Source organism: Lactuca sativa, chromosome 1, assembly GCF_002870075.4.
Source record: "Lactuca sativa cultivar Salinas chromosome 1, Lsat_Salinas_v11, whole genome shotgun sequence".
Lineage (NCBI taxonomy): Eukaryota > Viridiplantae > Streptophyta > Magnoliopsida > Asterales > Asteraceae > Lactuca > Lactuca sativa.
The window spans coordinates 92,996,776-93,140,954 of NC_056623.2; the positions used below are offsets into that span (position 1 = coordinate 92,996,776).

The 144,179-nt window shown below is 35.0% G+C and overlaps 6 protein-coding genes across 9 annotated transcripts; 4 read left to right on the forward strand and 2 right to left on the reverse strand.

Annotated features, from left to right (window-relative positions):
- The first annotated feature begins 33,369 nt into the window (after positions 1 to 33,369).
- Positions 33,370 to 37,638, forward strand: LOC111915919 (LRR receptor-like serine/threonine-protein kinase RGI1). Of its 2 annotated transcripts, XM_042901943.2 has the most exons (3): positions 33,370 to 33,617; positions 33,706 to 36,799; positions 36,878 to 37,638. In XM_042901943.2, exons 2-3 carry the CDS (start codon positions 33,847 to 33,849, stop codon positions 37,390 to 37,392), a joined length of 3,468 nt encoding a protein of 1,155 aa, XP_042757877.1. In that variant the 5' UTR covers positions 33,370 to 33,617; positions 33,706 to 33,846; the 3' UTR covers positions 37,393 to 37,638. The 2 variants fall into 2 exon arrangements, with proteins under 2 accessions (XP_042757877.1, XP_023767330.1); XM_023911562.3 differs by having other exon boundaries at positions 33,370 to 36,799.
- A 21,598-nt stretch (positions 37,639 to 59,236) lies between these two features.
- On the forward strand, positions 59,237 to 60,804 carry LOC111915937 (uncharacterized). The gene is made up of 3 exons (XM_023911574.2): positions 59,237 to 59,383; positions 59,483 to 59,942; positions 60,278 to 60,804. The coding sequence occupies exons 1-3, from the start codon at positions 59,237 to 59,239 to the stop codon at positions 60,802 to 60,804; spliced, it is 1,134 nt and encodes a 377-aa protein (XP_023767342.2).
- Positions 60,805 to 85,195: 24,391 nt separating this feature from the next.
- LOC111915880 (uncharacterized) lies at positions 85,196 to 93,276 on the reverse strand. 2 transcript variants are annotated; one of them, XR_006187339.2, is made up of 4 exons: positions 93,165 to 93,276; positions 85,777 to 85,869; positions 85,533 to 85,610; positions 85,196 to 85,443 (listed from the first exon to the last, which is right to left on the reverse strand). XR_006187339.2 is itself a non-coding variant. In XM_023911508.3 (3 exons), the coding sequence occupies exons 1-3, from the start codon at positions 85,894 to 85,896 to the stop codon at positions 85,309 to 85,311; spliced, it is 333 nt and encodes a 110-aa protein (XP_023767276.1). In that variant the 5' UTR covers positions 85,897 to 86,111; the 3' UTR covers positions 85,196 to 85,308. The 2 variants fall into 2 exon arrangements, 1 of the variants encoding a protein (XP_023767276.1); XM_023911508.3 differs by lacking the exon at positions 93,165 to 93,276 and having other exon boundaries at positions 85,777 to 86,111.
- Positions 93,277 to 99,031: 5,755 nt separating this feature from the next.
- On the forward strand, positions 99,032 to 100,312 carry LOC111915921 (hydroxyethylthiazole kinase). Its single transcript, XM_023911564.3, has 2 exons — positions 99,032 to 99,576; positions 99,695 to 100,312. Exons 1-2 carry the CDS (start codon positions 99,130 to 99,132, stop codon positions 100,085 to 100,087), a joined length of 840 nt encoding a protein of 279 aa, XP_023767332.1. The 5' UTR covers positions 99,032 to 99,129; the 3' UTR covers positions 100,088 to 100,312.
- Positions 100,268 to 101,168, reverse strand: LOC111915920 (dirigent protein 16). The gene has a single exon (XM_023911563.3). The coding sequence runs from the start codon at positions 101,166 to 101,168 to the stop codon at positions 100,395 to 100,397; it is 774 nt and encodes a 257-aa protein (XP_023767331.2). The 3' UTR covers positions 100,268 to 100,394.
- Positions 101,169 to 105,060: 3,892 nt separating this feature from the next.
- On the forward strand, positions 105,061 to 107,347 carry LOC111915922 (PHD finger protein ING1). 2 transcript variants are annotated; one of them, XM_042901944.2, is made up of 7 exons: positions 105,061 to 105,353; positions 105,782 to 105,853; positions 105,964 to 106,151; positions 106,238 to 106,298; positions 106,414 to 106,489; positions 106,785 to 106,938; positions 107,016 to 107,347. In XM_042901944.2, the coding sequence occupies exons 1-7, from the start codon at positions 105,326 to 105,328 to the stop codon at positions 107,121 to 107,123; spliced, it is 687 nt and encodes a 228-aa protein (XP_042757878.1). In that variant the 5' UTR covers positions 105,061 to 105,325; the 3' UTR covers positions 107,124 to 107,347. The 2 variants fall into 2 exon arrangements, with proteins under 2 accessions (XP_042757878.1, XP_023767333.1); XM_023911565.3 differs by having other exon boundaries at positions 105,063 to 105,353; positions 106,393 to 106,489.
- Positions 107,348 to 144,179: the final 36,832 nt, after the last annotated feature.

A 144,179-nucleotide genomic window follows, 5' to 3' on the forward strand; every position in this document is an offset into this window, starting at 1 on the left:
ATGACTCATGTTTTCTATAATTAATATTGCTAACCTTGCAATACTTTCCTTAATAATCATACAATCATAACATTTATGCTCCCACTATCATGATGATTATTATAAAACATAACACTTATGCTCCCACTAGCTTCGACATGTATTCATAAACATCTTAACTTTCAGAAAACAATACTTATTGAATTTCTTAAGTTCATGTTTTTAATACTTAGTGCTTTGATAATCTTTTATCAAGGTTTCTTGAACTTATACACATTTGCCTTCGATAGTTCATATGTGTGTCTAAACAATTAAGACTAATTGTCAAACCTCACAATTCAAATTATGGAAAGGGATACCGTAACCATAATCGAATTCGAGAATGCAATTTTACAATCACTATCTTCTTAAATCTTTCTTAGTGAAAGCATTTCCTCACAATCATTTTCATGAAGGAGGAAATCTTATGACACTTAGATTTGAGCGGTGTATGTGTTCCTATCCATGTGAATTTGTCAAAACCAAAGTTTACGACAAATTCAAACTCTTATGGATCGAACTTTCTTGATCTTGATTTCTTGCCTTTATGGTAGCACAGCTGCCCACCATGTCTTCCAAGTAGTTAAGCAGCTCACCCTTTCCTATCAATGTACCTTTCATTGATTAAGGTGCTTTGCCTTTTATGCGTTCAAAATGAGAACTCATAGAACTCACATGCATAATTAACTCGATTGGATTGACACAGAATCAAAATAATGTCAACACGATAGGTTGTAAACCTCAACTCGTGTGCTAGTGATGATCGATAAGGTTTATTTGATTTGTTCTTGAAACCTTTCAAGACCATTAAGACTCCCACTGACTCCTTGACATATAAGATTCTCTTGTCAATAAACATTTCTTGACAAACAAATATTCAAGAGTTAGTGTAGTATTTATCAAAACACTTCATAAATTGGTCCTAGTTGGTCTTTGTCTTATCCAAGACATCACAAATTTCCACATTTAATGAAAGTTACAAACCTTCTTAATACCTTTCACTCAATGTCACAATCTTAACTTTAAGATTTGTTATTGGAACGAAGTATGATTGACTTATTGATTTAACCATTTCTTCAATTCTTGATTCCTCTTCTTAGACATACAATTGTACTAAGACTCACTTAGAGGATCAATTGAGATATGGTTCTTAATCGTTAAGACCTATCATAAAGCATAAAAGGTACTCTCCCTTCATCTTAGAATGGAGTAACTTTTATCTTTCTGCCTACTTGATTCTCTTTTTATTCGTTCTGCTATTGATTTAAACTTTTTCAATCAACTAAGAATTACACTTATCTTATAAGTATAATCATATTTACTAAACCTTTAGTAAATCATGACGAATGTCTTGTTAATATTATGGTGGACTTGATCAACACACAACTTTGTGTACTCGATCTCCTAGTCCTTCACTTGACACTTTGTCAATGAATTAGTCTAATTTCCAAATACTAAATTTCTCATTCATCGTGCATCCATGTTGCATGATTCCAAGTTTCTATCCAATTGAAACTTGGGCGATGAGAAACTCTCCCTATTCGGTAAATTCTTGACTTTCCATGAATAACATAATAAGAATCAAATCCATTTGTTGTAGAAATATGCAAACACCAATTTTCATAACGATTTCATTGCAAGGAAATAAACAAATAAATAAATAAGTCAAACGAAAATTTTATTTTATTTATAAAAGCAGCGGAAAACATATGTCCTTACAATGCAAAATCCATTGAAAACTATGTATTTAAAAAAAAAAAGTTTCTAACAACTCTATCATAACTATCTAAGATCAAAATCGAATCTTCAAGTCCATGCGATCAAGATCCATTCCTTGTGATTAGATTCATCTTGCTCTTTCACCAAGCTTCCTTTCTTTTCACCGATCCTGTAAAACATTCAAATGCAATCTTATTACATTATGTATTAAGAATTAATGAATAGGAACTTAATGGATTTAGATAGTGGATTTTACCTGAAGCGCAGCCATACTCTTTGACTCTCCCATCTTCTGGACTCTTCGGGTTCTTTGGGCAGACTTGTATCCAACGCCCTTTCTTTTGGCAGCAAACGCAGGTCGGTTCTCCTAGAACGTCCTCGGAAGTATGGTCGGTTGACTCTCCCAACAAATACGCTCCATTGCTTCGCCAAATCATTTCTGATTCAGCAGCAATGAGCATGTAAGTTAGGTCAATGAGGTTGTCGTCATGATCCATCATATAATACTTTCTTTTGAACTCATTATATGATTCTGGAAGTGACTGCAAAACCCAATTCACAGCCAACTCATTCGGGAATGACACACCCAACATTATCAACCTATCAATGTGTGATTTCATTCCTAGAACGTGGGCACACACGGGTTTACCATCTTCATGTTTCATTTCCAATAGGGCTTTAGTGATATTGAACCTTTCAATTCTTCGATCTTGTGGGTTGGGGAGAACAATAGGAGGAGGAGGAGGAAGTGAAGCATGATTTCTCGTTCCTCGATTGAATCGTGGAATACCATCTTCATGTGGAATGCTTGTTCCACGGGATTTGGGAAGACCATAGTTGTCGAACTTTGACATCTACAAAACGGGAGAAAAAACAAATTCAAGTTAGTTGATTGATTGAGTCCTTAGTAAATCACCCAAATGAAATACTAAGGCTAGGACCCAACACAATATTCTACAACTCGGGAGAGGGATGCCGTAACCCAAATTGCAGAACATTTGAAGGTAAGTGAATGACGATTCACTAATTTCCACCATGAAAAACGAAAAGAAAGTTAAGTTTTAAATCTATGAAAACTGCTAGATCCTTTGAGATTCATTGAACTTTCAATGGCATGTTTAAATCTCGATATGCCCCTCTAGTTTGTGACTGGGATGCCGAGGATCACAAAGCGGGTGTGAATAACCATGCAAACTTACATGGTGCCCTCACATGTCACAGTCACCTATTCGATGTGCCGGTAAACCACACACGCTCCACCGAACTATGAAAAACATTGAGTCACCCTTTGCTACCTTTGCTTAGACCCATTTAGTGTGCCGGTTAACCACACACGCTCCACTAACGTCTTCGCAAGGGCACAAAGTGTAATTTCATGGAATTGCATCAATTCACTTTTGCCTAAGTAACTAAGATTGGGAATTTTATGAAACATTTAGTTACTTTAATAATTCATTATACTTATAATGGAAGGTTTCGTCCTATCCTACCCGTTCGGCTAACGACCCTCCACTAGTCAAGAGTGCGGTGGGTAAGAGTGGATACCCATTCAATCGCCATTTTATAGGCAATTTCCTTAAACACCCCTTATAGACCAGCTTCGAGAATGAGGCCTACTAACGGTAAGACTGACTTTTACTCATACATATATATAATGTTAGACTTTTAATGTTATATATAGTATAGGGTGTATTTTATACTTTCAAAATACTAGGTGGTCTAATTTAACAATTATACTTTTAATTCAATTAAATTGTAAACCTAAACTTTTAGGGATTTACTAAACCTCTTTTAATTATACACCTTAATTAAAAAACATAAGGGTGTGGTGTGAACTTTTTCAAAACAATACTAGAGTTTTAGAATTTAACATTCCTAATTAAACTTTTTAATCAACTTTTAAATTCCAAAACTTGAGGGCAAGTTTTGAAACATTTGAACACATTAGGGTTTAGAATTTAAATATGCATCAAAATTAAACTATTTAATCAAAATTTAAATTCCAAAACTTGAGGGCAAGTTTTGAAACCTTTTTTTTTTCAAAACATTAGGGTTTCAACTATTTAAATTTCAAAACAACAAAACTTTTGGGGTTCAAATTTAAACTATAAAACCTAAAGGGCCAAATATGAAACTTTTCACAACAACAAGGATCAAATAATAATTCAAATTAACATTTAATCACATAATTATCCATATTTGATGATTTCTTGCAAAATAATTTATCAATTTACTTAAAATAATTAATCAATTATCTTATAAGGAAACAATTATCTTATTAATTGATAAATATCTTCAATTAGATTAAAAATATAGTCAAATATATCATATAATCGGATTAATATTAATCTAACATGATAAGGTAATTATCCCAATGCAAAAACAGCAAGAAATCCCGAGATAAGCACTATCTGACGCGCCGACTCGCCAAGTCACCCTCTGGAACTCGCCGAGTAGGGCTGACTCGCCGAGTTAGGTCGAACAGTGAGGCCAAAACACGATTTTCAGTTACATCAAGCATCAATACAATAGAAACCAATCATGGCTCTGATACCACTGATGGGTTTTGGTCATAAGACATCCTATGTGCTCATACAAACCCTAAAGCTTGGATCTAGGTTTCTCTATTGTACATACTTTGAATCCAAGACTTCAAACCCTAATTCTAGCATATGGAAATCAGAATTCACATGTAATTAAGTTTAAGAACATACCTTGATTGTTATATATCAATAACAATCCAATTCCTCCTTGAATTGACTTTGGAAGGCTGAGAGTCACAAGTGTCACTCCTCTAATGGCTTACAAACACCATAAGCAAGTGGAGAAGGTATAAAGAGAGAGGAGGGAGGTTAGAATTCGTCCTTAGGACCTCTTGGGAAGGGTTGGCCGAATTCCTAAGCCCTAGGGGGTTTATATAGGTGTAAAGATTAGGGTTTTAGTCCTTATCCTTATCTAGTTGCTTGTCCACCAAGCAATCATAAGATAAGTCCTAGAAACCCTTATCCTAGTCGAATTCTAAGGGATTTACACCTCAAATTCGTTCACCATATATATAAGATAATCCTTACCTTATTTTGTAACTATCACATAATTACAATTCAGCCCCTCTAGTTTAATTAATTACACTTGATCACAAAATTAATTCTTAATTAATTATTGACCAATATTAATTAAAAAAATATGATTTCTCCTTTAATATATTATTCTTATAACATATTAATAAATCATAATAACCTCTCTCTCTTTATTTATTTCTCCAATCAAGTTGCTTTGGTGAAGGCAACCCAAAAGGACCATGCACCATCGGGTCAAGTACATACCAAAATAGTTATGGACTTAGACACTAATCCAACAGTACCTACACGTACGCTCAGCGTAATACCATGATAAGTTCTTTCTCTATTAAGTGCTTAATATTCCGAGTCAGAAGCTACAATCTTAGATCCAGGTCTTAAACCATAAATTTGCTTACTTGATGGCTTACAAGACTCACATAAGCTCAAACTTCTAAAAACAACCATCTATTTCCAAGGAGATGGCTAGATCTCATGCATGGCTTCATGAAAGCCTCAAAGATTGAAACTTTACTGCTATAGGGACACTTTGAGCTTCAAGGATAGCAATCCCAAGCTCCAAAACGAAGTTGCATGATAAAGGTCCAAACTTCCAAAAACTCCAAGATCTAAGCTTACAAGAGGAAAGTTGGGAGCTTTATACCTTTTTTGGATGCCAAAAGAAGAAATGATCCCAGATCCTTGAGCTCAAGGTACTCAAGTTCTCCTTCTTCCACTCCTCTTCTCTTCTTCCAAGATTTTCTTCACAAAAATGAGCCCAAAAGATCAACCACACACAAACAAAGGAGTAAGGGACGAACTAGGGTTTTCAGAGAGTGAAGGATATGTGAGGAGGCCAAATGGGAGGCTATGATGGGGTTTATATACGTCTCAAACCCTAAAATTAGGGTTTTGTCATCTGGTCGCGTACGCTGGGCGTACCTTATGGTACGCTGCGCGTACGCCTCTCATAACTCGCACATTCAAGAGACACTACGCCTCACGTACGACAGGTTACGCCCCGCATACGGCATGTGGCCAGCCTACATCTCGGCCCAAGAGTCAAGAAGGTCCAATTCAAGATGTCAAATTCCAATCATAGTCCAACTAAAACTGAAGAAATTAAATTAATTAATACCTCTAAAGTTGATCGTTACACTAAATATGTGAAGTTTTTGCTGCATATGCCTGTAATGAGTTTGAAATTGCCCTAGGAATAAACCCTATTGACATTGTTGGCCCGATTTAAGTTCTGCTCTGCCCGATTCTGACTTCTGATTACGAACTCACATCGTGAACCCTTATGGTTTCACGTCGGTGAATCTTGGACACTAACAGTTTCAGATTCTGTTTAATACTAATCTTTTGGGATGTTTTTGTTGGTTTTGTTTTATGTTTATTTTTGTAGCAATGGCTCCCAGAAGAGAAGTTCCTGTTGGATTAGTGTCTAAGTCCATAACTATTTTGGTATGTACTTGACCCGATGGTGCATGATTCTTTTGGGTTGCCTTCACCAAAGCAACTTGATAGGATGAATTATGGAGAGAAATGATTAATTATGATTTATTAATATATTATGAGAATAATATATTAAAGGAGAAATCATATTGTTTAATTAATATTAGTCAAGAATTAATTGGTAATTAGTTTTGTGGCTAAAAGAGATTAATTAAACTTAAGGGACTGGAATTGTAATTATAAGATAAATGCAATTGGGCTATGGATTACCTTATAATATAAGGTTGGACGAATTCTATGGGGAAACCCATTAGAAATCGTCCAAGGCTTATTAAAGAAGGGTCCATGGGCTGCTTAGGGCTTAAGCAGTCAGTTTAGGGTTTCCTAGTTCAAAACCCTAATAGCCTACATGTATATAAAGGACCCTTAAGCCCCAAAAACGTGGTGGACATGTTCCTTAGGGTTTTCACACGTTTTGGTCAGCCTCCTTCTCTTCTCCTCTTCATCCTGTTGCTCTTGGTGTTTGTGAACCATTAGAGGAGTGACATTTGTGACTCTAAGCTTTCTAAAGTCATTACAAGGAGGATTTGAGATTGTTATTGCTACATAACAATCAAGGTAATATCTTAAACCCTATTTTATGTTAATATGATTAATTGCATGTTAGATCTAGGGTTTATAGCTTTGGATATTTAATTGCAAGTTCATTAGACAAACTAGATCCAAAAGCTATTAGGGTTTGCATATACACCACAAGAATGATGTATAGTCTAAAATCCATCAGTGGTATCAGAGCCTAGGTCGTTTTTCTATTGAATATATGCAAAAAGATCAGAAAAAACGAAATTTTTTTGCTGTCTGCGCCGCCAACTCGGCGAGTCCATTTATGGACTCGGGGAGTAGCCCCGACTCGGCGAGTACATCTATTGGACTCGGCGAGTAGGCTGAACTCGGCGAGTCCATCAGTAGACTCGACGAGTCCAGGGTGCTGTTGACGAGATTTTCGATTTTTTGAGCAGATTTTGTTAAGGATAATTACCAAAACTCGTTTTTATTGCCTAAAATCGCTTTTTTATGTTTGGAATGATTATCCTTATCAAAATTAATGGATTTGGTTAAATATGGATAATATAGGATTATTATTAGATAAATATTTGACCTATTTAGTTTGAATAGTTTCAATTTGCACCCTTAGGTATTATAATTTAAATTTGAACTTAATAGTTTTGTTTTTGAAATTTAAATAGTTAAACCCTAATGTTTTGAAAATGTTTCAAAACTTGCCCTCAAGTTTTGGAATTTAAATTTTTGATTAAAAGTTTAATTTTGATATATATTTAAATTCTAAACCCTAATGTTTTGAAATGTTTCAAAACTTGCCCTCAAGTTTTGGAATTTAAAAGTTGATTAAAAGTTTAATTTATGAATGTTAAATTCGAAAACCCTAGTATTGTTTTGAAAAGTTCAAATCACACCCTTATGGTTGGTTTTATTAATTAATTAAGGTGTATAATTAAAAGAGATTTAATAAATCCATATAGTTTTTGGTTTACATTTAATTAAATTAAAGGTATAATTTTTAAATTAGACCAACTAGTATTTTAAAAGTGTAAAGTACACCCTATACTATATATATATATATATATATATATATATATATATATATATATATATATATATATATATATATATATATAACATTAACAGTCTAATATTATATAAGTATGAGTAAAAGTCAGTCTTATCGTTAGTAGGCCTCATTCACGAAGCTGGTCTATAAGGGGTGTTTAAGGAAATTGCCTATAAAATGGCGATTGAATGGGTATCCACTCTTACCCACCGCACTCTTGACTAGTGGAGGGTCGCTAGCCGAACGGGTAGGATAGGACAGAAACCTTCCATTATAAGTATAATGAAGTACAAAAATAACTAAATGCTTTTACAAAATTCCCAATCTTAGTTACTTTAGGCAAAAGTGAATTGATGCAATTCCATGAAATTACACTTTGTACCCTTGTAAAGACGTTAGTGGAGCGTATATGGTTAACCGGCACACTAAATGGTTCTAAGCAAAATTAGCAAAGGATGACTCAATGTTTGTCATAGTTCGGTGGAGCGTGTGTGGTTAACCGGCACATCGAATAGGTGACTGTAACATGTGGGGGCACCATGTAAGTTTGCATGGTTATTCACAGCCGCTTTGTGATCCTCGGTATCCCAATCACAAACTAGAGGGGCATATCGAGATTTAAACATGCCATTGAAAGGTTCAATGAATCTCAAAAGATCTAGGAATTTTCAATAGATTTAAAACTTAAATTTCTTTTTCTTTTTTTCATGGTGGAAATTAGTGAATCGTCATTCACTTAACTTCAAATATTCTACAACTAGATTACGGCATCCCTTTTCTAGGTTGTAGAGTATTGTGTTGGGTCCTAGCCTTAATATCTCATTTGGGTGACTTATTAAGGACTCAATCAATCAAATAACTTGAATTTGCTTTCTCCCGTTTTGTAGATGTCAAAGTATGACAACTATGGTATTCCCAAATCCCGTGGGACAAGCTTTCCACATGAAGATGATATTCCACGATTCGATCGAGGAACAAGAGATCATGCTTCACTACCTCCGCCTCCTCCAATTATTCTCCCTAACCCACAAGTTCGAAGGCTTGAAAAGTTCTAGCTCACTCAAGCCCTTTTGGCAAGTAAACATGAAGAAGGAAAGTCGGTGTGTGCACACGTCCTAGAGATGAAGTCACACATTGATAGGTTAAGAATGTTGGGATCCATTGTCTGTGAGGAGCTGGCTATTGACTGGGTTCTTCAGTTACTTCCTAACTCGTATAGTGAGTTCATAAGAGAGTACTATATGATGAACCACGACATGACCCTTATAGATCTCACCTACATGCTTATTGCTGCTGAGTCAACAATGATTTGGTGCATTGGAATAGCAAAGTTGATTGGTGAATCTGCCTTCCAGACCTCTATGAATATAGGCAATGGCAACGAAAGGCATGCCATGATCGAAAAGTTTGATCATAAGAGACAGGCAATGTCTGAAGTAGTTCCATGTGCTGTTCCAAAAGAGTCAATTTGCTTTTATTACCAAGAGAAGGGGCATTAGAGATGAAGCTGCCCTATTTACCTAAGAGATCTAAGAGATAGGAGAGTCAAAACGTATGGCTCTGCTTTAGGTAAAATCCATTGACTAACTCTTTTAATATCCTATTCTAGATTCTTAATACATAATGTGATAAGATTACAATTGATGTTTTGTAGGATCGAAGAAAAGAGAGGAAGCTTAAGGGAAGAAGTGAGCAGAATCTAACCGTGAAGAAATGGCTTTCGATCACATTACTTAAAGATTTGATTCTTGAGCTACTACTTAGAGTTAGAATAAGATTGCTAAGAAATATGTATTAGCATAGTTTTTCAATGAATTGCATTGTAACGAAAATTTTTCCGCAATAAATAAATTTTGATTTTATATTATTTATTTATCCTTGCAATGGCGTGTATGAAAAATTGATGTTTGAATGTTTCTATTATTAGCAATAATGGATTTAATTCTTAATTATGTTGTTTGTGGAAATGTCAAGAATTTACCAAATAGGGAGAGTTTCTCATCTCCCAAATTTCAATTGGACAGAAACTTGGAATCATGCAACTTGGTTGCACGATGAATGAGAAATTTCATATTTGGAAATTAGACTAATTCGTTGACAAAGTGTCAAGTGAAGGACTAGGAGATAAAGTACACAAAGTTGTGTGTTGATCAAGTCCACCACAAGAGTAACAAAGATATTCGTCATGATTTACTAAAAGTTTAGTAAATATGATTATGCTTATAAGATTAAGTGTAATTCTGAATTGATTGAAAGAGTTTAAATCAATAGCAGAACGAATAAGATGAATCAAGTAGACGGAAAGATAAAAGTTTCTCTATTCTAAGAAGAAGGGAGAGTATCTTTTATTATGTTTTATGATAAGTCTTAATGATTAAGAACCATATCTCAATTGATCCTCTAAGTGAGTCTTAGTACAATTGTATGTCTGAGAAGAGGAATCAAGAATTGAAAAAATGGTTAAATCAAGAAGTCAATCATACTTTATTCCAAAACAAGTCTTAGAGTTAAAATTGTGACATTGAGTGACAAGTCTTAAGAAGGTTTATAACATTCATCAAATGTAGAATTTGGAAAAAGGTTTTCTTATTCTTGCACATTTGAAATTGGTAAGCTGTGATGTCTTGGATTAGACAAAGACCAACGAGGACCAATTTGTGAAGTGTTTCGTCTTGATAAAAGCTACACCAACTCTTGAATATTTGTTTGTCAAGAAATGTTTATTGACAAGAGAATCTTATATGTCAAGGAGTCAGTGGGAGTCTTAATGGTCTTGAAAGGTTTCAAGAACAAATCAAAATAAACCTTATCGAACATCACTAGCACACGACTTGAGGTTTACGACCTATCGTGTTGACACTATCTTGTTTATGTGTCGTTCCAATCGAGTTAACTATGCATGTGAGTTCTATGAGCTCTCATTTGAACACATAAAAGGCAAGCACCTTAATCAATGAAAGTACATTGATAGGAAAGGGTAAGCTGCTTAACTACTTGGAAGACATGGTGAGCACTCGTGTTACCATAAGGCAAGAAATCAAGATTGAGAAGGTTCAGTCCATATGAGTTTGGATTTGTCGCAAACCTTGGTTTTGACAAATTCACATGGATAAGAACACATACACCATTAAAATCTAAGTGTCATAAGATTCCCTCCTTCATGAAGATGACTGTGAGGAAATGCTTTCACCAAGAGAGATTTTTAAGAAGATAGTGATTGTGAAAATTGTATTCTCGAATTTGATTATGGTTACGGTATCCCTTTCCATGATTCGAATTGTGAGATTTAGCAATTAGTCTGAATTGTTTAGACACACATATGAGCTATCTAAGGCAAAAATGTATAAACTTAGATAAAGGATTATCAAAGCATTAGGTATTAGAAACATGAACTTAAGAAATTCAATAGGTATTGTTTTTCTGGAAGTTAAGCTGGTTTCTGAATACATGTCAAAGCTAGTGGGAGCATAAGTGTTATGCTTATATGATAATAATCATCATGATAGTGGGAGCATAAAAGTTGTGCTTGTATGATTATTATGGCAAGTATTGCAAGTTAGCAATATTAATTATAGAAAACAAGAGTTATACTTTGCAAAGTCGCAAGGGTTGAAAAGTTGTTTTGCTATAATTAAGGGAGAGAATATTATGCTTCATTTCAAATCTAAAGGATTAGGTTGTGGAATGTTAATAAATTTAGTCAAGGATACATAGTGTGTTTTTTTAATTTCGATTATGATTACGGAATTCCTCTTCATAGTTCGAATTGTAAGAACATAACTTATAAAATATTATGGCAGAAGATTGATAAAGTATCAAATCTTTATGTAAGACATTATGCATCGTGACCCATATGCTTCAGATATAAGATCGATTGCAAGTGCTATAATATTTGAACATTCTAAAATTTTCCAAATGTCTAGCGCATTTAGAGGGAAAAAGGACAAGAATCGGTTTTGACTAAGATAATTAAACAACTATCAAAGGACGATCCAAAGCTCGCTGAGGATTGGTCGCTTGTGAGTAGTTGGAAGTATGATATTGGATGGACCATATCGACATTATTATGAATAGATAAGATTCTATTAAGAATGAGTTGTCATATGGAAAATATGGAAATATTTCCATATTAGGAGTTGGATATTCAGAGTCTATGTCTAGATTAGAAAATTTTATGCAAAAGGATGTTCAAGGGAATGTACTTTGAGTGAGAGACATCATGTCTATGGAATTGTATTGTAACAATCTCAAATAGAGGACTTTGTAATTTCATTGGCAATAGTTATTGTGACTTTTGTGTTGTGACATTACGAAAGGATCATTGCATAAAATGTTAGAATCTAGCATATTCTATAAGTGGCAAGAATTTGATATTCTTACACTTGTGATAAGGATTGCGAGTTGTGAAATGAGTATGATTGGAAATGTGTTCATTTGATCTATTTCATAAAGTAAGAACCATAGATAAACATTGTGTGCATGCTAAGAGCATGGGACAAGTGTAGTAATAATTTAAGTAAAAAGTTGATTACCCGAAACAACAAATAATGAGTAATCGATATGGTGATAAATAAAAGGTGTTTTATTTATACTCAAAGGTTTGAGGCCATATGGGATTAGTATTATTCTTGTGTTTCACTTTGCATGTTTTGACTTCCTGAATAATTTAATTGGTTCAGAACAGTCAAATTATTCGAACGGGCCACAGTCGTTCATATGTTGGAAGTAGGTATGACTGAAGACTGTCGTGAATTCGTGTGTGGATTGTCTAAAGTGTATTAGACATAAGAAATTGTTTGCTGCAACGTTCATGAGTGCTTATGAATATGATTTGAGCATTGGATTAAACCCATGCTCACTTGGATCACTTCATGAATTGTATCACGAGTGATTGGTGAGACGATATCATCTTATATTCTTGAAACCGAGATGTGTGAGTTGTATCTTGCGAGTTGGTTGCACATTGATAATATGTAAACGCACCAGTAACTTGGTGTAATAAAACATATTGTTGTGTGTGATTCGGTAAGTGAGTGCAAGCGAGCATTGAGTCAAAGTTTATCCGTTCCTTTTATCCAAAGTAGGATAAAATCGATATCTTTGGGCCCCTCGATGATTTAGTGATGGGACCTAAGCGCTTGGCCGAGCCGGGACTAATTTGATGTGATCAATTGTAGTCTGATGTCAGTCGTCATAAATCGGAAGTCGGGAAATAGTATAGAGAGAATGATTAAGTTCATGTCTCATATCTATACGATATCTAGAATGGAGGAATATATAATCCCTTATCTAAAGGACACGCGTATCTGATAAGATCAGAGTTGACAGCGGCTTTGGAAAACTATGATTGCAGATCAGGATCTGAAGTCATACACATAATAGTTATTAGACTTATCCAAGTGGGAGACTGTTGGATTAGTGTCTAAGTCCATAACTACTTTGGTATGTACTTGACCCGATGGTGCATGGTCCTTTTGGGTTGCCTTCACCAAAGCAACTTCATAGGATGAATTATGGAGAGAAAGGATTAATTATGATTTATTAATATATTATGAGAATAATATATTAAAGGAGAAATCATATTGTTTAATTAATATTAGTCAATAATTAATTGGTAATTAGTTTTGTGGCTAAAAGAGATTAATTAAACTTAAGGGACTGGAATTGTAATTATAAGATAATTGCAATTGGGCTATGGATTACCTTATAATATAAGGTTGGACAAATTCTATGGGGAAACCCATTAGAAATCGTCCAAGGCTTATTAAAGAAGGGTCCATGGGCTGCTTAGGGCTTAAGCAGTCAGTTTAGGGTTTCCTAGTTCAAAACCCTAATAGCCTACATGTATATAAAGGACCCTTAAGCCCCAAAAACGTGGTGGACATGTTCCTTAGGGTTTTCACACGTTTTGGGCAGCCTCCTTCTCTTCTCCTCTTCATCCTCTTGCTCTTGGTGTTTGTGAACCATTAGAGGAGTGACATTTGTGACTTTAAGCTTTCTAAAGTCTTTACAAGGAGGATTTGAGATTGTTATTGCTACATAACAATCAAGGTAATATCTTAAACCCTATTTTATGTTAATATGATTAATTGCATGTTAGATCTAGGGTTTATAGCTTTGGATATTTAATTGCAAGTTCATTAGACAAACTAGATCCAAAAGCTATTAGGGTTTGCATATACACCATAGGAATGATGTATAGTCTAAAATCCATCAGTTCCAACAAGGGTGGCAAGTTTACACCCATTCTATGTTTTCCCGACTACCATGCCTCGAGATATTTTTGCACGTTGCAACAACAAGCTAGGGTGGTTGTACAATAGGGAATTTGTTGTTGCCCGTACAATTCATTGGGTAAGATTGATGGAGGTCAGAATCTTTGATCGGTTGTCTCCGTTTCTTACAAAGATATTTTTGGGAAATGGTTTTTCATTCACGTGCAAGGGCTGGCATAATTTATTTGGTATCCAAGAGAGGGTATAAGGAACTATGCGTGGAATTTTCGCAACTGTGGCATTCCATGAGAATGTCCAAGGCCCTACGTTTCCGCAAGCCTTAGTTTTTAGACTTGGGGGAGAATATCGTGAATGCAATTTGGTTGAATTTTCCTGGAGAATGGGGTTATACGAGACTCGGGAAGCTATGAATCCATAATTTGTTATGTTTTTTAGGGAGGCGGCTCGAGGATATGTAAATGGGACCTTGGGGATTGAGCTTTGGAACAATATTGCATCCAGAATATTCAATTCCGGAGTGTCACCCGAGAGTAGCATAAGATCCCCCATTTACCACTTGATACACCGATTCATCACTTTCTCCATCCATCATAGGCGCCAAGGGGATAAGGTCACGAAGCAAAAATTGTTCTTTTTATGGTGCATCTTACAGTCGGGAGTGTGTTGTAACATTCCATATTTCCTGGCTCGTTTCTTAGCTGGTTCTGCTACAAGTTCCCGCCCCGCGAGCCCTATTTGTGGGGGCCACTTCATCACTCGATTGGCTCATTCTTATGGGTTAATTGTTCCTGAGATTACCCGCTCGTTAACTTGAATGGAGGATAATGAGTTCACTATGGGATACTTGGAGACAATGAGTGTTGTTCGAAATTTTGGGTCTCATTGGGGCCTTGTTCATACAGATGATGAGGGTGATGATGGAGAGCATCCTGGTGCACAGTCTGAGCAACAACCACAGCCAAGGCCTCGGAGGAGGAATGTGCAAGGACGAAGAGAGAGAGAGGGCAGTCAGTGCATCAACTTGCACCCATGGGAGGACCGAATTTTGGGGGTGATATGGCCGAGTATTTCGATCAGCTTTCGTTAAGTGTCAATTGGATTGGAGGGATTGTGGAAAATATGGTACACCATTTGCATGTAGAGCAACCTCCTCACATGGGGCATCATTACCTAATTTTCCCCAGGTGGAGTGAGTATCGAGGTCAAGTGGGAGATGGAGCCGGTACAAGTGGAGCACGGGATGAAGAAGATGATGATTGAGTTCTTATTTTTTCGTTTGGTTTGCATTTTTTGGTTTTTAAACATGTTATGGTTTGTAAGACTTATAAGCTATTATGTTACTTTTAGTCGTCCTTTGGTGTAGGGATGAGCGTGGGACGGAACCGGTACCGACCCGTCCGGTTCCCGATTTCCCGAATACCGAATTTGATCGAAAGTTAATCCCGAGTACCGAACCGAATTAACATCACCGGTATCGGTACCGGCGGTACCGATTCCCGAATTTCATGTATTTGGAGTACCAAGTACCGTCCCGTATTTTTAATTTCAGTACGGTTCGGTACCGATTCCGATATGGTACCGGTACGGGATCGGGATTTGGGACAAACTGTTCATCCCTATTTTGGTGGCTTTATTTCATATTTGCTTTGGAATCTCGGAAAAGAAGGTCAAGTCGAGAGCATATGTGTCTAGCCAAGGGTTGTCTAAAGTCTACAGTCACGAATCGAGACCCACAATTGAAAATAAGTGTGGGGTGAGTCGAGAGAGAGGATGAATTTAGCGAAACGTTATAGAAATTCTGAATTTAGAATTGTCTTTATCCATTAAGATATTGGGGTGGAATGCTAAAATTCTTAAGAAGAATGGGCGGTTTTAATTTTCAGTCGCCAAGTTCTCACGTCATGAGGTTTTATTTCTCACGTCGTGAGTTGGGTTACGAGGTATTTCAGAGTACGCAGTTCAACGATTTCACGTCGTGGGACATATTACTCACGTCGTGAGTTTTTTGTTTTCACCATATTAAAGTCTTTTCATTCCTATTCATCACATGGATACCACCATTATATTTGGAGTTCTTATGACGACTATTATGGCTCGTTTCCTCTGCTATAAATGTGGTGTATGCTTTCCCACATTATTCTACATGTTTTGAAGATTTGCATCCACCTTTCTTGAAGATTTAAGTTTCGATTCATTACTTGTTGGTTCATTTTCATATTTCGCAAGTTCAAGTCCAAGTTCTTATTTAGAAGAGGTTCATATTCGAGATGCACATTTTATCCACACTTATGGAGTTCGATCACGCCACTATCCCAGGGGATTTTTTTTTCATTTTTCTCCCTTTTATTGCTTTTAATTTAGTCTATGCATACAATGGGGGCATTGTATGAAATAAGTGTGGGGTAGGGGCTTGAAAAAGTAAATTGCTAGAAATTAGTAAATTTAAAAAATTTTAGAAATAGATTTGAAATAATAATCTAAATAAAAAATTCTAGTAATAATGATAATCTAAACTTGAGTTGCTAGTGTTATATGGGGTGATCTGATGAGAGCTCAAATGTTTAGTTGAGCCGATACACGTTATAGTGCATTTGTGGCTTCCCTTATTCTAGTAAAATCATGAGACAAAAACACAACCTCGCTTACTTTGAGGAATGCAATATGTTTAGCAGCCTGTACTTGAAATGTATTCAGGAAAACTAATACCTTAACCAATAAGGGTTGAAGTAAAGCGCCCTTGCTTAAACATGTAGGTTTTTGAGTGAAAAAAGTGAGTACATGTACAAAAAAGAAAAAAAAGAGAGAGAAATTACGAAAAGTAAAAAATTGACGAATTTTTGGAGTTATAGAAGTATGAAAATTAAAGATCAAAAATTCCAAAGTATCAAAAGTTGAAGATACCAAAAGTTACAAAAGATGGTGAATTCAAAGACTTTGAAGGTCAAATATCAAAAAAGTGAAGAATTCAAGAGCTCCATAGTGTGGTATCTTAAGAGTTGTAATTCTCTAGTTTATGTATCCTTGGGTTTCTTTACAAAAATGCATTGAGGTTAAGGAAGTTTTCTGAGGATGGATTCGGAGGGATGCATAAACTGAACATTGTTTAAAAGAAGTGGGCGCACGTTTATGAGGATTGTGAGTATTTGGAATTGAGGGGGGTTACTTAGGAAACATTTTAGACACAAATGCATGCGTTAAGGTCTTGACATAATGGCCGAGCTTGAATTGGATTGTTTTATGTGATGCTAGTGATGAAGGTTTAAGTTTAAATTAAGTAGATTCGCTTGAAGGCAAGCAAAGCATAAGTGTGGGGAATTTTAATATTGCCATATTTATACATATTTTTAGGCAATATTTATTTACATTTTTATTAATATTTTGGTTATTTGCATAGAATTATGGTACTTATAGGATTAAACTGTTATTTGCAGCCAAAGTGAAGCATTTTCAAAGAAAGGGACCAAAATGGACAAAGCATGGAACTATGAAGGCTTGAAAAAAGAAAGATAAAAATCCAGCAATAATACGTACTCATGACGTGAGAAATTATAGATTAACGACGTGAGTGGAGTAATCTAGAAGATATGCATACGGATGAAAGAATCCTTGTCGAACACGTTTATCTCATATTCACGACGTGAGACTTATTGGCTCACGACGTGAACTCGGAAAAATCAGAAGTTATAAATACTCTTTGCCATTACGATTTGAGGGGCTTTTGGCTGATAGAAGGCAGACCTAGAGACGATTTTGAGAAGAAAAGAAGTTTTGGAAAAGGTTTTTATCACCTAAGGAAAGGAAAGTACACCAATAGTTTATTTGTTTGGTACATTCATTATGACTTCTATTATGATTTGTGTTAGTTTATCGGTGGCTATCAGCTGCTGAATCTAGCTACTCTTGTTTAGCTAGATGAAGCTTCTCACTTATGGTTTAGCTTATTGATAACGGATTCATTTAGTTGGTAAATTGCTTGTGTTTGATTTGTTATTACCTAGCATGTTAATATTTGTTTCTTTAGTTGCTTGAATTCATGTTTTGTGTAGCTTAGTGATTATTAAATTACATGAACTTGAAACCTAGTGATTTAGTGAACATTAAATTGCTAGAGCTAGGATCGACCAAAATCTTAGATAGTAATTGAAGTAAATAAATTTAGATGTGCTAAAGAACATAAATTATGACCATAATTGTGTTTGCCTAATCTTACATAGCAAATTCATAATCTACAACTTATTTTGTGTTTGATTGTGTGTGACCATACATAGTTTTACATGAATCAATTAATATTGGTAAATTTAGACTTAAATTACTAATACAATAATAACCAACTTGATAATCCATAATTGTTAGCTAACCATAAAGAAGAAGCGGTTTCGAACTAAACAAGAGTGTTTTTAGTAATTGATTGAATTTGAGTTAAGTTCGTCTCATCTTGCAAAATCAGATAAAAACCCTTCCTTTGTTAGTAATTAGGTTAATTTAGTGGTAAATAGATTAATCAGTTAGTACCGTTCCCTGTGATCGACACTCGACTTACTCAACTATTCTATAATTTTAACTAGGTACACTGCCTTGGTGCAATTTAGTTAGTAAGGAAGTTAGGTTATAAATGTTAAAATTAGGTGTAGCTAATTGCACGCATAAGGTTTTTGGTGCCGTTGTCGGGGAACGACTTATTTGATTGTTTATTTATTTGCTTTAGATTGACCGATCTTTTTTGTAGGGTAAAACCTACAAAAAGTTACTTTTCCAGCTTTAGTTTTTGTTCTCGTTCCTTATTCACGACGTGAGCCTTAAGCTCATGACATGAATTCAGTAATCCTCGTGAATTCAGTAGACCAGAAATACCCGAGTGGAAGTAGTGGCGGATAAATATGGATTTCATAACCAAGTTGCCCAAGACAACAGGTGGTCATGATACCATTTGGGTAATCGTTGACAGATTAACCAAATCCGCACACTTCCTGCCAATAAAAGAAACCGACAAGATGGAGAAGTTAACTGGGACGTACATTAAAGAGATTGTATGATTGCATGGTGTGCCAATATCCATTATTTCCGATAGAGATAGTAGATTTACCTCATGGTTCTGGCAATCACTGCAAAAGTCTTTGGGAAACAAACTCGACATGAGTACAACGTATCATCCCCAGACTGATGGGCAAAGTGAGAGAACAATACAGACGCTGGAAGACATGTTGAGAGCTTTTGTGATAGACATTGGTTAAGCCAGGGATACCCATTTACCACTCATCGAATTCTCGTACAATAACAACTATCATACTAGCATCAAAGTTGCTCCATTTGAAGCCCTCTATGGTCGTAAGCGCATATCCCCTATGTGTTGGGCTGAAGTGGGTGACACGCAACTAGCAAATAAAAAAGTTCCTGATAACACTCTCATCGGTCCCAAGATCATACGAGAATCTAGAGAGAAGATCTTCTAAATTTGGGAACGACTAAAAGCATCTAGAGACCGCCAAAAGAGATATGTAGACAAACGGCGAAAGCCCTTGGAGTTTAAGGTTGGTGACCGCGTCCTGTTAAAGGTATCACTCTAGAAAGGAATGATACATTTTGGGAAACGTGGATAACTAAATCCAAGGTATATCAGGCCATTCAAGATTCTTGATAGAATCGGCCCGGTGGCTTACAAACTCAAACTACCGTAGGAACTCAGTAACATACATCCCACATTTCACGTATCCAATCTAAAGAATTGTCTGTCTGACGAAACTATTGTAATCCCACTCGATGAACTCGAGATAAACGAGAGCCTACACTTCGTAGAGGAAACCTGTGGAAATCATGGACAGGGAAATCGAGAGAACGAAACAAATCCGTATACCAATAGTGAACGTCCGTTGGAATGCCAAGCGGGGACCGAAATTCACTTGGGAACGGGAAGATCAGATGAAACAAAAATACCCGCATCTTTTCCTTAATTCATGAGTACCACTTTAAAAATAATTTTGGGACAAAATTCCCTCTAACGGGGGGATAATGTAACAACCGGTTATTTCAAGTCAATAAAAGTCAAAGAAAGCCAAAGGAAGTCAAATAAAAGTCAATTGTTATAACAAAAGTTTGATAATAAATTAAATCCCACATTAAGGGTTTTCAGTTTTGGGAATCAAATCCCATTAGGACCGAAATCCCTTCCTAGACTGAGAACCCTATCCGAGGACCCACCTTTTTGACCGAGAACCCTCGCCACCGAAAACCCTCGCCACCGAGAACCAAGCGAGACAGAGAACCGCTTAGACTGAAATCATGGGTTCTCAGTTTAGAAGATAGGCCGAGAACTCTCAATTTAATTGATGACACACTAATAAAGAGGATAAAATACACTTCCCTATGCATCTATCACATCACATTTTATCCCATATATATATATATATATATATATATATATATATATATATATATATATATATATATATATATATATATATATATATAAAATCAACCGAAATCAACCTTCATAATCCCATTTTCACTTCAAGATTTTGTTACCTTTTCTCTCAAAACCCATATATACATCTTCAAATTCTCTTAACACATGCAAGAGCACCTTCATAACTTCAAACAATTCCCAGTATACCTACCTTCAAGTACTTGTCAAGAGCTTCGTCAAATAATTCCCATGAAGATCAAACCTTTCAATTAATTCTTAAAATTAATCGGTAAGTTTACTTATATCATTTAATTTTAAATAACACTTTATTAATAATTTATCTAATTTATACACGATATCATGTGTTAAAAAATTAGGATACGACTATATTCACATGTTCTAACACGGAGAACATCGCCACTCACACTGTTACCCAGCTAAGTACACACCCGATGTGAGTTCATACCCCTACAATTTTCACGATTTTTGTATGTTTTAAGGGTGGAATACAAGTAAAACACAAGATAAATTGTGTTAATATACAAACCGTTACATTTATATTTTTATTAAATATAAATATTCATATGGGTACAAATTTGATAAAGCAAAACTTTAACCATTTTGTAACATGTCGAGCAAAAAGGGTATAATTATACAAATGAACATATATAATCAATTTATTCCATCTTATATCATGGTAAATTTAATAATAATATACAAAGGGTTCACCATTTCAACGACACATTTATATAAACTATAATAGGTATAGTTTATGGAACATACACACTATTTTATCCGATTGGGGGCACTAAAAATAATTATTTAAAAGAGTAATTATTTTTCCTACTATGTAAACATTTACATACAAATAGTTACAAGAAAAAAGATTTCATTACACTATACGTAAACATATTAATATAGAATTGTGAGTGTAACAACCCAAATTTCACTAAAAATTTAAACTTTTCAAAATTCACCCAGGTAAATAAAATTATTCAAACATCAACGTAGTTCACAAATTGTTTTTAAAATTATTTCATATCAGAGTTCCCAGAAATCCCAAATCATAAAATGTGAGGATGTGTACGTCACGCCTTTGCCTTGGCATGGTCACCCGAAGTACCTGAAACAAAAATCAATCAATTTAAGCTTGAAGGCTTAGTGAGTTACCCCCAAAATACCAACACATACCACCTAGTAAAATAATAACAAACAACATGTATAATGAGCCTTCAGCATAAATGGACCGCCTCCTCAGGGCCTACAGCCTATCTGGACTGCTCCTAAGCCTTTGGCATGACTGGACCGCCTCTTCAGGGCCAACAACCTATCCGGATCGCCTACCGGGCCTTCGGCCTGACTGGACCACCTCCTCAGGGCCTACAGCCTATCCTGACCGCCCCGGGTATGTTGGCTGACAACACGAAGCAAGATCGCCTCAACCCAACCCCCAAACAAACAATCATGTGCACATGGATAACATACAAACAATAACATTCATATAACAGTCAAACCGTTTTAACAGATCATAAGCATAACAATGAACCTATAACCAGAGCACCGACCTAACCGGTCGCTATCATAGCATCCTAACTACCGGGATGTAAATCAGTAGGCATATCATATAATAATCCAAATACAATCCATAAAGGACCGACCTTGGTGCCTTAGACCCTATTGATATAGTGAGGATAAATCACCTAGCAAGTAGTGCATAATTGAACTGGGAGTCCCCCGCCGCTATTTCACCGACCACCTTGACTGCCTAAAATGATGAATACTAAATTAATGAGCGAAATCTCCAAAATTGACTAAGGGTATTCACATGACCAACCTGATGATAGTTAAAACAAATGCTCATATCCGGGGTAGGGACGGGCTGGCGACACTCTCGCGCATAGTGCCCTTACTTGGCACATTTGTGGCATCCATTACTCAATCGACATGTTCCAGTATGAACGTTCCCACACTTCCCACAAGTGCGGGAAGATTGCCCTCCTGTCCTGGAATCAACGGCCTTGAACCGCTTCAGCGTCGACTGCGCCTGCCCTTGGGCCTGTCTCAACTCTCGCAATTGTTACTCAATCTCCAGCTCACGCCGCCTCGCGGCCTCCTGAAATTCCAACAAGGTATCACATCTCTGAGTCTCAACAAACTGTCTGATATCAGTCTTGAGCATGCTCAGATATCAAGTCATCTGGGTCTGCTTAGAAGCAAACTCAGGGCAGAACATCGCCCTCTCAGTAAACAATCTAGTGATCTCAGTCACTGACTCTGTGCCCTGACGCAGGTCTAAGAACTCATGTGCTAGTCTCTCCCTCTCCACCCGTGGAACATAACAGGTATTGAACATGTCTCAGAACTGATCCCAAGAAATCGCAACTCACTGCTCCTCAGTGTATGATCCGGTAACCAATCTCCACCAATCCTTTACTCCGGACTGTAATAGGTTCAGAGCACACCTCACCCTCTGGTCAGCAGAGCATGAACACGTGAAGAAACATCCCTCCACATCAGAAAACCATCTCATAACGATGGTCAGATCCTAAACCCCATCGAAAGTAGGGGCTTCGTATTGTTGAAGTCCCGATACTGAAACGCCTGGACAGCTCCTCCTCCTGCCGCCGTTACAGCCGATGTTGCTGCAACGACATCCGTCTCAGCTAGGGCTGCATAGCGCTCGTCAAAGTACTCAACCATGACGGTCTTAATAAACCTAAACATCTCCGGTAACTGCGCCCGGAACAGCGTAGCAACCTCGTCATGCAGAATCTCACGAATCCTAACATCCAACTCATCCGTCCCCATCTAACCGTTGACCTCGGGCGGTACTGATCCATCCTGACCTCCTGCTCCTGACCCCGATCCTGATCCGGATCCAGCCCCAAAACGTCTCGTAACCACCATACTGAAAATATACCAAGAAAGATATCAAATAATCCTCATAATAACTAGGAACCCTCTCCCATACTACCATCCACACCAACCCATATTTGTCTCAAGTATCATCATAATGCCCTAGTATGCACATGCATGGTGTCCACCCAACCCTCACTCCTAGTGAAGGGCTAATTGTTTCATAAATGGCCTACCGACCTCCTACAACTCACCCATGAAACTTCCACTAACCCTGCAGCGCTAGTCTATGCTAGCAACACATAACGCTGGACCCTATAGACTTTCGAATATCCGATCCTACCCTAAGCCCCCAATCAAACAAGAACAGAACATATGGCCAAATCAAACATTCTCAGGCTATAAGATCTTAATTATGTATAATCATGATGCATACACTAATTAACTACAGTAATGATGTCAATCTCATATAAAGGAAACCCTAGGCTAGTAGATATCACATAATCAGACAATTGTATCATGCAATTTCATGAAGATCTCTAGCCTAGTGCTAGCATGCTTTTCTAACATATCACATAATAAAATAACTGTATCATATTTTGGGGTCTACTTACTTGCTCCGGCTGACAGTACACATCACATCCCCTTTATTTATTTAAAAATTCATTTGAAAATAATTTTGAAAATCTTTTCCTTGATTTAAGACTAGATTCACACGAGTGTTCCACTAATTCACTCAAACCAAGGCTCTGATACCAACTTGTAACAACGCAAAATTTACTAAAAATTTACACTTTTCAAAATCCACCCGGGTAAATAAAATTATTCAAACATCAACGTAGTTCACAAATTGTTTTCAAAATGATTTCATATCAGAGTTCCCAGAAATCCCAAATCATAAAATGTGAGGATGTGTATGTCATGCCTTTACCTTGCCATGGTCACCCGAAGTACCTGAAACAAAAATCAATAAATGTAAGCTCGAAAGCTTAGTAAGTTACCCCCAAAATACCAACACATACCACCCAGTAAAATAATAACAAACAACATGTATAATGAGCCTTCATCATGACTGGACCGCCTCCTCAGGGCCTACAACCTATCTGGACCGTTCCCGAGCCTTCAGCATGACTGGACTGCCTCCTCAGGGCCTACAGCCTATCCGGACCGCTCGTCGGGCCTTCTGCCTGGTTGGACCGCCTCCTCAGGGCTTACAGCCTATCCGGACCGCCCAGAGTATGTTGGCTAACATCACGAAGCAGGACCGCCTCAACCCAACCCCCAAACAAACAATCATGTGCACATGGATAACATATAAACAATAGCATGCATATAACAGTCAAACCGATCTAACAGATCATAAGCATAACAATGAACCTATAACCAGAGCACCGACCTAACCGGTCACTATCATAGCATCCTAACTACCGGGATGTAAATCAGTAGGCATATCATATAATAATCCGAATACAATCCATAAAGGGATGGCCTTGGTGCCTTAGCCTATTAATATAGTGAGGATAACTCACCTAGCAAGTAGTGTAGAACTGAACTGGGAGTCCCCTGCCGCTATTTCACCGACCACCTTGACTGCCTAAAATGATGAAAACTAAATTAATGAGCGAAATCTCCAAAATTGCCTAAGGGTCCATATTGTCTATTTCCTAATTTGGGCCTAAGGCCCAATATCAATACACTAACCCAAGTCCATATGCACAAGCCCAATCATGGCCCAATTTCCTAATTGGGCCTAATCCTCCTAATTGGGCCTTACCATAGGACCCTATATCAGACTGGCCCTACTTCAAATATTCAGGGCCCAACAAGGCCCAAGCCCAAATAGTCTAACAGCGGCCCAACCCGAAGCCCACAAATCAAAAGTCCAAACTGAGGACGTACACGGGGCGTACTCCTCTGGTACGCTGGGCGTATGCTTGCCCGATGTTGACCGTCATCGAGGTGGTGGGCCCCGTACGCTGGGCGTGCAAAAATTACGCTGGGCGTATGCGGGGTTTCACCAAAACCCTAATAAGTGCTTAATGACTTAAGCACTTAAGCCCTACTTCCAGATCCATCGACCAAATGTGCTATTGAACCATAAAGTTTCGAACTTTATCACTTTGGACGTCCAGAAAGTTCCTAACACATGGTCTTAATCCATTAAGTCCTTCCTACTTCATGCATGAGACAAATCTAGCTATTGGGACCTCATTTTTATTACTTAGGACTTCTTCTAAGGTCTGTAAGGACAACCCATTTCATCCAAATCACCACATGCACCATTTTGGGACTTTTGGGACAAGAATGCTTCCATAAAGCTAAAATGACTAGATCTATAATACACAAGCATAAAGTTCCAAGATTTTTATCTCCTGTAGCTTCTTAGGCCAAACACAACTTCAGATCTATAGCCTTGATCTCCTTTTCCAACTCCTTGGTGTAATGACTTCACCTTCAAAGGTTCAAAATGCACACCAACTCACACTTCACATACTAAGCTAGGGTTTGGAATGTTTTTCTAAGATATGGAGGCTGAGGATAATCAGAGGAAATGAGCCATAAGGTTGTTTATATAGCCCCCAACCCTAAATATTAGGGTTTGCACCTGACATGAGTACGCCCAGCGTACCAAGGCGCGCCTAGTATGCTCGACGTACTCTCATGTACGCTCAGCGTACTCCCTCCTGACTCAAAGTGGCAACTTTAGTCCTCATACTTCTCATGACCCAAATCAACCAACTCCAGGGACTCCAATTGGCAACTTATAAAAGAGGAGGGATTCAAAATGTACCTGCGGCGTTCGGGATGTTACAACTCTCCCCCACTTGACCTAGACTTCGTCCTCGAAGTCTGTTGCAGCGAATAGATCCGGGTAGTGCTCTCACATTTCGGACTCCAACTACCAAGTCCACTCGGATCCCTTCCGATGCTGCCACTGCACCTTTACCAGAGGTATTTCCATGTTACGCAGAATCTTTATCTTCCTTTCCAAAATAGCAACCGGCTGCTCCACGTAGTTCAGGTGCTCGTCAACCTAAACATCATCCAATGACACTACCACATCCTCATCCAATATGCACTTCTGAGAAACATGAAAAGTTTTGTGAATCTGACTGAGCTCCTCCGGAAGGTCCAGTCTATAAGCAACCTTGCCAACCCTTGCAATAACTCGAAATGGTCTAATAAATCGAGGGCCCAATTTTCCCCTCTTCCTGAAGTGGATCACACCCTTCCAGGGTGAGACCTTCAGGAGCACCATATCACTGACCTGAAACTCCAACTCAGATCGGCGCCGGTCAGTATAGCTCTTCTGTCGACTCTAAGCGGTCTGCAGTCGCTGTCTGATATGCTGAATCCTCTCGGTAGTTTGCAGAACTACCTCGGTCCGACCCATTATCCTGAGACCCACCTCTCCCTAACAGAATGGGGTGCGACATCTCCTCCCATACAATAGCTCATAAGGTGGGGTGCCAATGCTGTAATGAAAGTTGTTATTAAATGAGAACTCAACAAGGGGTAGGTAGGAGTCCCAGCTCCCACCAAAGTCAATAACATAGGCCCTCAACATGTCCTCAAGAGTCTGTATGGTCCGCTCACTCTGACCGTCCGTCTGCGGATGATAAGCTGTACTGAAGTGCAGTCGTGTGCCTATTTCCTCGTGGAACTTCTGCCAGAATCGGGAGGTGAACCGAACATCACGGTCTGATAAGATAGAGACTGGAACCCCATGTCGTGCGACAATCTCACGGACGTATAGATCGGCCAACTTCTCGGCCGATGAGCTCTCCCGAATAGCCTGAAAGTGGGCACTCTTGGTCATTCGATCCACCATGACCCATATGGCGTCGAAACCCCTTGCCGTCTTTGGTAGCTTGGTGATAAAATTCATCGTGATCTGCTCCCATTTCCACATGGGTACCTCAAGAGGCTGCAACTTGCCATGCGGCCTCTGATGCTCAGCCTTTACCATCCTACAGGTCAGGAACCTCTCCACATACCAAGCGATCTCTCGCTTCATGCTTGGCCACCAATAACTTAAACACAAATCCCGGTACATCTTGGTGGCCCCCGGATGAATAAAAAAGTGAGACTTATGAGCCTCCTCCAAAACAGTTTGTCTGACCCCACCAGACACCGGAACCCAGACCCGACCGAAACGGGTCAACAATCCCCTGCTATCCTGCACAAACCGGGTGTTCTCACCCTTAATCATCTCTAGTTTCTAATTCTCCCGACGCATACCCTCTGCCTGAGCTTCCCTGAGCAAGCCCACGAGTGGGGAATCCACTGATATCCTCATGCATGTCACTGAAATAGAAGGTTCAGCTGCCCAATGTACGTGAGTGTATGCCAAGCGTACTAGGGCACGCCTAGTACGCTCAGCGTACTCTCATGTACACTCAGCGTACTCCCTCCTGACTCAAAGTGGCAACTTTAGTCCTCATACTTCTCATGACCCAAATCAACCAACTCTAGGGGCTCCAATTGGCAACTTATAAAAGAGGAGGGATTCGAAATGTACCTGCGGCATTCAGGATGTTACAGCGAGCCACTACCTTCATTGTACCCACCAGAGTACCACTAAAAGAACTGAATTATAACCAGAGTCTCTTGTAGGAAGAGCGTGACACTTGTGTATAGATCTATACGGGACTAACAATCTCGCACCTAAACTGTTAGCTACAGTTGGACCGACAGATCTGGGGTGACAGATGTCGTACCATTCTGATGTCTGAAGACACCGTACATGCTACTAGTCGTTAGCATGCTTATAATAAACTCTCACAATATGTATTAATAAAACATTTGGTTTACGAATACATTCATGTCTTCTAGTAGTTTTATTTAGATACAACTACATTACGTCATTTTCAGTACAATACAGTTTAAATTTGTGGAAACATGCATTCAAACTACACTATACTACTACAAAGTACAACAATACTTATACGTTTTGGTCTTGGAACAAACACTATCGTTTTACGAACAACGACTTACAAATCACTTTATGGAAAATATCGGATTTTCTGAAAGAACACACTATCATTTTCAAGGAAAAAAGACATACATTTCTCATACAAAATACTTATGAACTCACCAACTTAATTGTTGAAACTCTTTTCAAAACCACTTGTATTCTCAGGAAATCAGTAGACAGGTACCCACTCAGGTTTTGTGAAGACGGAGCTTAGTATTGTTACATCTTATATTTTTGTTGTATGCTTTTGGAGTCAAAGAATGATTCAACTACAATGTAAATATTAAATTATCAATACAATGTTTTGTAATACTTTGATCTCTATTATGCAATTGTTGTTATACAGTACATGACGTCATCCACCCCCGGATGTTTCCGCCGTTTACTCGGTTCGGGGTTGTGACAACTAAAAGAACCCTTATACCTACTATAACACCAAGAATAAGCAAATGTGACAATATTGTCAAATATAAGAGCTTTCTTAGGAATAGAGGAACTAAACAATAACTTATTCTTAAAACTCTAAATTTGCCGCCACATAACTAGAAACACCGCTTCAAGATTCACCTTAGCATTTTTACGAAGCCGAAGACTATCAAACCAAGAAATCCAGTCCTCATGAGAAAAAAAGAATTAGACAATTAATGCCCCACCATCTCGAAACCTTCTCCAAAAGAGCCAAAGCCACCGAACAAGTGAAGAACAAATGGTTAACTGACTCCACGCCATTATCACACATATGACACACCAATGAAGGAATGTCAAGACCCCTCTTAGAAAGATTAAGACGAGTATGCAAACAATCTTTAATTAATCTCCAAGAAAAAATGTTAAGTTTTATAGGTACTAATTTAACCCACCTAGTAGCAACTGAAGCCTTAGGAAGCAATTAATCATCCACTAAGCTATGCACCCAAATCCATCTATTTGGAAAATGATTAAAGACAAGCGACTCCAAAATGGAACCAAGAGCAATAAAGTGTTCACTCTCGGATCCACCTAAAGCCAATCGACGAAACGAAAAAGATAAAGATTTGTCAACTTCTTAGCAACCGTAACCTTTTTCTAATTTTCTAACAAAAACAATCTAGGAAATCGCGAACGAAGCATATAGTCCCTTAACCAAGCATCTTCCTAAAAGAGAGAACTCTCCCCATTAGCTATCATCTTTTTACATCAAGCCAAAAGATCAACACCCTTATCCTTAAGCTGAGACATAGCAGAAATAATACCAAGCCAAGGAGAATGCCTCACCATCCAGGGGAATACAATCCAAACAACCATGAGACCCGTGAATAACTTTAATCACTTTAACCCATAGAGCATCATTTTGAGAAAGAAACCTCCAAACCCATTTAAAAATCATAACTCTCTTCAAAGAAAAAAAACTCTCAACTCCTAATCCACCCATGACTTTGGAAGCTAACACTTTGTCCCAACAGACCCAAGATATTTTTCTATCACCCATCTCAACACCATTAAAAAATTTCCTTTTAAAAGCTTCCATTTTTTGAAATGATGCAAACCGGAACCTTATGAAATGTTATGTAATAATTTGAAATGCCCCCCAACACAGATTTTAACAAAGTGAGATGACTACCAATAGAAAGACTTTTAACCTTCCAGCTAGACAACCGTTCAAACACCTTCAACACCAAAATAGACCAAGATTGGAGCCTAGACATCAAACCACCAACCATGACTCCAAGATAAGTGAAAGGCTATTTACTTGCGCCACAACCAATAAGCGACGTAGCTATCTCCACTTCCTGACATGAAAATCCAATCCCCAAGAGTCTACATTTATCGAGATTAATTTTAAGACCAGAAGCCAAATAGAAACAATGTAAAATTCGAACAATATGATGAAGATTAGAGTCATCCAGACTCCTATATTACATAGGAACATTTTTATCATCACATAATCTAACATATGTCACTAACTTTTACTCCTTAGATCATACATTGCTTTCCTGAGGTTGACTTGCCTTAAACTTTCAACATGTTGGGACAAAATTACAACATGTTGACATTTGTGAATTGTGAACCACTTGTGAAATGTCCACCGCTTGTGAATTTTCCACCACCATGGTTTCAGTCTCTATGTATATGTTTTCTGATTTATTTCCAGCATTTATACTTTTAGTCTCTCTCCCCCATCCTCTCTCTCTCTCTTGCTCTCTCTCTCTTAGTTGATGTGTCTGCAACTAAAACATAGAGTTAGACCAATTTACTTATCCATTTATACTGCCCCCATTATCAAGAGCCTAATCAATGAAAACCCTAGAACATTCATGGTCCTTCAAGATTCTAAGGCCTGTTTTCTTGGAATACAATAATACACACTGTTCATTATAGTATTTTATGTTTCATTAAGAAAAACCAACAATTCCATTGTGCTCCATATTTTACAAATGTTTTTATCGCTAAACGATAAGATTGTAGGATCTATGCAGGTTAGGGTATGTTGAATAACAAGACCTTTGTAATACATGCCCAATGTTTAAGATTGTGATTCACGTCTACCAATGTATGTAGAAGTTTCTATCTTATATACGTCGAACTTTGTTGTTAGGATAATGTTTCAAAGTTCCAACATTATATAAATTGAAGCAGAATCTATTGTTATCTATGTAATGTACATTAAATCAAAGTTTATGGTTGAAGAACTGTTACCTTTCCCTTCAAAAATGATGTTGCAAACTTTCGATGACCCTTTTAATACACTATCGGAAGTTGGAGGACTTTAAAAATCTCAATAAAGACAAATTTATGACAAATGTTAAGTGTGGATTCCTCTTCATCAATGATTATGTCTTAAATTGTGATAAATTGTGATATAACCATTCAAATCGACATCATCAAGTAATAAGGACTAAAGGTGGACAAACATAACTTTACAAACCCCGTAGACAATAAAATAAAGAAGCAAAATAAGACTGTGTCAATAATTGTTTCTATTTTTTTTTTCAAATGATGCATTTTTATCCTTCTTACCAAATTAATCCTTCTTATTTCTTATGATCTCTCTCTCTCTCTCTCTCTCTCTCTCTCTCTATATATATATATATATATATATATATATATATATATATATATATATCAATCGAAAATGTAAATAGTAGTACATATAGTGTTCAGGAAAGACGCAAAAGATCATATGATGTCAAGTTTGTAAAAATCGCTAGGTGATACTAAGTCGGTCGACTTGTGACTAGAGATTAGTCTGTCTAGTCAGTGAACCTAAATTGTTAATAAGTTAAATTATAAAAAAAATAACTAATATCGTAAGAAAGTAGGTAAACACAATTAATATCATATCAAAATAAGTTAATGACTAAGGGTGTGGGGAGTGGTCATAGCCAAACCACCGACCAACTCAGCTCTACGTAGGTATTTTAACATTCCACAACCAACCCACTAGGTTGTGAAAATGGTGTTCACCGGTGGGTTTGTAGTGAAAGAGCAAAAAGAAGGAGAGAGGAGAGAAAATGTGAGAGAAAAAGGAAGAACCAATCAAAATGGTTATCTTTTTCGTCTTCACCATCATTAGAAGCCACTTCACAATCAAACCACTGGTCCATGGAGAGGTGTTCACCGGTCGGTTAGTATGCTACATAAGAAACTCATGTGTGGCTTGCTTTCCACTCCTGATACAAATTTAACACTTCATCAAATAGTTTTTATTAAAGATTAAATTTTTTAAGATGTTAAAAGTTCATCAACTTCAACAACTTCACATATTGTTTAGGTTGTACACTGCCATATTGTTTCCATACCACCTAGAAAGTAATTGAAATTTTAATCAGACACTAGTCAAAAAATTACTAACACTATATAATGGAAATATTATATACAAGGCATATATGCTAAAAAATCACTATGTACACACAATTCTCGTGAAGGTCTAATTTCACCTATATATAAGAGAGACGCTACAAAAGAATGTGCAAGTATATCATTAGAGTCTACAAATAAATAGACCATTAATAAATAAAATAATATCAACGTACTTTCAGTTTCTCATTATTTTACACTTCCGAGTTCCCACCCTTTATAACATTATATTATCAATATTTATGCCATAATATTAATAAAGTTGGCATTAAATCACAAAAATATTCCTTACGTCTAACCTCATTTTGCATTTGTTATAATTTCCTTTTTGTATCTTCCATCTTCGATTCCTTCAATTTGTTTAACATATATGAAGGGAGTAGTTTGTCATTCTCATTGTTTATGGACATGTTTGGCACGGAGCTTTTGGAAACGATTGAGAGCTTCTAACTTTTAGCTTTTGATAAAATGTTCTAGTTTAAACAAAAAGCTTTGTTTGGCAGTATGAACGTTTAACTTTTAGTTTAAACAAAACGTTCTAAATCTAAAAGCTACTTCATGTAACGTTTAACAAAACGCTAGTGAGTTTTTGAAATCAATTTCCATAATTACCCTTAAAAATATATTTGTATATTTATTTATTTTTAATCAATTGTCTTTTTATGTAATTTTATATATTTTAAAAGCTTTCAGCTACTTTTTCCAAACACTCATATAACAAATAAAAGCTACAGCTTTCCGCTACCAGCTACCCGCTAACCGCTTCCAACTAACAGTTACTTTTCCCAAACACGCCGTATGTGTGTTTACTTGATTGGAATTTATTATGTTTTTTTTATAAGTACATACTCATCAAACATGAATTTAATTAACTAACTAACTGATAATAGTAATAATAATAAAATTAATTTTGAATTTAAAAAACCAAAATTAAACAAAATATTTACGTTGATGTCATGTCAAGGCCATATGGGCGTACATTGATTAGAAATTAACTTTGTGGTTCTAATTTAGCAACTTGTGAATTTTCATTGCTAAGAAAGATAAATCTCAAACCCTAATCGATTTGCTAACTAGACACCACGAACGGTTAATAAAGCTTTTAAGTTCAACTACCATTCGTAGTGTTTTTTTTTAATAACTTATATGCTTCAGTTACTTGTACCTATGCATTGACCGGTTGTACGAAAGACCATGAGACAAATGGAAGAAATTAAAGAAGTTAAAAATGGTGATAGAGGAAAACAGGGGTGACTTGAGATTGATGCTTAGCTGCTACCACACTCACTTTGTCTTGTGTTTTACTGAAAGAGTCAAGAACAAGATTAATCAAAGCATGATTAAACTATAAACAAATTATACAAAAATGGTGGGTAGGGTGGGGTGACTGGGTGAGGGGTGGTGCTCTGCTAATTTTGCAAATCTCAAGGTATTCTTTTAATGTTTCTTTAATCTTTTTGTTTTTTATATTGAAATTCGCCATGAAACCTGTGCTTATTTCTTGATCACCACCCCAGTGTTCGAACCAAGCAAGAAAACCCAGAAAAAAGGAGAGGTTTTTAGAGAGAGAAAGACACAGAGGAAGTGAGAGACGCAAAGATTAAGAAAAACAAACCTCAAATGATACAAACCCAAGAAAAGTTTGCAATTTGAGGCAAATGTCGATGTTGTCGTGCCCTAAATCCGATAACCAATATCCTATTAATCTCCATTGTTTCTTCAAATCTCCTCTGGTTTTCTTCTTCATTTCTACAACTCTTTTCTTGATTCCCTGTTCCGCCGCCGCTGACGGCGGCGATGGAGGTCCTAACCAAGAAGCTGTTGTGCTTTTCACTTGGGTTCATGGTGTTAACGGTGGTGGTAACGACGGTTCTTTCTTTTCGAGTTGGACACTTTCCGGCGACACCAAAAGCCCATGCAAATGGGATTACGTTAAATGTGATTCACAAGGTTTTGTTTCTGAAATCAATATTCAGTCGATACCATTGCAGCTACCATTACCGGCGAATCTTTCTTCGTTTTCCCATCTCAAAAGCCTTACGATATCCGACGCTAACATCACCGGAACTCTCTCCGACGACCTTGGTTCCTGTCGGGAGCTTGTCGCCATTGATTTAAGCTCAAACAGTCTCGTGGGTCCCATCCCGTCTTCCATTGGCAACCTTGAAAACCTCCAGGACTTGATTTTAAACTCCAACAAACTCACCGGAAAAATCCCACGCGAGCTTGGGAACTGCCGGAGCCTCAAGAATCTTCACCTGTTTGACAACCGACTCACCGGAAACATCCCACCTGAATTAGGTCAGTTACATAACCTTGAAGTCATCCGCGCCGGAGGAAACAACGACCTCGCCGGAGAAATCCCTGAAGCAATCGGAAACTGCAGAAACCTCACGTTTCTCGGCCTCGCAGACACAAGAATATCAGGTTCTCTCCCTCACTCATTAGGTAACCTCACCAAACTCGAAACACTTTCCATATACACCGCCATGCTTTCCGGTGAGCTCCCGCCGGAGCTCGGCGACTGTTCAGAGCTTGTAAACTTGTTCTTATACGAAAACACACTTTCCGGTTCCATCGTTCCCGAGCTCGGAAAGCTCAAAAAGCTCGAAAAACTGTTACTATGGCAGAACAACTTGGTCGGATCAATCCCTGAAGAAATCGGAAACTGTACTAATTTAAAAATCTTCGACGTTTCTTTAAACTCATTATCCGGCGTTCTTCCGTCTTCCGTTGGTAATCTCGTTGAGTTAGAAGAATTCATGATTAGCAACAACAACATCTCCGGTTCAATCCCGATTGTTATTTCAAACGCCGTCAATCTCCAACAATTACAGCTGGACACCAATCAAATCTCCGGTCTGATTCCTTCCGAGATAGGAAAACTAACAAATCTCGAAGTGTTCTTCGCGTGGGATAACAATCTCGAAGGAAGCATACCTCCAAGTTTAGGAAGTTGTACAAATCTTCAAGCATTAGACCTATCGCACAATTCACTCACCGGAAGTATCCCTCCAGGGTTGTTTCAACTCCAAAACCTCACCAAATTGCTTCTAATTTCAAACGACATTTCCGGTTCAATCCCGCCAGAAATCGGGAACTCCACCGCGTTAGTCCGGTTACGATTGGGTGATAATCGAATCACCGGCGAAATCCCGAAAGAAATCGCCGGATTAAAAAGCATAAACTTTCTTGATTTGTCCGGAAACCACCTCTCCGGGGTGGTTCCCGGTGAGCTTTCCAGTTGCACCGAGTTAGAAATGGTGGATCTTAGCAACAACACATTACAAGGCTCGTTACCGGATTCTTTATCATCATTATCAGGACTCCAAGTCCTAGATGTTTCTAGTAACCGGTTTTCCGGTCCCATTCCCGCTAGTTTCGGGCGGTTGGTTTCATTAAACAAACTCATTCTTAGTAAGAATGAGTTTGCAGGAGCGATCCCTCGATCGCTCGGGCTCTGCTCAGGTCTACAATTTCTAGACCTGAGCAGTAATAAATTATCAGGCGGTATCCCGCCTGAGTTAGGAAACATTCAAGCGCTCGAGATCGCCTTGAATTTAAGCTGCAACGGGTTAACCGGGTCAATCCCGGATCAAATAGCCGCATTAAGCAAGCTTTCGATTCTTGACATGTCATACAATAATTTGGAAGGAAATTTGAATCCGCTTTCACGTCTAGATAATCTTGTTTCGTTAAATATTTCGTATAATAATTTTACGGGATATTTACCGGATAATAAGCTTTTTAGGCAGTTATCGGAAGCTGATTTAGCCGGGAATCGAGGGTTGTGTTCTTTTGGAAAAGAATCGTGTTTTTTAAACAATGTTGCAGAATCAGGAAATGGGAAAGATGAGTATAAATCAAAAAACGCAAAGAGGTTAAGACTAGCGCTTGCGTTGCTTATTACTTTGACGATTGCTATGATGATTATGGGAGTGGCTGCGGTTTTACGTGCGAGAAGGGGTTTCAAGGGTGATGATGAATCAGAGCTTGGCGAATCATGGCCATGGCAATTCACGCCTTTTCAGAAGCTAAATATTTCGGTTGACCGAATATTGAAATGCTTAGTGGACACTAATGTCATCGGGAAAGGGTGTTCTGGGGTTGTTTATCGTGCTGATATGGATAATGGTGATGTGATTGCTGTGAAGAAGCTTTGGCCATCAATGGCGGTTGATGGTGGTTATGAAGATGAGAAAGCTGCAGTTCGAGATTCGTTTTCAGCTGAAGTGAAAACATTGGGATCTGTGAGACACAAGAACATCGTTAGGTTTCTGGGTTGTTGTTGGAATAAGAAGACGAGGCTCCTTATGTATGATTATATGCCAAACGGAAGTCTTGGGAGTCTTCTTCATGAACGAATGGGGAGTTCGTTGGAGTGGGAATTGAGGTATCATATCTTGTTGGGGGCTGCTGAAGGAATTGCTTATTTGCACCATGATTGTGTTCCTCCGATTGTTCATCGAGATATTAAAGCTAATAATATTCTCATCGGTCTGGAATTTGAGCCATATATTGCAGATTTTGGTCTCGCGAAGCTTGTTGATGATGGTGATTTTGCTCGTTCTTCTAACACAATCGCTGGTTCATACGGATACATCGCTCCAGGTATACACATTTCATTCCTTTTAGTTTTACTGTTTTTTCTATGAGACATTTTCACGAACAGTTTGTGTGCATTTTCAGAATACGGGTACAGGATGAAGATCACGGAGAAGAGCGATGTTTATAGCTACGGAGTAGTGATGCTGGAAGTTTTAACAGGGAAACAACCGATCGACCCAACGATACCAGATGGATTACACGTCGTGGATTGGGTGAAACAAAGAAAAGGATGGATCGAAGTACTTGATCGAAGCTTGTTATCTCGTTCGGAATCCGAGATTGAAGAAATGATGCAAGCATTAGGCGTTGCATTACTCTGCGTGAACTCCTTGCCGGAAGAACGACCAACGATGAAAGATGTCGCGGCAATGTTGAGGGAAATTAAGCATGAAAGAGAAGAGTATGCAAAAGTTGACGCTCTTTTGAAGGGTTCACCGGAAAAACCCGCCACCGGAAGTAGGGCGGAAGGAGGAGTTCCGGCAACATCATCATCATCGGCTGCTGCTGTTGCTGGTGGTGGGATGAGAAGTAACGCGAGTAGCTTCTCTGGTTCTTCGTTGCTTTACTCGTCGTCTTCTAGAGTCGCCTACAAGTGAATAAAAGAGATTCTTGATTTGGGTGTGTGATGTTTCGGAATTTTTTAGATATGGTAATTTAATTATATTTGGTGTTGAGTTTAATGGAGATTTGAATGGGTTTAGTTGTAAATTAAGAAATATGGGATGTGTGTTGTAAGTAGAAGAAATTTTGAGCCTGTTTTGGCTTATGAACCTTCTTCATAACTAGTAGAATAATGACCACTTTTTGGCATTTGGATTTTAAGTTATACGTATCTGTTTGAATTTTGTTTGTTTTAGAGTTACAAAAAAAAAAGTTGAATGAAAAAATACCAAAAATGTATATGTAATACTTCGAAACAACTATCTTTTAGAAAATTTATCATGATCACCTATTTGGCAAAGAAAAATTGACTTGCCAAAACCATTGGTTTAAATATTTTTCTCAAAAACAAATGGAAAGTAGCGATACGGTAGGAGTATCGTTACAAAGTACATGTAGACATATAATTCAAGTTAGGAGCTATTTGGTAGCATCTGAAGTATTCATATATGGATGATGCAAAGACCTAGATGATGTAGAGGCTCTGTATAAATTTGTATCTGAATGATAAGTTGATGTTTGGTCAGACATCTAAATGTCTGTCTCTTAATAGTGAAAATGACCATTTTAACCCTCTGAACTATTTGTTACTGTTTGATTAGATATCTGAACGACTATGTTAAACAATACTAAATTTATAAACAATTTTAAATAAAATACAAAATGTCATACAAAACCCAAATCAAACAATAAACAAAATCCAAATTGATCAACTACAATTGTATTTTGTTTTCAATCCTTCAGCTATATTCTTCCACGACTTCGCTTTCAAATTACTCCATTCACATCCGTAAGTTGTAATTTCATGAATATAAGCTTGAAGAAAATGTCTTTCCCACACCTTCTATTTGTTTACTGTTTACGGTTAATTCAGACATTTTTTGTGTCATTTGTTACATGTCTAGTATTTACAATCCAACAAGAACATGTTTCATCAATTTTGAACTTTTTATTGGTAGCCACAAAATCCAACAACAACAAAGCAACACAAATTAAGCAAAAATCTTAAGATAAAGCAACAAAAATCTATTATCCACACAATAACATAGCAGAATTCGGAGTTCACATAGCAAATTTTGGAGTTCACACAAAAACAAAGGAATACAGCAGCAAAAATCATAAGATAGAGCAGCAAACGACGAAATAGATTTCACAAAAATTTCAGCAGCAAGAACAAAACTTAGCAAGAATAGATCAAACACAAGATAACAGATTTTAGGGCTTGAAAAAAATCGATTTCACACAAATCGATCAAGCGCACAAGAAAACAGCACAGCGAGACAGAGGAGGGACTTACCAATGAAGGGGAGGCGGAGATAGTGCAACGCTCCGACGGTCCGATGGCAAGGAGGGAATCAGTGAACGTTGTCGATGGGAGAAGCGAGGGAAGAAAAAAAGAAACAGACGTTGTTTTCTTTAGGGCTGAAGGGTATCAGATGGAAACTTTTTCATCCAGACTTGTAACTACATCTGACCGATCAAGACCATTTTCTCTTATGTCTGACCGATTAAGATGTTCAAAAAGCATCAACCAAACGCTTTGAATCTGAACGATCCAGAGTCAACCTCTTTATGATATGATTAAGAGGCCAAACAAACAGCCCCTTACTTTTATTTCCTTTATGATTAATCTAGTTAAACAAAAAAATTGAACATTATCCGTAGTCTTTATTGGGAGCACTTAACATTCTTGAACATAAAGGCATCGTATGTTTTTTTAATCAAAAATTCATTAAGCATACTAACCATGCAAAATTGCGATTTTGATCGTAGGATCGTACGATCCTAGGTATGAAAAACGAATCGTATATGAGATAGGATCGCAGGTCGGATCGTAAGATCATAGTTAGGATTGTAGGATCGGGATCCGATGCGATCCTACCTTCCCTAGATTTTTTTTGTTTTGCAAATGAAATTTTTTTTAACACTCTTTCTCTTTTACTCTTTACCAATTTATCGTTTATCATTTTATGTTGTAACTTATAACTAATATTTTGAAGTTTTTGTAATTTTTGAACGAAAAATTAAATGATTAAATATTTTTCATGTTTTAAAATTATAAATTATACATATGTTTTATTTTGTGGAATCTTAGGATCCCGATCTCTATCTTACGATCCCGAGCTTGCAAACCCAAAAATTATCCTAAGTTGGATCCCGATCTTGACAACCTTGTTGCGGACCACCTCTGCAATCCTCTGCAGCAGAAGATGTGGACCAAACGACTACAGACTGTAATAAGAAGCATGCTTGTTTTTTAACATTTGCATACTGTTGCAGATATTAAAAAATTATAATAAAGCGGTTTAAATACCGAAAATAGTTTTTTAATACCGAAAATTTAATAATGTATGACATTACAGCATGATTTTATGATATTTCAACAAAAAATAATTATACTTCAGCAAAAAATTATCATTATTCAATATAAAAAACGAAAAAAAATATGAGCAAGAATAAACAAAAAAACGAAAAGAAGAAGATGAAACAAGAATTCAACAAGATTTTAGCAACATATAATCAAGATTCATCAAGATTTTAGCAAGAAAAAAAAGAGGTTGAAAGAGGCAATACAATTGCTGCCCCAAACAGAACACGCGCAACAACTTTTTACTCCGAAGACTTCTAAAAAACAAACAACTACGATATGAAAAGTATTGCGTGTGTGCTGCGCCGCGCAACAATAATAGATCCGAAGAGGTTTTTTACAAAAAAAAAAGAAAAAAAAAACTACCTAACTAACTAACTAACACCTAAATTATTTTTAGTGTTCCAAAATCAGTTACACCGTTAAGTAAACCAAAGCATGTTTAAGGTTAATGCCTCTATCTCTAAGATTAAAGTCATTAAGCATGTTAAATAGTTCCACCATGCTGTCGAGATCTTGCGATAAGATGGTACTTCATGAAGGGTTTTGTTGCATAAAATAAATAGTTTTTCGACAAAATTGCAAAAGTGCTCCCTATGGTTGGCAAAATTTTGTAATTTTGGTACAAAACAAAATGTTGGTGCACCACTGGTCCAATTTTAGATATCTTGAGTGATTTTGGTCCATATAGTTGGCATTTTTAAGTGTTTTTAGTCCTGACCCAACCTGAAATGACGAATATGCCCTTTGATAATTCTTTTTTGTTTATTTTTAACTTTTTATTACTATTTTCATTAAAAAAAATAAAAAGAAAATAACACCACCCTCTGTCTCTCTCTCTCTCTCTCTCTCTCTCTCTCTCTCTCGTATCTGACTTCATACAACATGACAACCTACTCCCTCAAGTTCTTGATTCATCGACGATCAGTGACTACCGACCCTCCTCCGCCTTGCTCCGGTCACACTCCACCACTTCGTACTGCCCAACACCACCTACTGCTGCCACTATTTTAGTCAACCAAGCCCAACCCTGAACATCTCCACCACCATCCATCTTTGCTACTATTTCTCTTCCTCGTCAATCACCATTGAACTGGAAAAATGGAAGCAACAAAACTGTTGTGCAACCACTACTCGCCGCTGTTGTTGTGGTGGGCAGTCCCCACCATCAACGGTGCCACCCCTCATATACCTCACCTCCTCCATTCAAGCACCACTGCCGAAAGCCCTCCCTTGCACGACTATTGTTGCTTACATTACTCCTTCGGATCTGCCTTCCGACCATCCACTTTGTAAATCACTACTTAAACATCTTGTTTGTTAACATCTTATTTGTGATTCCGATTCCAAGAACTAATTAACCCCGTTTCGGCTTTCCCCAAATCCATATAGACCCATCGATTCTTGTTTGTGATTCCTATTCCAAGACAAAGATGGAGAAATCGATGGTGTTCGTATGGGAGTGGTTTTGATCGAAATCGGCGGAGAAAATGAATGGGAGTGGTTTTTGGTGGTGATTTTCAGTCGAGAGTAGGGGGTATAAGGTGGTGGTCGGACTTTCATCAATAGTGGCAAAATAAAAAGGTGAAGATGGTGGTGGTGGGTGGAGATGGCAGCTCTGTTGCTTTCGTCTTCCTATTCTGACGAGTTTAACCAGAGGGAAGGAGGGGGAAAGGTTTGTGATTGGTGGGTTGATCAGCGATGGAAGGAGGGTAAATGGGTGGTGGTGGCGGTGATGTTCTGGTGGTCCCTGTTTTAAGGGTGTTGGGGGTGGAGGTTTATCAAAAGAAAAGGGGGAGCAAGGCAGATGGGAGGAGGTGTTTGGGTGGGTTTCCTTTTCCAAAACAATGGTTAAGAGATGGTGGAGTTGTGGTGGATGGGTTCACAAGAAAGAGAAAATTGCTTCACCTTCTCGTGTATAACCATAGTGGACCTGGAAAAAAAAGGATTCACCAGACTTTCTTCATCTAACAAGTTGACTTTCAAGAGAGAGAGAGAGAGAGAGAGAGAGAGATTTTTCTCAATGTTAATTAATGAAAAACATTTGAATAACTATAAATAAAAAATAAAAAAACAAATATAAGGGTATAATAGTCTTTTTATTTTGATACGGATCAAAAACAATAGAAATATCCAATTTTGGACCAGTGGTGCACCAACATTTCATTTTGGACCAAAAACACAGAATTTTGCCAACCATAGGGACCATTTTTGCATTTTTCTCTAGTTTTTCACAAAAACCGGCAACAGAAGCTTTAAAATTTCTTACAAATTTCGAGTGTGACGCAAAACAAACCATCAAGGATCATTTTAAAGAGGTTAGAATGATATTATAACAACCATAGGGTGTTTAGAAAATACAACCTTTGTAGCCTTTGGACCCTCTCGGATTTGGGGTGTTGAAGTAGATGGCAAGAACAAGGAGTTTGATCTTCTCTACAAGCAATCCACCAACAAGAATAAGGTACCAAAATTACTAGATTTCTTTCTATACAACTTTGTTCTTTAAGCCTTAAGTGCTTAAACAACTAAGCACTAAAATAAAGACACAAAGTAAACACCAAAAGCTAGTAATATCTTCAAAAGAGGAAAGAGCTCCAAGATCTTTGTAGCTCACGGCTTTAAGAGAGAAAAGAGGAGAAGATTTTAGACCAAAAACTTCAAGTGATTTTGTGATAAAACAACTAGCCTTATATAATATGATCATGTTGTGTATTTCATGCAAGGTAATGAACAAACATGAGACATCATTAAACATGGGGGGACAATAATGTTGGAGGTTGACTTTCAGCCTCCTAGCCTTGATAACCCACAACCTTTAAGGACTAAAATGGTCCATTGGATTTTCTAGTTTGTTGTTTAGTCACTTAATGTAACGCCTGTTTCCTGGTACCCATTTACTTATAATTTACTTATTTTGAAGAGCTACTCGACAATTTGGGAGCCCGAGACTCGTTGAGTTGGAACGAGATTGGCCGCGGGGTTTTAAGCAATCTACTCGGCGAGTAGGTCTGCCAGAGTGAAACCCTAATTTCAGGGTTTTCCACCCTATTTAAGCGTCTTAATCCCCACCTTATGGCCTCATTTCCAGCCTCCAAGTCCCAAACCCTAATCCATAAAACCTTAGAGCTTTGTGTGAGTCTGTGAGCCATTTTGAGTGACCCTTGTGTGTTCTTGAAGCTTATGGAAGAAGAAGGAGCTAGAAGATTCAAGGAGAAGATAGTAGATCCAGAAGCAAGATCTTATTCCCTTTATTTTCTGGTAATCAAGCTTCTAACTTGTCTATTAATTTATTAGATCTCTTTATGTCCACTTTATTGGGTTTTGGTTCCAAGAAGCTTGACCCTTGGGATATGGACGTCCAAAGCCAGGATCCTTTCAAATCTGGAATCATTAACGGTTGTTAAGGCATAAAGGTGCAAACTTTATGCCATTGGGGCCTCCATGAAAGCTTTACGGAATTATTATGGCCTTTTAAGCCCCAAAAGGCCATGCATGAAAGGAAGGTTAGGAACTTTATGTGTTCAATTGGTGTCTAGGACCTAGATCTCAGTTTTCATCTTTGGTTTGGAGTAGAATGGCTTTTGGACAAAGATCGATGTCCTAAAGAGCTAGGGTTTGAGTTAAACCCATTAAGAAGGACTATTAACGGGTAAAGTTGGAAACTTTACCCTTAAGAGGGCACTTCCAGTATGTAGAAGGAGTATGCACTTTGGATCTGGAAAGTAGAGGCTTAATATGTTAAGAAGGCCCAAACAGACAGAGAACTCGTCGAGTCCATAGAGGAACTCGACGAGTTGAGTCATGTTGTCCAGGTTCAGTTTAAGGTAGAACTCGATGAGTTTGTGAAGGGACTCGACGAGTTGATTCGCCAAATCGCGACTATGAATAGCCAGGGAACTCGGCGAGTCAGGGGCGTGACTCGATGAGTTAGATCACGATTTCACGGTTCTAGGACTCGGCTAGTTGATCGAGCAACTCAGCGAGTTGGGTCAACCCAGAATGTATATCTTAACCAGGGGTAAAATGGTCATTTTACCCTTAGAAATTTTGACTAAGTGATTATTGTGTTAATGATATTCAGGGAGTTGTTGGAGCAGCCATCAGAGATTACTCACACGAGATTTCATCAGTCAGCTTGAGAGGTGAGTTTTCCTCCAATAGGAACGGGTATAAGGCACCAATGTCGACCTGTTTATGTATGTTATCATATGTCGGACTTGGTTCCGATGTCAGGGATAGCCCGATGTAGATTATATGTTTCCGGACTTCGGTCAGATGTCGAGTCAAGCCCGAGGAATGTTTGTATGCTTAATGTCTTTGTGATCTTACATGTGTTGTTATGTGTTCCAGGCTTTGGTCCGATGCCGGGGCAAGCCTGAGGAATGTTTATATGTTTATTTTATGTGTTCATGTTATATGCTTGATGATATGTTATATGTATATCGGACTTCAGTCTGATGCCGAGCGGGGCTTGATGTCGAATTCGTCTGATGCCGGGTGGGGCCCGATGTATGTTATTATGTGATTATGTGTATGGTATGTCGTAATTTGGGGAGACTCACTAAGCTTCGTGCTTACAGTTTTCAGTTTTGGTTTCAGGTACTTCCACTAGTAAAGGGAAGAGCTAGGGATGATTGCATGGCACACACCATAACTTTTAGCCTGGGAGGATTCACTCTGATGTTTTGACATATGATTTTGATACATTGATAGATGTTATGAGATTTTGAGATATATGATTTAAGACATTTTGATACTATGGATTTATTAATAAATTAAAAATGAAATTTTTAGTCTGTATTTTTAGGATGTTTCAAGTTGGTATCAGAGCCTTAGTTTGAGGGATTCGGGCACACTCTCGGGAGTGTCTGGACTCAAACTGAGGACTTGGTATGAAAATTTTCAAAAGAAAAAACATTTTATAAAAAGAACTTTGAAAAGGAAAAGAATTTTGAAAAGAGAAAAGGGTGTGATGCATGCAATCAGCCGAGCTCAAGTAAGTACTCATAATTTACCCATACAAGTTTATGTTAGGATACGTTTATGAGAACTGTATGCTAGATTAGGACTAAGGATCTAGTAAGGATGCCCTATGTGCCTATATATGTATCTCAACTTTATGAACTGCATGCTAGTACAAATTAGTCAGGGATGGCCTAAATGGGATATGTTGGATTATGTTTACTCAATGCTCGAATGCTACTTGCTTTGTGCTTCTAGGAGTTTTAGTTATCTCATACTAACTAGTAAATGAATATGTTAAGTTACATATTGCAAAGACTGAATAATTTCAGAAGGTTAGGTGTAGCTCTATTTCGCAACTCTTGTTTAAGTCCAACCGTTGTAGGGCAGGATCTCTCATTCGAAGAATTATCTAGTCTTAGTGATATGTAATGGCATTCGCGAGCTAATTAGGGGGAGATAGTAGGGACTTCTTATGCAGCTGATGGTGGAGAGTGGGTCGGTTATTACCCTAGGTCAAGCCTAGGGTGAGATTAGCGGATAGCAATAGTAGTAGAAGGGACTTGGTGGAGTCAAGACAGTTCTTAAGAAAGTACAGATAGATGTGGAAGGTAGAATGGGCCCGTACTAGGGAAAGCCTAGGATGAGATTAGCAGATAGCAGTAGTAGTAGAAGGGACTTTGTAACACCCGTGTTTCTAGGCTAGACATTAATGTTCATGTAATAGTCTAGGTTAACCTTTATAACCCATTTCGAAATAATAGAAATGTATTATTTGAGTATTATGTGTTTTATGCTTAATTTTATGGCTTAAATAAATTAAGAATAAAAATAAGCATAATAATAAAATATTAGATAAGCCCGGTATCTATGAAGGAAGTTGTAGTGGTGGTTGCGAGGTTTCCGAAAATTTAAAGAATGCTGAAATCTGAGTTATAACGAAGGAGTTATGACATGTCGTAGTTTCGCGATAGAACCGGTGCGACACTGCATGTTGTAAACAGTTTGTTTACGATATAGCGATATTTAGCCTTAGTGATCTAAAGTAAGTCGTAGAATACGTTAAACCGAGACCGTGCATAAGAAGAACGTCTAAATATGACTTCGTATGAGGAAGTTATGATTTTTCGAAGTTTTGACTTAGCGGTATGCAGCCCAAAGTTCGAATATGAGATCGAGTGATTTCTGGCCGAAACAATCTAAACGAGAATCGAAGATCTCGTCGATAGTAGTCCAACGGTAAAAAGACAGACGGAAACGGACGTTAGATAAAGAAGTTATGAATTTATAATGGAGTTTTCCTGTCCCGGTCTGCTAAAAATAATATAATAAAGATTAAAGTCAAAATTAGCCGACAGAGTCTAAGCGAGAGATGTAGAGCATAATCTCACCTATGCGTGCATATAAAGAACGTCGAAAACGGAGCTCGTATGCAAAAGATATGAATTTATGAAGTTCGGGGCACAAACCCCAACCTTGTGTCAGGGTTCACGACGTGAACAGTGGGTTCACGACGTGAACTCAATGATGAGACCCTTCTGAGTCTAGCAGACCCAAGTTGAGACTACGCACCTGATGACGTCCAAAGTCAAGACGTGAAAATCGAAAAAATCAGCCCTATCAATTGAAACTGAAGGCAATCAGGTTTGGCTGCAAATTCCTTAACCTCTCTCCTACTCAACTCATCTTTAATCCTACTTTTACCCCCCCCCCCCCCCCCAAGCCCTGGTATCATCCCAACACTCGAAGCAAGTCCGGAAGCTCCGAAGATCCCGAGAAGAAAAGAGTTTCCGAGCCGAAGCTCTGCCCGCGAGAAGCCCGATGTGTGAATAGATCACAGTTTCTCTGAAGAATACCACTTTAAGAGCCGTAGTGTTGTTCGAGCATCGTCTTATCAAGTGAGTTCCTAGTTCCTTTCATATACACGATTTTAATACAAGTATTGATGAATGTATTAGATATATGATATGAGTAAGTGTGCAGTCACTTTCTGATAATACACATATATGAATTATAATCTATGGAATACGTGTTATGTGTATATGTATCATCTGTTATTTGGAATGAGTATTGAATTAACATGCTATACAAGTTTTAAGCTGTGTATAAGCTATGTATATTTTATCTACTAATATGTTGGGTAGAACATGGGTAGATAGTTGGTGTGTGATGAAATAAAAATGATGAGAAGCCTCAATGTTGTTGTTAATCTAGTCATCTAGCGAAGTATGGATGACGACCACAGACTCTTTCTAGACTGTCTAGTGGAACGCTGGCGGGTTCATAACCTGTAGGTGTTGTGAATGATGTGTTCAACGGTGTACTCTATCCCCCTCATGGTTACCATTAGAACATCTATTGTTGAGGAAACCCCTTTGCAGTAATGTCCATCCCGATGAAAATCCTAGATTAGGTCCCTGGTAATAGATGTTGTTTTAGGGACGTAAAGTGAGGATAACGGGAATGGGTAATTGGGTTATTGTTGGTTGGTGAAATTAAATATAATTATTTATTGTGGGTTGAAAACCCTATATGCTCACCAGGCTCCTAAGCCCGACCCACTCAGTTTTATTTGTATTACAGGTAGTGGCGCGAGAGCATAAGATGGATAAATCATCAATTTATTTTGTTTATAGGCCAGTAGTGTTATATAACTGTTGTAAGACTTATAATGTGCCATTTATGCTTTTAGTCTGTATCGGAACATGACATCCCGAGTTTTGTTATATATGAAAATACATTTCTTTAAGGAATGCTTTGATAAATTTTATTTATCATATTTTGTTTTGGGAACAAATTCCGCAACTCTTTTAAATCAAATGATTACTCTGAAAATTATTTTAAAAGCACAAATTAAATCAGTCTTTTCTGGCCGTGATTTTGGGGATGTCACAGTTGGTATCAGAGCATTAGTTTAAATGAACTACGAATTTGTAGGATTTCTAGACTTCAACTTATAATTCTAAGTGAAGATTGTGAGATGAGTGTCTGTTATATTTTAGACACGAGCACTAGTTTATTTTAGGAAATTTGCCTATAATGCTTTTATGTGCTAAGTGTTATATGTTTGCCATATATGATATTATTTGTTCGGATCTATGGTTTGTTGCCAACCCAATCTGCAGACCTTATGTGTTTAGGATTCTAAGCGTATGATTACCGTATTAGAACTAGCATGTAAACGCTTCAGAGTGATAAGGATGATTTAATTATCTATCATGATTGAGGATCTAAATTCACCTTATTCGGTGTGTAGATAAAAAATGGTAAGAACCAGGAGTGGCGTTGGAAACACAGATGAAAACAGGAATCAACCACATGTGATTAAGCGAGTACATGTTGTAGCAGCAACACCTGAGCCAATGACAATGGATGGGGTACAAGCAATGATCCAAATGATGTTGGATCGTCAAACGGAAGAAACTAGGTGGCTGCTTCAGCAGAATTGCGAAGAACCTTCAATGCCGATTGAACAGCCCGAATTGAATGAAGGGCATTCGGAAGGAGGAAACTTTAGTGGAATTGTTGGGCAAGCCAACTCACCGATTGTTAGGCGAGCCAACCAGGATGGAGGAAATGATGGGCGTGGGTGCAAGTATAAGGGTTTCACAGAATCCAAGGCACCATGTCTATCTGGAAGCCCAAAGCCGGTGGAAGTTATAAACTGGATCTCCGAAATGAAGACAATGTTCGAGAGTTGCGAATGTAGCAACAGATAGAAGACCGCTCTTGCGATCCCTCTGTTAAAATCTGGCGTGTTGAGTTGGTGGAAGCTGTTAGCTGACTCGATGCCCAAGGGATAAGCGAACAAAATTTCTTGGGAAGACTTTGTGGTGCAACTCAAATTGCAATACTGCTCCGAGCAGGACCTTCTGGAAATCAATAATGAGTTTCAGAATTTAAAGAAGGAAAAAATGAGCGTTATTGAATACACTGCTAGCTTCACGGAAAAGATGAAGCTTATTCCATATTTAATTCCAACTGAACTCTCTAAGGTCAATAAGTTTGCCCTCGGACTCCCAGCGGACTATGGTCCAATGGTTAAGCAAGCAACCACATTGAAAGCCACCATCTGGGCTGCTAGAAATGTTGAGACCCAAATCAGAGAGAAGGGTCTGCAGAGGTCAGAGGTTGGTGAGAAGAGGAAGTTCGACAGACCTTTGGGGTCCAACAAAAAGGGTAAATTCTCGAAGTCTAGTTCGAGAGGAGGTGGAGGAGGCGAAGCGAAATGGTGTGAAAAATGCAAGAAGAAGCATCTTGGGAAATGTGGCAGGGAAGCCACATGCTTCAAATGTGGAAAGCCAGGGCACTATGCCAAGGAATGCACCCTTACCAAGAAATTCTATATTGGGTGTGGTGAGGAAGGGCACATCTTGAGGGAATGTCCGAAGACGAAGGAGGCAACAAAGCCCAACATTCCACCAAAGTCGAAGGCGAGAGCCTTCCAGATGACACCAGAAGCTGCTACAGACGAAGCTGATGTCGCTTCAGGTACCTTTCTCGTAAACGAATTGCCTGCCCAAATTTTATTTGATTATGGAGCCAACTACTCCTTTATTTCGCATGAATTTGGTAGAAAACTAGCTTTGCCTGTCGATAGACTAGATAATGATTTATTAGTCGAAGTTGCTAGTGGCAAGTTTATACCTGTTAGCCATCGTATGAAAAACGTCTTAATTGACTTGAATGGGAATAAGTTCCACGAGGAATTATTGTCTATTGAGCTAAATGGTTTCAACATCGTGTTGGGGATGGATTGGCTTAGCGCCAATGATGCTGAAAAACTGGGCAAGAAGAAGATTGTAAAAGTAAACCCGCCAGGGAAAGAGTCATTTATGGTGTATGGGGACAAACACAGAGTAAATTATGGAATTATTTCTCTAATGAAAGCCAAAAAGTGTTGGTCAAAGGATGTACATCGTATCTAGCATTCGTGATCGATGCTAAGAAGGAGAAAAAGGAGATGCAGAGCATTACTGTCGTGTGTGATTATCCAAAAGTATTTCTTGAAGATCTTCCTGGATTACCGCCTGATAGACAAGTGGAGTTCAGAATAGACTTGTTACCAGGGACGACGCCAATAGCAAAAGCACCTTACAGAATAGCACCGACGGAGATGAAGGAGCTGATGATGCAACTTCAGGAGTTATTGGACAAAGGTTTCATTAGACCTAGTTCATCACCCTGGGGAGCTCCGGTGTTATTCATAAAGAGAAAGGACGGGAGTATGAGGATGTGCATCAATTATAGAGAGCTGAACAAGGCAACAATAAAGAATAGATATTCGTTGACGAGGATTGATGACCTGTTCAATCAACCACAAGGTTCAAGTTATTTTCCAAAGAACGACCTAAGGCCAGGATATCATCAACTGAAAGTAAGGGAGCAGGATATCGAGAAGAATGCATTCAGAACATGATATGGACACTACGAAGAATACCACTTTAAGAGTCGTAGTGTTGTCCGAGCATCGTCTTATCAAGTGAGTGCATAGTCCCTTTCATATACATGATTTTAATACAAGTATTGATGAATGTATTAGATATATGATATGAGTAAGTGTGCATTCACTTTATGATAATACACATATATGAATTATAATCTATGGAATACGTGTTATGTGTATATGTATCATCTGTTATTTGGAATGAGTATTGAATTAACATGCTATACAAGTTTTAAGCTATGTATAAGCTATGTATATTTTATCTACTAATATGTTGGGTAGAACATGGATAGATAGTTGGTGTGTGATGAAATAAAAATGATGAGAAGCCTCAATGTTGTTGTTAATCTAGTCATCTAGCGGAGTATGGATGACGACCACAGACTCTTTCTAGACTGTCTAGTGGAACGCTGGCGGGTTCATAACCTGTAGGTGTTGTGAACGATGTGTTCAACGGTGTACTCTATCCCCCTCATGGTTACCATTAGGACATCTATTGTTGAGGAAACCCCTTTGCAGTAATGTCCATCCCGATGAAAATCCTAGATTAGGTCCCTGGTAATAAATGTTGTTTTAGGGACGTAAAATGAGGATAACGGGAATGGGTAATCGGTTTATTGTTGGTTGGTGAAATTAAATATAATTATTTATTATGGGTTGAAAACCCGATATGCTCACCAGGGTCCCAAACCCGACCCACTCAGTTTTATTTGTATTACAGGTAGTGGCGCGAGAGCATAAGATGGATGAATCGTCAATTTTTTTTATAGGCCAGTAGTTGTATATAATTGTTGTAAGGCTTATAATATGCCATTTATGCTTTTGGTCTGTATCGGAACATGACATCCCGAGTTTTGTTGTATATGAAAATACATTTCTTTAAGGAATGCTTTGATAAATTTTATTTATCATATTTTGTTTTGGGAACAAATTCCGCAACTCTTTTAAATCAAAGGATTACACTAAAATTTATTTTAAAAGCATAAATTAAATCGGTCTTTTCTGGCTGTGATTTTGGGGATGTCACAGAATTGGTGGAGTCAATGCAGTTCTCGAGGAAAGTACGGATAAATGTGGAAGGTAGAATGGGTTTGTATTACTGAAAGGAGAGGATCCGTACTCGAATCAAGGAAGGCTGAGATGAACCCAGGAAACTTGTAGTGTGTGATATCCCTCGAGTGATGATATGTATAAAGATATTTGTTATGGTGTATTTTCAATATGGTGATGCTACGCACTAGGCTAGTCGGCAGTTTAGGTACCAGTGAGGGATCAGGCTCGGGCTCTAGAGTCGAGCAGCTTGACGAGCAGACGAGAGTGTTCACTTCATTTGAGGTCACGCACAGTATTTTAGACCAAACTCATGTGATCTTCGGTACGGTCAGGGAGGGCATCCTCGATCTTTTAGATAAGAGATTGAGTTCTTTCCGTACTGAGGTGGCATCTATGATGGGGTCGTGCACTCTGACGTTCAGGGAGTTTCGAGCTTGCGGAGCTCCAGATTATCATGGGGCTCGGGACACCGCTGCTAGCAGCAGAAGGTTGGTAGATGTCGCCAATGCTTTCTGCAGGAGCTGATGTCCCGAGGAGGACAAGGTCCGACCTGCTTCCTGTCTTCTAAAGGACAAGGCATGTGGCTGTTGGGAGGAGGTCGGACGGGCCATTAGATATGACGTAGTTCCAGATGCGAAGACTTGGAGTGATTTTTGGCTAGGTTCATGGTCGAGTTTGCACCTATGATTGAGGTGCATCAGCTTTCCAGGGAGTTCCAGGATATCCAGCAGACGACTGAGATGGTGGCCGAGATCACCGCGATGTTCAGGGAGAGGGCCCTTCTCGTTCCGCAGTACGTGGCGGACGAGGAGATGAAGAAGGCCCGATATCATGAGATGTTGTAGAGTGATATTCACGTAGTTTGTGAGTCGCTCCAGCTGCAAGACGTTGGAGGACATGATTACTAGGGAGAGAGAGAGAGAGAGAGAGTTAGATTTGGAGATAGAGAGGAAGAGGAAACCCGAGGGGGTCCAGTCAAGGAGCTTGAGCAAGAAGCCAAAGGTATCAGACCACAGACCTAGGAAACAGCAGGGTCGCAACCATTGTGGAAAATGCGACAAGTTACACGAGGGGACGTGCAAGGCAGGGAGTTCAGGCTGCTTCAAGTGCAGCCGAACTGGACATGTGAGTAGAGATTGTACAGCTATTACCACCACCACAACTATTAGATTAGGTGTCTAAGCCCATAATTATAATTGATATGTACTTGAATTGGTAGTAGCAATGTCCTTTTGGGTTGCCTTCAAACCTGGCAATTCAATAGGATAAATGTTGGAGAGAGAAGAATGATTTATTAATTTATTACTTGGTTAATAAATTAATTTGAAATCAAGATAAATGATTTATTAATGTATTATGGAGATAATATATTAAATATAAATCATATTGTTTAATTGATATTTAATCAGAAATTAATTTGGAATTAATTTTGGGATTAAATGAATTAATTGAAATTGTAGGGACTAAAGGTGACAATGTTCAAAAGTTGAGCATTGAAGTATTCTAGAACCTCCCTTAGAGGTAGGGAACGAAATCTAGAGTGTCCTAGGGTCTCTTTGGGCTCTAAGGGTGCCTTGGAAGCCTTAGGGAGGAAGTTAAGTGATTAGGGTTATCTAAGATACACATGCCTTATCCTAAACCTTCCTTATTACCTAAATAAACCCCTATAGGGTTGAATTTCGTCCCATGCACTCCAAGAAAGGATTAGATCTGAATTTTCACTTCCCTTCTCTCTCTCTCTCTCTCCATAGTAATCCTTGGTTGCTAGGTTTGTTTGTGAGCCATTAGAGGCGTGACACTTGTGACGCTTGCTACCAAAGTTCAAGATCTTCAAGGATTTGATGGTTATTACAATATAACAATAAAGATATGTATCCTAACCCTAATTATATGTTAATTTCAAAAATTACATGTGCCTCCTAGGGTTTCTAGTTTTTGTGTTCAATGCTTGTATGTCTAATAGTGAAAACATAGATCCTTAAATTATGGTTGCATGCACACATAGGATTGTTTGCTACATAGAAAACCCAACAATGGTATCAGAGCTTTTGGTTGTTTTCAATTAGATTTGATACAAAAGTATGAATTTGAAAAATTAGGGTTTATGGTAAATAAACCCTGGGGCTTGGATTTTCGAAATTAGGGTTTCAAAACCCTAGTTTTCGAAATTTGTTAGGGTTTCTTGAACCCTTTTCCTTTGGCCCCATATTTTCGATTTTAGGGTTGGTAAACCCTATGGTTTTCGAAAATACCTTCCTCCCCAAGATTAGATTTCAAAATTTTAAGGATTAGGATAATGTTATCTTTTTGTAATTATCTTATTAATTCTTTAAATGGATAATTAAAGATTTTGAAATATCCCTTCCCAAATTTTCGAAATCTAGGGCATAAAGGGATTAGGTTAAATTAATTATTTAATTTAATGGATAATACTTTAAGATTTAATAATTTAAATTAATTGTTTAATTATGGATAATTATTAAATCAAAGTTTTAATATTTAAGATTTTTAAATTAAAAGGTATTAATTTTTCGAAAATTTTAAATTTGATTAAAAACCCTAGTATTTTGAAATGTTTAAAATACACCCTTATACTATTATAATATTAAAAGTTTAATACTTATGTATATATATATATATATATATATATATATATATATATATATATATGTGTGTGTGTGTGTGTGTGTGTATGTGTGTGTGTGTGTGGATGTATAAGAAAAAGGGAAATCTTACCGTTAATAGACCTCATTCATGAAGTTGGTCTATAAGGGGTGTTTAAGGAAGCGGCCTGTAAAATGACCGCCGTTGGGTATCCACTTTTACCCACCGCACTCTTGATTAGTGGAGAGTCGTTAGTCGAACGAGTAGGATAGGACATAACCTTCCATTATAAGTATAATGAAATACGAAGTTACTAAACACTGTTATAAATTCCCAAATCTTAGTTACTTTAGGAAAAATGTGAATTTGGTGCCAATCCATGAAATTGCACATTACACCTTGTTAGTCGTTAGTGGAGCGTGTGTGGTTAACCGACACACTAATATGGGACCGATAAAGGATGTCAATGGGTAGCTCGTCGATTATCATAGATCAATGGAGCGTTTGTGGTTAACTGACACATTGATTAGGTGATATACGTCTTCGAGAGTACCAAGCTAATTTGCATGGTTATTCACACATTGTTTGTGATCTTTGGCCTCCTAGTCACAAACTTGAAGGGCATAATCGAGATTAAACATGCCATTGAAAAGTTCAATGAACCTCAAAAGATCTAGGAGTTTCAATTCATTTAAAACCTAATTTTCAATTTTCGTTTTTCATGGTGGAAATTGGTAAATCGTCATTACCTACCTTCATATATTCTGCAGCTGGATTACGGCATCCCTCTTCCGAGTTGTAGAATATTGTGTTGGATTCTAGCATTGATATTTCCTTTGGGTGTTATATTAAGGGTTGAATCAACTAACTTGAATTTCTCCCATTTTGTAGATGTTAAAATCTAACAACTATGGTCTTCCCGAATCCTTTGGAAAAAGCTTTCCTTATGAAGATGATATTCCACGATTGGATCGTGGAAATGGAAATCATGTTTCACTTCCTACACCTCCTATTGGCAAGAAAACACGAAGATGGAAAGTCTATATGTGCTCACGTCTTGGATATGAAGTTACATATTAACATCTGGCTGAGAATGTTGGGTGTCGATGTCTCAAGGAAGTTGGCTGTTAACTTGGTTCTTCAATCACTTCCCAAATCATATAGTGGGTTCATTAAAGATTAATATATGATGGACCACAACTTGACCCTCATTGATCTTACCTATTTGCTTATTGTTGCTGAATCAACAATGATTTGGCGCACTGGTAAAGCAAATTTGATTGGTAGATCTACTTCCCAAGCTGCCATGGACATAGGCAATTACATAGATATCCCAGAAATGATTTCTTCTCCTAAAGGAAAGAAATTGAGCATAGTCAAAAGGTTTGATCATAAGAGAAAAGCTAGCTCTGAAATAGTTCCATGTGCAAATGCCAAAGAGTCCATTTGTTTCTACTCCCAAGAGAATGGGCATTGGATGCGAAGCTACCATATTTACCTGAAAGATCATAAGGATGGGAGAGGCAAGATGTATGACTCTGCTTCAAGTAAAATCCACTATCTAACTCTATTAAGTTCCTATTTGTAGATTCTTAATCCATGATGTGATAAGATTACATTTTGATGTTTTGTAGGAGCGAAGAAAAGAAATGAAGGTTAAAAGAAGAGTGAGCTGAGTCTGATCGCAAAGAAATGGATTTCGATCGCATGGCTCGATGATCGGATTTTTGAGTTGTTATTTAAGAGTTAGGATATATTGCTTAGGAATATTTAGTAACATAGTTTTCATTTGATATTACATTATAAGGACAAGTTTTTCCGCGTTTTATAAATAAAATAAATTTTGATTTTTGTCTTGTTTATATATATCCTTGCAATGACTTTTATGAAAATTGATGTTTGTATGTTTCTATTGTTAGCAATATTGAAAATGAATGTGATTCTTAGTTATGTTATTTGTGGTAGTGTCGTAAATTTACCAAATAGATAATGATTCTCATCACCCACGTTTCAATTGGACAGAAACTTGGAATCATGCAACTGGTATTGTATGATGAATGAGAACATTCGTATTTAGGAAATTGAGACTAATTCATTATTTACATAAGTATGTGAATCAAGTGAAGGACAAAGGGATCTAGTAAGCATTGTTGTACACGGGTCAACTCCACTACAAAAGAACAATAAGAATATTCTTCATGATTTGCTAAAAGTTAGTAAATATGGTTACACTTACAAGATTAAGTATAATTCTGAATCGTTGAAAAGGTTTCAATGTAAAGCAGAATGAATAGGAAGAATCAATAAGGCAGAAAGATAAAAGTTTCGCCAATCTGAAAAGAAAGGAGAGTACTTAATTATCATGTTATATGATTAACCTAGTGATTATGAAACTGTGTCACCATTGAGTGCATATGTATGGCTAAGAAGAGGAATCAGAAATTGTTGAAATGGTTAAATCGATTAAGGAGAATCATACTTTGTTCCAAAATCAAATCTTAGGGTCGTACTCCAAGATTGTGTATTGAGTGACATGTCATAAGTAGGTTTATAACACATTATCAAATGTGGAGTAGAATGTTTCTTAACCCTACACGTTTGAAATTGGTAAGTTGTGATGTCTTGGATAAGACAAAGACCAACTAAGACAAATCATGTGTTGTGGTTTTGTCTTGATTGGAACCCGCACTAACTCTAGAATATTGTTTGTCAAGGAATGTTTCTTGACAAGAGAATCTTATATGTCAAGAGGTCAGTGGGAGTCTTAATGATCTTGAAAAGTTTCAAGAACAAATCAAGAATAAACCTAATTGTTCATCACTATCACACGACTTGAGGTTTATAACCTATCATGTTGACATATTCTTGTTTCTCTGCCATTCCAGTAAAGTTAACTATGCATGTGAGTCCTAAGAGTTCTCAATTTATTGCATAAGGCAAAGCATCCTGATTGGTGAAAGTTCATTGATCTGTATGGGTGAGCTACTTGACTACTTAGAAGACATGGTAGGCCCTTGTGCTGCCAGATGGCAAAAATTAATATTGAACAAGTTCAGTCCATATGATTTTGGATTTGTCGCAACCTTGTCTTATGATTATGGTTATGACAAATTCACATGGATAGGAACACATACACCATAAAATCTAAGTGTCATAAATTTTCTCTCCTTCATGAAAATGATTGTGAGGAAACACTTTCACTAGGAAGATTTTAAGGAGATAGAAATTGTGAAAATTGCATTATCAAATCCGATCATGATTACAACATCCCTCTTCATGGTTCGAATTGTGAGATTTGGAAATTAGTCTGAACATTCGGAACTTATTGATATAAGTTCTGAAATAGTTTAGACACACATATGAGCTTTCTAATAAAAGGTGTATGAGGTTAGATAAAGTCTTATTGAAGCATCACGTATCAGAAATTTGAACTTCGGTAAAAAAGTCAATAAGTATTGATTTCTAGGAGTCCACATAGGCGGATTTATATTGTATCCCGAGGTATCCCGGGATACCCCTCAAAAAAAATTTAATAGTGTTAATTTTTTCGGAAAAATTCGTTTTATATTGCGGTTTTATATCGGGAAAAAAGTTGGGCTACCCTAAAAAATTTCAGGTTATTTCTAAATGGACCAAAATACAAACTAGCCCATACCAATTGATTTAGTGAAACAAAAGGCATTAAGATTTAAGCCCAATAGTCCAATAAAAAAAATTAGAAGCCATATTAAATGGTATTTTGTTCAAAACACCACAACTTTAAAAATTAGAATGCCTGTTTGCAAAATTAATTTTTTTTATTGTAGGTCCATAAGCACAATAGGCAATAGTCCAATAAAAAAAGCATATGTAATGTTGATTAAACACATATTTGATCGTGATATCTCAATTGCCGATAAACACATATTTGATCGTGATATCTCAATTGCCGACTTCTGGACTTCTCAATTGCCGACTTCTATGACGTGAACGCAACGAGCATTCTCAATTCTCAAATCTCAATTGCAAAATTCCGGGTACCTCTTCCGCTCATCGGATATTCCATCACAATGAAACAAGTTAGTATAATCAAAATACTCATCCCTATTATGTTTTTAGGTTAATTAAAATTCAATTTTTTTTTATTATGTTTGAAAAATTAGAAATTAACAATAACTTTGTTAAATTAGGAATAGGGTTAATACTTAATGCTTATTTGTTATTGAAACTTGAAATCAAGTTATAGTTGATATATTTTTATTGTAGGTTGCTACTTGTTAAATTGTTGTTGAAATTGGGAATTGGGATTATAGTTGATATATCTTGATAATTGATAATTTGACTGTAGGTTACTAGGTTGTTATTTATTGACTGTTGTTGAAACTTGAAATCAAGTTTATAGTTCATATTTTTTTATTGTAGGTTGCTATTAAAAGTTTTTTCAAAAGACATTTAGATGTTGGAGACAACAATGGTGAAAGAACTTCCAAAAAAAATAGGGCTTATGAAAATAATCAAATTCCACAAACTAATCAACCAATACCAAAACCACAAGAAACACAATCTAATCAACCTACTCAAGTTCCACAAACTAATCAACCAATGCCCAAACCAAAAGCGACACAATCTTTTGATTTGAATGATCTTCCTTCGGACCCGGGGGATAGGCCAAAAATTACATCTTATAATCCTAATCAAAGGGATGAAATAAGGAGGGCATATTTGATTAAAGGGCCTTGTCAACCAAAGGGGCATAGTTTTGAATATACATTATTTAGTAATAAACCAAGACGTTTTGTTGTGCAATGGTTTATTGATTTTCCATGGTTAGAGTATAGCATAAAAAATAAGAAGGCATATTGTTTTTGTTGCTATTTCTTTGGAGATATGGTAGGGGAACAAGGTGGAAGAGATGCATTTATAACCGAAGGCTTTGACAATTGGAGTAAAAAAGGCTCATTCTGGAAACATATGGGTAATATTCAAAGTTATCACCATAAGGCCCAAGAAAAGTGTGATTTGCTATTGAGAAAAAACCAATCTGTCGATGAAGTCTTGCATAAGCAAACATAACTTGAGAAAAGTAATTATGAAATTCAATTACGTGCTACAATCCGTAGTTGTAGATTTTTATAAAGGACTTTCCATTGAAGTATTATCTTTGATTAGAGAAGATAATGAGAAGATTTTTAAAGTTACTTTAGAAAATGCTCCAAAAAATGAAAAGTTGACTTCTCCCACGATTCAAAAAGATATTGTCGATTGTTTTTCAAAAGAGATAATCAAGTCTATTTGTAATGAAATTGGTAAAGATGTGTTTGTTATTTTAGTTGATTAGTCTAGTGATGTTTCCAAAAAAGAAAAAATGGCTATAGTTTTGAGATATGCTGATAGACTAGGGATTGTAAAGGAAAGATTTATTGGAATTGTTCACATGTTGGATACATCTTCTTTGACTCTTAAAGCCGCCATTGATACCGTATTTTCCAACAATAACTTGAGTATGACTCAGGTGAGAAATCATAAAATATTTATTCCTTTAAATTTTAATACGATATTAATTTTATTTTCATTTCTTATAGTTTTTTATTAATTTTTTTTAAATATATAGGTGAGGGGACAAGGTTATGATGGAGCAAGTAATATGAGTGGTGCATTCAACGGTTTAAAATCTTTGATTTTAAATGAAAACAATTCTGCACATTATATACATTGTTTTGCACACCAACTTCAATTAGTGGTTGTGGAGGTTGCAAAGAAACATGATGATGTTGATGAATTCTTTGAACAACTAGCTTTGGTGGTTACTGTCGTTTGTGGTTCTTGTAAGAGAAAAGATATGATACGAGAGATGCAAAAAGAAAGAGTGGCAGCTGAAATTGGTATCGGTGAAACAGAAACAGGAAAAGGGTTGAATCAAGAGATTTCTCTTATTCGAGCTGGAGATACTAGATGGGGTTCACATTTTAGAACAATTGTAAGTTTGGTGAATTTGTTTGCAGAAGTTGTTGCGGTACTTAAATATGTCAAAGAGGAGGGGTCTACTTTATCTAACCGTAATCAAGCAAAGGGTATTTTGTCATATTTCAAGACACTTGATTTCGTGTTTCTTTTACACTTGATGTTGGAAATTCTATGTCTCACGCATACCTTGTCAAACCATCTTCAAAAAAAAAAGATCAAAATATTTTGGAAGCGGCTTCGTTAGTAAAAGGGACAAAGAAAGCATTGCTAGTTTTTAGAAAAGATGGGTTTCCACAAATTTGGAAGAAGGTATGTGCTTTTTGTGAAAAACATAGTATTGAAATTGTGGACATGTCGGGATATTATGTTACCCCACGCAAGCGTAGGACCAATAAGACTAATCAACATCATTTTGAAGTTGTGATTTTTAACACAATTTTAGATATGCAAATTCAAGAATTTGGGGATAGATTTAGTGAAGTTGGCACGGAGTTGATGGAGAACATGGTGGCATTGAGTCCTTGTGACTCATTTTCTGGTTTTGATAAAACAAACTTGTTAAAGCTAAGTGAGATATACAAAAACAATTTTGACGATTCAGAAAGGGCGCAACTTAATGGACAACTTGATATCTATTATCACTCTTTGCTCCATGATGAAAGATTTTTCAACTTGAATGGAATTGCTGACCTCTCTCGTTTGTTGGTGGAAACCGAGAAGCACCTCTCTTTTCCTTTGGTTTATAGATTATTAAAACTAGCTTTGGTTTTGCCCGTCGCAACCGCAACCGTTGAACGGTGTTATTCTGCGATGAAGTTCTTGAAGACTGATTTGCGTAATAGAATAGGTGACGATTTTATGAACGGTGCTTTGATTTGTAGTGTAGAAAAAGAAGCACTAGAGAATGTTAAGACTGAAAATGTAATTACTCGCTTTCGTAAAATGAAAGATCGAAGAGGTGAACTTTAAAATGTAATTTTGTTATGGAAATTGAACTTTATATCTAATGAAATTCCGGTTTTTATTTTTTTTTGTTATTGTATATTACAAAAAAAAAAATTGGGATACCCCTTAAGTTTGACCCTGGCTCCGCCACTGGGAGTCCAACTGTTTTCTGAATACATGTCAAAGCTAATGGGAGCATAAGTGTTATGCTGGTAAAGATATAATTATCATGTTAGTGGGAGCATGAATATTATGTTGCAAGTTAGCAATATTAATTATAGAAAACAAAAGTTTCAATTCACAAAGTTGCAGAAGTTGAAAACTCGTTTTGTTATAATTAAGAGAGAGGAACTTATACTTCATTTCAAATCTAAAAGCTTAGATCGAGAATTTTTAATCAAATTTAGTCAAAGGACATATATGAATGTTATGTTAAAAAGTTTCAACATAAGAATTATATATATAGCAATATTGTAGCAGGAGACTGGTAAAGTATCATGTATTTATGTATCGTATCCCATACGCTTTGGGTATAGGATCGATTGCATGTGTTGTAATATTTAACCGTTCTAATTTTCCAAATGACTAGGACATTAAGAGGGAAAAATGACTACAACCGGATATAACTAAAGTAAGTTAAACAACTATCAAGGATAATCTAAGATTCGCCAAGGATTGGTCGCTTGTGGGCAGTTGGAAGTATAGTAATGAATGGAACATATCGACATTATTATGAATAGATAGGATTCTATTAACAAAGAGTTTTCATATGGAAAATATGGAAATGTTTCCATAATGGGAGTTGGATATTAAGAATCTGTGTAAATTAGAAACTTTTATGCAAGAAGGATGTTCAAAGCAATGTATTTTGAATGTGATACTTCATATCTATGGAGTTGTCTTGTAACAATCTCCGATAGAATACTTTGTAATTTCAATGGCAAAGTCTTGGTGACTTTGGTAAACATAGTGTGCATGCATAGACCATGGGATGACTATTCTTTAAATTCAAGTATTAAGTTGATTATCCGAAACATTATACAATGAATAATGTGTAATCAATATGGTGATTAAATAAAATTTGTTTTATTTATACTCACAAGTTTTGAGGCCATATTGGATTCGATTATTCTTATGTTTCACTTCACATGTTTTGACTTCAAGAATAACTAGGTTATTCAAACATCCACAGGCAATCATACTTTGGAAGTAGGTAATGAGGTAAGACTATCATGAATCCGACTGTAGATTGTCTAAAGCGTTTAGACATAACAAAAGTTTGTTGCAGTTTTTATGAGTGCTCCTGAAATAAGATTTGAGTATTGAATTAAACCCACGCTCACGTGAATCACTTCATGTATTTTATCACAAGTGATTGTGAGAAAATAATATCTTATATTCTTGAAACAGAGACATATAATTGCAGTTTACAAGTCGGTTGCTCATTGATAATACGTAAACGCACCAGTAACTTGGTGTTATAAAACATATTATTGTATGTGATTTGATGAGTAAATAGAGAAAGCATATGAGTCGAAGTTTATTCGTTCCTTTTACCCAAAGTGGGATAAAAGCGATAGTTTATTCACTTTTGTAGAGCTACTCGACGAGTTAGGAACCCCAAACTCGTCGAGTAGAAACCAGAATGGTCGCGGGATCTTAAGTCGCCTACTCGACGATTTGAGAGCCTCGAATCGACGAGTAGGGCTACTAGGATGAAACCCTAATTTCGGGGTTTTGCACCCTATTTAAGCATCCTAATCCACACTTGCTGGCCTCATTTCCAGCCTCCAAGTCCCAAACCCTAATCTACGAAACCCTAGTGCCTTGTATGAGCTTGTGAGTTGTTTTTTAGTGAAGATTGTATGTTTGGAAGCATGTTGAAGAAGGAGGAGCTTGGGGAGTCAGAAGAAAGCTAGTAGATCCAGAAACAACATCTCATCCTCTTCATTTTCTGGTAATCAGTCTCAAACTTGCTTAATAGCTTGTTAGATCTCCTTGTTATCATTTTATGGGGTTTTTGGTTCAAGAAACATGATCTTTGGGACATGGACATCCCAAGTGGATATACTTTCAGATCTATGACCTTGAGGGGCTCACATGGCATAAAGGTAAAAACTTTATGGCCGAAGTGCCATGCAAGCTATAAGTCGCCATTTAAGCCTTTTAAAGCTCCAAAAGGCCATGCATGGGAGGAAAGTCAGGAACTTTACATGTTCATGGAGTACTTAGGGTTTAGATCTCAGTGAATATGCCTTAGTTTGGAGTATGGATGGCTTGTGGACCAAGATCTAGGTCCTAAAGGGTTAAGGTTTGAGTTAAACCCATGAAATAGAAGTATTTACGGGTAAAGTTGGAAACTTTACCCTTAAAAGGACGTTTTCAGTATGCATGAGAGATAAGAAGCATAGATATGAAGAGCAGGGGCTTAATCTTTTAAGAAAGCCCAACCAAACTGAGGAACTCGTCGGGTCCATGGAGAAACTCGACGAGTTGAGTCGTTTTGTCTCGATTCTGTACCAGATAGAACTCGACGAGTCATGGAGGTGACTCGGCGAGTTGGATCGCAATTTCAGGATTTTTGAGTTATAAAACTCGGCGAGTTGATAGGTCAACTCGGTGAGTTGAGTCAACCCATAATGTTGACTTTGACCAGTGTGTTGATTTTGACCAGGGGTAAAGTGGTCATTTTACCCTAAGAAAGATTTTGGATTTTGATTAAGTATTATTGTGATGGTGTTAGATGCGAAGTCACGAAAGCAGCCGATTGAGATTTCTTATCGAGATTCAGCTGCCAGCTTTGTGAGGTGCGTTTCCTTCAGTAGGAATGGTCGAAGGCACCAATGTCGGCCCGTGTAGAGTAGTTAAGTGTGGGTTGGGCCCGTATCTTAGAATTGTTTATGATTAGTAGCTAAGTGTGGGGAGGGCATGTATCTTATAATTGTTTACGATTAGTAGCTAAGTGTGGGCAGGGCTCGTGTCTTAGTATTATCTGAGTATTTTTATGAATTGGTAGATTATGGTATACTTGTTGTCTGCGTGATACTTGTATGTATATTTAGCTAGCGGGGTGTGGGTGGGGGCCCGTATCCTCCAGATAGTGGAGCGTGGGCAAGGCCCGTACCTCTTAGCCAGCTAAGAGTGGGCGAGGCCTGTATCTCATAGGTAGTTAAGTGTGGGCGAGGCCCATATCTCATAGCCATTCGAGTGTTGGCAGGGGCCCGTATATCCTTGAGTGTGGGCAAGGCCCGTATCTCCTAGCTGCATGTTATATGATATGTGATATTTTGGGGAGACTCAGTAAGCTTCGTGCTTACAGTTTTCAGTTTTGGCTTCAGGTACTTCTGGTACAAAGGGAAGAGTTCGGGATGACTGCATTGCACACACCACAGTGTTTATCTTGGGAGGATTTACTCTGATATTTTTATATGTGATTTGGATACAGTGTTTTGACATTATGTTTTGAGATATTACCACTTATATTTTTATGAGATGATTGGATTTTTGTGGTTTTATAATGATTTAAAACGAAATATTTGGACCGTATTTTTAAGATGTTTCAAGTTGAGCCTTGAATTAAGGGATTAAGTCGAAAAAACCTTTGAAAATATGTTTGCACACAACGCGTCTTTTGGCGGCGTCGAGGCATCCCTATTTAATATAAGACGCGTCTGATTTTTGGCCTGAACCCGACTATTTTGTCATGTAGTGGGCGAGGGCGATGGGGGGTCTTTTGACCTGAAGATTGACTTTTTGACTTTTGACCAAGTTTGACATTGGGTCAAACTTTAGGGTTTGGGATTGTGGACTAAGGTTTAACCTTTATTGGTGTTTCGAAAGTTCGCGAGTGTGATCTGTGTGAGAATTCGATTGTACAAATGTGATTCTTCAGTCTCTTGTCCATGTGATTTTTCTCATTATACTATGTGTGTCATTATATATCCTTTTGATGATATGATATAGGCATTGTTAGGGTACAAGTATGCTATCTTACTAGGATAGTCTTTATTATGTATGCGATTTATTGATTGTATGATACTTATTGTTTCATGTGTGACATCCCTAATTTCACGGCTAGAAAAGACCGATTTGTTTATGCTTTGTTTTATAAACCAGAGTAATCGTTTAAAGAAAACGGTTGCGAAATTTATTCCCAAAACAAGATATGATAATAACTTATCAAAACATTTCTCAAAGAGAATGTATTTTATTTATTAATAAAACATAGGGATGTCATGTTCCGATACAGACCAAAACCATAAACAATATAAAATAGACCTTACAACAATTATTTATAACTACTGATCTATAATCCAAAATCTCTCGTCAAGTCCATCATCTTATACCCTTGTGCCATTACTTGTAATGCAAAGAAAACTGAGTAGGTCAGGCTTTGGAGCCTGGTGAGCATATAGGTTTTCAACCCACAATAATATAATTATTATATTTAATCATCAAACAATCAACCCAATTACCCATCCCCATTATCTTCTTTATTTCTTAAGGTTTTACCCTAATAATCAACTATCCTTCATTCATTCTTCCTAAGGATTTACCTAAGGAATTGGCACGAAGTCCATTGCTGCCAAAGTTTATCTATCAGGTACTAAGTCCATAGTTACCAACATTTATTTCACAGGTACTAAATCCATAGCTATCAGGCGCTAACTCCATAGTCACCAAGGTTCACTTAACAGTAGGCGCTAACTCCATAGTCACCAAGGTTTATACAACAGTAGGCGCTAACTCCATAGTCGTCGAGGTTTATCTCGTTTATTGACAGTATTGGTTCCGAGACATCCTCTAGTAAGACATATCAATGGGTTTTTTTAGAGTACACCGGTGAACACATCGTTCACAACACCTACAAGTTGCAAGCTTGCTAGTGTTCCACATGATTGTCTAGAATAGTCCGTAGTTGTCATCCCTACTCTGCTGAATGACGGGGGCCATCGTTTGGGTAAAGGTTTCACTCATTTTTCACCCGTCACCCTCATCTCATGATCTATATCATCTTTCGTCTCATCCTCAAACAAATCTATCTCCACACACCAACTATTTCATCTACCAATGTTCTACCCAACATATTTTTAGATATAAATTACATATATAGTTTAAATCATTTAAAAACCTATATAAAACATTCATTCAACAACCATCTCAAGTAAACAAACAACGTATAAACACATAGCACGTATTTCATAGCAAATACTTCATATCTATGCGGTAAACACTCACTTGATTAGAAGATGATCGGACAGCAATACGACTTGCAGAAGTAGTATTCTTCGGTAGATCTGGAAGGTCTTCACACACCGGGTTTCTTGTGGAAAGAGCTTCGGCTCGGAAATTCTTTTCTTCTCGGGATCTTCGGGCTTCGGTACTTGCTTCGGGTCTCGGGGTTGATACCGAGGCTTCGGGGATACTTCTTTGCACGTAAATCGATGCAATACAGGTGAGAGATGAGAGAATGAGCAACCAAACTCGGCTGGCCCTTCAAATCTATTTATAGGGAAAAATCTGCCCTTGCCACGTCGTGACACCTTTTTCCACGTCGTGGGCTTGGTCGTCACTTGCGATGATGCAGAAGACTGGCCACGTCGTGGCACTGCTTGCCACGTCGTGGTATCTGATAGTTTTGGGGTTTTGCGCCCCGAACTTCAAAAATTCATAACTTTTGCATACGAACTCCGTTTTCGACGTTCTTTATATCGACGCGAAGGTGAGAATATGCTCTACAACTCTCGTTTAGAATCCATTGGCTAATTTTGACTTTATTTTTAATATATTATAATTGTATTACTTATATATTATTTTTAGTAGACCGGGACAGGAAAACTCCGTTATAAACTCATAACTCCTTCGTCTGACGTCCGTTTTCGTCCGTCTTTCCGTCGTTGAACTACTATCGATGAGATATTCAATTCTCATTTAGATTTTTTTGGATAAATACCGCTCTAACGTAAATTCACTATTTACGTCGCGTTGTGTCGTGCCGGTTCTGTCGCGAAACTTCGACAGGTCATAACTTCTTCGTTATAACTCGGATTTCGACGTTCTTTATATATTCAGAAACCTCGTAACATAAACTACATTTTAATGAAGATTACTCCTTCTAAATAATATTTCCCAAAAAAAGTCATTTTTGACGCTCACTATCTTTAAATTGACTAGCCCAGATCTACGGGCGTTACATCATGTTTAGTTAAGGTATTAGTAGTATTGGTTGATCGTTGATTGAATGCCTTACGGGTGATACATGGTTTAAATTAGATAACTTGAGAACTCTTGACCTAACCTTACTGAATAGTTCTTTTCTGATATGTTGCTTCCAGGTAGGATTATCTATTTAAATTTCTATCTTAGGTCTTGACTACGTATGACGGCACATTTACTAGGTGATCGTTAGTGTGGTAATAGCCTCGATATAGTTATAGAACATCTGAGAGTCGATGGTTATATGTCAAATGAGATCCAATGATGGCATGACAGTTAAGTGCTAGTGATAGTTGATGGCTAACATCCGACATGGTATGATGGCAGGGTGCTAATGTTTGTTATGTATGTTGATTGTATGTTGGATATGGATGATGGCGGATTGGCTTTGGAGTCGAGGGTCTTTGCTTGTATGTGTTGTATGTATGGTGAAATATGTCGTATACTGGGGAACTATCTAAGCTTTGTGCTTACGTTGTTAAGTTTAATGTTTTTTAGGTTGTTCAAGGGAACGATACAACGCGACTATATATTTACATCGAAGTTTTTGTTGTTACTTACTTCAGCTGGTTTTTGCAAATTTAACACTTTTAATCTTATGCTTTTGAAACAATGGTTAATATATTATGTTTTCAAATTGGATTTTGGAAGTTTATCTTAGTTTATAAATGAAAATTTTATTGTGAAGATTTGGGATGTTACATTAAGACATCCAATACCAAGACCCCTGTTGGTTTTAGGTCTAGTGAAATTGTGTCAAGCCACCCAACAATTCTTCCTATTATTTGTTGGAATAGTGTCTAAGGCTGCAACTATATTAGGCAAGTATTTGACCCGATTGTGCATGGTCCTTTTGGGTTGCCTTCACCATAGCAACTTGACAGGATGATTTATTATGAGAGAAGGAAAATTATTAATATATTATGAGAATAATATAACGAATAATAATATTATTATTTGATTAATATAAGTCATAAATTAATTAGGAATTAATTTGGTGACTTAAAGAGATTAATTGAATAAAGGGGTACAAACTGTCAATTGTGTGACAATTATACTTTGGGCTATAAATCCCCTATGGATAAAGGGTGGCCGGATTTAAGGACTTTGGATAGGCCTTAAAATCGTCCAAGGCTTATCATGTAAAGGATTAGGATTGCTTAGGGCTTAAGTTATCCAATTAGGGTTTAAGGGTGAAACCCTAAGAGCCTTACAAGTATAAATAGACCCCAAGGGTCAAGGGAAATCGGCACTTGTGCTTAGAGAAGAAACCCTGGCCGATTTGATCCCCTCTCCTCTCTCCTAAATCATCCTCTTGCTAGTTGGTGTTTGTAAGCCAATAGAGGAGTGACAATTGTGACTCTAAAGCTCCAAGAACAAGAAGATCAAGCAAGTGATTCAAGGTAAACTTCTAATTCTGATTTCATATTGTTATTATAATCTATTAGCCATTAGAAGTCTTGGATTCAATGTATGTTCAATTAGATAAACCTAGATCCAAGCAGTAGGGTTGCATGTGCACATAGGAATGTTCATATGGCGAAAACCCATCATTATTCTCATCCCTTCTCCAAAGAAACTTTCATTTAGTACTTTCCAAAAGATCAATGAATTTTTTCGGGGCCTTAAAGAGAGCAAAGTAATAGATGGGAAGATTCCCAAGCAAGCATTGAGTTAACAAGCATGTCCCTACCATCAAAAGAAATGTTTTTCATTTTCCAAGAGCTTAACTTGGCAAGAAACTTATCTAGATTAGGATTCTAATATTTAGAAAGCTTCACATTCACTTCAATAGGAAGGCCAAGATAAATGAATGAAAAGTTTGTGGGGTTGCATTTTAAGATGCTAACAAGCCTAGCAGCTTCACATATATCAACCCCGCACCAAATACTTTGCTTTTGTGAAGATAAGTTAAGCATGGGCCATTCATAGGAAGAAGCACACCCCTAAAAATGTGTTCATAAAAGGTTTCCAACATTGAAACAATAATATCCTCTATGGAAATAACAAAAGGAACTGGAGATAGTTGGTCTCCTTGATAAACTCCTCGTCTAATATCAAATTATTTAGTGGCGGAGCGATTCACTAAAATAGAGGCTTTACCAGACGAATGACGTCCCCCAATCAAACCTTTCCACTTGCATTCACACTCCACTCAAACAATTTATGTCTAAACACTAACAAGCATAATTTTTGCGAGTGTTGTACCTCATTTTTGTTCAAAAAGCGATTAAATAATTTTATCTAGTGTTGTACCTGATATTCTTCTGCGAGTGTTGTACCTCATATTCTTCTGCATTTATGATTTTGCGGATATATAAGAATTTCATTAAATGATTTTTATAATATTAACAAGTTATGTTTTAATTACATACATGTTAGATCAGTATGTTATACGTTAGTCGATCTACAAAAAATAAATCAACAAATAACAATATTTTTAACTTAGAATTTGTTTTTGTATGCGTTTCATGAAGATAGACATATTTCACGAAATGCTTCTTAACATATTGTATTGCATGATCTATTTAATATGTTTGATAATACCATATCTGTATCAACCGAATTCTACATCTTATAAGGACACAATACAGTTAAATTTAGTTTTTTGTGGGAAGTTGTGTTTATTCCCAATAGAAATAATGGTTGGATTTTAGCATGAGAAAAAACTAACGGATATAAACATCTTGTATGGACCCTATTTCAGGTCGTGGGCAACGAGCATGGGCTTCCTCTTGGACCCAGTCAGGGGTATTGCCCCTTGCAATCCCTCTAGGAGCACTGCCCCCGGACCCTCGTGTTCTCAAGATCATTTTAACATATCAGAGCATTCATTTTGCACCTTTAAGCCTGCATTATAGCTAAAGTTGAACTGTAACGACCCAATTTTTCAAAGAAATTTTTCGTTTTTAATCAATCAAACACATTTCCATAAATCATGAACTTCCACAACAACTATTTTCAAATTCATATTCATTACAACTTTATTTTCAAATATCAGAGTGTCCCATAAAAAAATGCCTGAGAGAGAGTGCACGCCGCGCCATCAAGCTTAGCCCTTGACCTTGGGCTCAGATGTACCTGAAACAAATCCACAAACTGTAAGCTAACGCTTAGTGAGTTTCCTAGAGCATACCCCACACACAAGCCACATAGCACACATCATAACATCTATGAAGACTACCTCTACCACATATTCCAAAACGTTTTAGCTGTAAAGCTATCTCTACCATTATCCATAAAGGCTATCTCTACCGTTAGCTATAAAAGCTATCTATACCATTAGCCATAAAGGTTATCTCTACCGTTAGCTATAAAGCTATCTCTACCATAGCCATAGAGGCTATCTCTACCGCATTTCTCAACAAAATTATGCCACACACCTTTACACAACGAGTATACCAACTATCATAAAATAGGTCGGCCTTGGTGCCTTAGACCCATCGGTATGGTGAGAAGACTCACCTCTCGAATGTTGAATTGGTAAGCTGAAGTCAGATATCTCCCACGCTACTTCTTCTCGACTGCCTATAACCATCAAGTGATTTACTTAATCCAAACCCATAATACCCTCATAGTCAACCCTGGACAAAGTCAGAGTCCATAGCCAAAGTCAACATTCCATGTTGACCTCAACTCGTCGAGTATAACCGGCCACTCGTAGAGTTCCTTGCATAACTCGTCGACTCGCCGAGTCACTAGAGTGACTCGTCGAGTCCCCTCCAAACTCTCAACCGTAAACACCTGGCCGAGAACCCTATGGCCGTAAACTCCTTGGTCGTACATGCTTAGCCGTAAACTCTTAGCCGTAAACCCGACTCGTCGAGTTCATAAAGCAACTCGACAAGTTCCCTTAGTCCATTCCGTTTTCAGTCCTTTACAGTGGAATCTGGAGTCATAAATTTCAGACCCAACCTTCCCTATCGTGGATGCGACGTAACGTTGCAAACTTTATGTGCATGCAAGGCCTTACAATGCTAGAAGGTCAATATTATGCTCTTAACAAGGTTTGTGTGCATGAAAAGGGTTAAGCTACATAAAGGGAGCAACTTTATGACTTTGGGGACCTAAAAAGGTCCAGATCTGAAACTATATCCTAGTGATACGTACAGATCTAAACTTGGACTCCATTTGCCCCAAAATAGACATGTACTTGGGAGAAGAGAGATCTAAGAATCTACAGTTCAAGGTAATGAATTTTTACCTTAAAATGTTGCCCAATGCAGTGTAGATGTCGGATCTACTGCTTCCCCTCTTGTTACTTCTTCTAAATCTCTTCTTCAACACTCCAGGTTTTCTAAACCAAGCTCTTACTCTCATTCAGAGGGGGGGGGGGGTTCACGGCCGAAAACGTCTCTCTCAGAGATAATAAGATGCTAAGGGAGGCCAAAATTAGAGATAATGATCCTTATATAGGGTGCAACCCTTAAAAACTAGGGTTTCCTCTTACAGCTCCTACTCGCCGAGTAGGGACTTCCGACTCGCCGAGTAGGTCCCAATCCCACGTTCACGATTAAATGCCCCTACTCGACGAGTTGGACTCCCAACTCGCCGAGTCCATGCACAAAACCCTTAAAAACTATAATTGGCTTCTAGAACCAAGAACAGGTGTTACATGAACTTACCTTGTATAGACTTAATCTTAATGTTACCAAATGATTTAATAACACAAAAATCACAAACAATCTATGACGTGCTATGTCGTGCTTATAAACCCACTACATATTCTTACGAAATTTATTAAATTTGGAATTGGAAGTGAGGAATTTTTCATCGCCTACTTAGAACAATCAAAATCTAGGTTGATTCCTTTGCCTTAACTGGGGAACCAATACACGAAAGAAATGTTCTATAATCTAACCATCTTATCTTCTCGATGTCTCGTACAAAGTTTAACAAACTTGTCACTACTTTCCCGATTCTCGTTGCAGATATATATATATATATATATATATATATATATATATATATATATATATATATATATATATATATATATATATATAATCAAGTTAAAAAACGAACTCAAAATATGGGAACGAACTAACGAGCTGAATAAAAATCCTCAAATTCAATAGATCTTCTAATTGCATTGGATTTATGCATCAAGGTTCAGTGGTTTCTTACATCAAAAGACGATCCAACAACCACCGCTTGACTGATTTGAAAATTCTTAGCTTTATCCCCTAAATGTGTATCTCTCGACGACATTTCTCACATCGTTGCTCCGATCAACACCTGCTTCTCTCCTTTGTCTCCTCTCACATTCCTTGTAAGTCACATCTCTCAATCAATCGATATATAATCCATTTACTCCATGTCAATTTATTAAATTCCAATTCGAACAAAAAATATTTTGTTCTACATATGCATTGGATTGATGCATATGTTTTTTCACATGGATTTCTTAATATTAAATGCACAATATAAAATGTTCTTTATTAAAATGATAGAAACCTTTTGTTGAGTTATTTTCTATCATGAAAAACTAGGATTTCATCAAAAAGTAATCAAAAGAAGGTGTGTGTGAAAAAAAACCTTGTGTTGTGTTATTTTCTATCACGAAAAACTCAGATTCCATTGAAATGTAGTACGAAATCCACTAGTAGTTCAACATAGTAAGTGTAACCACACACAATACAAGCATATAATTTTTTTTTCTCAATTTTTTTTGCAATTGTATTAGATATATGTATGTACATATACATGTGGAATTTGGTACCTAAATTCATAATAGATAAGAATTTTGTTGGTTCTTTCCGTCAATTTAGTTCTCCATTGATCTTCTTTCTCTCTCTCTCTCTCTCTCTCTCTCCCTCTCTCTCTCTCTCTTTATATATATATATATATATATATATATATATATATATATATATATATATATATATATATATATATATATAATCCTGTTAGAATTTTCGGTTTGGTAGGAAGGTAAGAAATTCTTTTTCCGGCATATTTTTTTGGGAAACAAAACAAATGAATCACTAGATGAATAAAAAATAACATGATTCACAAAAGAAATTCCCAAAAAAGTATTTCGATGATTTATTTTTATGATGATTTTATTGATAATCACTTAAATTGTCATAAAAATGATTTTTTTTACTAACTTAAAAATGAACCATGAAGGTGTTTTTTTCAGAGAATTTTTTTTATAAATCATCTTACTTTTGAATCATTTAATTATTCATTTCGTTTGTTCTCTCTCTCTCTCTCTCTCTATATATATATATATATATATATATATATATATATATATATATATATATAGAGAGAGAGAGAGAGAGAGAGAGAGATAGGTTCAGGTGTTCTAACTAAGTATTGTGCGATTGTATGCATAAATATGGGTCAATCAAAATTAAATAAAAATTTAAATAATTAAATAAATAAACAAGGGTATTTTAGTATTTTGATAAATAACTTCCACAAATAGTCCCTATAATCATGCTAGCATTCACTTTTAACCTAATTTCTTTTCTTATATACAGCCGTCATCGATGTCTTCCAACAAAAAGAATGACTTGAAACAAACAGAAGGGCTTTATATATTCTTCAAGCTCTTTTTTGTAATAACATAATTCATGGGAGATCCAAACCAAACATCATTCAAGCAAGCATTTCATACACCGATCATGATAGATAATGATTTGCTTTAACTAATAGTGAGATTTAAACCTGATATAATTAGGATACGTAAGAGGCCTTTGGCCTAACCTAAACTCCAAGAGTCTTGGGCCTAAACTATAATCACTAACATATTAACAACCCCCTAAAGTTTGACTGGGAAGAGATGATTAAACTGGAAAAATATACAAATGGACAAAAACATTAAAAAAACATAAATGAAGACAGCAACGATAGCATAGCTCCGACGATGGCGGCTAACAATGACTGCTCGTCAGATAAGAAGGGAGAAGAAGTGACAACTAGAAGTGGTTACGTTATAGAAGAAGAGAGAGTCATGACGGCGACGAAGATCATGGATCCCATAGAGAAAGAGAGAGAGAAAAAGAGAGAGAGAGAGAGAGAGAGAGAGAGAGAGAGAGAAAGAGAATTGCAGATCAGAGGCTTCCCGACAGAGAAGGTGTCATCGGAAGGAAGCAGTAACAACATCTAAAGGGACTGACTCGGAAATGAGATTCAGAGAAGAAGAGGCCAACCGAGGAAAAGACAGAAGCGTCGGAGGCGGGCGTCGTCTAAGGAGGAGGCAGAAGTAGACGAGGCAGTAAAAGAAGTCGAGGAAGGAGCTCTGTTTGGTGTCTGCTGCATTATTATTACGTATTATTTAGGAGGAGAAAGAAGAAACGGGAAAATATTGTTCATAATAAAGGTACATCCGATGACTATTAAAGAATGTCGTCGGAGGTGGAGGGCGGTGGTTACGGGTTATGGTCAACAATAAAGTTTTAACCTAGAGCTCATATATTGAGCCCAAGATTGTCTCTCCAAAAGAGCCTATGTGAAGAGAAAGGAGACTCCAACATATATAGACACTTATTGAACTATGTCGCACCTATTTGAGATATAATAACACCCCCCTCAAATTCGGAGGCTCAATGTGTTGGATTAGGTGTCTAAGCCCATAACTATAATTGGTATGTACTTGAATTGATAGCAGTACAGTCCTTTTGGGTTGCCCTCAAACCTAGCAACCGGACAAGGAAATTATGAAAGGAGAGATATTAATTTATTATAAGATTAATAAATTAATATAAATGAATTTATTAATATGTTAAAAGATTAATATATTAATAAGAAATCATTTTGTTTAATTAATTGTTAGCCAGAAATTAATCAGAATTAATTTTGGGGTTAAAAGAATTAATTATAAAGTGCAGGGACTAGTTTGCAATTATCTAATAGTTGAGTGGAAGGCTCCAGAACCTCCTTGGAAGGAGGTGGACGAAATCTATAGGGGAAACCCTAAGGATTTCGTCCAAGGGGGCTTGGATAAGGCCTTTGGCTTTGCTTAGGCCCTAAGCAAGGAGCATTAGGGTTTTTCCTAAACCCTAGATCCCTCAACTATATAAGGAGTCTCCTGGTTCACATTTTGGTCACTCTTTCTTTGGAAGAAACCCTTAGGGCCGAAAATTGCATACTCCCTTTCTCTCCTTCTACTTTCCTTCTTGCTAGTTTGGGTGTGATTCCATTAGAGGCATTACACTTGTGGTGCTAAGCTTCCAAGAAGATCAAGATCAAGATCAAGGGAATTATCAATTGTTTACTATAACAATTGAAAGGTATGTAATTACTAAACCCTAGTTTGTTAATTTTGATATTAGCCTCTCTCCTCTAGGGTTCTTGTTTTGCAATTCAAAGTTGTATGTTCAATAGATAAAACATAGATCCAAAGTAGGTTGCATGTGAACTTAGGAATTGTTTTTCTAGTTTATTTGTTTTACCTAAAACCCATCACAATGAGTATAGTAAGTGGTGTAATGAACCACTGGGGTGCGGGATGTCGGCCCTGATACTAATAAATATATATGGATCCCAAGATTGTCTCCAAAAGAGTCGTGTGGATAGAAATGAGACTCCATCATATGTAGTCACTTATAAGACCGTGTAGCGCCGATGTGTGATACCCTAACACTCCCCCTCAGAGCCGAATGATTGATAATGATAAATAATGATTTGGAACACGGGGATGCAGGATGCCGACTCTGATATCAAGATAGATAATGATTTGATTTGATTAATAGTGAGGGTTAAACCTAATATAAATAGGAATATATAAGAGATATTTGGCCTAACCTAAACCCTAATCACAAACATACTAAGTGATGAGATTGTACTAACAATGATCAACCTTTGCAACAATATTTAGGACTGTATGAGAAGTTTGATACTCATTTACCTTTTATCTACGTTTGTAGAATAGCTAGCAATTCATTTACCTTTGTGGGTATTGTGAGTTAACACACATTTTTTAGAAACGAAAGTATTTGATATAAAAAATGTAAAAGAACATTAGTTTTTTTTAATTAACTACGAGCCAATGGGGAATTAGTCCACTTGGTAGACATTTTTTTTCTTAGATTGGAGGTCCTGGATTCTAATCCGGGTATTGATGATTTATATAAATATGATGATACTAACTTTTAACCCCTAATCATCCGGTCAATAAAAAACTATGAAACTTCACCTTATTTTATTGATGTAAATTTGGACATTTTGCAACTCTTTTGAAAATTTTTAACCCAAATAATGCAAAACCTAATCGAATTTTGGCAATATTTTCTTTGTAAAAAACAATTTCCGCAGCTACACTGCAATTATACGATTTGACTAATTGCAAAATGAGTGATTATTTATGCTAATGCTAAAAGAAGTGGTCAGTTTGTTGCAATTTTTGTGATTATCCCTTTAACTTTAACAATAATGACATTCTAATATCTTAATACGTTAACACATCTACTTGGTGAACAAAGGATAAGTCGCATTCTCAAACTTTTGTTTATTGTTGGAAGTAAAAAAATGCACGAATGTTTAAAATGGTTTAAATGATCAAAAGATTTATCACATATAAGGGTTTCTCAGCATCAGTTTTAAGGATATAACCATACAAATTAATTACTTTGGAACGATGTATATAACTTTGCTATAACCTAATATAAAAAAATGACAAAATTTGTTATAGTTATAAGCATTGACCATTTTTTATAAAATACCCAAGTAACTTTACCAATTTAACCTTTTGAGAAAATAATGATTGAAGTTAGTTGGTATCATCCCATCAAATAATTGATGCCTAGCCTAGATTGCCCATCCTTTTTCCCTTTGACTACATCACCCTCATTTTTGGTCATTTTCTCACATTTTAAATGTCGATTTAATAGGCAAAGTGTACGATTCTGGTATGTAAATTAAATTGTACCTATTACATATTTGGAAACTTTCATATGTAGTATGTAGTATTGGTCGTGGTGATTGTACCACGAGGTGTGAATGGCATAAAGTAAATGCAGGGAATCTCTTTATACATGGCCTCTGACCCGAATTCATTACATTGAGATTCACATACTTTTTAATTAGTTTAATAGGGTTATTCTTTTTTGTTGGAAAATGTAAATTAAAAAGTAAATCTTTTCTAAACAATTGACTTTTGGAATTATCGAATTTGTTAGGATCTTGTTTAGTTTCTAACAGGTAAAATAGATATAAGTTAAATGAGGTTAAATTGATATTTTTCTAAGGATATCCATATTTATTACTCCCTCGTTCCAAAATTATTAACTACATACAAAAAAACATACATATTAAAAAAAATATTAATTACCATTAATTATATTAAATAAAATGACAGTTGTATCTTTTTGTTGCATTTAATTCATTGGTAATTACATTTAATTTCATGATAGTTTAATTAATAATGAGGGGTATATTTATTTTTAGAAGTAGGTTATTATTTTGGAACAAGACAAAAAATAAACATGAACTATTAATATAGGACGGAGGAAGTATAAATTAAGGTAATAAAAGATTTATATAGATGTAGCGATAGCCTAGTAGTTTGATCTTCCAAACTTCAACATGTTGTTTCGCGCTCCTCGGTTGAGGCTGGGTATCATAAGGTGGCCAATGTAGCTGTCGAAGCTTCCTGGCTTCGAAACCTACTCATCGAGTTATCTTGTCCATTGTCTAAAGCAACATTTGTGTTTTGCGATAATGTGAGTGCTATGTATTTATCTTCTAACCCTGTACACCATCAATGTATCAAGAATGTGGAAATAGACTTGCATTTTGTTTGGGAATGTGTTGCTATTGGTCATGTGCGAGTCATACATGTGCCATCAGCTCACTAGTTTGCGGATATATTCACTAAAGGTCTCCATACACAATTATTTTTAGACTTTCGAGATAGTTTAAACATTTGTAAGCCCATGCTCAAACTGAGAGCATGTGTTAGTTTATACTCGTATTTTATATTGTGTTTGGTATAAGGGCTTATGTTACTCGTTGTGTGTGTATATATATATATATATATATATATATATATATATATATATATATATATATATATATATCCATGCAATACAATACCCTAATCAAGAGGGCTTTTACCATAATAAACAATATCCTCAATAACCTCAAGTTTTGCAGTGGACACTGTGAAATAGCGAATGATACTACGAAATGCTCAAAATGTCGTCATTTTGACATTTTACGGTGTGTGATGACGATTGTGGTCAATGTCTTGTAAAGAAGATGAATTTTCTATATGGATAAGGTGAGAGGACGAACAAGTCATCAAGAGGGAGAAAGAAAACATAAAATAAAAAGGAAAATAATAAATTTTGGAAAACATAAATACATGAGTAAAAAATTTACATCCATCTAACGCCTTAAACATACGAAGTTAGCCAAAAAGATGAACAACACAAGATTTTAAAACCATAAGGACTAAGCATGTATTGTTATGATATATATATATATATATATATATATATATATATATATATATATATATATATATATATATATTGCAAACCACAAGATCAATTGTCAATTGTCTTAAGCATATAATTAGAAAGAATCAATCATAAAAATATGTCTTGGTGCTAAAGGTATTGAATTGTTTTCCAACACTTCTTAATCTTGATGCTAAAGGGATTGACATTCTTTCGGTAGTGTGTGACATATGTAACGTTGACATGGGATATGTAGTGCATCTCTTCTTTTCGGTTGCAAGAGATTTATGGGTTTTCTTGGGGAGATGGTGTGGACTCTCTTTTCTAGTTTTTGATGGTATTGAAGATGTTAGTCGATGAATTGATTCTATTCAGATTTCTAAGCCTAAAAGTTTGGGATTGGAATCGATCATCATAATTATGCGGTGACGCTTATTGAGTTTTCAGAACGACATTCTTTTTAACGACCAAAATCCTAGAAGGATTTTATTAATTGATAGTTTGATCAAGTATTCCTATAATTGGTTCATTACTTGTAATAAAATGCTTAGTATTAGTTGAAGTTCATGGCAATTAAACCTCATTATGTCTATTCCTTGTAATCTTGTTAGTGTTTTGTTAAATTTTGTTTTAATAAAAATCCAGTCATTTCGAAAAAAAATTGTCTTGGTTCGGTGGTTAAGGCATAGCTTACACATGCATAAGGGTGTATGCTTAATTTCTAGCAACTCCTTTATTTTTGTTTTTTGAGTTTCAAAAATAATTGTAATAAAAAGGATAGGAAACAATATGCACACCACGAGACTCGAACTCGGGTATGAAATACAAGATGTTAACCTTCCAATCACGTGTTATTTTGTTTTGTTAATAATTCATTTCGCAATGGAGACCCCATTATGTTTTGCCCACTATGTAATGTTAAAAGTTAAAACGATGTTGTTTTAACTTGCAGTGTCCTTATTTGAAAGCCGTTGCAAATTGGTGGTTGTTGAAGATTTTTTCATAGATTTTGGTTAGTTTTTGTAAAAATCTTTAAAAATGGATATTTTTTTTTTCGTTTTCTCATGCTTTGGAGAGCTTCTTATTAGAAAGAAAATTACGAAACCATTTAGATCCAAATTAAAAATATTATATTCATATAATATTGAATGATGGTCTATAAGTAATACCTTAAAGTAAAAAGCCCATTGATTAAGCCCAAAGTTTAGTTAGACAACATTGTCTCCAAGGGTTCACCGACTTGAGTTAAACTGCAACATGATAATGATAATCAACTAATAAAACATTACCATTTGGGAATTAAGCACCTCAAAATGGAGTTACTTCATATTTAATCCCATAGACTTTAACATTGGACTTTTACTTACCATGTCCTTGCATTGCTCGAGCACCTCTAGAGAGGCTTGAGCTGCCTTTATTTATGCTCATTCAATTAATCGACCAAACGGATAATCAAACTGATTCTTGTTTGAAATACTGTTTATTTTGGAGAAATATAAATCGATCTTTGGTGTTGCTATGGTTAAAGACTTGAATATGTGTAAGTTGTAGTTCGGGAAGGATATTTTGGTAATCTCACATTTGGATTCAAGAAGCCATTATGTTCCAACAATTTCAAAACTTATGTAAAGACCTCATCATCTGTTTATCAAAACGTGATAATCCAAATCAATTGGTCCGTTTTATTACGAGTTTACGACGCAACTCAATTAGACGTAAACAATTCCATCATATCAAAATGTGCTTACAATTAAAAACCAAGTTACAATATTATCCCTTCACATATTCTTTTGATCACTTATTAACAATTAGACATATATAGCTTTACATATTAACAACTTAACCCTACGAATTTTTATTATTAACTTATATGTACATATATTAAAAAAAATTCCCCATTTGACTCAGGGCCCTTCCACCACTTCGACTGGTGCGGACATGGTTTTCTTGTCATGAAAGAAGTAATTAGATGTAAGCCCCTAAAAATGGACGTTACGTAAATAGCTAGAAACAAAAGCACGAGAGGCTGAAGAAGACACTCAAAAACAATATATTTTCTTCAGTTTTTTTTTTTCAAAATCTTTAATAAATTTTGTGAATCCCAAAACCTAATTCCTTCTAAAGGACTAACAACCCTATTTATAATAATATAACCCCAATAAGACTTGTATTTGTTTAAGAAAACAACTAAAAGGAAATCATTAAAATCATAAAATATAGTTAACCCTAAAATCATCTCCACTATACATAACATAATTTAAGCACAAATAACCTCAAAATAACAGCTTCACTAAACCCACAACTCAAGTCCAGATTAAGATTAAGAGGGGTCGTTGAATCAACAAAGGCTAGTGTCTGCACCAGTGCCACCTAGGATGACATGTATGTCAATGTTAGTCTTTAATGTAATATTAGGTTATAGCTCGTGGAAACCACAGTTACAAAAATAAATAATTTTTTATAGTAAAAAATCTTAATTATTAATCAATTATTTTTAATAAATTATTAATTAAGATATTTATTTTTTATTCATGTAAAACTATAATCGTTGATTCAAATAAATATATAAAATTATTTTTCAAGACACAAGAGACAATTTATGTTTGTGAATTAATGAAAAAATAATGATATTGTATAATGAAATGGTAAATTGCTTATAAAAATAAAACAACCACAATAAATAAAGTAAATTAAACATGGTTATGACAAATCAGAAAATAAAGTTGTTGAAATAAAAATATATGAAAAAATATAACAAATTACAAATGAAAATTAACAAAAAAGGTTTTATTACAAATAACAATAAAAGATGTTATAAGAAATAATATTCTACAAACTATTTACAAATTTCTAATAACTTCTTTACACACAACATTAGAATTTATTTGTAACTCTATCATTCTTATCTGAAATTAACAATTTTAACATTTCTCTACTTTTAACTCTAGATAAGACAACATACAATTGGTCATGTGTAAAAATTCGGATCTTCGAAAAACAAACCAACATTAGATAAAGATTGTCATTGACTCTTGTTAATTGTCATTGCAAAACAAACGGCTAATGTAAAATTTCTTCTTTGGAATTTGAATGAGATTTATTTTCCAGATGGTGTTAAGGACATTCTTGGAATAATGGTGTACAAATGCAAATAAATAAAATTATATAAATGTTAAGAAATAGCAACGTAATTTGCTGCTAAAGTTTAGGACAAATTACAAAGCAATAGCAACGTACTTTATTTTATGCATTAATATACTGTAACGTCTGCAAATTTGGGTTAGACATGTAAAGGATAATAAGTAATAATTATTATAATTTTAAATAATCCAATAGGATACTCCTCACTTCTCAGTCTTGTGCGTTGCAGACTATTTAATATACGCCTTTTAGGGGAATTTATCGACGAGCGATAAATTACGTTTTAATTTGGTAGAAGATTATGTAAGATAAATAATCTTAAACATAGTTATATTAAATGTGACAATGACTCCATACATATAAAGAATTCTGAAATCCGACTTCGTATGAAGATATTATGTTTCTTTGAAGTTTCGCGATTAAACCGACACGACTCTGCATATCGTAAAAACTGAATTTTTGATGAATTACTTTTTAGCCTTAGAGATATAAACAAAAAACCGTAATCGTTATTAAACCAAGAGCGTGCATGTAAAGAACGTTCAAATCTGACTTCGTGAGAGGAAGTTATGATTTGTCGAAGTTTCAACATAACAATATATAGCTCAGAAACCAAAATTGAAAAGGGTCGATTGTTAGGAAAACCAATCTAAATAAGAGTTGAAGATCTCATCCATACTTATATGTCAATATAAAGACAATCGAGAATAGATATCATATGAGAAATTTGTGATTTTTATACAGACTTTCACAATTTAAGCCTGTTAAAAATATAGCTTTAAAATAAAGTCAAAATTAGCCGACGAAGTATAAATGAAAGTTGTAGATATCATTGATAGCTACGCGTGAATATAAAACCCGTCGAAAGTGAAGCTTGTATGAAGAAGATATGAATTTTTCGTGGAACGGAAGTTCCCCGTGCGTGCCCGCATGCACAGACAGCATGCGTGGCACGCATTGACACTCCACCCTTATCCGCCCCGTTTCATGAAGTGAGACACCATGTCTCACGATGTGAAGAGCCTCTCGACAACCTATAAATAACATTTAAAGTTCATTTGATTTCGACACCAACCCAATTCACTTCTCTCGAGTTTCTCTCAATCTTGAGCCCATTTCCCCTTAGTTTTAAGTATCTGACGAAGCTCTAAAGCCCCTGAGAGCCTATCATCTAATAGCTAGCAAGCCAGAGTTCTGCCAACGCAGTTTACCGGTTTTCGCTAAAACCTCTGTAAGCTAAGCTACACTTTTTTGTTTTCAGTGTAACTTATATTTATAGTAATAAGTCGTTCTTATGAACTTATAAATAAGATTTGTCAGTGATTCCAATTCATTATATTGATTGATCTGTAAAATCCCAAAAATCAAGGTAAAAATTTTAATTCTTAAAATCCAACCAAACACCATAAATGTTTACAAAACATAGTTCCCAAAAGTAATAATTGTGAATAAGAGTATCCCAAAATCAGATATCATAAAATAAGAAGAATGTGCATGATCATGCCTTAGCTATCCCTCAATCATCTAAAGTACCAAAAACATAAGACCGAAACTGTAAGCCAAAGCTTAGTGAGTTCCCTTAAAGTACCACACACAACCAAAAAAATTATACAATTATGCATTCTAGGTCCAATCAATCATCAGAATAAAATAACCTCGGGCATATAGCCATCGAGCTGGATTACCCCCGACCCAATCAGTCATTCAACTGGAATGCTAATATGCAACTGGTCTAATCAATCATCGGACTGATATACCGTAGGGTCCACATCCATCAGGTTGGGTTACCCCCGGTCTGTTGGCTCACACATATAGCAGTAAAGCCTCAACCCAAACCATACTATCTTGACATATGCAACAGATAAACATATAAATAGTCAATAGGCAAACAAACAGATCTACATATCACTACCCCATAACAACATCCTATAAATCAGAATACAGATCTAACAGATCACTATAGCATAAAAACATCTTATATACCAGGATACATAACCTAGTTGGCCGACATTGGTGCTTGTTCTAAAGTCGAAATCAAGAACTGAAGAACACACACACACACTCACATTCATGAACACTATATCTGATGAACACGCATACACACGAAACAATCTCTCTCTCAAACGAAAACCCACAAAATCCAATCTACAATCGATTTAGGTATTTATGTGTATGTAGGTTTCCTTCTGGAAATTGTTTTATGTATATTCATCCCTAAAGTTTGTCGGATCCCCCATAAGTTCCAAACCAAAAAGCTTCGTCTTACTCTTTCTGAAACTGAAATTGAAGCCAACACCCACCTCCTATCCCTCATATCCACTTCTCCTTTACTCTGAACCGAAGGAGACTGAATCGATTTCATCATTGAAGCACTTCAAGTGGGAGTTTTCAAAGGATTTTGTTGTTGTTGCAAGTTGGTTCTTGAGAAATCGACGAGCTATCTCAAGTAAGATTCGTACTCCCTTGTCGTTTCTCTAATCATTGTCTGTATATGAAAATTGAAACCATTTATCACTTCAAATTCAGTAAATGGGTTCTTATCAGTTTCTAAAGCTTTGTTTTTCCAATCTGGGTTTTGTTGGAATTTCTTATTCGTCGATGATGATCTGGTATATGGGGTTTGGATTTAGATATCGAACATTTATTATTTGTTTTTTGTTTCAACTTCGTTAACCAGGTGTAAATAACTGTTGTAATAGAGTTAAAGCTGGAAGAAGATGAATATAAGTTTCGAAGTTGTTGTGCAGATAAGGAGAAACTCATGTTGAAGAAATTACAAAACAAGGTTTAAAAAATTGCAGCGATGATGATTTCTTGATGAACTTTTTGTATAATTATTCTTCAAGGGTTCCTTGATTTCAAACCATGATAACAATGGGTTCAATATCTCTCTGGAATTGGGGTTGTAAGAGAGAGAGAGAGAGAGAGAGAGAGAGAGAGTATTTTGTTTTTGTTTTATTTTTAATTGTTCTTTAATTACTAGTAATAAAATAAAAATGGAAAATTAAATACCAAGGGCAAAATCGTCTTTATAAAAACAGTTCAAACCAAACTGGACCAAACTCGCAAGAAATTGAAACTTTTGGACCACCGGTGCTAGTCCAAACTTTTATTGACCAAAATATATCAGTTTTGACATATTATAGGTACCATTCTTACAATTTTGTCTAATAGATAAGTTTTTTCATTGAGATTTTTCATTAATTTGGTGGGGCTCACAAACTTTTAACCAATTGTAAATAGAAAGTTTTTTTGAAGTCCCAAAAAAAACATAATGAAGCACTTGAAGTTTTTTTTTATTTTAGAGATAAAACAAGTTTTTTTTTTTTTTTTTTTTTTTTTTTTTTTTTTTTTTTTTTTTTTTAAGTTTTTTAATGAAAAAACTCCATAAAAACTCTGATACGGATGCTTTAAGAAAGCAAGAAGCACTTGAAGGACTTAAAACTGGTTGTTTAATAGTAAGCAAAGATTAGGAACAGACGCAGTTAGGTCAAGATTTGTTATATTTTCTTGATTTATAACACAAACAAACCAAACCAAACAAAAATGACTATTTTTCTAAATCTGAAAGATTTTTGGATTGTAACAACAAAAAAAAAACAAACAACACGGAATCATTTTTACAACTTTTTTCAAGTCAGGGCTCCCCATAACAAGTCGAATATCGATTCTATTCAAAAGTGCATTAATTAGAGAACATATAAGTTTGATAAAATATGGAATATAACACATTCAAGAGATACATACATCAGGTTCCTCATTTGATATTTTTTATTACTTTTTCTTTAGCTTTTTGGGCAGCAACATCGACCACATTTTCCCTTGCCCGCTTTACCAAACCACCTTTTGCCTCCAATACCTTTCCTTTAACATCTTTTTTCATTTTTGAAACCTGAGTATAACCACTTATAAGCTCTTAATTATTATGTTTTTATATTCTTTTTAAACATTAATATTTGTAATATATTCATACGAAATTACCTGCTCGAATCCTTCCTTAACTTCCTCAGCTGCTTCTGTTACCTCTGCACATGTTTCTTCCACTTTCTCATCCGTGTTCTGTGATTTTCACAACGTTTTATTTCCTTGTTTTTTTTTTCAAAACTCAAAACATGCAATTTAACAATAAAAACTTATTTCATATTACGTTTTTCATCGACATACAAAATGATAATTCAATCAACGTGTGCATAAGAGCAAGATCATGATAAACTGAATTTTATACCTTGAGTAAAGGTTTTGAAGAGGTGACAAATGCTCTAGGCCTTCTTGAGAAAGACAATCGGGATGTGTCATTGAAGATAAGATCTTCAGAAACCTTAAAAATATTACGTAATTTCAACATCGTGATGCTTTAAAGTTTAGAAATCATAAGCCAAGTATTTGTTCTTTATTCGAAGCTGATTGATGATAACAAGAAAATAGGAGAGACGGATCTAAACCTATTGCCACGTGTTTGTCATTGAGATCTTTAAGGCAATATTTTCATGGACGTCAAAATAAATTCTAAATTGTATCAAAATCGATAATCTAAACAAGTGACATGAAATGTCCCACTTGTTGGTTATTGGTTTATGTTATAATTTTTTTGTATTTATGGTTTATTTGTTTGACGTCAAAAAAAAATGGTAACGAGTTGTTTTTTGCAAAAAATCTTATTCAGATCTTTTATTGCTGCGCAGCGTAGTACACGCGCATTAGTTTTTATCTTGTAGTTGTTTGTTAGAAATCTTCGGAGTAAAATTTTTTTGCGCATGTTCTGTTTTGGACAACACTTGTATTGCATCTTTCAACATCTTCTTCTTTTTTTTTCTTGTTGAAATTTTGATGAATCTTGATTATATGTTGCTGAATTCTTATTTCACCTCTTTTTTTTTTTTTTCGTTTTTTTGGTTTATTGTTGCTAAATTATTTTTTTTCGTTTTTTTATATTGAATAATGATAATTTCTTGCTGAAATATCATTATTTTTTGCTGAAATATCATACATTATTAAATTTTCAGTATTAAAAAACTATTTTTGGTATATAAAATTATTTTATTTTATTTTTTTAATATCTGCAACAGCATGCAGATGTTAAAAAACAAACACGTTTCTTATTACAGTCAGCAGCCATTTGGTTCACCTCTTCTGCTGCAGAAGGTTGCAGAGATGGTCCGCAGACTTCATGAATTTTGCTTCAAAAAAACAAACAACACCTAAGAGACATCGGTCGGATCTTAGAATATATGTTGAAAAGGTTGGTAATTAATTCTGTATCTCTCTTTTCAATTTTTTATTTTTGCTAAGAGCTTATTCATAAGTACTTTATTGACTATAAAACTATGCCTTAACACTAACACTATCAGCAAGCCAAGCCCAAAGCCTACCACTAACACTCATTTGTTAGGCTATCATTAGGGGTGAGCAAAAACCATACCGCAATTAAAATTAACCGCATATACCACAACCGATAAACCACAACCGCAATAAAAACCGATGGTGAGTTTTTCTGTTTTTCAAAAACCGCAAATTTGCGGTGCGGTTATTAGTTTTCAAAAACTGCAAAAAAACCGCACCGCACCGCATATATTATATACAACTTTTTTTTATTAATTATTAATATATTAAATATTAAAAATAGGACAAGTTTCATGAATGAAAGATGAATAAAATACTAGAAGACAAAAATATGATTTTTTGTTATATTTAATTTTGAAAAATGATAAAATTAAACAATTTTAAGAAATTTATTGTTAATTACTATTGACTTGACATTTTGAAGATAGTAATTGTTTGTGATTGAAGTTAATTGTCTTATACATTATGGTTTTTTTATTATTACAAGTTATATATTTAAACTCTTAAAACCGTTTGAGCTCTAAAATATGGTTAAAAACCACACAAAATAACCGCACCAAATTCATGCGGTTAATAACCGCAACACAGAAAAAACAAAACCGCACCGCAAAAATAACCGGCTAACCGCATCGCAAAAATAACTGCACAAAACAATTTTGAAAATGGATTAACCGTATTTACGGTTAGTGGTGAGGTTTTGGCTAATAACCGCATCGAACCGCACCGCGCTCACCCCTAGCTATCATGAACTTGACTAATCTCATACCACCTGACTAATCTCATACCAGGCCCAATCCCAAGATGAGCGGGCCCATGGCCCAAGAGCATAGTCGAGTTGATTTTTAACTTCGATTGTTTATTTCTCTTTTTTGCTTGTTAATAGGAATTGTAAAGTTATTTTTCTGTTGCCTTGAACACTATTTAAACTTCTAGTTAATTGCAACTTTTTTTTTTTTTTTTTTTCTTTTTCATCTTTTTAATGATTGATATTAACGAGAATATGTTTACATTGTTTTCCTTAATTGGGTTTAGTCGTTAATATGTTTAAACAACTAGTTTTTCTTTTCTAATAATTATTTAAGTTTAAAATGTTATCAAATTTATTCTAGGGAAATTTTCAACAAAATGCCCTGTATTCTACGTTCATTCTCAATAAGTTCATGATTTTATTTTTTTGAACATAAAAGTACAAAATATCGGCAATGTTAACAAAAAAAGGACTAGAAATTGGCAATCATTTATACCTATTTGGGATAAAAAAGAAAAACAAGATTACTGACTAAATTCTCAAATTCGTAGACGGTTTCGTCTTCTTGTCAATTTCAATAATACTTATCGGTTTTTTGTCTCTTTCTGTTAAAAAAATAAAATTACAGTTTTATCGTTAATGAGCTTAGAATATAAAGAGTTTGGTAAAGCTTTCCCTTGATTCTAATTCGAAACTTGGATTTTTAATCATGAAAAATTAATATTGAATTTGCATTAAGATCGAAACAAAACACATCAATTTATGGCTAACCACTAGGGGCAAGCATTCGCCTCGAAACGGTTTGGAACAGGAATCAGTTTAATGGAAACGAGTGGACCAAAAACGTGACCAGTCAGTCTATGATGTTGGTCTCGATTATCCAATTATTTACCAAGATGGAATTGATACAACTTGTTATGCTGAATATACAACTCGATGAAAGACTTGCTATCCAACGGTTTAGACGAGTTATTTGAGCATTCACGAGTAGGTAAATGATGTAGAAAAATACCAAATATAATGAAAAACTTGGTTATTTATGAATAAAACTTGGTACTATAGAAAGAAAATAGTTTTGATACCCTGTTTTCGAGGGCATGTAACTCAAGTAATTTGTAACCAAATAAAGGGAAAATTTAGTTTAAAATGAAGGACAAAAGAGAAACTAAATGTTAGGATAAATATAATGTCAATTGGACTAACTTATAACAATTTAAAGAATATGACTAAGGCAACATTATGAAGTGATTTTGGCCCTTCAAATTTTGTGTTGGTGCCATTTGTTTACCCGTAACGGGTAACACTAAAACCATTTGGAACCAGAAATGATATTAGCCATATAAGAAGAAACAATAACTAGCCCACATTATCAAAACTGCTCACGTTCCGGTCACATTATCAAAACTGCTCACGTTCCGGTCCGGTCCAATTAAGTCAAATGCTCACCCTACCAACCATGAGAATTGCAATACATAATGGATATTTTCAAGATATGAAACCAAAATCTTCTATAAAATTGGCCATATCAATTACTTATATCGTTAAACCAACAGACAATTATGGATCTTAAGTTCAAACAAATACACAGCTAGAATTCAAATAAATGATTAGTTTAGTTGAAACCCTAACAATGTGACCATGAACACAAAAATTAAACAACAAGAATCCAATTAAAAAATAAGCATTTAAACGTGAACCATAACCTTCTGTCTCGAGACCACAAACTCATCAAACTAATTCCTCTTTGAAATACCATGGTTTAATAAGTATATATTCCTCATGGTTTCATGATTATTCTCAATGAAAATGTACGTTCGGGTGTTCATATGTTTGTAGATGAACTTTCAATTTATAAAGCAATTCATTTCGTTTGTAATTTAACTACCAAAGAATTTGCACAAATTGATATTTATAAATGATGGAAAGAAAGAGAACATGTTTCATTATAGGTTCTCTTTCTTGCTACCATTTAAAAATAAATGTGGGATTATGCCACTTGGTAGAGGCTTTAGGTTTGTTTGACATAAAGTGTTTGAGAGCTTCTAGCTTCTAACTTTTAACAAAACATTTGAGTTTAAATAAAAAGTTTCATTTGTTACTACGAGCGTTTAGCTTTTAATTTATACAAAACGCTCCAAATCTAAAAGTTACTTTATGTAGCATTTAACAAAACGCTACTGAGTTTTTGAAATTAATTTACAGAATTATTCATATATATATATATATATATATATATATATATATATATATATATATATATATATATATATATATATATATATATATATAAAATATGTGTTACGTTCGGATTGATTAATTTTGTTAAATTTAGAAAATTCAATAGTAAGTTGATTAATATCTTAATCATTTGGAAATTGTTGAACAAGAGTATTAATGTCAATTTCGCTATCATTATTAATATTTTCATATTCATCCATTGCTATTTGCCTAAAAGTATTAATATTTTTAATATTTAATTTTGAAAGTCTTTTATCTAATTCGTTTATTAAATTCAGGGGCGGACGTACGATTTCACAGTAAGGGGTGCATGAGAAAGTTAGGGTTGCACGATAGTTGAAAAAATAAAAATTTTAATAATTTTCGAAAAATTTTCCACTGCGACCGGAAAAGCTAGGGGTTGTTGTTGCCATCGGTGACCCCCCCCCCCCCCCCTAAATCCGCCCTTGATTAATTTTTTATTTCCTAAATTAAAATTTCCTGCGGATAAGAAACAAAACTAATATTTGAATATTTACTAGAACCTGCTTCTTTTTTTTTTTTATTAAAACTTACCTTTTCTTTTTTCTCTTTTCATTTGAATAATTGTAATTCTATATTTTTAACGTTTTGTTTATTTTTGTTGTTTCTATTTCTAAATTTGTTAAAATCTTTTGTAAATGTGTTTCTTTCAAGATCTTTTCTTCTATTTTATCTAATTGTTTTCCAATAATTGCTAAAACTTCATTTGAGTAATTGTTTTGATATATAATATTTTACAAATTTTTCAGTTGTTTGTTGATTTGGAACTTTTACTAGAGGAGTTGCTAAAATATCTTTATCAATAATAATTTTTTTTTTTGTGGATAATTTAAAATAGTTTCTTGATTAGAGTCAATGTTTATGGATTTTTTTAAATTAAAAATAAGAGTACTAGAGTCATTTTTTAATGGATAATCAATATTATGTTTAGAAGTATAAAATAACTTAAACCATTGAAAAAATAGAGAATAAATTTTGTTTGATAAAACATAAGCTTTCCAGAGTCGTAAATGTAGAAATCTTTAAGTAATATGAATTTTTTTTGTTATGCCAAGCTCTTTTTTTATCATTATATTCCTTATAATATTAAATATTTTTAAGTAATTAAAATCAACGTGATATTCTATTTTAGAAAAATCCATATTAACAAGTTGTTTTGGTTAGGATTGAAGAAACATGATTTATTGTTTCTAAATTACAATTTCTGGACTGTTTTTATGTCTTGACTATTTTAGTTAATCGAGAAAATTTTCTATTTGTTTATTATACGTATGGCTATTGGTTTGTAATTTTAATAAATAATGTTTTTTTGTGAGATCTTGAATATTTTAAATGTTGAATATTTTTACACATATTAGAGTTCATTTTCCAATACATTTTTATTATGTTAATCCAAAGCCGATTATCTTTAGAACAATTAATCTGTATTTTAGAACTCATTTAACAAATTAATAAATTGTCAGAAATATAGTTAATTGAATAACTGATACATTTTATGACTAATTTAAAATGACCAATCTCAATTTTTAGTCTTCCTATTTTAACTTATTGAATTGCAATACAATTTTGACCTTTAGATATTAATTCTTGTACTTCTAATTGATTTTCTTTTAAGTGTTTTGTTGAAGTGCTTAAAAATCTTGCCAAATTTTTTTAAGTAAATTAGTATTATAACTGTTATCGAAATTACAATATATTTGGGTTTTGTTACTCATATTTGTTGTTTAAACTTTTGAAGCTCATCTATAAAATTCGATTTAGTGGGACTAGGTAAACTAGTTTCACCATTTTGTTCATCTTGATAAAGTGGTTTAGGAATGAAATTAGTATAATTAACAACTTTTAGTTGTAAAGATCTCTATTTTGAAAATGAAGGTTTTGAGGTGCCAACTTCTGGAATCGAACTTGTTGAAAATCATGATGATAAAAAATTTATAGAAGAAAAGTTTATATAAACTGATCCATCATCATGTTCAATAATATTAGAAATTTGTTTTGAAGAATCTAAAGTCTTTGGTTCAATAACGTTTTGTAAATGCCATCTACATGATTGAGTAATTTCCGACCATTTAAGCCTTTTAGGCATATAAACCTTAGTATGGTTAGTATTTGCTTAAAAAATAATTGTTTCATTTCTTGGGCTTGATAGATGGGTTCTTGGTTCTAACATGGTTGTTATGGTTTTATAACAAACACGATAGATTATTGCTAAAGGCTTGATATTATCTTTAAATTCTAAATTTTTTGTTTCTACTGTTAAAACTAAAGTATCTAATATATTTTTATCAAATAATCCTATAGAAAAATTTGGATAACAGTTAAAATAAATTGGTCCGTTAGCAATATTTGTTTTTGCCATAACTAAAATAAAATTTCAAAAATCTTTATGTCTTTTATCTGTTAAAATCAGGAGAACGGGAGTATCAATACCCATTCTAAATAAAGGTTTAATAGCAATTTGTACTAAACATATATGAAGAAATTTATATTTTTGTCTATGTTCTAAAATAGACTTTAATGATAATAGATTTAAATTTTGTTAGTTTTGACAAATAGACACAGTTTATTCGGTCATTTTAATTGAGTAATTTTGAAGATAATCGAAAGTTCTATTTTATATATTGTAATTATATTTGTTTTTGATATTGCCCAATCATTTAAACTTTGTTCTTTGCCACCAATAGTTTATTCGATAGATTTTATTTGATTATTATCATAATCTGATTTTTAATTAATACTTTTACCAGGAATATATATTTTGGATAATATGCGTGAAAGCCTACTTATATTTGATTTATTTTTTTAAAGATTTTATAAGAAATCTTACTTGTTTTAATAGTGATAAACAGAAGGGAGTCGTCCTAACGATGATTGTGGTTTGACACCGCGACTTACGTCCTTATATATGTGTCTTACATTAATCCAACCAATCAATGACCTTGACTTTGAATCATACTTATTAAAATTCATAATTTTCTTATAGAATTTAAAACCAAAATTAATCAAATTTGAAATAATATGATTATCTTGGCTCTGATACCATTATTTGATTTTAAGAAAGCCTAAATTAAGCTTGAATAATATGATTATCTTGATTGTATAAAATTTATATTGTTTTAACAAAAATTTCAAATCTTGTATAATTAATTGTTATAATAATTCGAAATGAAATAATCATAATAAATAACTAAAATATTTGTAGGAGAAAATGAATTCAAGAGTATAATGACAAAACAAGAATTAAATAAAGTACTCTTAAATAGTACCTTCTTTCAATAAACTTGAAATACAATCAGTACAAGCGTTTTGAGAAAGAATGACCTGGAAATCTACAGACTTTAAACATCTATAGGTAGATATAGAAACATTAGGGGTTTTTCTAGACATAAGCTATACATTTGAGAGAGTGAACATTTTCATAGCCTAAAACTAGAAACTTCAATTTTATTTATAGGTGATCTTGTGCTTGATTAAAGAATCTTTTTGAATAATTTTCTTGTGTAATGTTTTTTATACAAGGAAATTGTAGAATTATATTTGAAAATCTTCTTTTTATAAAGTTTCTTTTCTCTTTTGTCATTTTGTTATTATTGAGCATCTTCTTTTGATAAAAGCCTTTTGTCTTCATATTATATCTTCTTGAATAATTTTCTTGTGTTATGGCCGATAAGGAAATTATAGAATTATCCTGAACATCTTCTTTTGGTGAAAGCCCTTTGTCTTCATATCATAATTGAAATTAATCAATGGAGTTAATTATGACCTGCAATTATATTCTTGATAATATTTTGATAAAGAATTTGAGAATTGATTTTTATACACACGTTTATTACACATGCAGTGTTTACACATATTTTACCCACACTTTTGAAAAACTGTTAATCATGAAAAACATTGAAACAAAATACCCTACATTGAAGGTATACACCAAAATAAAAATTAGAATATTTTATTCTTTGTATGGATCATCAAACGGGTCTTTAGCGTCTTAAAGTAATTGAGTTCTTGGAATAGATTCATTTGATTATGTAGGGGATCTACGAATATCTTGTAATAAACGTTGAAGTTCTTCTTATGATGAACCGATAGAGTTAAGAATTCTAGCTACTAGTTCAGGATCAGGGAGAAGAGCGTTCTTCATTTCTTCTGTTTTTGATTTTGTAGAATGATGGATTTCTTGATAATATTTGATCACTTTCGTTGAGTTAGCTTGAGGAAGTTTGAATTTTTCCCACCATTTTATCCTATATTGGTAGTTAAGCCATGGATGAGAAATGTCTTTTGCATCTTGATAATTATAAGTGCATGACATAATCCATGGAATTTTGAATAACATGAAAAATTGTAATAGATATCCAAATTCAAGGATAGGTCGAACACATAACTCTTTGAATTTGAGAAATTAATTCAAAACTTCATCGGGTAGACATTTTGGTATTAAGCCCATGAACTTATACCAATTAACGAACCATTTAGGGTATTCATAGTCAAAGTTTAGATTGAAAAAGATAAACCAAGAATGTGAATAATTTTGTATAAGGAATGATTTGGACCAGGCCTCTTGATAATCATAATAGAAATATTTTGGATAAGTGGGATATCCTACTAAAATCTTTTCAGAATGGGGATTTATTGACCAATCTTGAAGAGAAATGACCTTAAGAATTTGGGTTTACTGTAATGAATTGTTCGTTCAGATGAATTGGAACGATGAGCGAAACATATAGAACTAGATTCTTGAAGGATGGTTTGATAATATTCTCTGGTCCTATAAGGATTCGAATAAAAGGTTTTCCCATGACTGAAAAGATGATCAGTGAGAATATGAAATCCTTGATTTAACTTTGAAATCTGAGAGTCTTCAAGAATTTAAATTCTTTAAATATTTGGATTTATAATATATGCAGTCTTAGTAGAGAGAACAATTTTTTGAGTTCCCAAAGGAGACAAGGATTGAGATTTGATAAAAGGACTAACAATCTTGATTGGAGAAATATTTGAAGTGACAAGTTTTGATTCTTTATTTTGAAGAGCATCAGTAAAAAGTACAAATTTGTTTTCTGGGGATAAAGGAGAAAATCTTTTTGGACGAGGAGGAAAAGGTAGAAATTTTTGAGAAATAGGCTTCTTGTTATCTATTTTGGAGGGTGAAGAGGAAGAACTCATTTCCCTTGTAAAATTTCACGAGAAATAAAATCTGAAAGTGAATTATTTTCTCCTTTAATAAATTCTATTTCAAAATCAAAATTGCCTAGAAGGGTTTGCTATCTAGCGAAAATTTGTTTGGAAATAATATTTTTAACATCCTTTTCTAAAATTGATTTTGCAGATTGGAAATCAATTCTTAATAAAAACTGTTTCATAAATAAATCATCTTCAAACTTTTTGATGCATAGAACAATGCTCAAAATTTCTTTTCTGACCGTTGAATAGTTTCTTTGGGTATCATTCTAGGCACAAAAAAATATCGAACTAGTTGTTCATCTTTTGAATCTATTTTTTTTACTATATCTCTAAATCCAATATCACTAGCATCAGTTTCAACTATAGTTTTTGCATTTGGATGAGATAGATTTAAATATGGTAATGTTGGAATTTTTTGTTTAATATGTTTAACTATATTAGTATGTTTTTGAGTCCGTGGTTCTTGATTATCTTTTAATCTATTATAAAAGGGGTTTACATATAATTCCCAAATCTTTGAAAAAGTCATGTATAGAGTTTAAACATCCTAAGAACCGTTGAAGTTGTTTTTTATCTTTAATTTCGTAAGGGAATTTACTTGAAAATTCTAAGCTTCTTGTTATTGGTTTAATGATGTCATGTCCTAAAAAACGTATTTGATCTTTAAATAGATGCATTTTTGTTGCCGATACGGCTAAACCATTTTTATAAATGAGATAATGGAATATGTTTAAATGTCTAAAATGTTGGTCAACAGATTTTGAAAAGATAATAACATCATCAATATAAACAATAGCAAATTTGTTTATAGGAATGATAATATCGTTCATAATATTTTGAAATATAAAAGGATCATTTTTTAATCCGAAAGGCATAACATTTCGTTCGTAATGTCCAAAAGGAAAACCAGTTTTATATTTATTAGATTCATGAAGTTGTATTTGCTAAAACCCTAATTTCATATCAAATTTTTAAAAAACTTTATCATATATATATATATATATATATATATATATATAATAGTTATCATTTTATGTAATTTTACATATTTTAAAAGCTTCTAACTACTTTAGCCAAACATTCATATAACAAATAAAAACTACAGCTTCCGGATACCAGTTACCCACTATTAATTACTAGCTTCAGCGAGTTGAATATGAGAAATCATGGGGATTTAATGGGTTTACTCGACGAGTTGATGAGCCTAACTCGACGAGTAGAAGTTGGCTTGACTGCGAAGTTTAATGAGGCAACTCGATGAGTTGAAGAGCCTCAACTCGGCGAGTTGGCCATTCAGAAGGAAACCCTAATTTTAGGGTGTTGCACCCTATTTAAACACCTTAAGTCCCAAGTGTTGGCCTCATTTCCAACCTGCATAGCCCCTAACCCTAATCTCGAAACCCTAGAGCCTCCTTGAGTGTTGTGAGCTCATTGTGGGTGTGTTTAAAGATCATTGAAGGAAGAAAAGCTTGGTGCAAAGTGGTGGTTCGAGTAGCAGATTTTAGATCTGGGTTATTTGCTCCATTTCCAACACATATCGGGTATAAAGTCCTAACCTTATTTAATATTTGATTAGATCTTCTTATTTTGGGTTTTATGGTGTTTTGGTCTCTTTTTGGGGATAATGACGGCGTAATGTCATTTTATGGGTTGCTCTTCCATATTTGGGTTGGTTTTGGTACCCTTGAGCTTAAAGGTGCAAGCTTTATGAGGATTTTAGTGTCATGCATGCATTAAGTCAATTATTAAGTCCGTTCCAAGCTTAAGAGCTTCATTTAAACATGCATGAACATAAAGTTGACAACTTTACGTGGTTTTCCAGCTCAAGGAAGTCATATCTATTTTTTGGATTCATGTCCCAATGGATTAAGTGCTTAATGTGTTAAGAGGTGGGTTTCTGGTGAACTCGGCGAGTTTGTTGGTTAAACAGACGAGTTGGCTCGGTTTTCCCCGACATTTTCAGATTGATAGAGGAACTCGGCAAGTTGGTTGGTCAACTTGGCGAGTTGACTTGGTTTTTTTCGATACGTGCAGATTGATGAGAAACACGATGAGTTGAAGGACAACTCGACGAGTTGGGTCAACTTGGATCGTTGACTTTGACTTTTGATGTATGTTTTTGACCAAGTTTGTCCTGATGGGTGTTTGTGATAACTTAATTTGGATTTAAGGAAAATATGGGGCTTAGGATTAGACCCATATGGGGTTAGGCCCAATTTAGAAAATTGGGCCATTAGTGGGCCTTTGTGGATCTTTTGGTTTTGGGCCTCAGTTTTGGTGTATGTTGGGTCAGGAGTAAAATGGTCATTTTACCTAAAGTATGGATTATGGATTATAGCGTTGGACCTGATTGCTAGTTGGGTGTGTTATTGGTTTTGATAGCTCGGATGCCGGCAGGGCAACAACTAAGGACTTTCTTTCGGGGAGCTTCTGCATTCGAGGTGAGTTGTCCTTACTGTACTTGTAGGTCGAAGGCACCAATACCTGCCCATTGGATTGATATCATGTTATGCATGTTATTGTATTGTTATGATCTGTTAGACCGGTATCCTGGTAGATAGGATATTGCTATGTTGTTATGATCTGTTAGATCGGTATCCTGGTAGATAGGAAGTTGCTATGCTTAGTGATCTGTTAGATCTGTCTGATATCTGTTCTGGCTATATGTTTTCCAGTAGCATGTGTTGATGTAGTGGGGTTGGGTTGAGACTGTACTGCTTAGTGTTGCCAATCAACAAACCCGATAATGTTTATATTGGTACATTATATGTATGCTTATCTATTATGTATATGTCAACATGGTTTGTGTGTGTGGTTGGGTTGAGACGGACCTGCTTTGTGCTGAAGGCCAACAGACCCAGGGCGTCCCAGATAGACTGAAGGCCAGTAGGGTGTACCAGTCAGGCCGAAGGTCCGGAGAACGGTCCAGAAAGGCTGAAGGCCCGGTGAGGCGTACTAGTCATACTGAAGGTTTTGTGAGCATACCAGATAGACTGTAGGCCGATGGGGCATTCTAGTTAGACTGAAGGCTCTGTGGCGTACCAGATGGACTGTAGGCCGGTGGGGGTGTTTCAGTCATGCTGAAGGCCCTATATGTATGCTGTTATTTGTATATGTTATCTGGTTGGGTGTTGGTACTTTGGGGGAACTCATTAAGTTTCGTGCTTACACTTTTGGTTTATGGTTTCAGGTACTTCAGTGGATCGTTGCAAGGTGAAAGCGTGACCGTACACATCCTCACGTTTTGGACTTATGATTTTTGGAAAACTCTAATAATGTGAATGTTTTGAAAACTATGTTGAAAGAGATTCTAATTTTTAAATAATGTTTTGGGAACAACGGTTTTTGTAAACACTTCTATAGAAAAATGATTGTTTTGAAAAGTTTAAATTTTATAGATGTTACAGTTTTACCCAAATAAAAGCCTAAATCACCATCCCAAGTGGAAGAAAAAGAATATGATTCTTTAGGTTAAGCTACTATATGATGTCATCATCCCATTATAATATTACTCAAATTTATAAAAGAAACAAAAAACAAATTATTTAGTTTTGATTTAAAATCTATAAACAACTACTAAAAATGTATGTTATAGTTTAATATTTTATAAATAAAAAACTTTTGATAGAAAATACATATTGATGTTTTTTAATTAGATGAAACTTTTTGAACATATTTGATAAAATAAATACACAATTAATAAATAATTATAAATATATAATAAATAAATAATAATAAAATTTTTTTTTTATTTATTTTAAATTATTCGGTTTTTATTTTATAAACAAAAATCAATTCGAAATCTAAAATAATAATTCAGTTTTGTTGAGTATAAATCCAAAAATCCTAATATTTTAACCAAATAAACCAAATTATACAATTCAATTGTCAAATAGGAGAATTAGGTTTTACCCAAATAACAGTCGTAAATCACCGTCCCAAGCGGAAAAAATAGAAAATGATTCTTTAGGTCAAACCAGTGTATGACGCCATCATCCCATTAGATTGAGGTCGAGATTTTGTTGTCGGTAGAAGAAAATCGCGGCTATGGCTGACCAGAAACAGCAAGAAGTTATCAATTCATGGGGTTTAAAATCATGGACGTACCTCTCATCTCTCCGGCAACAATCGCCATTAATACAATGCATCACCAATTTCGTATCCATGGATATAATGGCCAATACCCTCTTAGCCGCCGGTGCATCACCAGCTATGGTCCACTCGATTCTCGAAATCCCAGACTTCACTCCTCATACAAAATCCGTCCTTATAAACGTCGGAACCCTCACCCCAGATTGGTTGCCGGCCATGAAAGCTGCCGCCGGTCTAGCAAAGCAATTGGGCAAGCCTTGGGTTCTCGATCCAGCTGCCGTTGGTGCTTCTAGTTTCCGATTAAAGGCATGTCTTGAGCTTATTGAACTTAAACCTACTGTTATTCGAGGAAACGGGTCCGAGATTATTGCTCTTTCCATGGCTTCCATTGGTTCCACCAAGGTAAAATACTAAAATTGTCTCTTTCTTCACTCCAATATATTGAAAAGCTACGAATTTAGGGTTCTTGATTATCTGGGTATCCTTGAATTAGGTCTGACTAGTTGTTTTACATAATTAGGGTGCCGATAGCTTGCACGAATCTAGTGATGCTATTGAATCCGCGAAATCTTTAGCGAAATCGAGCGGCAGTATAGTTGCGATTTCAGGATCGGTTGACTTTGTTACAGATGGTGAAAGAGTTGTCGGTGCACATAACGGAGTTCCGATGATGCAAAAGATAACGGCGAGCGGATGTTCAGTCACTGCTCTGATTGCTGCTTTTGTTGCAATTGACCCAACACACGCCTTTGAAGCAACTGCATCTGCTTTTTCTGTATTTGGTTTGGCCGGCGAGATCGGAATGGAATTGTCATTAGGTCCGGCGTCACTGAGAATGCATCTGATTGATTCCCTCCATAGGCTCGATCAAGACACTGTTCTTGATCGTGTTACCATCACTAGCTTCTCGTGAAATTCGACAAAATGAATTACCAATCTTTTGTAGTTATTATTGTCTTGTTTGCTTTTGTTAAGTTTGATCATTAAGATAGTTCAAGATTCTTTCTTCAAAGAGCAAGAGGATGAACTCCAACATAAGACTGTGTTGCATCGATATAAGATATACCGACACTTTGGTTGTTATAATGGATCATTGTTTAAATAATGGTAATATTGATCAAGTGAAAGTTACAAATAAGATGACGATTTTTGTTCACACAAGCACGCACACACACGTGTATACAAACACGCAAAACTTTGTTGAACGGTTGATTGCGGTCTTAGTAAGAAAGGTGCACAGTCAACCTCAACAAAGACTCGACCCCATCAGCCACAATTTGACCCGCGGGTATAAGTGATCGAACCTCAGCAAACCCGCAAGCGTGCAAAAACTTCCCGGTCCCACCCGTTATCGACAAGCGGGACATCGTGCTTCCAATCTTGTACACTCCAAAAAAGTTAATACTATCACCATACTCCCCTCCTTCCATCACAGCCGTAAACGTCATCATTTGTCTACTTCCATCTGCTGAGCTGGCAACGTACACACCTTGTGCTTTCCCCAATGTCTGCGAACCCTGTTTAGCATTAGCGGTCAACAAATCATCAATCACTGTAATCGTGCCGAACCCGAGCCCAAGCCCATCGGGGCCCAATTGGGCTGCGATCTGGTTCTGAATGTTGTTGTTGTTATTGTTATTGTTCAGGTTTGCGAATTGTGTTCCGACTAGGCCAGTTCCGAGTGGGATTCCGTTTGGGTTGATGGTTGGAATGGCTCCGTTGGCGTTCGGAATTGCGATTCCGCCTGATGGGGCACGGAATCCGATGCGTCTAGCGAATGGGACTTGACCGCTGTATATGTTGCCTAAGAGCCCGGTCACGGGTCTAGCTGTGGGGTTGCTTCCACCTAGGATATCGTGCATGTATAGCTCGAAAACATGGACCCCGGGTTCGGGTGTGGGGTCGATTGCTGATACGTTTAAGATTCTTGGATGAATGATTGCTATGACTATGAGAATTGTGAATATGGTTGTTGTTGATGAATGTTTTGACATTTTGAGATGGTTTGTGGGTTTTGAAGAGCTGTAGGTTTTAGAGGTTGTTTCTATGATAATGGTAGTCATGGAGGGGTGGGTTTTTATAGTGCGGGTTTAAGAAGATGATTATGGAGTTGTTATAAGTTTTAGTTGTGAAAATTGTTTAATATGATCTATGTTTATGTTTTAGGTTTAATTGGTTTTCTAGTTGTTGATAATAAATCAATAAGATGAAATTATACAATTAATTTGTACTTTGTAGTACCTTTAGTTATGTGTTGTAGTGGTTATAACAAAACCATGATACGAGGTCGTTGGAAGATGAATGGAGAATGGGTCATTCATAATAACTTAGATATTTGTTTTTAGAGGCGATAAATAATAAACTATATGGTTTTATTTTTATAAAGTTTATTAATTTAATAATTTTACAAATGTAACGAAAAAGAATACTGAAAAGTAAGTTATTAAGAAAAACAAATGTTAACGAAAAAGAATAATAAACTTAAATATTTGTTTTAGAGGCGATAAAAATAAACTATATGATTTTATTTTAATAAAGTTTATTATTTTTACACATAGGAGGTTGTTCAAACCGTGTATTTATTATTTTAATTTTAATCAAAAATAAAAAAAACTTTGTGTTGATTGCAAAGATGTCCATATCACGATATGACACTAAGATCGTTTTACGTTTTGTAAAACCGTGATTGTAAGATCGAATCGGATTGGGATCGGAAGATCCTAGTCCTACCAAAATAAATTAGTTCACATTTGCTCGTGAGTTATTCCATGTGCAGCATCCATTATAACTTTTGTTGACACTGATAATATAATCAACTTTAACTTCTTATGTAGTAAACATAGTATTTGTATATACAAACCGCAACAATTAGGCAAAAACCATCTTAAAAAAAACAAGATCATAACGACCATGTACAATTGAAGGCACTAGAGCACAAAAAGGATTTACATGTGTGTCATGATGTTCTGCCTAATTCAAGATGAATGTATGAAGTTGTGATGTTTTATGAGATTACATGTGATCTGCAATGCTTGATTTTGATATGAATTGAGCTCGATTTAAAGCTAATCGGAAAACAATTTAGGCTATCCATGTGATATTTGAGCAAATATGAAGAATTTCCTAAAGTTTAAAAACTAAAGCTTAATGATATAACAATGACAAAAAAGGTGGGATGAGATTGAGATAGTGTCGTGAGCTGTGAGATATGGCCTCACTACTAAGATAGTAAGATCCTAGTGTAGATCTTGTTTTATAATCGATCATATTGTGATAAAAATCGACATGTGAATCGTGAAGGTCTTCCCATCACGTGAAGTCCAAACATTGCCGGAGAGGAATTGAAAACCGGAAAAAAAGCCCTTCGCAATCGAAGGTGAAAGCGGGAAAAAGACGACGAAAACATTTTTTCTTTCTTTTTCAACCGACTTGAAGGGCGCTCTCAGTGTACTGCCATACGCACCCAGACATTAGACCAAGCAGGAACCGGGGATCAAAATTCCATTGATTCATCTATCTCAAATAGGGAAAAAACGGACGTTAACCGTAATATATATATATATATATATATATATATATATATATATATATATATATATATATATATATATATATATATATATATATATATATCATTTCAAGTGCAAGTTTGTTTGGGACTTGTTATGTATTTGGCATTTGTTACATGATTATTATTAGGGTATGATCTACTCACTTGTATATTTATATTGTAATATGAATATGATATTTTACTTGGTATTTGTTTTGATATGCTACTTTGTGTCATAAAACCATGTACTTATAAGACAATTTTGTCTTACGTGTGATTTTATTTGACATGTATTCCATATGTGTGAATGAGAAGCGAGTTAGTTAATCCTTGGAAAATGATGCACATCTTTTGGATATTTTAGAAGTCCGATTTTAGTTTTGGAGAACATTAGGCATTCATGGCTTTTTAGCTGTACTTTCGGTACACTTTATATTTGTGATAGTTTCTTGTATCTTGTTATATACCTCATATACAGATGTTGATCTATCTCTCTATGTTTTTTTATGTGGGACGTTCTTTTGTTTCGTTGGACATGACATTAGGGCAAGTAACCCCTAGTATACATGTTATTTTCTATATAAAAAGACAAGATGTTACAATTGACATGGAAAACATTTACAGATCATCAATACACAACTTTAGTTGGTGATTATATACACACTTTTAGGGTCGATGGATTTGATAAGTTAGTGAAGATTATGGATTACAATAAAAGCACCGGGCAAATGGTTCTTCGAGCGTTTCGTCATGTTGATCTTGGTGATGTATTCAAACAAAAAGGGAGCTTTAAAGTTACTTTTCTAAGCCATGAAGTGTGTTCTGTTCATGAAAAAAAATTAAACAATGGAAAGTGCGTTAAGCGAGTCAGAAACCTAGCATGATGATCTATAAAGATTACATAAGTGGCTAGTAAGACTTTGACCTTCAACTATGCGTTCTTCCTTTATTACACATGAGAGAGAGAGAGAGAGAGAGAGAGAGAGAGAGAGAGAGAGAGAGAGAGAGAGAGAGAGAGAGAGAGAGAGAGAGAGAGAGAGAGAGAGAGAGAGAGAGAGAGAGAGAGAGAGAGAGAGAGAGAGAGAGAGAGAGAGAGTAAAAAGTCAAAAAATGGCATTTGATGATCAATGGTGTTTTTGAAAAAAATGAAAATTTTATTACCCGTTTTAAGACTTTCTCATACATTTTTTTCCAGCTTTTTTTAAGAAAAACCTTGTAAAAAGTGTCCCATCAAACAATCCTTACCAACCTCTTGATCCTAGTTTCAATGGTATTTTTGACCATTCAAACAAGTTTAAAGTTAATTTTTCATGTTGGTTAAATTTGAATTTTATTTTTATCAAATAAAAACATTATTAAAGTTATTTTTCATGTTGGTGATTTTAGTGTTTTCAGATCATTTTAATATAATAGAATTTACAGATTAACAATTAAGTTCACATCTTGTTTTTATTACAAGTTAGAAGATGTGGATGACACGCTTGTATATAACAAGTTTGATCTAGTTTGATCAAATGACAAGGTCAAAGGGGTTACATCTCCTTGTGGGGTCTTGGGGCAACCCCCTAGCGGATCTAAGAGGCCCCTGGTTGTTTGTTAAGGAAAATGTTATGAAAAATCTTATTTTCGGAATATATTTTTTCATAATTTACCTTGAAACTATCATCCATTATTTATGTGATAAAATCAATATTTAATGTTGATTGATACTTGTTCTTAATATCAAAAGAGTTTGAATCCTAAAACCCTAATTCACGGCGCTATATTAATGTCTTGATATAAGACTGTTATTTCAAGGATTATCCTTATAATCTGGATTTTCTATAATTTAGATAGGGCTGTGTACGAGATGGTTTGGTTCGACTTTTGCTAAAACCGAACCATTATAAGTGGTTAATGCATTTTGGTAGCTAATGGGTATTGGTTAATATTTGTTTTGATTAACATTTTTTTGTTGGTTAATGGTTAATATTGGTTAATCATAATGGTCGAAAATGAGATAAAAATAAAAAATACCTTGCTAAAAAATTGAAAAACATAAAGTACATTGTTATAAAAAAAATGAACAATCTAATGTTTATAACCTTATTAATATGATTGAAGATCTGCAAATATGATTCAGTTATTTCGATTAACTTGATTTTGGTTTGGTTTTTAGATTAATATGTTCACCCGTAAATGTAAACATAAGATTGAAATATCATATTTAGATAATATGGTTACCTATTCATTTCAAAAACCTATTCTCTTTTGAACCCCAAAATTTTTCGCTTTTTTTATTTTTTATTTTTTTTATTTTTATTTTTTTATCAAACACCTAGCCTTCTATATCCCAACACTCTTTTTGAACAATTTATGAAAAACGCATCTATAATCTACTGGATAGAAATTCTCTCCGATCACATCATGAATTGAATTCTAAGATAATATCAAATTGCAACAATTAGGAAATTTGGTGGTGATTCAACATCCAACACTTTGTGACTTTCTTGTTGTTCGATTCCATAGTTAGCGTTATATTAGGGCACGATTGAATTTTAGGCGCGCTTTCAAACGGCCAACGAATCATAGTTTTCCCCAAAAGTTTCCTTCGCAAAAAAAATGTCGTTTCTCGAGGACTTTCAAGCTAGTAAGCCCTTATCTTCCTTCCCCTTTTCTAATTCAAATTGCTACTGCAATAAAATATCTTCTCTTAGCAAAAGATTGAACTCCTCATGAATTTTCCAGATTGATCGACAAAAACCTAAAATTCACTCGAACCCTAATTTTTTATTTTAGGGGTTTTACTAAGGTGTCATAGAAATAAACTTATCTGGATATTCTGATAGTCAATGAACTACGCATATTGGATTCTGCTTGTGCGTTTGTGTGTTTAGTTCGATTCTGTGTTTTAATGTTCGATGTAAATAAGACATCAATTTGAACAAGATTGACAAATAGTACGCTTTAAATGAAACTTTAGGAACTAATCTCATTCTTAAGGCAAATAACACTTCATAACATCATTGATTATCAGGTTGTCTGTAACAAGTCCGTTAATTTCTTTCCTTCATTCAGGTTTGGAGCCATTGCCAAACATCTTACAGAGGAAGTATGCATTATTACGTGACTTGGATAAAAGTTTGCAAGGTATACTTTTAGCTTATGCACATAGATCAAATGTTATTCAGTATCATTATAAGATATAAGTCTATAACTAACTGAATCGATATATTTTCATGGATCACTACTATCTGCAGATATTCAAAGGCAAAATGAATTACATTGCATACAGGAAATCGAGGGATTTAAAGAGGGAGTTAAATCTGGAAACATTGCACCAGGTACTTCACTTAATAAATTCTCAGATGAGGCACAAGATGAGCAAAAACATGCTATCAGAATTGCTGATGAAAAAGTTACTCTTGCTGTTCAAGCATATGATTTGGTACCATTTTCATCACTCTTTTCCTCTCTCTTACATATTCATTTCCACCAAAACAGGCAACAATCTTTTGAATCTCATTTCTTCAGGTGGATGCTCATATTCAACAACTTGATCAGTATCTCAAAAAACTAGAAGAACAACGCCGTGGTAATTTCTTCTTCCTTTTAGTATCTGTCAACACACACAAACATACACACACACAGTTTCACATTTTGCTTCTGACATCCAATGGCTAATGCAGAAAAGGATAATGCTGCTGCAGCTGGATCAACTGGTTTGAACCCTGATGGCAATGGGAAAACAGGAAAGAGTGAAGGTGGTAGAGGAGGACGAAAAAAGTAAATAATTTTTTTTTATGCAAACTTTTCTTGAATATATTTTTAGTCATCATTTCTTACATGAGACATGGCTAAACAAACTTTCTAGCTCTAATTTCAAGAATAGTGATGTGGAGGGCATTCACGTCTTTTTACACACACAATAGATGGATACTTAGCTAGTCCATGTCCCACCTTTTTAGATTGAACAAAAAAGCTGCAGCTTCTGTCCCACTTACATCAGTCCAATGCATGCCAAACACTGTGTTCTGTGTATTGTGTACTGTGTACATGAAAATTGTTTGTTTCTATTCAGGAGTCGGGTAGGTGGGGCAGCCGCCACAGCGGCGGCAGCAGCTGCAAATGCACCGAGTATGGATTTGGATCTGCCCGTGGATCCTAATGAGCCAACATATTGTTTCTGCAACCAAGTGAGCTATGGGGAGATGGTGGCATGTGATAATCCTGATGTATGTATTTCTTTCATATCTATTAATTAATTAATAGGATATTAATTTAATGAGATGATTATTTGTTTTAATTGCAGTGCAAGATTGAGTGGTTTCATTACGGGTGTGTTGGTCTGAAAGAGCAACCGAAAGGGAAATGGTATTGTAGTGATTGTGGTGGGATGCAAAAGCGTAAGGGTAAATGAGTAATTGAACTCAAAGGGTTTGTTTGTTTATGGTTTGTAGGAAGTGACTGAATGAAATAAGTCATATTTTGTGTGGTCTTGTAATGTTTCATGTTACATTTAGTCTTTAGGGATAACTCTAGGGATAAATAGAGTTGATTATCTTTATAGGTATGCTTGAGACTTCACAATTCATAGAATTTTAATATGCATTTTGTGTTGAATAAGTGCTTGTGGATTTATAATATATTGTATAAGTATTTCAGATAGTCAAAAAAAAGTTTGTTGATCACTTTGATCAATGCATTAATGGTTGAACTATTTTTTCATGGATTAGAACAAGTGGGTGTTCTAGTTCCTTTTTGTGTCATGTGGTTAATAGTTTTGTTCATATATAAGGTGAAAAGATATAGAATATGGTAGAATAATTTTCAAAAAACTAAAACTCATGCATTTTTTATTCTTTGGATTTATGATGAAATGTGGAGATATGTAGCCTCAGTCCATTTTCATTCCTCCAACTTCTAACTCATTGCGCAATGTCTTTCCAATTTTCATTGGTTTAATGCAACAACTAGTCTAAATTATTGCAACTAAATCAAATTTAATCATTTGAATGACACCTTTTGAATCATATAAAGGACTAAAAAGTGCAACTTGCTTGAATTGCAATGAGACTCTTTTCCAACTTTCTCCATGGCCTTTGCAATTAGCTCACCAATCTTCCGTTCTCCATTTGTAGAAATTGTGTCCACCTATTAGTTATACTACATTTAGCTCTTTCATCAAATGATCATACTTCGTTTGGTTGATAGGAAAACAATTGAATTTGAGGGAAAAAGATTCCAATTCCCTCGAATTCATGTGTTTGGTTGGACTTAGAAGAGAGAAAGAGATTCCTAAATGAAATAAATTTTTCACCATATAGAGAAAAGTGGATTCCTTCCAAAGTTGGATGAAAAATATCATTTATCATCAAGGAAAATGACAGATTACAAAATACCCTCATTGTTTATCGTAAAACCAACACCCACCATTATTGCTACTCACCACCAACCGTCATTGCAACCACCCACCATTATTTTTTTTCATTTCGCTAGGAAATGGAAATAAAGATTATGGCTTAATATAATGCACTTGTATTTAGGTAGTTCTATCCATAAAAACCTTTTTTTATGGGGATTTCACAATTTTAAATAGATTACTATTTTATTTCCTAAAAATAACTATAAAATAACTTTTTTTTAATTATAATATTTTTTGGGTTTTAATAAACTTTTATCATGTTTAGCTTTTTGAATATAATAATTAAAAAGTTAAATATGTATAGCATAGAGGTAAAACTATAGATTATATTTAGATATAACAAAAAAATTCATGAATCATTATGTGATATTTCTTATTCCATTATATCTCCATTGTATACTTTCTTTATTGTATTACATCTAATCAATTCACAGCATAATTTTTCATTTTTAATTAAGGTAAAACATCATGTTCATAAAACCAAAGTTAAGAAAACCATTTGTTTCAAAATACAGTTGTTTTAAATTCAGAGTAATGTAAAAAATTTGGAATCTCCACTGCTACTGATGAGTGTGTATAGTCACGTCGTTGCCTTCCACAATCATCAATGGTACTTGAATTTTTTTTAATGCAATTGTAAGCCAAAGCTTAGTGAGTTCCCCCAAAATACCACACACCACAATATACATACAATGCATGCACACATGACCCTTCAATTTGTTTGGCCCACCTCGCAAGGCCTACAACATGCTTGGACCGCTCCCTCACAGCGTACAATTGTTCTACACTAGGCCTACAACACACCGCTGGCCCACCCGACTATCTTGGCCTACTGTACAAAGCAAGACCGCCTCAACCAACCGCCCAATATGTAACATCCCGAGAATTCATGTATTTCTAAATTCATCCATTAGTTTTAATGCATGCTATTTTTGGCCCTTGGATTGGACGGAAGTAGTCATAGGAAGCCCTAGTGGCAAATTTGTAAATTTGGGGCCAGGAGAAGTACGCTAAGCATACATATGGGTACGCTATGCGTACTAGGGCGCACTTTAGTACGCTGGGCATACATGTATGTATACTGGTCGTACTCTTGTCTGATGGAAACCCTAAGTTTTAGGGTTTGTGGGGTATTTAAGCCTCCTTATGGCTCATTTATCCCTACCTTTTCAGCCTACAAAGTCTTATAGCCGTTTTTGCAAAACCCTAGCCTCCTAGAGTGAGAATGAGATCCCTAAAGTGTGTTCTTGGTGTTTTAGAGGAAGGAGAAGTGCATCAAGAAGCTTGAGGCAAGGAGTAGATCTGGAAGTTTGGCTCTCTTCTCCACCATCTAAAGGTATAAATTCATACCCTTAATGGTTTATTTGATAAATCTCATATTTGGGCCTTTTTATGTTTCTTTTTGGTCCCAAATGCTCCATCTTGAGCATGACATGCCCTGGATGTTTTGAGTCGTCCTTTCAAACCCTTGGAGGGGCCTATAGTCATAAAAATGAGGTCCCAATGGCTAAAAGTGTCCCATGCATTTGGTAGAAGGGTCTTAATTGATTAAGACCTTGTATTAAGAACTTTTGGACATGTAAAGTCATAAAGTTGGAGACTTTTATGACTCCAGGGTGCATTTGGACCATGGATCTGTAGTTTGAGATTAAGTGCTTAAGCCATTAAGCACAAAATGAGACTTTTGGATCTACGAGGGTACGCCCCGCGTAAGGGGGAGTACGCCCCACGTACTTGGTCAGCCACCCCGTTTTGGGTCAATGCGAGGCTCGATGTACGCCCTACGTACGCCTTCTGTTGGACTTTGGATTTTGGGCTTTAAGTTTTGGGCCAACTCTTGGGCTTTGGATGCTTGGGCCCTTATTGGACTATCTGAGTAGGAGTGTTTTGGGCCAAGTGAAGGGTTGGACCTTAGGGTAAGGCCCAAAAATAGAGTTTGGGCCCAATTTTCCAAATTGGGCCAATAAAGGGTCTTGAATAACCTTGGGCTTTTGGATCAAGAATTGGGCCTGGGTCTTCATCCAATTAGGGAAAGGGTGAAGTGGCCATTTAATCTAGGAATGGGTATTAGTCAAGAATGGTAATCCAATTATTAATTGGATGTTTATTGGTTGTGATAGTTCGGGGATTTTGTGCGCCAACAGCCGAAGGTTTTTAGTGAGATTCGTCAGAGTGAGGTGAGTTGTCCTTACTGTACTTGGAGGTTGAAGGCACCAATGCCAACCCTTTTGGATTGTTATCATGGTTTATTGTATGCTTGTTATGCTATAGTGATCTGTTAGACTTGTATGAATACTTGTATATGCTAGATATGTTTGATTATGTTATATGTGGATATGTGATGGTTGGTTGGGTTGAGGCGGTCCTGCTGTGTGTAGAAGGCCAACAGACCCAGGGCGGCCCAGATAGACTGAAGGCTTGTGAGGCGAACCAGTCAGGCTGAAGGCCCGGAGAACGGTCTAGACAGGCTGAAGGCCCGGTATGGAGATCCAGACATGCTGAAAGTTCTGTATGCATGTTGTTGTTGTAATATCTATGATTATGTGTTGTGGTGGTATTTTGGGGAAACTCACTTAACAACTCTTAATCTATCTTGTTTCCGCATCGTGGAGACCACTTGACCCGAAGTCAATGGCCTCTAAAACTGCTTTCCGTGCCATGATATATATTTTCTGCGTCGCGGAAACTACTTGTCAACATTTACCTTAGCTGATTCCATTCCAACTTTGGGACATTTTTGTTCCAACTTCTAATCCTCGTATCTTCTTTGTTTCTTACCTGTTTTCGATGCTCTTTATATCCACGCAAAGGTGGGAACATACTCGACACATCTATTAATTCACTTCTTACTGATTAAATATGGGTCTTCATCTAATAAGTCATAAACTTGGCCCAAAAAACATAAAAATCCCATTTTACCCTTTTAAACATAAATGCATCTTCTCGTGCATTCTTTTCTCTTAATCTTACTCATATAACATCTTCTAAGTGAATTAAACTCTTCTTGGTCATTTTCTTGAAGTTACAACTTCATTTTCTCATCTCATTTTCATAAATGACCAAATTTCCCTTTTGGTCGATCTTTGACTAAAAGTTAACCTTCTCAAAATTTTAGGTTCTAACATGGGTCATATAATGTATTGGAAAGGATCAAAGATAATTCTTTCAAACTGGAATTTCCAGGTGATACAAACATATCAACAACTTTCAATGTATGGGCACCAATCCACACAAAGCCAGGTCGGCCAAGGGACTCGATTTGATAAAGATCTATAACCCACAAATAAATACGGTTTGGTATTCAGCCCATCAGGATATACCGACCACGTACATATGGAACCATCCTACTTTCTGTATACAACTTATAAAGCAAGATTACATGAAACACAGAAAAAGAAAGCTTATTTTATTAAAGGGTCTTACCCTTGCGACCTTAGGATCAAAGCAAGGCCTAAAAGGAAAGATCATGAATCGGTGAAAGCCTCATTATAAGACAAAGCCCGATATCTCCGAAAGGGGTAATAAATTTATAGCACTCTCACTCAGATCATGACCTAAACATGACATCTAACTTAGGCATCAGAGCGCAATACCGAGGTTCACTCCTTAGTAAGGTTTTCTAATCAAGCTCTGTCAGTTCTGCGTAGCGTGATATCTGGAGTGGTAACTGGAAAAAGCCTATACTAGGGTGGTTAGCAACACACCAAGATAGCATGTAACAAAATTCTCCATCTTTCTTTTTCTCTTTACATGGGGACATTCACTTAGTGCCCCAAGCTCCAAGATACATACATATGTGGTGGTTGTCGAGGCCAACAAAATAAATACCCTAAATATTACACACTAAAATAGTGTATAGTGGTAAAGGGATCGTATCCACGGAGATTGGTTCAATTTAAATCTCAATGTAAATCACTTGTTTAAGTACTCGTAAAACAAAAGTAAAAGTAAAATGGGGGATTTTGATCTTTTGAGATGTTTAAAAGAAAACTAGAATTGCACTAAGATTTAAAAACACAAATCAACAAAAGAAAAGTTTGATGTAAAATCAATAAAAGAAAGATGGTTGACTTTGGACTTTCATCACTTGAACATTTGGTTAAATAATCATGAGAATACCAAGGTGCAATACTTGTGTTTATAATCTAATTTGGCTATAGCAATTTATAAGCATAACTTGCCTCAACTCTTCTTTTTGTATTAAAATGACTAGAGAAGCTCATAGCACATTTCCTAAATCAAAGTCACAAAACTAATGAAGCATGTAATTTTGTGAAAATCAACTAGAATTGGGTTTTAAGAGTCACCAAATCCAAAGAGTAATCTATTGCTTTCATTACCACTATGGAGAAAATATTTTTTTAGTCAAAATGAAATGAAAACAAACATTTAAACTAATTGTTGCTTGCTAAATTGAAGACCCATTACTTAGTCAAGAATTTAACCAACAAAGATAACATTCATATATCAATATTCATGACTAGAGATATATAAACATGAAGGAAGTTTTCATAGAAAATATAATCATAAATATTCAACACAAGTTCATGGAGTTCTTCAAAATAACCAAAACATTCAAGCAATTACATCCAAGTCAACCAAATGAAAATCTAGCCAAGCATTGCTAAGATTAAACAAAAACAAGAGGGATTAGAGATACCAAACATTGTCTTAGATGCAAGATGAAAGGAAATTACACTAATCTTCCAAATATTCTTCAAATCTTCCAAAGCTTCTTAGAGAGAAAAAGTGGAATGTGTTCTTCAAGTTCTTCATAATGAAAAATCCTCTCAAAACTTCAGTAAAAGTGGTCAAAAATCGGATCCAAAAGTTGCCCAAAATTTTGCCACCAACTTTCCCCATATAGAGACAAAAGGCTAAAATTCGGGTTCTTCACAGTGCGATCCACGCGGACCATTTGTAAATCCACGCGGACCGCGTGGATTCTGCTGAATGGGCTTTTTGGCCCATTTAATTAGCACTTCTAGATTACTCTTCTCATCTATGGTCCAGCCCGTTTGTGCAAGTTCTTGATAGCCCAATTATGTCTTCTAAACTCTTCCAAGATGCTCCAATGCTCCTTTAATCTTCTATAGCTCGAATTCTCGTCGTCCCGCCCGGAATTTAAGTATGACGCGCTTCTTGATTATATTGACACCAAGCCCAATTGCACCACTTCAAGTCCATGAACAAATTGCAAGCCTCTAATAGTCCCGCACTCCTTCCAAACCTCCAATAACAAATAGTCTTCGACAAATCCTGCAAATAAGCTCAAAAGACTAGAAAGCACCCGGTAAAGGAGAAAAATAACAAAAAGAGAAAATATGCGTGAAGATTAACTAAAATGAGGTGGTTTTAACTAAAAATAAACTATGAAAAGAAGTAATAAAAACGAAACTATCAATATGTAAAGAATGTATAACATAATATGAAGAGAGATAGTGAGAGATATAACTCACCTTATCAGTTATGGACGAATAACTATCCCACTTTGGCTCTTTACCTCAATTTATGCATCCTGGATCCATATTTCTTGCTCTAAGGCCTAAGCATACATACATACACGTTCTTAATACTTGTTTGAGCCTATTAAGATTTTTGACTCTTAAATGTCAACATAAGCACTTAATGGATCCTTAATCTATCTTTTCATTCTCTATCTTTTAATCTCATTCAATTGATGAATTAGGCATCCCATAATACTTAATTCACCATAATCTATCATCTAATGCATCAATAAACAACAAATATCATTCTAGTATTGGTGCCCCACCTTTTGAGTTGTTGTATGGGCGAGATGTCGCACCCTAGTCTGTTGGGGTGAGGTTGGTCATAGAGTGATGGGACGGACGGAGGTAGTCTTGCAAACTACCGAGAAGATTCAATAGATTAGACAGCGACTGCAGACCGCTCAGAGTCGGCAAAAGAGTTACGCCGACAGACGCCGATCTGAGTTGGAGTTCCAGGTGGATGACATGGTATTACTGAAGGTTTCACTCTGGAAGGGTGCGATTCGCTTCAGAAAGAGGGGAAAGTTGGGTACCCGATACATTGGACCATTTTGGGTTATTGCCAGCGTTGGCAAGGTTGCATACAGATTGGATCTTTCGGAGGAGCTCCGTCATATACACAACACTTTCCACGTTTCCCAGTTGCAGAAGTGTATATTAGACGAGGATGCGGTCGTATCGTTGGATGATTTTCAGGTTGACGAGCGCCTAAACTATGTGGAGCAGTCGGTGACTATTTTGGAAAGGAAGGTAAAGGTTCTGCGCAATAAGGATATACCTATGGTAAAGGTGCAGTGGCGACATCGGAAGGGATCTGAGTGGACATAGGAGCCAGAGTCTGAGATGCGGGAGCATTACCTGGATCTGTTTACCACCGCAGACTTCAAGGACGAAGTCTAGGTCAAGTAGGGGAGAATTGTAACATCCCGAGATTTTGCTGGTATTTCCGAACCCTCTCTTTCATTATTATTTTGTCATTTGTAGTCCCTGGGGGTTAAAGGAGTCAGCCCGTGAGAAGCCTAAGGGCTAAAGTTGAAACTTTAGGAATCAAGAGAGTACGCTAAGCGTACATAAGGTACACTGAGTGTACTAGGCGTGCCCTAGTACGCTGGGCGTACTGACGTCAGGTGGAAACCCTAATATTTAGGGTTTGAGTGCTATATAAACAACCTCTGAGCTCATAAACCTCTCTTACCTCAACCTCCATTGTTTAGAGCCGTTTTCCCCAAACATTAATAATTTCCTTGAGTGTGTGAGCTTATAGTGTGTCTTTTGAGTAGTTGAAGAAGAAGGTGTTACATTAAGGAGTTGGAGAAGAAGAACAACCTAGTAGATCTGAAGTTGTTTGGTTCCCTAGAAGCTCCAGAAGGTAAAAAGCTTCAAACTTTATGCATGTATGTTATAGATCTTGCTATTTTAGCTTTAAGGAACCATTTCTTGTCCCAAAAGTCCAAAGTGGGTGCATTATATGATTTGGATGAAATAAACTGTCCTTCTAGACTCTTGAAGAGGTCCTAAGTGATAAAAATGAGGCCCCAATGGCTTAAGATGTCCCATGCATGTAGTAGAAAGGTCTTAATGGATTAAGACCATGGATAAAGAGCTTTATGGATGTACAAAGTGATAAAGTTCGAGACTTTATGATTCTAAGACACTTTTGGTCGATGGATCTGAAATATGGGCTTAAGTGCTTAAGCTATTAAGCACTTAAGATAGTTTTGGTACAGACTTGCGTACACCCCGCATACCGAGTCAATGGCCCCGTTTTTCAGTCAACGCGAGATGGAGTACGCCCCATGTACCAGAGGGGTACGCCCAACGTACGACCCCCTGTTGGGCTTTGGGATTGGGCCACCTTTTGGACTAATTAGACTTAGGCCTTGCTGGGCTTTCTGAATAATGGTGTTTTGGGCCAATTTTGAATATGAATCTTGGAATAAGGCCCAAATAGGGAGTTGGGCCCAATTTGGAAAATTGGGCCAATAATGGGCCTTGCATATGTAGACTTGTGGATCATGATTTGGCATTGGGCCTTGGCCCAAATTTGGGAAAGAGGCAAAATGGACTATGAATAGTTGTAGGACTCTTGGTCAAGATTTATATTCCCATTTATTGACTTAATATTCATTATTGGATAGTTTGGGATTTTTGGGGAGTCAGCGATTCGGGAGTTCAGTTCATCAGTTGAGATCGACATTTGTGAGGTAAGTTTCCTCACTATACTCAAGGGTCTAAGGCACCAAGGCCAACTCTTTTGGATTGTTATCCGAATATTTTATATTCTTGAGTATTGTATGATCTGTTAGATCAATATCCTGGTAGATAGGATGGTATATGCTGTTATGATCCGTTAGATCAGTATCCTGGTGGATAGGATGTTATATGCGGTTAGAATCGGTTAGATCAGTTTGTCTGTCTATAGACTGTTATTTGGTTATTTGTTATCTGTGCACTTGTTTGATTGATGGTTGAGGTTTATCTACCTTGTGCGAAAACCAATAGACCTGGGCATTCCAACCCGATGGTTGTGGGCCGTGAGTATTCCATCCTGAGGATGATTGGACTCGTAGTATGTGGGTATTCCAATCTGTTGGTTGTGGGCCTGGGGTATTCCATCTCGAGGATGATTGGACACATAGTATGTTGGCATTCCAACTGGATGGTTGAGGGCCTGAGATATTCCAACCCGATGGTTGACTGGACCCATAGTATGTTTTTTGTGATTATATATGTATTATTGTGTGTATGGGTATTTTGGGGGAAACTCACTAAGCTTTGGGCATAAATGTATCTTCTCATGCATTCTTTTCTCTTAATCTTACTTATGTAACATCTTCTAAGTGACTTAAACTCTTTTTGGCAATTTTCATTAATTTACAACTTCATTTTCTCATCTTATTCTCATAAATGACCAAATTACCCTTTTGGTCGATCTTTGACTAAAAGTCATCCTTCTCAAAATTTTAGTTTCTTACATGGGTCATATAAGGTATTGGAAAGGATCAAAGATAACGCTTTAAAACTGGAGTTTCTAGGAGATACAAACATATCAACAACTTTCAATGTTGGAGATCTTTCTCATTGTCTAGAAAATTGTACATTGGAAGACTTGAGGACAAATCCTTCCTAACTAGAGGAAGTAGAGGAAGTTAATACAAGAGTGTCCGTGTCATTTTCAGCTAGTACTAGACTAGCCCATTTCATGTATCCAACTCATCATGGGCTTGATTAAGATTATTATTTTGGGTTCAAAATAGTTAAAAGGAAACATCTAGTTTTGATGCAGCCCAATGGAGTTGACGAGTCTTCCTAATTAAACTTATTAATGCTTTCTTAAATGTATTTTAATTGCTTTTGAACTTCTGGTCCTTCTTTAGTCTTTCTTTTTCCTAGAGTTATGTTACTTTTATTTTTCTAACCCTACACAAGGAGCTAAATTTGTAACAGGAAAGTATCTTTTAATAACGATTTTAGAATAGTTTCTGAATCTAATTGAACGTTTATACACAAAATGAGTCAATTCTTGATTGTTGTTAGTGTGGTGTTGTTGTTTTATCACTGTTAACATGAACCTTAACCAATTTACTTATTTCTTTTTGTGTTTAAATACTTATCCTTGATCTAATAAGGTTTGTACTGTACCGCTGGTCATATCTCTTTTCTTTTGTCATATAACTACCCATGTACGCATCATACACAAACACACACACACACACACACACACACATATATATATATATATATATATATATATATATATATATATATATATATAGGGCTAGGTTATAATGTGGATGGTAAGTATTGTGTGAATGTAGGGATGAATGTGGACAAAAAGTTTAAAATACATATTCTGATTGAATACAAATTCTAAAAGAATACATATTTTGATTGAATGAACATTTTGAAAAATAACAAAGTTTTGAACCATGAGTTGAAGAATAACAACATTCTTAAAGAATAATCATTTATTTTTAATATTATTGAAGAATCTAAGGTCTAAAAATAAACAAAACAATTTTTAGTGTTATATTCTATAAAAATACAATGTCATTTTTTTGAATTTTTGTCAAGTTCTATAAGAATACAAGCTCCATGGTAAGTAAGTCTTGAAAAAATCTTCATTCTATAAGAATATTCTCCTTCTTCCTAGAGGGGATTTATTTCCTTTGACTTTAGATTTTCAACTAACGAGTAAACAAAGACCTATATTGAAAAAAAAAACAGAAAAACGCATGGGAATAAGATTATACAAATAATAAGAAAACGTGTGGCTTAGAAATTAAGTTTTATGGCTGAATTAAGAAAAACTTGACAGCTTCAAACTTTACAATTACTAAAAGCTGTGTGGGTTATGACCTTTTTAGAAAACAACATCACTATATTTTCAAGAATTCATGTGGTTCATTCATTGTCTTCTAACACACTTAGAAACACTATTATGCATATATATAGACAAATAAATCCACATAAATACATCAACTCTATAGAAATTGCTATGCATAAGAATTAAGTGTACACATATAAGAATCGACTCAACTGGTACATTTAAGAAAAAATTAAGGACACCAAAACTCAGAATTATGTAAAGATGTAGACAAATGATAAGAAAAAGAGAACCTGCAATCAATCGGAGCAACACTCCTCTTCATCTTCGTGGGTTGTCCAATACTGTCGTAGGAGGGCTTTCCGATTAGTCAAGAGGTTATAGGTACCCAGTGGTCAGGAGGGCAGCAACCTCCTTCGCATCTCCCCAGATCGTGTGTTGTTGCTGCTTGCCTTGACCCTCTCGGATCAGCCTTCTCTCTTCTCTTCACATTTGATTGCCGGAGCAGACCCTGCGCTGCTTTTCCCCTTCGGCCTCGCCGACCCCGAAGACGACGACCTCCCCTCTTCCCTCTGTCTCTTCAACCTCTTCGAACCCCGGAGACGATCTCGATTGGTCACGACATTCGGAATAGCGGACATCACACCTGAGAACTTCCCTCCGACGATCTTGACATCTTCGATAGAAGCAGGAGGCGATTTTGTGCCGACGATCTTGACATCTTCGATTGAAGCGGGAGGCGATTTTGTGGGTGTGGATGAAATAGGCAGTAGAGTTTTAAATAAAGTAATCTGTCTAAATTAAAGGGTGGAAGATTTAATTAATTATTTATTAAAATTAAATAATACTTGACCCATATTAATCCCTACATCCATATAATATTTGTTAATTCACATTTGAACCTATATATATATATATATATATATATATATATATATATATATATATATATATATATATATATATATATATATATATATATATATATATATATATATATATATATATATATATATATATATATGAAATCTTATTGATATGGTATTGAAACTTATAGTTTTACAATAGGAGAAAGTTTGGTAAGATTATAAATCGTATGTTTATTTGATAAAAAAAATAATAAATAAATAAAATACTTGGAATGATGAATTGGGGATGTACCTAGCCCTCGAGGCAATATTTGCAGCAAAACAATATACATTCTCCATCTACTTTGATCCTTAAAAACCTTTTTGAATATTTAAAAGAGAGAGGTGGGCGAGGAAGGTTGTGTTTTACAATTAAAAAGGGAAACATAAGAATCTGGAAGAAGAAGAATGTGCTTCAAGCAGTGGCCGATGTAATTAAGAACTAGTGGCTAGTGGGGTGCATGCACCTCACTTAGAAGTGGATTTCACCTTATATACTACACAAATTTTTTAATTTGTTTTATAAAATTGTAGAAATGGTTCCCAGGTGATTAAACATTGCGCCCTCTTTGTAAATTTCAGATCTTTGACTTTTTTTTTTCTTACTGAAATTATTTCTCCAATGCCCATCTCCCATTCATATATTAACCCTATTTCACTCTTAACTGTTGAATATTTTTGCTTCTTTTGATAAAAAAAAAATCAAAAAATTCTATTTGTTGTAAAAAACAACCACCAAATTGTTTTTGTTTTCCAGCTACAATGAAACTAACTCAATTCTTGTTAACTTAACAAAATACGAAATAAGTCTAGAAATATCATTTCGATATACACACTGAGATTCTAAAATACAGGTTTGTGAGACCCTACTTAATGAAATTCTAGAATGTCCATCGAGATTCTAGACATCTCAAAATTATTTGGTGAAGTAAAAACTGGCATGTGATCATGACGATATTGAGATTTTATGGGATAGTTATTGCTTCGTGTACTTGTTTGTTTGTTTTTTTGGAGTATTAACTGAAAGACATTTTCCCCTTGATTACTACTTAGATACTCATTAACCTCAAACTATCATTTGTTTAAAAGGCCTTGCTGCAATGACAACATTAAGATACTATTTTCTTGTTTCAACATACGAAAATCGAATTTGAATTTTTATATGTCTATTCAGACCATCTATCTAGCTTTCCAGATAAATGCTTCTACGTAGTGTCAACAATCAATATTTATCAATAAATTCATTTCAAGTCCTAATCAGAAGAGAGACGAGAGGTGTGAGAAGAGAGACAAGAGAAGAGAAACGAGATGGGAGAAAAAAAAAACACCCTCATCACCCTCACATTAACACCACATTTAGGCGCATCATCTCCGACCTTCATCTACCAACATCCCCTCCCTTGAACAACACTTCCACTATTTCAAAAAAGAAAAATAAAATGCCAACGTAATTAACATGAAGTTGCATTCTGCATGCAGCATTTGCTGTGATAAAGACACTAAGAATAAAAGACAGGGTTTCCTCCTTTGGTTTGATCAAGTTTTATTAATTAGGTCCAAAATTACATTGGAGTTTTAGGAAAAAAGAAACATTAATTTGTGAAGACAGGATTACGCGGATCCAATGGGCTTCCAATCATACTTTTTAACGTCATTGCGACCACCATTAGTGCGATCTATGAGGTAAAACCCATCCTTCTTGATCAACCAAGTGCATCTCCAGTAGTCTTTCTTCTCTTTCTCGATACACTGACGTTTCAATTGGCCGTTGAACACATCAAAAACTTGTTCGGAATTTCCCCACCAAATATGGCAGAAATAAAGAGTACTGGGAGAGACGATATTCTCACAGAATTGCCAATGAACGGATTCGTTCCATCCAATTGTTTGAACGCCACCAATATCGTTGTCTTTTGATTTGCAATGAACAAGAACTTTTTCATTTGGGATTAAATTGCAAACGTTGATAAACCACCCACTTGACCAGAAACAGCCTCCGGCACCTACTTTTATAATGCACAGAAATGCGGTGACGTAAATGATGAACACAAAAGGGAGGGACTTATTATGTTTCGCCATGGTTTATTGTTTGAAATAAGGATATTGAGATTCTAAAGAATAAATAAGGGTCGTGTCTTGAAAAGATGAATGATGATTAAATATTTGAAAGAATGGACCTATAAATCAGGTTACATTGCTACCCTATCATTTATTTGTGGAGATCATCAAGGGATATTGATCACTATTTTCATTTGTGAAGTTTCGAAAATCTAGGGATGATAATTTGAGGGTTCCCTAATCTTCTTGGATTGGGTGCTAAAAAGTAGGCGTAAATATTCTCCGAAATATATATGTCTATGAAATCATCTCCCAAATTAGCTTCAAAATTGAATTGAAGAATCATGTTATTCGAAAGAACAAAGCTTTTTTACATTCATCTGTAACTGATTTCATACTTACAATTAATGATTTAATTGCTGATGTTGTTGAAGATATTAGCTATCTTTATTGTGTAACGGTTCTTGATTGATGGTAGTTACGACAGTTAATTCTCCAAGAGTTGTAACAGTTATTTATTCATCAACCATTGCCTTGGTTCAAAAGTTGGTAACAGTTATTTATCATCTCTTCTACCTATTCTAATTCTACCTAATAAATAAAGAAATTTTTGCTATAGAGTTAGGTTCAAATGTTTTCACTATCTATTGTGTGCATTTATGACTGATTCTGGACCAATCATTTTAGTTATTTTAAGAAAGTAATTAATGCATATTAAATGCTGAAGATGTAATTAATATTAATTATATCTTCAACATGTAATATGCATTAATTACTTTCTTAAAATAACTAAAATGATTGGTCTAGAATCAGTCATACATGCACACAATAGATAGTGAAAACAAAATAGCCTAACCCTTTTGCTATATGTAAGGTAATATATATAAGGTATTTATTAGAAAAAATTTATATATGTAATGTATATAATACATTAAAGCTTTATTAATTTTAATAATTCAAAAATTTTCTAATTTTTCTTATAAATTCAAAATTTTCAAATTGTTAAAATTTCATATTTAATTTTTTTTTTAAATAAACTCATATAATACATGCGTCTCACACCTAGTAAAAGAATATATATATATATATATATATATATATATATATATATATATATATATTTTGTCATATATCATATTATTAGACCTCCTACCTAATGTAATGTGATTTGTCAATCTATTGATTCTTTATTTCAAAATTCAAATTTTAAATTTCTCATATTTTTATTACATTATATTAATTACATTAAAACTAAAATTAAAATAAAATTAATACAGATTATAAGGTCATATATTTATTTGAATCAACAATTATAATTTTATATAACTAAAAAAATATATCTTAATTAATAAAATATTTAAAATAATTGATTAATAATTTTGAATATTTACTATGAAAATTTAATTAATTTTATAACTTTCGTTCTCACAGGTATAAACCAGTGTACACTATATATACGTGCGTATATAATATGTTGTAGTTGTTTTTATGTAATACAAAATCATTATTTTCCTACACATATATAGAATTCCTCCTCTACATGGTTTAGTACTGTTTAAAAAAATGGACGGGGATGTTCTTGAAAAGATGAAGCGTAATCAAAGACTTGAAACACTTTCATCTAAATGCATGTTACAATCCGTGATTTCATATTTGCCGTTTCCAAAAAAAATCGATGATTTCATAAATTTGTTAAGTGAGTAATTTCTTCCAATCGATGGTATTTTACAATGATAAAATATTAGGATTTATACTAACTTATCTTTTGAATAAAGGTCAATACAATTGTAAATTTGTCAGGTTTTTATATGGAATTTCTTGTATAACGTAACTATTATGTTTTCTCATCTTCATTACATGTATAGTTTGTTTAGTTTTGAGAGATTGAATAGTTTAGGCCTATGTTTTTTAAGCTCTAAGTGGATAAAATATACACAATGATAGTGACTATATAAAAGACAAATCGTAAGAAAGTCACATTATTATCATCAAATTTTAATTTTGACACTTGAGTTTTTTTTTCTTCTTAATTAAGTAATTATATTTATAATTTTGTTGAAATATCAAACAAATGACATGTTCTTTCTGTTCTCCCGATAACTATTTTTTTCTTAATTGTAATAAAGTTACTACGATTTACCAAAATTTGATTTTGACAATGTGTTTTATTTTTCTTAATTATACATTGTATTTTGTTTTTTTCAATTATATCATTACATTTACAACTAGTTTATAACCCGTAAGAACCAAGGTTCTAAAGCTAATTAAACTTTCATATTAAAAAATCAAAATTATTAATTAATTATTTTAAATAAAATTTTTAATTAAGAGATATTTTTTTAGTTATATAAAATTATAATCGTTGGTTTAAATAAATATGTAAAGTTATATCACCTTATAATTTTTATTAATTTTATTTTATTTTTTAATCTAATATTATTAATTTAATATAATTAAAGTGAAAAAATTTAAAATTTGAAATTTAAAATTGAGAGTCACTTAGTAATTTAATGTAATTAGAGTGATAAATTTAAAATTTGAAATTTAAAATTGATAATTAATAAGTTGACAAGTGGCATGATAGATGACATATAATATTAATGAGGAGTTCTAATAGCATGACACTTGTCGATAGGAGAATAAACCTATATATATATATATATATATATATATATATATATATATATATATATATATATATATATATATACTAGTTTATAACCCGTGGAAACCACGGTTATACAATTATTAAACTTTTAAAATAAAAATTAAAAATTATTAAACAAATATATGAAATTATATCACTTTACAATTTGTATTAGTTTATTTGAATATTTATTTAATTTAATGTAATTAGAGTGGAAATTTTAAAATTTGAAAATTGAAATGGAAAATCAATAGGTTACAAATGTCATGCATTAATTAGGAGATATAATATGGTGACACATGACAAAAGGAGAATAAAATATGCATTAATTAAGAGGCCTAATAAGATGACACATGTCAAAAGGAAGATAAAACTATTCTTTTATTAGATAGGAAGATATATATATATATATATATATATATATATATATATATATATATATATATATATATATATATATATATATGAAAAGAGAAACATAATGACATCACCTTCAACAATCATAGTCATTCATTGTCTTTCCTTGATTAATTTCAGCAATGAGATCATTTTAATGATGTCATCCTAAAATAAACAATTCACTGTCTTTCTTTTAAACGTCTGTAACCTCTCTTTAAATAAATGAAATGTAATCAAATCCCATAAAATCAGGTTTCACTTAATTTTAGGCATTGAAATGATAATTTTGATCCGTTTTCTATTTTTTAGATTTTTTTTTCAATCAATTTGCTCTTAAAATCGCCTATATATCAATTATGAAATATATATTAAAGGGTTGTTCTCTTGCAGTGAAGATCAAACATTGTAAACGCTTCTGCCAAGGATTTTGCCACGATGGTAGGCTCAAATTAGTTATGTCAGGTGATTTCGTAAACTCCTATGATTTTTGTTTGTCATTTCTATTCTTAACCCTAATCTCCGTCTCTTATCACTCAGATCTATATCTATCTTTCATTCCCATCACCTTCGCCATTATCTATCTCTCTCATGTACTTCAAATTTTGGTAGCTATTGTTGAAGAAGTTGATGCGATAGCAGGTTAGTCATGTTACTTCAATTTTAGTTGACATCTTCGAGAGAGCTGTAAAAAAACATTCTATTAGGTTTTAAATCAGCTATGATGGTTGATGACAGGTACCAAATTTCTGTTTATTGATTTAATCACTTTTTTTTTCAAATGATAACGCTTTGCCTTTTTTCAAGAAGGAAGAAAGGAACATTTGCGTCTGTAGTGCTTAGGAAGGAAGGAAAATTGAGTAAGATCTACTTCTATTTTCCTATTTGTGCTCGGATTCCGATTTTGATTATAGCCATCGACTTTTACTAGTTTACATGCTCAATTTTTGATATTTTTACAACTACATGATCTTTTTCCTTCCATTTTGCCCTTTTTTTTGCTATAGTCTTAAGGGATTTTGTCTAGGTTTGTAGCATATTGTTTTTATTGCAAGTAGTTTATAAGGTTGTCATGCTTTTCTTTTGTGTTTACCATTATGTCACGACATAGATCACAATAATTAGTCTTAATTTCTTAATGGAGACTTTTGTTTGCTGATGTTTGACAGTTGTTTGATGAAAGTTCCAAGAAGATCATGATACTATGGAAAAGAGGTAAAAGCATAAACATACATCCTTTTTGTCCTTTTGGTTTGGGTTTTAGAGATTATGTCTTGGGATTTCCTATAATTGACGATCAATGTTTGGATTTCATGTTTCATGAGATGATGTCAACCCATCATCATCGATTGGTATATATTTCTTTTAGAATTTCATATAAAATAGTTCTATTGAGTTTATGCTTGATAAATGTTGTAAGTTTTGATTATGGTACATGTAAGATGCTTTTACACCAATGTAAATCCTACTTTATGTTCTTATTGCAACATAGTCTTCTAAAATGTGTCTGTAAGGTATATTTCTTGAGTGGTAACCTCTATGACTCTTAATTGTCTAACAAACTTGGATGAACTTTTTGTGCACAACAAGTGTTCGATAAAATGTCTTTCAATCACTTCTATTATTTTACAGGTTTTTTAAGTTTCTTCAACTCACATGTTGGATGATATTACATTAGTTTTAATCTGGCAATAGAAATAGCTAAAAAAGATTGGGTTGAAATAGTAATGTACTTTCTTTACAAATACTTTTATTTTACTTTGAAAGTAGATTTGTTTTGGTTTATATATTAGCTATATGGTGATTTTCCGCTCTGATTTAGTTCATAATCTTCAATCACGTTTGATTTTTCTTATTGTTTTCCGACATTTAGGCCTAAATCAATTTTGGTTGCTTGAACTAGGTGTGTTACAAGTTTGCTGCGAGTTTTTGATGGGGCTTTATAAGGTACACATCAATTTTCCGATTACTTTCCCTGTAAGTTCTTTAATCGTTGTATTTTGGGGTATTATTATGTTCAGTATGTTATTTTATTTGTTTATGGAAATGATGAATGAATAAAATGAGGTTTTTACATATGAGGCAATAGAGAAAACCCAAACGAAGTCATTAGTAATTCTTGTACCGACAAACAATCAAATCAGTGAAAATAATGTGAAGACAAAAAAATTAGGCTACAACCCCATGCTTACGACATGTCGCCGGCATAGAGTTGTCACACATATCGCCATTTTTAATCCGAACAACATGTCATCGGGATAACTCTCTACCAAACAACGTCGTTATTAATTCTTGCACCAAGGAAAATAAATAAATCAAAATCATAAAATTCGTAACCTATACCGACGATAAACGTCAACATAGGTTTTCGGTATACCACCAAAATGCTTTTCATTCCCGTCGCACCTATGAACACGACAATTTGTCGGAATAGAGTCCATGTCAATGCTATTTGGTCAAAGTAAGCAGAAAAGTATATCAACGACATGCCCTCGGCACAATGGAATTTTTACCGGTGACACCGTCGTTATAATAGATGTCGTCGGGATTTCGTCGGAATAGATGTCGTCAGGACAGAGGCTTAATCTTGTAGTGATATGATATTTGTTCTTGATGCATTGTTTGACTTTCCGAAGTCAAAATGCAATGTTCTTGAGCTATTGATATCATAATTGAATTCTATATTTCCAAAGAAATCATTGGAAGGTTGATGGTGCTTCGATAAGGATCGACTTATAATCCAAAAAATAAATAATGATAATAATAACCCTAACACACGCACACACGCACGCACGCGCGCACACACACATGCGCGCGCGCACACACACACACATATATATATACACACACACACACACACACACACTAGCCGTGTTCCCGCGCCAAGCGACGGGTGTGATTAGTTTTTTTTTTCTTTTTCTTTCCAGAAACTAGTTTCTATAGGTGATTAGCTCTTTTGTGCAAATAGTTTACTACATCTAAACAATTATAAATAAGATTCATTCTATTACAAACGGAATCAATAAAAATTACAAATGAAAAGTTGAGATTTTTACAAATGTACATGGACACATGATTGATTATGCATTATTAATCGTGTAACATTTTTTATACACTACATTTAATGTATAGACTTCACTACCTTTGAAATGGTTGTCGGGTTTCACTATTACTTTTGAATTGTTCCGGAGACAGTGTACTTCAGCTGATTATTTTATTTTTCGTATGTGTCATATAGGCTTTCAATGAAAATGAACAATGGTTTCCTGTGTACAAACCACAAATAGTTTCATTTCAAGAAATAAAAATTAATTACCTTGCACAATATAGCCACAAATTTCGCAGTGGCACCCACAGCGGTGGATGATCGAAAATCAATGATTATGCCTCTTTGAATTTTTTATCAAGAGGGGAAAGGGGTTGTCTGCAATAATGATAATAGTCTTTATTTAAAAATAAGAGCAAATTAATAATAATTTGACTTTGTTTAAGACACTATTTTATTATTATTTTATTTTCTTTTTTGCTATGAAAAACATTGAAAGAAAGGTTCATGTTCACAGATGTTTAACAGAAAATTTATTTTTTTGTATTTTATAATAATATACTTAATAAGTTTAAACTTTATATTTGATTAATATCTACTGGATTTGCCAATTTTCAATTAATATTAAGTATTTTAATAATGGTATAACAAAACCGGTTCTTGATAGTAAATTGATGAGATTTATTATTTTAGTTTTGTCAGTATAAAACAATAAAACAATAAGTGAAATTAAGGTGAAAATAATTAACTTAATTGATGAGACATGACTTTTATTTAGTTTGACGTTGCAACAAAAATGCATGTATCAATTATTTCCGTTCCTTAAAAAGTAGCATTGTTTGAATATTAATACTTTTAGCATTATTGAATGGAAGCATACTTCTTACTCAATAGGCCAGTTGTGAACTTTTGATTGCTATTATAGTTGCTTCAAGAAATCAAATCATGGAAGGCAAAATTATGACTGCATATGTTATGAATTGATATTAGCATTATTAAAGAGGTTTCGTTTACTTCGTATAAAAAGTTACTTTCTTCCATGAGAATATGAAGCTAAATCCTAAGAGTATGCTCCATAAAACCCATAGGTGATTTTTAGCCTTAAACAAGAATAAGAAACCATACTATGGAATCCTATTTTCATTTTTAATGTTACAATGCAACTTTGGTTCATAAAGAACCTTCTTTAGAACCTGCACTTAATCAACGTATTAGAGTGGATAGTCTGCATTAAACTAGTGATCTCACTTTGCTGGTGTAGAATTCTTGACGCAAACATCTTGGTTTAAACCATCCAATTCACACAACATGTAAGAAGATTGCCAATGGTATCTGTATTTAAGAAATTGGAGAGATTGTTGACTTCAAGACATTAGACAGAGGAAACATATCTATCTAAAATAATAATGGTTAGGTTCATGGCAAACTTATTCCTTTCATACATGACCTCCAAAGTTGCCAAATAAAATCATGATATTTTTATTTGCAATTTTAGCTCAGAACAAACACTAACATTTTCTATTTGCAAATCACATCTAGACTATTCTAACCAAACGAAGAAGTATATCAAAATCTTATCAACTTTTAGAGTCAAAAAGTATAATAAGATGTTTTTAGTCTCGTAACAGCTAACATCAACATAAGGTGGAGACATGAGCGTAGATGGCGGTGGAGATGGGTCAATACAAACATCAATATAAATTCAAAATAAAGAAATATAAATCCACAGTCCTTCTCCATCTCAAAATCAGAGATTTGTAAATGTAAAACAAAGAAACATTGTTCAAATTGGTAATTAGAGAATAAGGGTTAACCAAACACACCCTTCTCTTATTTGAAGAAATAAAAATTTGACTCCCTTCTCAGTAACCTAACTAACAAAAAAAGCAGAAAAAAATAGTAATTAGTATATCCCACTAATGGATACAGGGAGAGAGAGCAACATGAGTGTTTTACCTCTTATGAGTGGAGATGGAGTAACATGCATTGTCGTGGATGAATTCAAATAGTTATTGGATGGGGCCGAGATATATGGGAAAGGGTGCAGCAAACAAAGTTCAAACTTGGTTACAGGGACAGACCCATGATTCTGTAGTAGGTGTTGCTGGTCCGTAATAGATGTTGCCGATCCATAGTAGGTTTTGCCGATGGCACATTTTATAGTAGAAAAAAGAAAAAAAATCGAAAATTTTGCACTACGTCGGGAAAAACTAGGTGTTGCCGGTGCCACCGTTGGCACCATACTAGATCCGTCCCTGCTTGGTTACCAAGTGCTCACAAAAACCCCAATCAAACTTGTAATCCTGTAAAACCGAAAATTGTAAGTGTCAAAAAAAAACCATCACTGGTTGTTGTAAATCCAAGAGCAAGGTGAGAGGAGCAAAAGAAAAACGAAAAGTTCATCCGATTATTCGGACACCAGGGCTCTCGTCGGAGATGTAAGCACCACTATATCTGCTTTACAGACCCACATACCTGGAACGTCAGCTTTCATTTATCCACAAGAAAGTCTCGTTGTTACATAAAATCAAAGGAAAACCAGATTAAAAGGGAAGCACACGAAACCTGGGAAATCAAACAAACAACCGATGATAAAATGATGGTGTTTGAGGCGAATGGTAGTGCCTTTAAACGTTGGTTAGGTCGAATACACACATGAACACAAATATAAACTCTCTCTCTCTCTCTCTCTCTCTCTCTTTCTCTCTCTCTCTCTCTCTCTCTCTCTCTCTCTCTCTTTCAGAAAAAAGCATACCCATAGCATCACCAAATCATTGTCATTTAGTAAGTTAAACTACAGACAAGCTTGTGTTTGTCTCGTACATGACATTCAGACAACAAGGGTTCGTGAAGGTGGTGTTGTGAGGTTCATCGGCAGTTGAAGGTGGTACTCAAATCTAGGTGGGGGAACGTTTATTTTATACGATTTGTAGTCGATTAAAAATACGATTTGTAGCCGATTAAGGGGAACCTCAAATAAAAAAGACCCAGTCAAAAAGAAAAAGACTCCATCTAAAAGACTGGTCAAGATAAGGTTAGTATTCACGTTTGAACTTTTAAATTTAAATCTTATTCCTATCATTTATTTCCTTGACTTGTTGACTAAATAAGATTTAAATGCATAAAATAGTTGTATATATTGCATAAGGGCTTGTATGACTTAAAATTCAGCATTTGATCAAATATGCTTTATAAGGTGTGTGTGTATATATATATATATATATATATATATATATATATATATATATATGATGGTTCACTTGAAATTCTAAAAAGATAGAGATCTTAATATTTAACCTCAACCACATATTTCTCATTTGCTGCTCTAACATTCTAGTGTACCGACAACAACGAAGTATACCGAATCTTAAATGATTATATGGAGGAGAGGTATATGACGAGTTTTATGTAAAACAAATAAACTAGAAAAACAATTCCTAAGTGCACATGCAACCTACTTTGGATCTATGTTTTAACTATTGAAATATAACCTTGAATTGCAAAACAAGAACCCTAAGGAGGAGGCTATTCTCGAAAAAAAAAATTAGGGTTTTAGTATCACATAACTCTTAATTGCTATAGTAAACAATTGGTAATCCTTGATCTTGATCTTCTTGGAAGCTTAGTACCATAAATGTAATGCCTCTAATGGAATCACACCCAAGAACTATAGGAAGGAAACTATCGAGAGAGAGGAGGAGAGAGTATGTAGTTTTCAGCCAGGGTTTCTCCAGGTTTAGGGATGGATAAAATTCAGGAGTCAGGAGGCTCCTTATATAGTTGAGGCAGCTAGGGTTTAAGGGAAAACCATAACGTTCCTTTACTTAGGGCCCAAGCTTATCCAGAAGCCTTATCTAAGGCCCTTGGACGAATCCATTAGGGTTTCCTATATAGATTTTATCCACCTCCTCTAAGGAGGTTCTGGAACCTTCCATCAAACTATTTAATAATTGCAAAGTAGTCGCTGTACTTTATAATTAATACAATTAACCCCAAAATTAATTCCAATTAATTTTGAACTAACTATTAATCAAACATTATGATTTCTAATTAATATATTAATCTCATAACATATTAATAAATCATTTATATTAATTTATTAATCTTATAATAAATTAATCTCTCTCCTTTCATAATTTCCTTGTCCAGTTGCTAGGATTGAGGGTAACCCAAAAGGACTGTGCTGCTATCAATTCAAGTACATACCAATTATAGTTGTGAGCTTAGACACCTAATCCAATAGTCTCCCACTTGGATAAGTTTGTACTATAATTGCTAGTATGACTTCTAAACTGGCCAGCAAATTGTAGCTTCCAAAAGTTGTTGTTGAACTCTGACCAGTCAGTTACGTGTCGTAGGATAAGTGATCGTATAATTCTTCATTCTGCAAGATATCCCTAGACATAAGACCTGGAATGCAATCAATTCCTTTGTCCAGAATCTATGTTTCCCGATTTTGAGTTGTGATGATATAGGACTTCTAATTGAACACATCAATTTAGTCCTGGCTGGGTCCAACACATAAGTCAACACCAAATCATAGAGGGGCCCAATCATATTGCTTTTCCTGTTATGGAAAAATGAATGAATAAACGTTGACTCATATGCTAACATCTTCTACTCATTAAACTACACATGACAATACATTTTATAACGTCAAGTTACTGATGCGTTTACGTATCACCAATGTGTAACCGACTTGTAAATTACAACCCATATATCTATTGGATTAGTGTCTAAGTCCATAACTATAATTAGTATGTACTTGACCCGAGAGTAGCATGGTCCATTTGGGTTGCATATCATCAGGAAAATTTGATAGGATGGACTTTTGAGAAGAGGTTATTTATGATTTATTAATATGTTATCAGTTCTAATATATTAATATGAAATAGTATTATTTAATTAGTATTGATCAAGAATTAATTTGGAACTAATTTTGTGATCAAAAGAGACTAATTAAATATATGGGGATTGATTATGTAAATCATTCATTCTCATAATGTGGGCTTATGATCCACAGTTCTTTATGTTGGGCTAAACCCATGTGGTGACCCATGGATGATCCATAGAGATTTAAACCCATGGAGCCTGAAGAATATGGAAAGTCATGTACATCAGGGTTTACATGGTGTAACCCTAATGTTGCCACACTACATAAGAAACCCCTATCTCATGAAATCGGCCTATGCATGTGTTCTTGGAGAGCCATAGCCAATTTTGAGTGTAAGACTTCCGCTCTCAAGTTATCCTTTGTCCTAGATATGTTGTGATTCCATTTGAGGCATTTCATACTATTGGTGCTAAGCTCTTAAAGGTTCAAGGCTTCCAACTACACTAAAAGGTATGTCATCTAACTTGTATTTCATGTTGTTTATGCTTCATTGTATGCTAGTTAGGATGATGCTTTGGAATATTGAATGTATGCATGTATAATAGAGAAAACATAGATCTAAAACATCTAGGGTTGCAACTACACCATATGAGTGTTAGAATGCTCAAAACCCTTCAATATCTTCGCTTCAAGATTATAAGATATTATCATCCCAGTATTATTCGTGATGAATTCCATTAAGTAATACTCTGAGTGAGGGTTATCCAATACTGAAATCTCCATTTCTATGTACTCATGAACATTGTAGCAACTCTATTTCTATGTCTAAATCCTTTAGACCATCTACAATCCAATTCATGACAATCTTAATTCACTATTTACTTCCAAAAGTACGAGTGCCTGTGGAATTTGAATAATCATATTATTCGGGAAGTAAAACATGCAAAATATGAAACACAATGATAAACAATTGACAGAAGGCAGGAAACAAACTTATAAATAATACTTTATTATTTAATCACCAAAAGTCAATTACATTTACTTTGTTACAAGTTTCAGAATACAACTAATCTTACTACTAAAACTAGTATCGTCTCTCAGTCCAATGCTCCGAGCATGTTGAATATGCTTAACCCTACTCAGACCCTTTTTGAGGGGATCTGTTGGGTTATCCTCAGATGATACACTCTTTACAACAAGATGGCCTTCTTCTACTCTATGTCTGATGAAATGATACTTTCTGTCGATATGACTAGTTTTACCATGATCTCTAGGTTCCTTTATTAAGGCAACCGCCCCTTCATTATTGCAAAACAGTTCCATCGGCTCCTAAATGGTTGGAACGCCTTTGAGATCTCCATGAAGTTCCTCAACCAAGCTGCTTCTTTCGACGCTTCACTTGCTGCTATGTATTCTGATTCACAAGTAGAATCAGCCACCATATCTTGCTTGGAACTTTTCCAACTAACTACTCCTCCGTTCAGTAGAAATACCAAGCAAGATTGAGAACGGAAGTTGTCCCTATCCGTTTGAAAGATGGCATCACTGTAACCATCTACTCTTAAAGTATCATTGCCACCGAGTACAAGGACCCAGTCCTTTGTCCTTCGCAAATACTTTAGTATATTCTTAACCGCTATCAAATAAGCTCTAACTAGATTTCCATGATAACGGATGACCATGCTCAAAGCAAAGGCCACATCAGGGCGAGTACATGTCATAACATACATGATCGATCCGACAGCGGAAGCATAAGGTACATGACTCATGTTAGATATTTCCTTATATGTACTCGAGCAATGGGTCTTACTCAATTTGGTATTTCTATGGATAGGTAGCTCTCCCTTCTTGGAATTTTCCATACTAAACCTCTTTAGTACCTTGTCCAAGTATGTGCTCTGACTAAGTTCAATTAGTCTATTCTTTCTGTCTCTCAATATTCTAATCCCAAGAATATAGGCAACTTCTCCAAAGTCTTTCATGGAAAAACACTTTCCAACCCTAGACTTAACATCTTTCAAGGTTGGAACGTCATTACCAATGAGTAATATGTCATCGACATATAACACCAGAAAAGTCACTATACTCCCAATAGCCTTGATATACACACATAACTCATCTTCACTCCTAGAGAAACCAAACTCTTTGAATTTCTCATGGAAGCAAAGATTCCACTTGCGAGATGCTTGTTTCAACCCTTAAATGGATTTCTCAAGCTTTCACACTATATTGGGAAACTTTGCATCAACAAAACACTCTGGCTGATTCATGTAAACATCCTAAGCCAACTTCCCGTTAAGGAAAGCAGTCTTGATATCCATCTGCCAGATTTCATAGTCATGAAAGGCAGCTATGGCGAGCAATATCCTAAAAGATTTAATCTTAGCTACTGGCGAGAAGGTCTCATCATAGTCAACCCCTAGGGTTTGAGTGAAACCTTTTGTAACCAGTCGAGCATTGAATGTGTGCACATTTCCATCCATGTTTGTCTTCTTTTTGAAGATCCATTTTCACCTAACTGTCTTATGACCTGTTACATTATCAACCAAATTCCAAACTTGGTTGTCATACATGGACTTTATCTCGCTGTCCATTGCCTCTTTCCACTTGGAAGCCTCTGGGCATGCCATTGCTTCGTTGTAAGTAGCTGGTTCATCCAGATTTACCAGTGTCCTATCACTAATAAATGTGTTACCTTTTGAAGTAATATAGAAACCATATAACTCAGGTGGCACACTAACCATAGTGGATATTCGAAGAGGTAATGAGTTATCAGCTGGTTCAACATGAATTGTTTCCTCTGGTTAAGTGCTAGTGTCATCTAAGGTTCCTTCATTGGCTAACTCTTGAATTTGTTCAAGGTCAATGGTACTCCCACTGTCCTCTTTGAATATGATCTCTCTTTCTATAAAGACTCCTCTTTGTGCTACAAAGACCACATTTGCACTAGGTCTGTAGAACAAATATCCAAATGACTGTTTTGGGTAACCAATGAAAACACATTTCTCACTTCTAGTTGCTAGCTTGTCGTGATTCTCTCGTCTCACGAAAGCTTCACAACCCTATAATTTAATATGTGCTAACGAGGGAATTTTCCCTATCCACATTTCATGAGGTGTTTCGGAAACCTTCTTTGTAGGGACAAGATTGAGGATGTGGGCGACAGTCTCTAATACATACCCCAAAAAATGAATAGGAAGTGAAGCAAGACTCATCATAGAACAAACCATGTCTAACAAGGTGCGATTACGCCTCTCAGCCACACCATTTAACTGTGGTGTCCTAGGAGGAGTTAATTATGAAATTATTCCACCTCTATCAGATCTAAGTACCTTTATCTTTTTACCGAATTGATTCTCGACCTCATGTTTAAATTCTTTGAAACTTTCAAAGGTTTCTGACGTATTCTTGATTAAGTAGTTATTACCATATCAGTTATAATCATTAGTGAAAGTCACATAGAATCGATTAGCATCCTGTGTGGTTGATCTGAAGGGTCCACACACATCTGTATGTATGAGGTCCAACAAACCTTCCCCTTTTTCACAAAATCCCGTGAAAAGGTGATTTTGTCATCTTTCCCAAAAGACAAGATTCACACATATCATCTGATTTTAGATCAAATGATTCCAACACTCCATCATTTTGGAGTTGAGCTATGCATTTCTTGTTAATGTTCCCAAGACAACAATTCCACAAGCATGCCTTGTCTACACTATTAGACAAGTCAATATTAAACACACTATTACCTAAGCTATCAACACAAGTCACTGTTTCATACACACCATCACAAGGTAAAGCTTAAAACACAAACTGCCATTCTTATAAACAAAAATTGAACCATTCAAATCATTAAAAGAATACTTAAAACCTTATTTGAACAATGCATGAAATGAAATAATGTTTCTCGTTATTTTTGACGAATAGCAACAATTCAATAAATCTAATATAACATCATTATTAAGCAAAATTTGATAAACTCCGATCTTGGTTACTGGTGAAGACTTTTTATTTCCCATGATCAAGTTTATCCTTCCTCACTCCACCTCCTCACTTTCTTTTAGCCCGTGCAAATCAGAACAGATGTGAAAACCACATCCTGTATCAAGGACCCAAGAATGAGAAGATAACGAGTTATTAGAGGAAATAGTATAAATACCTACTGAAGATGGCTTCACCTTGCCATCTTTAATGTCCTGCAGATACTTTAGGCAACTTCGTTTCCAGTTCCCCTTATCATTGTAATAAAAGCAATCAGCATCCTTTGGATCAGAAGCATGGGGAATGACAACATTGGGCTTGGCCTTTGGGCAACTACTACATGACTTAGCTTGGGCCTTGCCCTTCCAGTTTTGCTTAGGAGGACCTTTCCTCTTTTTCCCCTTTCCCTGTCCAATAGCCATGATGGGAGCACTAGTAGGAGTAGAGGCTATGCTTTACCCTTCATTCCTGCCTCAGCTGTTTGCAACAAATTGTGCAATTGGGTCAATGTCTGCTCAGTGTTGTTTAAATGGTAAGTTAGGATGAACTGACCATAACAATCAGGCAATGAGTTCAAGACCTTATTAATGGCCCATTCCTCAGCAAATTGTACGTTGAGCTTGACCAAACGTTCTATGTAGCGTTGCATTCCTTGCACATGACTGACAACCGATTCCCCACCCTTCATTTTTCAAGCCATGCGTGATTTGACTACCTCGAACTTCTCTTGACGAGCTCATTCATGGTACTTTTCCATAAGGGACTTGTTCATCTTAAAGGGCCAGTAGTCCTCATAGTACCCTTGCAATTCGGGAGACATGGTTGCGACCATGATGCAAGCCACTTTGGTTACATCATCATAATGCTTCTTGTAGGCATCATATTATTCGGGAGTGGCTTTGGTTTCATCAATCTCTTTGAGCTCCTTCTCGAGGACATACTCTTTGTCCTCAAAGAGAAGCACCATTTTTATGTTACACATCCAGTCTTTATAGTTTGTGCCATCCATAACGACTCTGGAGCAAATGGAGAGCAAAGAGAAACCTTGTTTGGTGGATGATGAAGCGGAAGTGTTTCCAGGAATAGACATCTAAAAAGAAAGATAGTTTTATTTAGATTTCAATATACCTCAATATAATAATCCAAATATGCGATATTAAGGTTAGGATCCACCTATGAGAATTCACAACTTAGAAATGGGATGTTGAGATCCTAGTGTAAATTTCATAAAGGTAGGTGAATGACAATTCACCAACTCCACCATTAGACGAAATGAAATGAAGTGAAATTCTTAATTCTTTTGAGATACATTGAAAATATTCAATGGCATGTTTTAATCTCGGATTATGCTCTTCTATTTGTGACTGGGATACCGAGGATCACAAACAAGATGTGAATAACCATGCGAATGTGCTTGGTAACCTCATTGTCTTTATCATCTTCTATTGATGCGCTGGTAAACCACACATGCTTAATCAACAATGATACTTATGAGATATCCATTACGACTCTTTATTAGTCCCTATTAGTGTGTTGGTTAACCACACACGCTCCACTAATGACGTATAAAGTGTAATGTGCAATTTCATTGGTTAACTAGAGTTGGGATTTTTGTAAAAATACTGCTCTAGTACTTTATTAATAACATTATAATCTTAATGAGATTAACTTGTTCCATCAAATCCGTTCTGCTAAGGACCCTCCACTAATCAAGGAAGCGGTGGATGAGAGTGTACACACATTCAACTACCATTTTATAGGCAGTTTATTTATACCCCCTTATAGACTAGCTGCGTGAATGAGGCATACTAGCGATTTGACTGACCAATTCTTATACATATATAATATTTAACTTTTAATATATATATATATATATATATATATATATATATATATATATATACATATATATATATATATATATATATATATATATATATATATATAAGGTGTGTTTTAAACCTTTTAAAACTTTAACGTTTATATGAATTTTCGAAAAATTAGACTATTAATTTTAAATTCAAAATAAACCAAAAACTAGAGTTAATAAGTATCTATTAATTAGCTTTTAGTTAATTTATTAAATCTTGGGAGGATTATCTAATTAAACTAAACAATTAATTTAATCCTAATCCTAAACCCTCTAAATTTCAAAAATTTAGAGTATAGGATAATTATCCAATTAATCCAATTAAGTAATAATTATCCAAACAAGAAACCCTAAAAAAACTAAGGCAATTTTGAAATTAAGGAAGGTGGCTAGGGGTTTTCAAAACCGTAACCCTAATTTTGATTGGGGTTTATGGAGGCTAGGGTTTTTCGAAAATCCCTCAAACCAAAACCCTAAAAACGGAAAAACATGGCCTTTTGGGTTTAATAGCTATAAACCCTAATTTGCAATTCAACTATTATAGTAATTCAATTTAAAACAAAACCAATGGCTTTGATGCCACTGATGGGTTTTATGTAAAGCAAATAAACTAGAAAAACAATTCTTAAGTTCACATGCAACCTACTTTGGATCTATGTTTTAACAATTGAACATATAACATTGAATTGCAAAACAAGAACCCTAAGGAGGTTACACATACCTCTCAGTCGTTATAATAAACAATTGGTAATCCTTGATCTTGATCTTCTTGGAAGCTTAGCACCACAAATGTAATGCCTCTAATGGAATCACACCCAAGAACTAGCAAGAAGGAAACTATACAAAGAGAGGAGGAAAGAGTATGCAATTTTCGGCCAGGGTTTCTCCAGGTGTAGGGATGGATGAAATTTAGGAGCAAGGAGGCTCCTTATATAGCTGAGGCAGCTAGGGTTTAAGGGAAACCCCTAATGTTCCTTTGCTTAGGGCCCAAGCTTATCTAGAAGTCTTATCCAAGGCCCTTGGACGAAATCATTAGTCTCCCCCCTATAGATTTCGTCCACCTCCTCCACGGAGGTTCTGGAACCTTCCATCAAACTACATAATAATTGCAAACTAGTCCTTGTACTTTATAATTAATACAATTAACCCCAAAATTAATTCCAATTAATTTCTGGCTAACTATTAATCAAAAATTATGATTTCTAGTTAATATATTAATCTCATAACATATTAATAAATTATTTATATTAATTTATTAATCTTATAATAAATTAATCTCTCTTCTTTCATAATTTTTTTGTCCAGTTGCTAGGTTTGAGGGCAACCGAAAATGACTGTGCTACTATCAATTCAAGTACATACCAATTACATTCTGGGTTTAGATACCTAATCCAACAGTATAACCATATATGATTATAGATGTTTATACATATATGTCTAATCATTAATGATTATAAATATATGTATGCTCACATATTAAGTAATCATATATGATTATGGTGGTTGGCAGTAGAGAAGGTGGTGGTGGTAGAGGAGGCGGTGGTATAGGTGTTGGAGGTAGCAGTGGTGGGGTCGGTTGGTGGTAGAGTTGTAGGTAGTGGTGGGGAAAAATAAACAAACGACGCTGAATAATCATTTATAATTATAACTCTCTTGCCGTGCGAGAACGCCGGAGGGCTGGAGCAACAAATGAAAAATATGTGGCTGAGGTATCTGAAGATGTCTTTTTTTTTTCCAGTAATCTCAATGGAAGCTATATATAAATATATATATATATATATATATATATATATATATATATATATATATATATATATATATATATATATATATATATATATATATATATATATATATATATATAACTGTTGTAAAAATCCCGACTAGCTCCCGATTAATCCCTAGGCACTAGGCGACTGATTAGAGGGCGCGTAACGATTAATCCCTACCTACAAAATGTGTGAAATAGTAGAAAATGATGGAATTTTAACACTTTGAATAAGTTCTAACACAATAGAAACTATTTGACGAATGATTATTGTCGTATTAATCATATTAACTTATTTTATTATGATATTAATGATATTTACGAGCTTTGTTATGATATTAGTCATATATAATTTTTTTAAAATTCAACGAATTAGCAATTAATGATCTGCGATTAATCCCCGCCGAGTCGAATAATCCCTTAACCCTAGTCTACTGACTAGCTAACGTCAAACGTTTTTTACAACCTTGATATATATATATATATATATATATATATATATATATATATATATATATATATATATATATATATATAAATGAGTAAATTACTGAAATCGTCCCTATGGTTTGGTCAAAATTGCATGTTTGGTCCCTAACTTTTTTTTTTGCACTCGGATAGTCCTTGTGGTTTGATTTTGTTGCGTTTTTCGTCCCGATGGTTTGGTCAAAATTGCACGTTTGTTCCCTAACTTTATGTATGTAAGGGACGAAAAACGCAACAAAATCAAATAATAGGGACGATCCGAGTGCAAAAAGATAGTTAGGGACCAAACGTGCAATTTTGACCAAACCATAGGGACGATTTCAGTAAATTACTCTCTTTATATATATATATATATATATATATATATATATATATATATATATATATATATATATATATATATATATATATATATATATATATATACATATATATACTAGGAAACTTATTTGGGCCGTGATAATCACGACCCTAGTGAATTAATCAATAAGCTATTTTTATGTGATTTTAGGTAAAATACGTTTTTAATGACATTTTGAGTTTTTAGTTAACTTTCTTTTGTTGCTTAGAATAATTGAATGGAAGATATTTATACTTTATAAATGGAATGTTTCATATTACTTATATAGTAAATAATTATAATTTTTAAAGCATATATTTATACTTTGAACATCTGCACTTATTGTTAAATATCCTTGCATGCCATTAGTCTATTGTTAAATACCTAGATTGTACAAATAGGAAGCAAGGGTAAAACGGTCATGTATTCATTTGAAATATTACATAGGAAAGAGTTTATTTCTTTTTTAAAGCATGTTTCAGGTCCATGAAATCAAGTTTATTAGTATATATTCAACACTTCTTAATTGCTTGATTTTAGATGTTATGTGGCGATTCAAATTGAAGGTCTTCCTATGGCTGTTTAGCCATACATGTAGTATTCAAGACTATAGAACTTGAGATTAAAGCTTATGGTAGATTTTTTGAATAATGGGATTCACATGAAGGTCTTCCTATATACGTATATATATGTAGGTGCTTTTATTTATTCTCGGCCCTCCATATGATTCCTAATTCTTTATACTTTTGGAAATTGTTGTCTCCAACATTGACATGAAGGCAAAACAACTATCACATATAAGGAATGGGAACATGGACCAAAGGTTTGCTATTTCTGCATTTAAACTAATTACTGCAACCAAAATCCATGATAATTACTTAAAGATCTTTTGATGTTATAGAAAATTTATATTATTTTCCTCTATATGACACGGGAAAATACAAATTGAAATTTCAAAACAATCTTCATCACATAATGTTATTTGTGAACATTTATATGCATATGTTTGTAATAATACCGTCTTTACACTTATATTTTTGTTTTCTGAAGATTTCGTTAACCAAATTAATTTTTATTGAATTATAGTCTTCCGTATGTATATAGAACCACTGCAACTGAGCTCTTGAAAGGATCTCATTCCCGCATTAAATACAAGAATCATGGTAAACATATGGCACAAAATTATACAGGTAGAGATGTTTTTTTTTTTAAACTATTGACAAAAAATAAAGTGGTGAATGCTAGAAAAGCACTTACTTTATAGATACATTTTATCATGGACTATTTAATTTCATTACATAAATAAGATTCTTTGATCATATCCAAATAAAGTAACTGAGAAACCAAGCCTGATGTGCAGATGTAAACAATATCAATTTTTTCCGACCCAAACTTGGTTGTGATGCATTAGGAAGAAAATTATAGCTTGAAAACATAACTCCCTTGTTCTTGCATCTTGAAAGCATGTCATAACTATGTTCCCCAGCACATTCAGTCTCTCTTGTTCTTAAATCTTAAAAACACTTTTCTTCTTTAATCTTTAGGTGTTTTGTCATTTGGAATCTCGATAATGTCATGGGATAAATTTCCATCTTTTTTGTTGATCTCGTTTTCTATAATTTCAATTATGGTTTCAATTGCTCATGCTTTGATCTCATCAACAAGTAGTCCTTTTGGTTAACCAAATGTTGACGACGTCACCTGTATAAAGTATTTTTTTTAAATATCTTAATATAACTAATAAATAATTGCATATCCAAGAGAGTTGAGCTACATAAAGTGTAAAGATACTTTGACCAACAGACTTTAAACTGACCACATCCTTGTTCCTTTTGATTTTCATGGGGCGTGCATCCTTTCTTCTTGCAGTTAAAAGGAAATACGTGATTACATGAATTTGCTTCGTCTTAAAAGATATAAAAGGAAATAAAAAGATAAGGAAAAAACAATATTTCTTTACCACAAAAGACAAGTAACAAGATCTGAATAACTAAAGTATGAACCAAAAAACAATACACAAATTATTGCACATGATTATTTGAGAATAGAGGCACAGAGCATAGACTCTATTATTCAAGAACACAAGTAAATGAAATATTTTTAAAACTTAAAAACCGTTGGTAATTTTTTTTAAAAGGTTAATATAAAATAATCATAATTACATTAGAAAAGCATGTCATATATGAGACTATGAGGGATCACCCTACACCTTGAAATTGTCAGGTGATGCTATAGCCACCAAAAACTCAAGCATTCACGGCTTTTTCAGCAACATTAGAAAACCATGTTATCCTCAAGAGCCCCCTGTATCCAAAAGAAAAAATTATGCACCTGGATGTCAAAATTTGTACTATGACTGTTGTGAAATCACTCAAATCTAATTGTTGATCAAATCAAATTTGTAGAGATTAAGCCAAGTTAGTATCCTTCAAATAAGTTATGGGTAAAACAACCTAAATGGGTTTATCTTCTATTTTAGGATGTTAACATAATGGAATTCAATATATTTAAACCACATTCAGTTTCATTTTATTCATGTGCAACCAACAACTAAGGGGTTTTCGGATGTTTGTTTAAACTGATTATTGGTAGGGTTTGGCAGAAGCTAATTTTGATTACCAAGGATTATAGAAATAAAATTTGGAGAAGCGAGTAGGTATGGAACTTGGTGTAAGATAAATAATTATCGAGATAAATAACTTACATATTTATGTTTAGTGTGGTATTGTGGTAGATGCTTTAACCTAATAAATTATGAAGTTTTTATATTAGAAGTGCAAATACTTTCATGATGAATAATTGTTGTTTAATACTCCTGTTATTCAAAACCCCTTTTAATTCCTTCATAACCAACGAAGCCCACAAAAAGTGAAGAACACAAAATTATTGTCCTCTTTCTTTTTTTACCTCATTACCCTTCGATTAAACCCTTTTTAAATCATTGTCATTTATTTTTATAAAGTAGAGCGAGAGTTAAATCAGAAGTAGCAGTAGAGAAACCAAAAACATACATGCAATTTGTAGGAGAGAAAGAACGGGAAGACGTGATATGTCTGAAACCAAAAACATACCTTGGTGATGCTTGTTCAGGTGTGAAACAATGAAATTGTAATGCTACTCTAACATCTAATTTCCATTAAACTCCAGAATTAAAAATAACATAAAAAACTAATGCTTGACAAACAGATATCAAGTATCTTCAAAATAATTATATAAGTTTATCAACTTCCACAAAGAAATCTGATCGGCTTATGCAATCAAAATACAAAAAGTGTAATGTGTTATCAATTTACGAAATAAAATATATACATTCTAATGAAACAGAGCACAAAATGGAGTGTTATTATTACTTTTATTATTATTGTTTTAGGAGTTGGATTGAGGAAGTGTTTGTAATTTGATTGAATTTGTTATAGATGAAGATAGGTGGGATTAAATTTTTCTTGATGGTTCGAGTAAAGGCATCTCTTCCAAAGAATGAAATAATAAATTACCATACTTTAAAGAATTAGATACACACGTTACATTTGGTGAAAAGAAACAGGATCCCTCTTGATCAATCAACAAGTGGCAAAAGCCATGCAACTGCTTCAATTTCTATTGACATAAGTAATAAAAAACAAGAAATCAAAATCAACAAATGACAAACATTAAATCAATTAAAGCTAGTTACTACACATCCACATAAGATGTCTACCATCCAATAAGAACGTTATGCAAAATATAAAAATGAAAAAAAAAACTGTACCTACAAATAATTTGAAATTGATATTGTCAAAGACAAACATATATGTTCCTTTATTCAAATTCTCAAGAAACTTTAGAATTTCAGTTGACCTGAAGGCGCAACATTTTGACCCCACCTCCCCCTTCTTGTTAT

Excerpts from the sequence above, each read along its gene's own strand:
- LOC111915919 (XM_023911562.3), top strand. The coding sequence starts at position 33,847 with ATGTCGATGTTGTCGTGCCCTAAATCCGATAACCAATATCCTATTAAT. Across the intron at positions 36,800-36,877 it reads ATACGGATACATCGCTCCAG|AATACGGGTACAGGATGAAG; the intron begins GTATACACATTT and ends GTGCATTTTCAG.
- LOC111915937 (XM_023911574.2), top strand. The coding sequence starts at position 59,237 with ATGGCTATAGTTTTGAGATATGCTGATAGACTAGGGATTGTAAAGGAA. Across the intron at positions 59,384-59,482 it reads ATAACTTGAGTATGACTCAG|GTGAGGGGACAAGGTTATGA; the intron begins GTGAGAAATCAT and ends TTAAATATATAG. Across the intron at positions 59,943-60,277 it reads TAACCGTAATCAAGCAAAGG|ATATGCAAATTCAAGAATTT; the intron begins GTATTTTGTCAT and ends ACACAATTTTAG.
- LOC111915880 (XM_023911508.3), bottom strand. The coding sequence starts at position 85,896 with ATGTTGAAATTACGTAATATTTTTAAGGTTTCTGAAGATCTTATCTTC. Across the intron at positions 85,611-85,776 it reads CTTCAAAACCTTTACTCAAG|AACACGGATGAGAAAGTGGA; the intron begins GTATAAAATTCA and ends TGAAAATCACAG. Across the intron at positions 85,444-85,532 it reads TTAAGGAAGGATTCGAGCAG|GTTTCAAAAATGAAAAAAGA; the intron begins GTAATTTCGTAT and ends GGTTATACTCAG.
- LOC111915921 (XM_023911564.3), top strand. The coding sequence starts at position 99,130 with ATGGCTGACCAGAAACAGCAAGAAGTTATCAATTCATGGGGTTTAAAA. Across the intron at positions 99,577-99,694 it reads CTTCCATTGGTTCCACCAAG|GGTGCCGATAGCTTGCACGA; the intron begins GTAAAATACTAA and ends TTACATAATTAG.
- LOC111915920 (XM_023911563.3), bottom strand. The coding sequence starts at position 101,168 with ATGTCAAAACATTCATCAACAACAACCATATTCACAATTCTCATAGTC.
- LOC111915922 (XM_023911565.3), top strand. The coding sequence starts at position 105,326 with ATGTCGTTTCTCGAGGACTTTCAAGCTA. Across the intron at positions 105,854-105,963 it reads CTTGGATAAAAGTTTGCAAG|ATATTCAAAGGCAAAATGAA; the intron begins GTATACTTTTAG and ends TACTATCTGCAG. Across the intron at positions 106,299-106,392 it reads ACTAGAAGAACAACGCCGTG|AAAAGGATAATGCTGCTGCA; the intron begins GTAATTTCTTCT and ends TGGCTAATGCAG.